The sequence below is a fragment of the Rattus norvegicus genome, chromosome X (assembly GCF_021556685.1).
Source record: "Rattus norvegicus strain SHRSP/BbbUtx chromosome X, alternate assembly SHRSP_T2T, whole genome shotgun sequence".
In the NCBI taxonomy this organism is placed as follows: Eukaryota; Metazoa; Chordata; class Mammalia; order Rodentia; family Muridae; genus Rattus; species Rattus norvegicus.
Window position 1 is genome coordinate 143,045,777 of NC_141554.1, and position 112,519 is coordinate 143,158,295.

General features: G+C 41.9%; 2 protein-coding genes across 19 annotated transcripts; both read left to right on the forward strand.

Moving 5' to 3' along the window:
- Positions 1-27,216: 27,216 nt before the first annotated feature.
- On the forward strand, positions 27,217-89,897 carry Ints6l (integrator complex subunit 6 like). Of its 18 annotated transcripts, none has more exons than XM_087600733.1 (19): positions 27,217-27,656; positions 27,801-27,878; positions 51,267-51,416; positions 52,070-52,159; positions 52,388-52,571; positions 52,827-52,955; positions 55,191-55,354; positions 56,479-56,631; positions 60,266-60,398; positions 64,182-64,276; positions 65,279-65,389; positions 67,640-67,858; positions 69,499-69,622; positions 71,115-71,257; positions 73,036-73,270; positions 75,507-75,881; positions 75,973-76,070; positions 77,263-77,356; positions 77,726-78,666. In XM_087600733.1, exons 1-18 carry the CDS (start codon positions 27,546-27,548, stop codon positions 77,314-77,316), a joined length of 2,646 nt encoding a protein of 881 aa, XP_087456859.1. In that variant the 5' UTR covers positions 27,217-27,545; the 3' UTR covers positions 77,317-77,356; positions 77,726-78,666. The 18 variants fall into 18 exon arrangements, with proteins under 18 accessions (XP_087456859.1, XP_087456860.1, NP_001420061.1 ...); XM_087600734.1 differs by having other exon boundaries at positions 75,985-76,070; NM_001433132.1 differs by lacking the exon at positions 75,973-76,070.
- Positions 89,898-92,364: 2,467 nt separating this feature from the next.
- Positions 92,365-94,734, forward strand: LOC147998376 (cancer/testis antigen family 45 member A8-like). Its single transcript, XM_087601037.1, has 3 exons — positions 92,365-92,711; positions 93,851-93,944; positions 94,481-94,734. Exons 1-3 carry the CDS (start codon positions 92,624-92,626, stop codon positions 94,560-94,562), a joined length of 264 nt encoding a protein of 87 aa, XP_087457163.1. The 5' UTR covers positions 92,365-92,623; the 3' UTR covers positions 94,563-94,734.
- Positions 94,735-112,519: the final 17,785 nt, after the last annotated feature.

Here is a 112,519-nt window from a genome sequence, read left to right on the forward strand (position 1 = left end):
AGTGAATTTATTGTGTGGATGAATTCAGAATTGAGAATTTAACATATAAATCTAATTGCTAAATTACAAGTTTCTGGAACTTTGATTCTACCGGGCTAAAGAGGACACTGTGTGAAAGAAATGGCTGAGAGGCAGTTGGAGTGTGCGGATCTGGTTCTGTTGTCCCCTCAAAGTGAGAACGAGCAGGGCCATGTGCTTCTCGTGTGTGTGTGTGTGTGTGTGTGTGTGTGTGTGTGTGTGTGTGTGTGTGTGGCGTGGTAACTACGGCCTAGGGGACATGGAGAGGCGGCTAAAAGGGGAACAGCTGGGAGAGGGAGGTTTGGAAATCGTATGGCAGAGTAGCAGCTGGTGCGAGCAGATCTGGCTCTCGGGCACTGATAGCAAATGATCCTTTTTAATTTTTACTGGAACAAGAAGACAAGATCTAGCAGCTGCTCTCTTGGTTCTCTGGCTTAACAATCTTTGTTTTAGAAACCTGCTCTTCCTTTTTAGCCCTGATTGACTTAGAACTCACTATGTAGATCAGGTTGGCCTTAAATACACAGAGATGCGCCTGCTTCTACCTTCTAAGGGCTGGAATTAAAGGCCTACACCACCACACCCAACTTTTTAAAATCTGTATATGCACTTTATTGAAATGCCTTTTGCCCATGTGTTTTACTGAATATTTTTTTGCTTTAAGTTTTAGAATTTTGAAAGATACTCTGTATACTACTGGTCTTTTGTTAATATAGGACTTCCAAATATTTTGTTCTAGTTTATACTTGGTCTCTGTATGCATGTGTGCATGTGTGTGTGTACATGTGTTTGTGTGTCCTTGCATGTGTGTGTGTGTGAGTATGCATGCATGTATACATATGTGGAGGAGAGAGATCTATTACTCCCCACTGCATCTTTTTTACTTCAAAATCGTGGAGGTTATTGTTCCATAGTTTGGTTTTTACGTCATCTTTGTCTGGTTTTGGTGTTGTGGTACAATTGAAATGATAAAAAGAATTCTAAAAGCATCCCTTTCTTCTTATTGTCTAAATATATATCAGACAATTAGTATGAGTTGTTTGTTAAAACACTTGGCAACATTCTGCACTGGGATTATCTGAGCCAGAAAATGTCTTTTTAGAGAATTTTAAAATTACAAGTGCAATTTCCTTCATAGGTGCAGTGCTGGTTAAGCTAGCTGAATTTTACTAACTGATGCTCTTTCCAGGAGTCGATTGATTTTACTGTGTTCCCATGTGTGTGTATAGAGTTGTTTGTAGTGTCTCTGTATAGTCTTTAATGGCTACTGGCTCTTGTGGTACACCCATTTCATCCTTGATATTAGCAATTTGTTCTGTAGTGTCTAGCTGACCTTGAGTTCAAATTCCAACAGCACCACTTTAAAAAAAAATTCATCTTTATTTTGAAGAATGTGTGTATGTGTGTGTATGTATATGCATGTGTGTATGTGTATGTGTGTATGTGTATTTGTGAGTATGTGTATGTGTGTGTATGTGTATATGTGTTTTGTGAGTATGTGTATGTGTGTATATGTGTATCTGTGAGTATGTATATGTGTGTATGTGTATGCATGTGTATGTGTGTGTATATGTGTATTTGTGAGTATGTGTATATGTGTGTATGTGTATATGTGTTTTTGTCAGTATGTGTATGTGTGTGTATATGTGTATTTGTGAGTATCTGTATGTGTATGTGTGTATGTGTGTATATGTGTATTTGCATGTGTATTGTGTGTATACGTGTATTTGTGAGTATGTGTATGTGTGTATGTGTGTATGTGTATATATGTATTTGTGATTATGTGTGTATATGTATTTGTGAGTATGTGTATGTGTGTGTATGTGTATATGTGTTTTTGTGAGTATGTGTATGTGTACGTGTATGCGTGTGTGTGTATGTGTATTTGTGAGTATGTGTATGTGTGTGTATGTGTATGCGTGTGTATGTGTATGTGTATTTATGTGTATTTGTGAGTATGTGTATGTGTATGTGTGTATGTGTATTTGTGAGTGTGTGTATGTGTGTGTATGTGTATATGTGTTTTTGTCAGTATGTGTATGTGTGTATGTGTATGTGTGTGTATATATGTATTTGTGATTATGTGTGTGTATATGTGTATTTGTGAGTATGTGTATGTGTGTGTATGTGTATATGTGTTTTTGTCAGTATGTGTATGTGTGTGTATGTGTGTGTATATGTGTATTTGTGAGTATGTGTATGCGTATGTGTGTATGTGTATTTGTGAGTATGTATGTGTGTATTTGTGAGTATGTGTATGTGTATGTATGTGTGTGCGTATGTGTATGTGTGTATTTGTGTGTGTGTGTGTGTGTGTGTGTGTGTGTGTGTGTGTGTGTGTGTAGGCGCAAGTGCCTCGGTGCACACATAGAGGTCAGAAGACAAGTTGAGGTTGCCAATTCTCTCCTTCCTGCAGGTGGGTCTGGAGGATCAAACTCGGCTCACCAGGCGGCTGAAACATCTCACTGGCTCTCAATTTGTTCCCTTACTCTTGCATCTCCTTGTCTCATTTTGTGAACTTCACATACCTTTTCAAAAAACAAAGTTTTGTTTCACTGAGTTTTGATTTTTGTTTGCTTATGCACTTTTAATTTGGGTTGTTTCTTTTACTGAAACAAGTCCTCAAACTGTAGCCAAGGTTAGCTTGGAACTCATGATCATCCTTCTGCCTCAATCCCCCGACTCCAACACCAAGATTATAGATATGAGCCTCTAGTTATATTCCGGAACTCTACTTTTTTGATGTGTTTTCAAACATATGACTTATTGATTTCAATCTTTTATATTTCTCTCCTTGCTTTAGAGTTTTTTAGAACATTTAAGATTATGACTCAGATTGTTGATTTGATTTTTTTTCTAACATAAATATTTAGTAAATACATTTTCTCTTTAATTTAGAAAACTGCATTCTACAGGCCCTGAGAGGTTAGGAACTAACTGTACAAGAAGACCAACAGAGTCAACTACCCTGAACCCTTGGGATTCTTAGAAACTGAACCACCAACCAAAGAACATACAGAGGTTGGACATAGCCCCGCCACCATACATATGTAACAGATGTACAGCTTGTTTTCATGTGGGTCCCCCAGCAACTGGAGCAGGGGCTGTCCCTAAAGCTGTTGCCTATATGTGAGATATGTCGTTTTTCTACCTGGGCTGCCTTGCCTGGCCTTAGTGGGAGAGGAAGTGCCTAGTCTCAGAGACTTGAAGTGCCAGGGTGGAGGGATACCCATGCCCAGAGAAGGGGAGAGGGGATGGGGGAAGGATTGTGGAAAGGGGTGAGCAGGAGGGGGTGACTGGGAGGGGGCAGTGAGTGGGATGTAAATTGAATACATGAATTAATGAAAAAAGTGGGTCCTACAAAGAGTGATTTGCTCGACTTCATTAGAAATTACTTCAGGATAAAAAAATGTTTTCTTAAGGATTTTTTTTGATGTGTGTGTTATTTAGAAGAATGTTTTGTGTTTTTCAAATTCTTAGAAATTTTCTCGTTCAGTTTAATTCATAAACTAGATCTTGGCCTTTGGTTACAATCAAGTGGAGATTTCATTATGGTTGACAGTAAAACACCATCTCTTTCAATTCTTCTACAAATTTGAGATCTGCTTTATGATACAGAGTAGGATCTATCTTAGTATCATGTACCAAGGTTATGTGAAAGGAATATGCACCCTGATGTTGTTGCATAGAATGTTCTAGAAATGCTAAGATCCTTGGGTTGATGGTGCTGTTGATTGAGTTCGTCTCCATCTGCTGATTTTCTGTTTGGTTGCTCTGTCCATTGTTAAGGGAGACATGTTGAAGCTTTAGCCACCGTTATGGGCTTGTCTTTCTTCTTCCCACTATGCTAGTTTTTGCTTCGTAGACAATTCTGCTCTGCAGTTTTGCATGCATTCATGTAGGATGTAGTAGAATAGCTTTTTTCTCATTCTCATTTACTTTTTATTCTCTTTTATCTTTTGTCATTGTAGCCTCTGTCTCTGATATTTGCTTTTCCTGGTCATAACTTCCTACTGGTAATTTGCACATTGTGAGAATCCGCTCTTGGATGTCTGCAGTATTTGCTGTTTATTTCTCTGCAGCTCTGCTCTGTGCTTGCTCTAGGCATCATAGCATCCATATAACTTATTGCTGCTGTCATCACGGCAACAATTCAGGTGAAGTGTTGAGACTCTCCCTTCCAGTACACTCTCTGGTTTAGAATTCAATTATCTTTGTGTGTGCAGTTAATTCTAAACCGAGAGTCTCATGCTTGCTAGGCAAGTGCTTTGCCAAAAGCTAAAAACGTTAGCCCCTATAGTTGACTTAAATAGTTCCATCCACATTTATTGATGAGCAGCTCAAAGTAATGCTAGAATTATTGCTTCAAACATAATGTGATTTAGAAAATTGAAGAGAGGACAAAAAATACTTATCCTATTTTTGTGCGTTCTATTCTTTCTTTCTGACAATGATACTTATTTCCGTGTTTCCTGTCTATTTATAGAAGTTCCTGTGAACATTCTTTCCTGCTGGCCTCACAGCCCTTTAGTTTATCTTCAGCTGAGAATGTCTTGATTTCACCTTCATTCCTGGAGGGAAATTTTGAGTTGGCGGATATTTGTTTCAGCCCTTAAAGCACCACTTCCTGGTGAGCATAATGACATGTAGTTGTAATCTCGAGGCACTTGGGAAGCTGGAGCAGGAGGATCAAGTGTTCGAGCTCAAGACCATCCTCTACTGCGTAGCAAGACCCTGTCTCAACCCATCCAAGAGAAAAAGAAGGCACTTCCTTTTTTTTTCTTTCAGGTTTCTGATGAAAAAATAGCCTTTATGCAAATAATTTCTCCATCCACAGGGATGTCAGTTCTCCATAAATTTATCATTTTTCTTTTCATATTTATCTCTCAGATATTTTAAAAGCAATTTACTGTTTATTATCATTATCATTATTATTTGGGGGAGGGGGACATTGAGACAGGGTTTCTCTGTGTAGTCTTGGCTTTCCTGGAACTCTGTAGACCAGTTTAAGGCTGGCCTTAAATTCAAACATCCACCTAACTCTGCTTCCAGAGTGCTGGGATTAAAGGTGTGTATCACAACCAGCAGCTGGCTCTTTAGTTATTTTTAAGTTTATGTATTTATGCAGGGCATGCTCACCATAGCACACACGTCAGAGGACAACTTTCCATTCTCTCCTTACATTGTGTGGAATCAACATAGAAATCTACCAGCTGATGAATGGACATTAAAAGTGGGGTAAATATGCACAATGGAAAATTAGTCAGCTATAAAGGAAATGAAGTCATGAAATTTGAAAGTAAAAATGGATGGAACTGAGAAAAAAAATGATACTGAATGCAATCACCCAGGCTCTAAAGCACAAACAACAGATGTTCCCTGTTATATGAGGATCCCAGCTTCCAATCTTTTGTGGATTTAGCATGGAGTACATGTGCTCTAGGAAACTAGAATCGGGCCGTTGATGTTAAGGTGGAGGCGTGCCTTCAGGGATAAGAGATTAGAATAAAAGTAACCCAAGTAAAAAGTGCAGTAAGAGGGGATAGCAGAATATATGTAATATGAGAGAACAACAGAAGAATGCTGGGAGCTGAAGGAGTAAGCAGCAGTGAGAACAATGGGTAAGGGACACAGAGACGGGCATGGATGAACCAAACTGCGAAGACATAAAGAAGCCTGATTAAACTTCATTAGTTTGTAAGGTGCTATAACTATCTTTTTCTAAAGAAGTTTAGCAGTTTTAAAATACCAACATTAGTGAACAATGTTGCTTCCAGAAGACATGGGTTCTTTTCATGAAAATCTCAGTTCCTTCCTACAAGTTATTGATCAGTGAAGCCATTGTTCTTGTTTGCCCACATTAACTAGATGGTAAGCTCCTATTGCTGGAGATACCATGTACTTTTGTTGCAGGATACAGAAAAATCAATCTTGAACTAACAAGGCAACTCTTCTTGCTGGCTAATGCTGGAAGGTACTTCGAGGTATCTTAGCAAGAGTAAAAGAAAGTATAGTTTTAGTTTATTCTAAGATGGCTAGTTTTTATAGTGCTAGAAGGTGCTATTCAGTTTGTTGCAGAAGAAAACACATCAAAGGGATCATCCAGAACTGGACTTCGTATGCTACCAATAGTAACCGTCTGGTCAACACTGATGTTATAGTGACCAGGCTGTTTATGGATACAACCAACTACTCTCTTAATTGGATTTAAAGCCTGCTCCATAGGAGGGAATGCATGTCTGGTATTGTAAATATGCTCAAAAAACATGGCCAGGGAACTCCTAGGCCCTAAGGGGAAAGTGTTAATATTGTTTTGTTAATTGGTCACATGGTCAAACTACCTTCTAAGTATTTATATTTATAGCCATAGATGTGCCCTGCTCCCAGTCTTGATTGGAGGAGTTTATTGCAGTGGACAATGGTTAGCATAGAGACACGTTGCTGGTCAAAACACGAAGAATAAGTCACTCTGAGTGTTCAGCCATAGATGAAACATCCCTATCAACATACCCTGTCCAACCTCACCTGTGGCCACCAAGGCTTGGGAACACCATAGAAGAGGAAGCAGACAGAGTATAAAAAAGCCAAAGGAGGAGGAAAAGTGCTGTGAAATGTCATCCTCTGCATAGGACACACTGCTGTATACATGAACTGACAACAGGAAGGGTTACCTCCAGAAGACCTATGCAAGGTCAAGCCAATGAACTATTCCAGCATGGATTTGGGGCGGGCTCTTGAAGTCTCACTTTTTGCTGAGGAGCTATTGACCACTGGTGGCATCTCAGGGAGAAAGAGTGACTTTTCCTTAGGTGTGTGACCACTGGAAAGATCCATACTCCTTGGAGGCTCTCCCACTCATGCACATATGGGAATACTAATTGTGCTCAGTGGGTTGAAAGAATAACAAACAGCAACATGGATTTGGGGGCTGTGATGAGGGGGTTATGGAAAAGCTGGAGAAGGAGACAGAGAGGGCCTATCATTGTATACATGGACGACAGTTTCAAAGAATAAATTAAAATGAAATGACAGCCTGCAAGATGGCTCAGCTAGTACAAGTGGCCGAGTGCAAGCCTGCTCATCTGATTTGGTCAGGGGATTCCAAAAAATGACAGGAGAGACCTGACTCCCTTTGACCCCCCACATGTGCGATTGCCTTCTGACTTTGACACCTGGAATCTTGTGTGTGTGTGTGTGTGTGTGTGTGTGTGTGTGTGTGTGCGTGTGTGTGTGTGTGTCACACACACACACACGCACACACACATCAAAGTAAACAGAAGTGTTGTGATATATTAGTTCTCAAACATAAATTGGCTGGAGGACTAACATGACTTTCTGGGTTCATCTTTAAGATGTTTTAATTGGTTGGACATAGGAAGAGTTTGGGAAATTCTCCATTTCTAACTGTATCTTGGCCAAAGCTTCTGGTTCTTCGGTCTTACAGTTTTCTTGAACTGCTTTGAAATAGTTCTCCAATTGTTCTGAACTTACTGCTCATTAGAATTACCAGCTGAGTTCAAGTGACTAAGAGAATGAGTACCCATGTGCTACCCAGCCCCTACTACCAAGCTGTTTTAGTAGGGAAAGGGACTAGGATATTCAGCACTTTCAAAAGTTTCCCTGGGGTCGGGGATTTAGCTCAGTGGTAGAGCGCTTGCCTAGGAAGCGCAAGGCCCTGGGTTCGGTCCCCAGCTCCGAAAAAAAGAACTAAAAAAAAAGTTTCCCTGGAGGTTATTTCAAAAATATTCTGTTGGACTGTAGACAGAAGACCTAAAACTGAAGGTTTCTCCAGGATGCTATAGATACTCAATAGTCACCTATTTTCCTGTTGGAGGGGGTAGGTGGAGAGACCCAAGAGGTCCCTAGAGACCTGACATCTTTTCCTGTTCCCTGAAGGTACCAGACACACATGTGGTATACCGAAGTATGTGTAGGCCAAACACTCAGGTACGAGAAATAAAAATTAATTCAAAAATATTTAATTGTTGATTGCAGAGGGTAGTGGTAAATGTATGTTTCAAAGTCTAAAATAGTTTCCTAGACAAAAATATTCACAGTAGCATCATTCAAAATATCCCTAAAATGCAAACTTAAATATACATACAAATTTGTGAATGGATGCAGTTTGTTATATGCATGTATAAAAAGGAGTTGAATGTTCATAGATTGTACAGAATGTTGGGCCTTAAAAATAGTTGATAAAGTGAATAGAACCAATCACAGAAGGCTACATATTATGTGACCCTAATCAGAAGTAGTGGTTTAGGGCTGTTGACGTTTGGAGGAAATGGGGAGAAAATAGCTATAGATCTTCTTTTTCTTTGTGGGGGAGATGAAATGTTCTGACTGTGAGGATTATATAATACCTTATAAATAGACTATATACAACAGGATTGGGTCCTTTAAAATGGATGAATTTCAGGGCTGGGTTTTAAATTAGTGGTGTTGTTTGCCTTGTGTGCCCTGGATATAATCCACAGAACTGCAAAGCAATTTAAAAAAATTAAAAGGATGAATTTTATGGTCTGTGTATTCTATGTCAATAAAACCCCTCACCAAGTCATAGCCAATCCAGTCAAGTAACTGGCACTTTAATTGTGTCTGCTGGGTATTGTTTTGCATTACCTGAAGTAACTATGATATTCACGAAATTTAGTAAACAGCCTTGGGTGACAGGGAACAACTAAAGGGTTTCTCGTATTAAAACTAGGTTTTTTCTCCACCATGGAGGTTCCTCAACAAATTAAAAATGCAACTGTTATATGATTCAGCTCTATCACTCCTGGGCATATACTCCAAGGATTCTGTTCTGCCACAGAAATCCTTACATATCCATGTTTATTCCTGCCTTAGTCACAATAGCAAGGGAATAGAAATGGCCGAGTTGCCCATCAACAGAAGAAAGGCTAATGAAAATGTGGTATATGTACACAATGAGATTTTATTCAGCCATAAAGAAAAATAATATTATGAAATTTGCAGGGAAATGGATGGATCTGGAAAGTATTATATTGAGATGAACCAGGTTCAGAAGGACAAAAATCCCATATTCTTTCTCACAGGCAGATTTTAATTTAATTTTATTTCTTCGCTGTGGCACTCTTACGTACAGTGTATTGTGAATGCATTCACCATGTTCCCTCTTGTGTGCCCCTTCCTTTCCCTTCTTCTCACCTAGTCCCTCTTGGTGGCTGCATTAAAGGAAGTGCCGTCCTCTCCTCCAGTAGCCATTAACAATCATTATCTCTCTTTACCACAGGGTGGAGCTTCTTAGGAACCTTTTGTACCTTGGTGAAAAACCGGCAGACCTGACCTTTCAGTGCTTCTATCTATGTAATAAGAGCATTGTGAGAGGGTATATAGACTTTGCAGCTAGATGGAGGCCATGGAAAGGGAACAAGAAGGATGAGGGGAGCAAAGACACATGTGACACAGAAAAGTCCTGGGAAGGAGAGCACAAGGAGAGCCGAGAGTTGGGAGGAAAACAAAAACAAAACAACTAAAATAAGTTTCATTTGAAAAGTGCCATAACGAAACCTAATTGTTTGTATGCTAATAAAATAAATGCTATTTCCTGAAACGTTTTGGTAGCTTATTAGAATACATTTAATTTAATCATTCTCTTGATTTAGCATGTTTGTCCAGCAGCAATTAACTGTGCACATATTTGATCTGCTTTACTCGATAGAAAATGGTCTGTCTACTTGGCTTTTATGTTTTGTTTTGTGAAGGTTTTATTTGTCTGTCATGAGACAGGGTCTCACACTATAGGCCTGGCTGGCCTTCGACTTACAATACACACCAGGATGATGGCCTGAAACTTTGTGCTGGTCCTCTGGCTTCTGACTCCTCAGTGCTAGAATTAAACATCTGCACAGCTGCATTCAGTTGATAGCTGCAAACTGCATTTGATGTTACATCTACACACGTCTCCATGGTTGGTTCCTTGAGGTTAGCAGAAGGGAATTTATATGAACTGCACACGTCTAAATCCTGTCTCATTGTTTGTTCCATTTCATTCTTTATTCCTGATATTGAAATCATTTACTCCAGCATACCCAATATTAATACCCAGTGACACTATGGTTTATACATTTTCACACATTTTATTATATAAATTGAACCAAATTACCTTTTCTGTCTTTTTTCACATACTATTGTGAATGCTTTTTAATGTACATAATGACTGAATGATAGTTTCTTGTAATGTATGAAGTATAATTTATATCATGTCTTGTTTTGAAAGACTTAAGTTGCAATCCATTTTCTGTCCATGGTTTTTGCCTTTGGAAGAGAGATATGAACATTAAAAAACAAAACTATGAATGTACTGAGAGAAAACATTTAATTCGTTTATGACACCAGATTAGGGAGAGCTTTTAACTCCTGACAAGAAATTCAGAAGCCATAATGAATATGAAAGTTAAATTTAATGGTAGAAAAGTTACAGTGTTTTGCTGGCATTATAAACAAAGTTAAAATATGTATTAATAAATTGGATTAAATAGTTACAACACACAATAGGGACAATAGTGTTAGTGTTTAATAAGCTCATGGAAAATATTTTTAAAATTCAAACTTCAATGGGAAAGTGGATAAAGGATATGAATTAATTGATAGGAAATTAAATACAACTGGCCCATAAACTTATGTAAGCTGTTTGGCTACACTAATTAAATAAATACAAACTAAAACAAGGATGTAACAACTTTGCCTATTAGCTTTGCAAAACTTAAAAAAAATTAAAGGAAACTTGTTTGAACTTAAATATGGGAAGAGAAATGCAAATACTGGGGCCATGATGAACGTTGATACAAAAACATCAAAAGGAGAGTTTTGGGTAAGGTGTAAATCTTGTAAGTTTCAGAAACCCCCCTGAGATTTATGTATTTAATTTCTGAGCCTTTATGAGCCTCCTTCTGGAAGGGTTTCTTTCAATTTTCAGGAAGTTCTGTACAACACTGCCAAGGATTTAACCGAAATGGGTGTCTTACTCAGGGTTCTCTAGAGTCACAGAACTTGATATTCTACATAGTAAGGGAGTTTGTTACGATGACTTACTAGTCTGTAGTCCAACTCCCCAACAATGGGCAGCTGTAAATGTAAGTCCAAGGATCCAGTAGTTGTTCAGTCCCACAAGACTGGTAGATTCCAACAGATGTGTTGGCAAGTAAATGTACGCAGACAAAGAAGAGCAAATCTTCCTTCTTCCAATGTCCTTATGTAGGTCTCCAGCAGAAGACGTGGCCCAGATTTAAGGTGTGTACCACTAGGCCTGGGTCTGAGACTTGTTTTGTCCCAGTCTGACCTTGAACTTAGAGATCTCCTTGCCTTAGTCTCCAAGGAGTCATAGCCACTGTGCCTCAAGATCTCCATGCCAAGATCCAGGTCAGAAACATTTATCTCCCAGCCTCAAGGTCTGGATCACAGGTGAGCCTTCCAATTCTGGATTGTAGTTCATTCCAGGTACAGTCAAGTTGACAACCAGGAATGGCCACCACAGTGGGTGAGTCAGTTGAAGTAGTAGAGGCTCCAGAGTCAAGGATGGCTAGTTTCGCATTAACTTCTCTCAGAGAAAATGTACACAAACGCCTATCTACTCACCTCTTGGAGAGGCCAAATTAACGCTTCCTTCAAGACTTATTTTGATAAAGCACCATGTTTTCTGAATTTACTTATAGAGCATTGATGACCTCCTGAACAGCCACACTGAGTCTCATCCAATCACAGGTGGCAATTTTTCCATAGCCATGTAGATGGTGCTTTCCTTTCAGTTAAATGTTTGCACTCCACCTCCTGACTAGGAACAGCCTGTGCAGAGTTAGGTATGGCTTGGAGGGAAGGGTAGGAACATGAGGCTGGAGTCTCAGCCAAGGGTCTAATGACTCTTCCCATCCTGTTCTTCTATAAGGGGATGTCAGCAGGTCTGATCGAGAGGATCATTTGTGAGCAACCACAGCTGCTCTGATTAAGAGGGTAATGACTCTTATAGTCCTAGGATAATGACACAGAACAGGAGGCTACATCAGGAAGAATGTGGGGTGTGGTTTCAAAATGGATGCTCTAGCCTTTAAAATGGATGCTGTAGACTTTTGAGGAGCCAGATTGTTTTTAAATAGGAAACTTTTCTTCCTTCCTTCCTTCCTTCCTTCCTTTCTTTCTTTCTTTCTTTCTTTCTTTAGTTAGTTTCAAGACAGGATCTCTTTTATGTAGCCCTGGCTGTTCTGGAACTCACTATGTAGACCAGGCTGGCCCCGAACTCACAGACTTTCATCTGCCTCTGCCTCTGCCTCTGCCTCTGGAGTATTGGGATTAAAGGCGTGCACCACCACCACCTAGCTAGGCTTATCTTCATGTGTGGGGTGAGTTGAGACAGGGTCTCTCACATAACTCAGGCCGGCCTCAAACTCACTATGTGGCCAAGACAGATCTTTCTGTCTCCATGTCCTGAAAGCTGGGGTTACAGGCATACGTATTCATGCACAGATGGGATGTTGTGGATCAGACCAACAATTTAGTGCACAGAAAGCATGACCAACAGAGCCAGGGTTCTTCCTTTTGTCCTCCATTTCATCATTTCTCTCTCTCTCTTGCTCTCCCCCCCCCTCTCTCACACACAATATATATATTAAGAATATATATATAGAGAGAAAATATATATATTGAGAATATATATATATTGAGAATATATATAGAGAATATATATATTGAGTATATATATTGAGAATATATATATCAACAATATATATTGAGAATATATATCGAGAATATATATCGAGAATATATATATCGAGAATATATATATTGAGAATATATATATATAATAGATTTTTCTCTCATACAAAACATCTCCACCACCGTTTCTCCTACCTCTACTCCTCCCAGTTCCCTCCCTCCTACCTCCTCTCTACCCCAGATCCACTCCCCTTCTGTTTCCCTTCAAAAAAAAAAAAAAGCAGGCCTTCAAGAGACTACAAGCAAACATGACAAAACAAAAGACAAGGCAAAGCTCTCCTAGGTTGGACAAGGTGACCCAATAGGAAGAAAAGAGTCCCCAAGTGCAGTCAGAAGAGTCAGAGACACACGTCCTACTCCCACTGTTAGGAGTACCACAAAACCACCAAGCTAACAACTGTAACATTACACAGAGGACCTGATGCAGACCCATGCAAGCACAGGGCTTGCTGCTTTAGTCTATGTGAACCCTGCTTAATTGATTAAGGGAGCCCTCCTGGAGTCCTTCATTCCTTTGAGTCTTACAATTTTTTCTTCTCTTCCACAGGGCTCTCCCAGCTCTGAGGGGAGAGACCTAATAGAGACTTCTGATTTCTGATTTAGTCTCTCTCTCTCTCTCTCTCTCTCTCTCTCTCTCTCTCTCTCTCTCTCTGAATAATCTGGTTGTGTGTCTCAGCACTCACCTCCATCTGCTGACAGGGGAGGCCTCTTTGATGATGACTAGACAAGGCACCAATCTGTGAATGAAGCCGAATATCGTTAGGAATAATTTCCATTTTTCCCCAGTTGCATTTGCTTATACCCACCCTAGGTCTCTGGGCTATCCTGACTCCAATTGCAGGCCATCCAGGCAATGTACAGCATGGGTGCTCTCTCATCGCAGGAGTCTCAAGTTAAACCAAACACTGTTGGCCACTCTCACAAGTTCTCCCACCACCATTGATTGCCCCAGTCCAATGAGCTGTGTGAGTGTTATCCTGGGCAATGGGGCCCCACTGTCAAGTTTTAGAGAATGACCCCCTGCCATAGAATCAGACTGGGTAGTTTAAAGATCTCCACGCAACCCCTTTGGCCAATAACTCAACTGAAAGCAACCTAGTCCCTCCCCTGAAAGCCTTGTGTGCTTACCCAGTTCTGACTTGGTATCCTCCATTACTAGGAGGCTTCACTAAGGTCACCTTCATAGGTTCTAGGAAGTTTCCACTGTACTAGGTTTCTACAGCACCCCCTCCAAATGCCCTCCATTTACAGCCATTTCTCCCTGAATTATCTCCCCTCACCTCTTCTACCAGATCCGTCCCACCCCCATTCCCATCCACCCCTAGTCCACCCAAAATCTATTCAATTTCCCCTTCTAGGAAGCTCCTTGCACACACCCCTAGTGCATGCCTCTTTACCCAAGCTCTCTGGGTCCATGGACTGTAGCTTGATTATCATTTACCTAATGGCTACTATCTTCTTCTTCTTCTTTTTTTTTTTTTGGTTCTTTTTTTTTTTTCCGGAGCTGGGGACCGAACCCAGGGCCTTGCGCTTCCTAGGCAAGCGCTCTACCACTGAGCTAAATCCCCAACCCCGGCTACTATCTTCTTATAAGTGAGTACACACCATTTGTCTTTGTGGGTCTGGGTTACCTCACTCAGGATGATTTATTTTTTCTAGTTGCATCCATTTACCTCAAATTTCATGTGGTCATTTTTTAAACATCTTAATAATACTCCATTGTGTAAAAGTTTATCCACATGGTTTATCCATTGATTAAGGAACATCTAGGGCCAGGGTTTCTTTCTTTCTCTTTTCCTTTTCTTTTCTTTCTTGGTTTTTGTTTGTTTGTTTCTTTTGCTTTGTTTTTCTAGACAGAGTTTCTCTGTGTAGCCCTGGCTGTCCTGGAACTCACTCTGTAGACGTGGCTGGCCTCAGACTCAGAGATCTACCTGCCTCTGCCTTCCTGAGTGCTAGGATTAAAGTCATGCAGTACCAGTGTTTCTATAGTCTGACTTTCCCCCATTCCTGGATTTAATCTTCTATCTAGTCTTTGACTCACCTTCATTTCGTCGTATGTTAAGTGTGCAGAAATTTATTAAACATGCTCTCCAAGTCAGCTACTCTACAAGAAGTATCCAAGTTAGGGATCGGGGTTTTATGATTTTACTACAGAAAAGCCTTCTGGAAGAAGGAAGTAAAGGGAGCAGAGCAGGGCAGGACCAGAGCTGAGTAAGAACGTGGGTTTCAGCCTGCATCTCCAAGTGAGGCAGAGTAACACCAGGAAGCGAGGGACTGTGGTAAGCTGCTGATGTAGCAATGCTGAGTGATCTCCAACCAAGCTGTTCTTCAGAGAAGAGGACTCCGGTCACATTTGTAGTAGCTGTGGGGTGATGCTAAGAAAGGAAGGGCCACAGTTTTGAGGCCTCAGGCCCTGACTCTTACTCCTGTTTCCATGTCCTGGAAGATGTTCATCTATTTTTGTCCATTTTTTTTATTTACTTACTTCATTTTATTTTTTTTCCTTAAGAACTTGGTACATACACATAATGTGTTTGAGCAAATCCATCCCCATCCCCTCCCTTCAAATCCCTCCCCTTTCCTCCCTGCGAATTCCATCTGCATTTTTTTAATTTAGAGAATACTTTATTAGTTTTTGTAATCAAACCCACGTATATAAGACCTTACATATTTAATACAGTGTGTTACCCCTGTACAAATGGAAAAAACTTAAGTTCAACATTTCTAGACCAATATGGCTGTTAATTTCTGTACAGTGCCAACTCAACACAGTAAACTTTTTTCGAAAGTTGACAGCACAGGTAAAGTTTCAAAAAATTCAAACTATATATCTGTATATATATATATATATTTATATTTATATAAAAAGACCAATAATAGCAGTGTGTTATGCATCAACAGCAGCAACAGCTTTTCCAGGTTCTGCAGTCATCTGAACAAAACTGTAGAGACATCCAGCACACTCCATTAAAAAAAAAAAGTAAAAAAACAAAACCCGAGAAAACAGCACAGTTCTGTTACTCTTGTGGTACCTGGCACCATTTTTTTTAAATTAGCTTCTCAATCATCATCTGGAAAGAAAACATTCTGAGCAACATCATTAAAAACAGCTCTGATAAAGCACGGTCACTACTACGTATCATAAAGCAGGTACAAGCTATTTTACATCCACAGAGGTATGATACAGTACTGTCCTACATCTATAATACTAGAGGATACAATTTAAAAGACATTATTTGAGACTTGATTCTACTTTTCCAGCAGAGGGCCCAAAGGATGGTGTGACACAGCTTTGTAAAGAAACATACTCTAGACAGGATTTCCTTTCACTAGTGGCACACTTCTAAGGATTCATTCTCTCCATGAATGTCAGCTAAAACCGTTATTAAAAAAATGAAATATCCCTAGAACAAAACCGTATAACCACCGGATTCACATGAAGATGACCTAGTGGAGACAAGCTGGACCTCACCTTACCAACAAGCTATCAAATCTGTTATGTTTAAACAGTGAGACCTCCAAGGAAGGAGATGCCAAGTAGTGCTTCAAAGCTTCGGACCACAATCAAACACAGCATCCTTTTCAACAGAAGCAGAAGCTCATCTGAATATGCTCATGGATGCTGACATCAACATTTAATCATCTCCTCACTCATCCAGGAAGAGGGGGAGATCAGTTACTACTGTACTTTATTGTGTTCAACCAAATCACCATGTTACAAAAATAGCAAGCTGCCATAATAAAAAATAAGGCTCCTCTATCCAGCACCAGATAGCATCATTTTACTTTCAAGCCTAGAAATTGCACACTTGTATATAAACCAATCAAAGATGAGGATTGAGAGTTCATCTTGGTGGATTTTTCCTTTGATGAATATGAAGTGTCCTTCCTTATCTTTTTTGATGACTTTTAATTGAAAATTGATTTTATTTGATATTAGAATGGCTACTCCAGCTTGCTTCTTCTGACCATTTGCTTGGAAAGTTGTTTTCCAGCCTTTCACTCTGAGGTAGTGTCTCTGTAGGTGTGTTTCCTGTAGGCAGCAGAATGCAGGGTCCTCATTGCGTATCCAGTTTGTTAATCTATGTCTTTTTATTGGGGAGTTGAGGCCATTGATGTTGAGAGATATTAAGGAATAGTGATTATTGCTTCCTGTTATATTCATATTTGGATGTGAGGTTATGTTTGTGTGCTTTCATTCTCTTTGTTTTGTAGCCAAGACGATTAGTTTCTTGCTTCTTCTAGGGTATAGCTTGCCTCCTTATGTTGGGCTTTACCCTTTATTATCTTTTGTAGTGCTGGATTTGTAGAAAGATATTGTGTAAATTTGGTTTTGTCATGGAATATCTTGGTTTCTCCATCTATGTTAATTGAGAGTTTTGCAGGATACAGTAACCTGGGCTGGCATTTGTGTTCTCTTAGGGTCTGTATGACATCTGTCCAGGATCTTCTGGCCTTCATAGTTTCTGGCGAAAAGTCTGGTGTGATTCTGATAGGTCTGCCTTTATATGTTACTTGACCTTTTTCCCTTACTGCTTTTAATATTCTTTCTTTATTTTGTGCGTTTGGTGTTTTGACAATTATGTGACGGGAGGTGTTTCTTTTCTGGTCCAATCTATTTGGAGTTCTGTAGGCTTCTTGTATGCCTATGGGTATCTCTTTTTTTAGGTTAGGGAAGTTTTCTTCTATGATTTTGTTGAAGATATTTACTGGTCCTTTGAGCTGGGAGTCTTCACTCTCTTCTATACCTATTATCCTTAGGTTTGATCTTCTCATTGAGTCCTGGATTTCCTGCATGTTTTGGACCAGTAGCCCTTTCCGCTTTACATTATCTTTGACAGTTGAGTCAATGATTTCTATGGAATCTTCTGCTCCCGAGATTCTCTCTTCCATCTCCTGTATTCTGTTGGTGAAGCTTGTATCTACAGCTCCTTATCTTTTCTTTTGATTTTCTATGTCCAGGGTTGTTTCCATGTGTTCTTTCTTGATTGCTTCTATTTCCATTTTTAATTCCTTCAACTGTTTGATTGTGTTTTCCTGGAATTCTTTCAGGGATTTTTGCGATTCCTCTCTGTAGGCTTCTACTTGTTCTCTAAGGGAGTTCTTTATGTCTTTCTTGAAGTCCTCCAGCATCATGATCAAATATGATTTTGAAACTAGATCTTGCTTTTCTGGTGTGTTTGGATATTCCGTGTTTGCTTTGGTGGGAGAATTGGGCTCCGATGATGCCATGTAGTCTTGGTTTCTGTTGCTTGGGTTCCTGCGCTTGCCTCTCGCCATCAGATTATCTCTAGTGTTACTTTGTTCTTCTATTTCTGACAGTGGCTAGACTGTCCTATAAGCCTGTGTGTCAGGAGTGCTATAGACCTGTTTTCCTGTTTTCTTTCAGCCAGTTATGGGGACAGAGTGTTCTGCTTTCGGGCGTGTAGTTTTTCCTCTCTACAGGTCTTCAGCTGTTCCTGTGGGCCTGTGTCTTGAGTTCACCAGGCAGGTTTCTTGCAGGGGAAAAGTTGGTCCTACCTGTGGTTCCAAGGCTCAAGTTTGCTCGTGGGGTACTGCCTAAGTCCTCTCCGCGGCGGCAGCAACTGGGAAGATCTGCGCTGCTCTTTCCGGGAGCCTCCGTGCACCAGGGTTCCAGATGACGTTTGGTGTTTTCCTCTGGCGTCTGGATGTGCACAGAGTGCAGTCTCTTCTGGTTTCCCAGGCGTGTCCGCCTCTCTGAAGGTTTAGCTCTCCCTCCCACGGGATTTGGGTGCAGAGAACTGTTTATCCGGTCTGTTTCCTTCAGGTTCCGGCGGTGTCTCAGGCGCAGGGATCCTGCCGCTCCTGGGCCCTCCCCTACGGGAACCCAGAGGCCTTATACAGTTGCCTCTTGGGCCAGGGATGTGGGCAGGGGTGGGCAGTGTTGGTGGTCTCCTCCGCTCTGCAGCCTCAGGAGTGCCCACCTGATCAGGCGGTGAGGTCTCTCTCCCACGGGGTTTGGGAGCAGAGAGCTGCTGCGGGCCGGGATCCGCGGGTGTCTATTTTTGTCCATTTTTAACTCTTCTTTGACTCAGGCCAAGTTCCCATGCTGCTTCTTTCAGAGGCTTTAACTGAAACTAGTCAGGCAAGTCCTGCCTTTATATGCACCCCCCCACCAGTATGTGTGTCAGCATCCCTCCCAACATCCCTCCCATCCTCCCTGAGCATATGGGAAGTAATCTGCTGAGCCTTCTGCAGTGCAGTAGTAGCTCAGCAAGACAGGAAACATGTCCTGTCTGTCTTTTTACCCCAAGCATGTAGCAAACGCCAAAAAGAGCAGGCCTAAACAAATAGCTGACAAACCAAACACCAAGAAAGTGACTTCCTGTGTCCCTGTGTGGCCATATTAAGACCCAAACCCTGCTGCCAAGAGCACTTCCATCTCCAAGTGACAAGGGAGAAAATTGAAAGAATTCATTTAATACATTTAAAGTTCTTGTTATGACATGGGCTAATAGCAGTGTTTGGAAGTGAGGTCTTTAGAAGTTGGTCACATCATGAATGAATTAATTCATATATGAATTCATAGCTTATCTAGCCTTAGGGGAAGGATTTAGTTATAAGAATTCTTTCCTTGGGGTTGGGGATTTAGCTCAGTGGTAGAGCACTTGCCTAGCAAGTGCAAGGCCCTGGGTTCGGTCCTCAGATCAAAAAAAAAAAAAGAATTCTTTCCTCTCCCCCACCCCCGCCCCTTCCTTCCCAACAGGAGTTGAGCCTCTCCTTTGCCATGCCCTCCACCATCATGTACTGCCTCCACAGGCTTCAAACCAAGTGGACTAAGTCACTGTACATTGACATTTCTGTAACCATTAAGCAAATTAATGTTTCCTCTTGCAATTGAATTTTTTCTCTATCTTCTCCCAACAATGCAAAGCTATTGTGTACGTCTTTTTCGGGGAGAAGTGGACACATGTGCATTCACCCCTGACAGGGGACCAAAGGAAACACTCCACCTACATCTGGCATAGTGAACCAATAAATTCATTAGGGCTCCTTCCAGGAGTATGGTGACACAAAGGCAGCTGCATCACCAAAAAAGCCCACCCCAGTGTGAGCGATATTCTTAGCCTTCCCTGCATGACTTGCAGGCAGTTCAGCTGGCACGGATCAGCTGCTCAGAAAGCAGAGGATTGCAAAGGTTCCTCTCCCAGCAATCCTTGCTACTTGTAAAACTTGCTGTGGTGGTGGTGGTGGTGGTGGGGGTTGTGGATCTGAAAAATTTGTGGTTTCTGAGCTTCACCAGTCTCTTTTCTGTCTCTCTGCTCTCCCTAGAAGGGAGTGTTTTATGCCAGAGGATGTTGCTAGCCAACACTGGACACTGTAGGGATGCAGCTTTCGTGGGTGGTTACCCATGCTGGAGTGACTTTTTCGGTGTCTCAGGGTCCTTTAAGTAACTCTTCACTCATACATCTGTAAGTGCCCAGATAAACACACCGGTTCTCTGAGACTTGGGTGGGATCATGTCTCTGGTCTGTTGTCAGAATCTTATCTGGGGCGAGAAGTCTTTTTCTTCATATCTCCCCAGGAAATGTCCTACAACAGAAGCTGACTAAAGCACAAGAGCTGGAGAACAGAAAGGGGATGGATTTGAAAAAGATCTAAAAGGCAAACATCTGGCAGGATTTGATAGCCTTGTGCACGTGGGGAAAGAAAGAGCAGAAAGGAAGTTCTGGGTTTCTGGAAGCAGAAAAAGATGTCTGTTACAGGCCTCCCCACTGTGGTGCATAGACTGTGTGTCAGGTGCACTCCAGTGGCACCACCACAGAGTGTGGATTCTTTTGCCTCCCACAGAAGACATGTTAGCTCCTCAGGGCAGTAGCTAGAAGGAGATTATCATAGAAAGAAGGAAGAGGAAAGATGGAGATTTCAAGGATTTTGCCCAGAGGCTCACACCCTACTTGTGACAGGAAGTAACCCAAATGACAGAACCCGCTGGGAAGCCTGTGTCGGGTCTGCACTGGGCCAAGTTTCATCACCAGCGATTTTATTTTTAGCCTATGCCACATCTCAGAGCAATCAGGTCTATAAATGTCCATACAGCTTACCATGCCTGGGCCCCAGGCAGAAGGGAACAGCTAAAAAAGGATTGTGCTAGGCCTTGTCGTGGGCTATCTTAAATGCCCTTGATCAGCAGATGCTTGGATTTTACTCTAAATTTCTGGGTTCCCCATCCTCATCCCCAACCCTCTTGTTTCAGAAGAGGGTCCTAAGAGCACAATTAGATCTATAGGTAAATTACAAAAACCCTGGCCCCCACACTGTCCTATTGTACGGTGCCACCTGGAGCCAGGTAGCATGTGCCCTCCTCTTTCGAATCCCAATCCTGCTACAGCTTTGGCTGTCCTGGGCTTCCCTGTTGAGCTTTGTGTGAACTTCTCTCAGCTATTTGTCCTATTGCTGTTATTAAGAAGCAGGGAAGCTTGGGTTCTGAGGGAGGCAGCTAATCAGCTTAGGGGCCTCAAGTCTCCTCACCTTTACCTCAGAGGAAGAACAGGCCTTATCTCACAGGACTATGACACTGAGATAAAAATGCACAGAGCAAGTGCTTTGTTTTTCTTATGCTCAGGGAATGAAGCACTTGCCATCAATTTGATCTCTCTGGGCAGCTTAGTCGTTGTCTGAAGCTAGTTTTAGACTTGTTCCCAGATTATTTCTACTTAAACGGCCAACACATGATTCAAATTCACCTTGTCCCCTCACAGACTGGCCCTCTCTACCTTACTCATTTTTTTCTATACTTTTGTTGCCATCCAATATACTAGATATTTTCTTGTTTTAGACCCAAAGACAGGGATTTTGACCCGTCTTATCTGCTGACGGGTATCTCCCTTGTAAAACAATGCAGAGGAGGGAACCCTGGAGAGATGACTCAGTGGTTGAGACTGTTCCCTGCTCTTTCAGAAGACCTGGTGACGGTTCTCAGCATCCATATGACCCAATGCCCTCTCCTTGTCACCTTGGCACCAGGCACTCACACTCACACGGTGCAGACAGAAGACGTGCATGCAAAATACTCATTCACATAAAACAAGTGGATAAATAAATAATAAATAAATAAATAAATAAATAAATACCCCAATGCTGGGCACAAAGATGCTGCTAAATAAATATTTGTTCAGTGAATCTTCCTCTTATGCCTCTTATGCAATTATTGCCTTATCCCCCCATGTTAGATCCTTTTCTTTTTCCTATTATCTGGCTATCCTCCATTACAAGTTTTTGCTCACATCCATATTCTGTCCAAAATTAAAACGTCATAATCTCCTGTTCCAGTGTGCCTAGCACCCCCACATTTCTTCTCAATCCTTAGTCACAAATTCATTGTGCCAACATTACAGAAGTAGCTTGTCCAAATCTATATTCCACTTGTGCTCTCACAGAGATCATTCCTCAAACTGCAAATCGAAGGATATTATCAAAGTACGACCCACAGATCATTCTTCAGTAGTTCTTTCTCTCATGCCTCCAGGACAGCAGTCAGCTCCTAACAGGGCCAGCGAGGCCTCACTTTACCTGGGTCCTCCTCCTTTCTTCCAAGTTCATTTCGAGCTCATCTCTGCCCTTCCTGCTCCCTTACACTGAGGTGGTACAGAATGGTCGTGTTTTCAGAGGGCTCTACTGCAATCTCTCTCCCCATCCTTTTCCTCTTTCTGTATTCTCCCTGGAATATTACCCTTTCCTCCTCTGCCCTGCTCCCTGCTCCTCTGTCTCCAACTGTCTTTGTTCACATTCTGCGTTCATGCCATTGAAAGCTTCAAAGTCAGATCCTTCAGGAAATCCCTGTTCCCCACTTCCACTATCACAGCATAGGCTCCTCCTCAGTGCTTCCAGAACATTCTGTACTTCTTCTCTCACGGTACTTATGATAACACTGCTTCTCCTCTTTAACTCATTTCTCCACTGGAATATAAGCTTTGTAAGTTCACGGTTACAAACCTGTTATTACAAGTCCTGTTATTATTGAATCTGTACATAGCACAATCTTTTTATTATTTTCCAGTACTGATGACTGATCCCAGTGCCTTGTGCATGATAGTTCTTGATCACTGAACTATATTCCCGGCCCATTTTGTGTTTACTTACTTTTGGAAAAACCTCCCATTAAGTTACCCAGGAAGGCTTTAAACTCTTTTTATAGACCTAAAAGGTCTTGTACTTGTGGTCATCTGCTTCAGACTCCCAAGTATCTGGGATTACAGACCTGAGCCATTATACCCATCTATAAAACCTTTATAAATATTAATTCATATAATCTTAATCATATGAGGTGCTATGGTTATTAGCATTATGCAGATGATGAATTTGGAACAGAGAGAAGTCAGATAACATGCCCAAAGTCACATGTTGGCTTCTTGAAAGGTTGGAATAATAACTCAAATAAACATGCTCTTATAGTTATAATTCCTCCATTGCCTTTTATACAAAAGGCCCATCAGTGAATCAAAAGTAGATAATGGATGGCAATATGAGCACAGAGGAGACGATTCTCAAGAGCTCACAAGTTCAAAGACCAGAAGACAGGAAAGACTGGACGGGCAATTCAGGTCATAGAGACACAGTGAAAAAGATCCCCTTACTTGCCAGAAGTCCAGCAATGAAAACGAAATTAAGATTGAGGGATAGTAGGAAAGATTTGAGTGATGGAGACAAGCAGTGTGCTACAGACCCTTCAAAGTAACAACTTTGTAAGCAACATAAAGCAGACTGCCAAGGTGACTTTTCAAGGGTTTGGTCTGGAGAGGCCTACTGGGGCCCAGATCCAAAAGGTCTTGGATCTACAAGGACAGGGAGCAGGACCTACTAACCTTAGTGGGGAGGGGACAATGATACAGGGCTGGATAGCCCTAGGAAAAGATAGGTGACATAATACCCAAGCACTTGAGAAGACAAGGAAAGAATGAAAACCACGATGAATTTGGTAATTTCTTTCAACAAACATTTATTGAGCAAGTACTCTGAACCAGGCATCGGTCATAGGCTTTGAGTGCTTTCACAAAGTTGTTTACACTCCAGTAGGAAGGATGTCAATCTAAGGCACTTAAACTGCAGCACAGGGATGATGGTCTGTAGCAGAGAAACATGCAGAAAGACCTTTGCGGTTTAGTGTTGATATATAACAGTTTACCATAATAGAGCTCATATGGAGGAGGACAGTTGGGGTTTTGGCTTAATCTGAGTAAGTATAGAAGTCTACTAAGTTGCTACTTTTTTATATTGTCACTTTTGCATTTTATAATGAGATGTGGACATTTTTCAGATTTTAAGTTTATATCACCACGGTTACACTCGAGCTTATGCCAAAAAGAATAAATAACATGGCTTGTTTGAAGGAAAACGAATTCGTTATAAGGCGTTTGCCTGCCGGGGGGAGGGGGGGGAGTCTTACCCGGTGGGACCTGCATGTCCTCAACTGTTAGAGAATTGTGCAACTGAAGCCGTTTGTGCTTTGTTAATGCTGGCAAGTCACTCTTGAAAACTCCCAGCAGCATTCACCTTTGGGGGCTTTTTGTAAGACTCAGCATGTATTGTTTGAAAGAGAGATTCTTTCCTGATTATAAAAGTAAGGCATAAGCAAAGTTGGAAGAAAAGTATCAGAGCTCTTTTAAGACTCCCCCTCCCGGCCCCCGGATTGTGTGTGTGTGTGCATTTCTGCCTGTGGGTGCATGAGTGCGGGCATCAGATCCCCTGGAGCTGGACTTCCAGGTGGTTAGAAGCCTGAACTCAGGTCCTCTGTAAGAGCAGTGGAAGCTCTTAGCACCAAGTCATCTCTCCAGCCTCCAAAGAAGATTTTTAAAAGTCATCTTAAAATGCCTAGCGAACATTACGGCTGAACAGCCTTATATACAAACAAATAAAGAACGTGTTAATAAAACAAAATCCTCCTGAGCAGTACTGTTCAAACAAAAGATAATAAATCAGCCCAATGCAGTTATTTGGCTAGATAACATCATCATCATCATCATCATCATCATCATCATCATCATCATCATCATCATCGTAGACTTTAATGAAAATTATAAATTAGGCAAAACTGGTTTCTTCCCTCCCAAAAGTTGTACAGACTTCTCATTTGGGCTCCAGGATCTGTACCTGTGCTGTATAATCTCTTTCCTTTAAGTATGGCTGGGACCTGTGACTTGCTTCTAGTCAACAGAATATTACAAAGGTAATGGGTGTCACTGTCATGATTATGTTACATTATATAAGGCTCTGTGTCAGCAGATTGGAGAGAGAGCTTTCTCTGCCGGCCCTAAAGAAACAGCTGCATCGCGAACAGGTGATGGAGGGGCCTGTGTGGCAGGGAACATTAGCAGCAAGCAGATCTGTGGGTGGCCCTCAGCCCTTACACACACTAGTCATAATGAGATGAATTTTGCCAGCAGCCTTCCTGAGCTTTACAGAGCTGATTCATTTTCAGTTGAGCTCCCAGATGAAAAATGTGGCCGGGCCAATACCCTGACCACAGCTTTGTGAGACAGAGCAGGGAATCCAGTTAATCAGACCATGAGATAACATTTAAGTATGTGCTAAGCTGCTGAATTTGTGATAATTTACCTCAAAGCAATACAAAAAAAATACCACACAGGCATCCACTGGTCATAAACTTTTATTTAGCCCCTTAGCCCATGTAGATATGACCTTTCTTCAGTAATATTTAATGATTTATTTTTATTTTTATTTATATGCATGCTTTTGTGCATAGTGCCCACAGAAGCCAGAGGAAGGTGTTGAATCTCCTGGACCTGGACTTCCAGGAAGTTCTGCTCCTTCTAAGTGAGTTCTAGAAACCAAACTCAATGTGTTCTGCAAGAGAGTAAGTACTCTTGTCCAATGAGCAACGTCTCCAGCCCCTTTGTCACAACTATTTAAAACAGATGGAAACAGGGGCTTTAGGAGTCTTTCCATTCTTAACTCCCGAGTCATTCTCTGTATTTCCATATGCTGGCCTGCAGCACGCATAGAGAGGTCTTCGGTTCACTCTTGTTCACACCATTCCCCCTAACCCAGAGTCCCTCTTTTTACACCTTGTTCCTTGCCCATGAAACCTGAATTTCTAGACCACGAGTAAGTGCTGCCATGCTGTTTTGACTAGCATCACCTTTTTTGTTTGTGGTTCATTAACTGTCATGGATTCACTTCTGAAATCTTATTTCTCAGAAAACATTATATATATTACATATATATAATATTATATATCACATATATATAATATTATATATCACATAGAACATATACATAGAATATCTCAAACAATATAAAAACATTTGCAGATATGTATGCGATCTTCATGTTGTATTAAAATTGTAGTCATCAAAGCTCAAGATTCCAACTTGTGTACAGCGCATTGCTAGAAATACTGTCTCATCATCATCGTCGTCATCATCATCAGGATTGCTGGAGAATCAAATTCAGCGCCTCACATGAACTGAGCAAACATTGTACTCCTATGCTGCAACCTTACCTCATAGTCTATATTAAAACTAATGTCACAGCAATTGGAGTAGCACATGCTTGTAGGATATGTTGAAGAGTTCAGGACCAGCCTGAGGTACAAATTTTAAAATCGAGTCATAAGAAGTGGAAAGCCAAGTGTGGTTGACCAGTTACTGAGTACTTCTTACATGGAGCCAGAGTTGACAACTTCCCTCTACTGAAAATTGTTTCAGTACCATCGACACTACATGTCTCAGATTAAACGAGTCTACTAGGGTGCCTGGCACTTTTGTGGATGTTCAATAAACTTGAGTTGAAGCAGAATAAATACCACCCATGGATAAATGCTGCACAGACCCAACAGTGGTGGTTCAAGTATCACAGGCTGGCCAGTGTTTCAAAGCCCAAAAAAGCCTGTCCTTACAAAAGGACAGCTTAGGTTAACTGTTTCCGCGATAGCTTCCTTTTTAAGTAGCTATACGCTGAATACAACACATAAACGACACGTAAACAGTGATCAGGAAGAGGGACTAATCTAAAGGAATTTGAGCAACTCTGGCCAGGAAAGAAGTTTGCTGCTACTGAAATGTTTTGGTCTTAGCCACTGGCAGGATTGATTGATTGTAGTTCGCACAGCGTTTTGTGTGTAGCCTGCCTAAACATCTGTTTTTCTATAACTGTTGCTCAATTCTCTTTTCCTTTCGAATGACCATCTTTGAAGCACGAAAGAAAATCCATCCAAACGACCAAACAAATTATCCTAACGGCTTCTAAATCCTTTAAAGGAGAATCTGAGCTTAAAGAGGGTCTTTTACTCCCCCGCCCCTTACCTCCAGCATGGGTTCAAACTACAATTCCTAGGCTTTGTCCAAGTCCCTCCCTTTACCCAGTCATCTAATGAATATGTAAATTAAACATAATTGGCAGCCAATGGCGTGGGTTCTGGTCACATGGTGCTGATGGTAGGTGAGCAGACAGAAGTTGTGTCAGTGAACAGAGAGGGCTCTCAGTCTGGGGCAAGCGCTCTAGTGAGCGTGGACGGATGCTTAGGCAGTAGTCCTGGCAGCGGCAGCAGCGGCGGGCAGTAGTGGTGGCAGAAGAGGGGAAGAGAGACGGCCCGGAGACCTACACACACTCACACTTTCAAGTTCCCTTGGAGGGAGAGGAGTTGGGGCTGCAGAAAGAGGCCGGGAGCGGTCCCATCTATCCCATCCCGTTTCCCCCCTTTTCCTCTTGCTCCCTGGCTCTGTGAGAGTTCAGGATTTGGGTAGCCATACGTGGCATTGAGGGCAAAGGGGCCGGGAAAGTGGGGACCAGAACCAGAGGTGTAGTGGAAGATGCCCATCCTGCTGTTCCTCATAGATACGTCCGCCTCCATGAACCAGCGCACTGACCTGGGCACCTCCTATTTGGACATTGCCAAAGGCGCTGTGGAGTTATTCTTGAAGGTAAAAGGAGGGGAAAGGAGATGAGGGGGTCGCTCCTGCGGGATGGGGTGGTGGTGGACTGAGGTGCTTCTGTAACGTTTGTATCGCTTCCTCTCCTTTCCTACGCTTTCCTACGCGACCCCTCCGTCATCCCTCGCCCCGCAGCTGCGCGCCCGGGACCCGGCCAGCCGCGGAGACAGGTACATGCTGGTCACCTACGACGAGCCTCCCTACTGCATCAAGGTAAACAGGCCAGCGGGGGAGCGGTGGGCGGGAAGAGCGTGCGCGTCCACTAGCCTGGGGCTGCTGATCCCTTTTGCCTCCACCCGTGGCGATCCTGCGTCGCCCTGCAGGACGGGCTGGAGTGCGGGACGCCGAAGGGCGGGAGGAGCGGGGCGGGTGGCGGCGGCCGGGGGTCGCAGAGAGAGGCCCGGAGATGAGCAGTCCGTGCAGAGAAGGCACGGGAGGGCCGAGCTCCTAGCACGGCGGCAGCAATCGACTCCGAAGATGGCGGACATTTTGCTTTTGTATGAGGCAGCCAGAGGCAGGGTGAGGGCGCTGCTGAGATGGAAAGGAGGGAGGGGAGGAGGCCGAGGAAGGAGGGCTCAAGGCCCTTGGTGAGGCTGCGGTCCCTTCGCCCGGGACTCCGCCCCGATGTGCTCCTAGCCCGGCGCGGGCTTTGCTGCCGCCTGGGCTCCTCCTCTGGTCCCTCCTTCCATCCCTCGGCCCGCCCCGCCTGGGCTTCCTCTCCCTCCTCCCTCTCCGGTCCGCTTCTCCTTCACCGCATCTTCCCCTCCTCTTCCTGCCAAACGCGGGGCTGCACTAGCGCTGGCCTCCCAGAGCCGCTCCTTTGCATTCGAGGCCCTGGCCCCCGCCCCTCTCGTGCCACCACCCGCTCGGAATTGCTTAGCCTACGCTGCTCCCAGCTCCCAGACCCTGCGCGCTCTGTCAGGTTGAGCCCTGCTCTGCTCGCAGTTACCTTAGCGACAGTTGCTGTTTCATTGGAAATTCCTGCGAAGCAACCACAGAGTGTTTGGGGGAGGGGAGGGGCGCGCGCGGGAGGGGGGGGGTGCCCGAGCAAAACCTTCTTAGGGAACTGGTTTAACAGGGGCCAGAGTATTTTAGGGAGCAGGCCTACCTATTTGCATCCGAAATTAGGTTTGCTCTTAGCCGCATAGGGATTTGCCAAGGGGACGATTGGACTCTGAGCAGATGCACTAGACCAAGTCAATGATTTGATTCTCAGGGTCTGACCCTTAGCCTCCGTGGGGTAGTTATTTGTGTTCCCATGGTAAAGAGATAAAGAACTGGTTCGCCTGCAGTGGGTAGATAAGAGGAACTCAAACTGTTAAATCATCCCGCCTAAGAATCGTGCTTGCCTGTTGAAATATTAGAAGGTCGTTACCATTACCCTTGATGTCTTTCACTACTGCGTCATCCATCTGGCCCCCCTCATCCCCTCGCGGGATAACTTATCTATCTCAGTAAATTAACTGGAGGTTCAGCCTGGACGTGTTGTAAGCCCTGGTTTAATGAGTTGTTCCCTCTCAAAGTAAGTTGCCTAGTGTTCTTTCAGACAATGAAAGCGAAGATACTGATTTGGTAACTCTCTGCTTTGATTAAAAGTTGAAGTTGTAGGATTTTCCTAATACTATTTTGGTTTCAACTCGTTTATTTTCATTTTTTTTATTTATCTGCTAAAAAAAATTCGAGCCACTACATATCTTGCAAATATCGAATATTTTTAGAAATGCCAGTTTTCCAGGCCAGCCTGGACTAACATATTGAGAATCTAGAGCTGGAGACATAAATTTCAGTAATGGAGCATTTACAAATATGAAGCTTTGCAAAAATTCTATTCTCATCGTAGAAAAATAAAATACGACCCAGAGCCTGAATGTTTGCACACTTCGACTATTACTAACAGTAAGAGCCTACCTTTTGTGGTGTGCTCATTTGAAGATGCATCAGTTAATTTGAAGCAGTCGAGGGGATAAACTACAAAAACAGTTCTTATCTATCGTTTTATTTAAAGGCACAGCATTTTTGCAAGGAATGCTGGTAGTTCCTAAAATAGTTTGTTTTTTTTTTTTTTTGAGTTATAGGAATTACCGGACAGCCTGCTGTGGAGGTCTTTAATCAGCGTGCCTTTAATCCCCAGCACACGGAAGGCAGAGTGAGATGGACCTTTATGAGTTTGAGGCCAGCCTGGTCTACATAGCAAGTTCTAGGACAGCCAGGGTTCTATAGTGAGACACTTTCTCAGAAAAAAGAAAAGAAGAGAAAAGAAAAAAAAAAGAAAAATAAAGAGAAAGAATCACATGACAATATTTACAGACTCCTCTCCCTTGGCAGGAAGAAGATGTTTTGCCCCACTTTAACAGCCATTATTACATCTTTAAGCGTAGCACTGGAATTCCACAGCTCATACCATTTCTTTTCAGTGATAGGGATAAAACCTCGGCCCTCTGTCCTGCTAGGCAACTGTTCTGCCTCTGAGCTGCAGTTCAGCCAGTGCGCGTATTTAGACTGCAGTGTGCGTATTTAGACTGGGCTTTCCCACTTCTTTTATTCAGCGAATTACCCTGAGTTGCAAGCACTTTTGAATGGCTGGGTATTTTAACCACGTGTTTATGAAGCTTTCACTATTTGTTTGGAAGAGAAGAAAATGTTCAATATTTAGTGGAAAGTTCATTGTAGTTCCTTTTCGTCTGCCATGTTATTTTCTACAAGAAGTATTCCACCTTTGATTTCTTTCTCCTGGAGATCAGGTGTGAGACTATACTTTGTATACTATGTTTAATTATTTTTCTAAATTTTATGTGCATTGGTGTTTTGCCTGCCTTCACATGTGTCTGTGTGAGGTTGCTAGATTCCCTGGAACTGGAGTTACAGACAGGTGTGAGCTGCCATGTGGGTGCCAAGAATTGAACCCGGGTCTCGGGAAGAACAGCCGCTTGTTGTTCTTAACCACTGAGCCATCTCCCAGCCCCTCTGCGTTTTATTAATTGCTTTATCTTAGTCTTTATGCCTTCCCAAGCCTTTTCATGGTCTTCCTTTTACCTATGTGAAAGGGAAGATTAAGCATCCAATAATATTCTTGTTCTTTACCAACATTACTATTGGTAGACCATATTCAGGTGAGAGTCTTCTGAATTTCCACTTTGGACGTTACCTTTCTGCCTTGCCCAGCTCTCCTCTGCCTGTGATAACCTCCTTCTTTTGCTTTTTAGGTTGTAGCTTGCTTAGAACTTTGGAAACTTTAGAGCATCTGGTGATACTTTTCTTAAAATTCTGTTTAGATTTTTCACTTTCAAGTAGCTGGGAGTCCTGCAGGACTCTTTTCTGTCACACATGCTATCAAAATAGGTCTTTCTTGGGGTTGGGGATTTAGCTCAGTGGTAGAGCGCTTGCCTAGCAAGTGCAAGGCCCTGGGTTCGGTCCCCAGCTCTGAAAAAAATAAAAAAGGAAGAAGAAGAAAAATAGGTCTTTCTTTCTCAGCCTGCATCTTACTTTCTACTTAAAACTTCATTCTCTCTTAAGGGCCCAAGATCCTTCTAGCAAAGTGACGTTTGGTAATATTTTATTGGTAGCAAATTGTTCTGCAGAATAAATAAAGTGTCATTTTCTCTTTCTCTGAGGCCACAGAGACATTGCGACATTTTACTTCTCAGATCTGGATTATATCCAATTCCAAACGCTTCCAAATGAATTTTATTTTGCTAGTAGGTCCTCTTCTGCTGCAGCTGTAATAAGCATGAGTTGTGCATTTGCTTAGGAGATTTCCTTTTAACAGGCATGCACTCTTCCCAGTATATCCACTTACAAGCTTTGACAGTAAATCTTGGGCAAAGTTACTGCAGCAGGAATTTTTCACTAATGTATGTGGTTGAGTGTGTACATATAGTATTTCACCAAAGACTTAGTAACTCTCTACTGCATATTTCTTTGCATATAGCTGTCTACTCCTTTAATATTAGTCATACCTGCTCCATGCTATGTACTGGGTGTTGATGCAATTTAGTCTCATTTGGGAACCACGTATAAAATGCAAACATTTTATGCTAAATCTCTGTTAGTGTTGCTTCATAAACATGCTTCATCCATTGTGTTCCAAGTGTTAATGCTCTCTGTACATGCAGTATACTTTCAGTGTACACAGCTAGATACTCCTGTTTAGTATTTTATAATATACTATATATACTGTACAGTGTATCCTTAGAAGACAAGTCCAGTACAGGGCTTTTAAAATGTTGTGTGAGAGCTTTGTGGCAATAATTATAGTTCTTAATAGTCTTGGCTGAGATTCTGCTGTCTTGTATGTTTTGTTTTGTTATGAATCATAATTTCCCTTTATTCTGTGACTGGGAGAGGCAGGCCTGTCAGAAGAAAGTAAGCCATTAGCCTGGGTCCTCTCCTAGTATAAGTATTCAAAATGATTTTACATTCGAAGCCACTTTATTAAAATTATTTTTAAGAGATTATTTTTTAACATAACAGAATCACCTTTCTAGAAAGAGTTGAAACATATGCATAAATAGTGTCAGAAGTTTGTTATAAAAAAGAGATATTGTTTCAAAAAACACCCCAAGCTAGTAATTTGAAACCATATACCATTTGAAAAAGTGAGCAGCTTTCTTGGATGTTGCTTTCCAACATTGTGCAGCTAACTTTTGATTACTGGTATCTGCATGCCGTTACCAATATGAGCCAGAAAGAGCAAGGATTCTGGCCTACCAACCGAGGAAGTAAATTCAAGATTTTTTTAAACTGATATATGTAATAAACATTTATTAGAATTTGGACTAAAGTTATTAAAAGAGCATATTTTTTGTTGTTTTGGTTTTTTTTTCCTGGACAGGGTTTTTCTGTGCAGCCCTGGCTGTCCTGAAACTCATGGAGACCCACCTGTCTCTACCTCCTTCCTGAGTGCTGGGATTAAAGGCATGGGCCACCACCACCAGGCTAAAGGAGAAACTTTTAATGGAGTGCTCCACTGTGGTTAAGAATCTATAGAAATGCTTTGGGGTGAAATAGTAGCAACAGGAACCCTGAGAACCATCTTAGGCAATGCAAGGTTCTTTTAAAACTCTAAATCCCCAAATGCTCAACTCACTTTGATGATGAATTGTTTCCCCCATGATTTTGCCCCCTCCCCTGCCCAACAAGGTCTCTATGTATGTTGCCCTGGTTATCCTGAAACTTTCTGTAGATCAGGGTGGTTTCTAACTCAGAGCTTACCTTGCTTTTGCCTCTCAAGTGCCTAGCTTGATTTTTGCTTTCTTTCTCACTTCCCCTCCTCCTTAGTCATTTGAAGCATCTGACAATAGTCATTGTCAATTATCAAAGGGTGTGGGGAGCTTAGCTCTAGAAGGCTGTATCTCTGGCCTAGGTATGAGTATCTGAGAACAGTGTTGAGATTAGGGATCAGTGGGAAGATCCAAGGAGAACACTGACGAAATTTTAGAAATCTACTTTCTGTCCTAGACCTCTCTTACTTATATTCAGTCATTCTTTAAGTGTCAACGTTTGCCACTTCTCACCAGAGCCACTGATGTAGCTAACATTCAGTTGATAACTAGCCTTGTCCTATAGTCATTCTTCCCTGTCATTGCTAACTGTTAGTCTTTAAATAAAGTGAAATAGTCATTTCTCTGTGAAAATCCTTCAGGCACAGGGCATGGTGGCTCATTTTCGTAATCCCAGTCTGGTTTTGCCTATTGATACTTTGTCTCCAAAACAAAACCTAAACCAGGAATGATGGCTCACTCCTGGGATTCCAGCATTTGAAAACTTGAGACAGGAGGATTGCCATGAGTTCTTAGCTATCCTGGGCTATAAGATATTGTCTCCATAAAAAGTGAATAAAGAAAAAAAATGGAAAAGTCCTTCAGGGTTTTCCCTCAGGTATCACAATAAATTCTGAACACCATGGCCTAAACACTAGTGATACCTTTATCTGAATGTGTGTTACCTTTCCAACAATGTCTGTCCATTTTCTTTTCACATAAACCTAGGCTCCAAACACCAAGAGAAATTAAGCTCTCCTCTCCAAACTGGTTATACCTCCAACTTCTGTGTCATTGTATAAGGTGTTCTCTGTAGCTTGGACATATTTCAACTCATTCTATTTTGTTGGATCCAGTGTTATTACTTTGTAGCCCAGAATGACTTTGAATGCACAGCAGTCCTCCAGCCTCAGCCTCCAGAGTGTTGAGATCACGGACTTGTACCACCATGCTGGGATTTGTTTTTCTCTCTAGCCTCCTGCCTCAGGCTTCTGAGTGCTAGAATTAAAGGCCTATGTGCTGCCACACCCATTCAACTTCAATCCTTTATTGTACATTCTCTGAAGTGATTGGGCTCCGCTTCCCCACTCCCACTCCAAGCAATGTAGCAAGTCCCCTTATGATTTGCTAAAATTGTCCCTTAACACTTTTTCCACAGTGCCCCCACCCCCACCGCCTCTGCGTTTAACACTTTATTATGACTGGGTGTTGATATTCTTTGGGGGGTAAAAGTGCTAGGCAATTTTATTCCTGAGATACATCCCCAGCTCTTAGCCATGTTAATATATTAGTGTTCATCTTGACCTCCCTAATAAGCGCATCTGAACGTAAGGATATGTGTTCCTTTAGTACTAGAGAGTGCCTAGATCTTAGTAGGTATTCAACAGGAAAAAAATATTTCTGGCAATGTGTACATGCAAACGCTACCTCCCATCCCCACCAACACCCCCATTTTCAAGATTTTTTTCTCCAGATAGTAGCCACCATTAACAATTATAATTTTCCTTTATCTGCTTGCCATCCCCCTTTCTTGAAGGGAAATGCAATTTTTATTACTGCTGTGATAGGATCAAAATGGTGCTTTCCAAGGGTGCTCTGACGGTTCCTCCTTCCCTCCCTCTGCAGTCTAGGCAGGCATTTCTATTCATTGAACAACGTCCGTGCACTAAGCTTTGTTATAGAGACCTAGGGTAATACCAGGAAACACCCAGCTCAGGGGGAAAACGGGAAGGAGTGCAGGTCTCTAAGACTCCGAGAACTCAGGTTTGTATGTTTCTCTTGAGCTGAAGGTGTCTGAAATGGATCTGAAGGGAAATGGGGGTAGGGATTGTAGTCCGTGCCTGTCTGGTTATGATTTCACAGCATTCGTCGAAGTGGGCCAGGGTGGAGAGGAAGTGTGGAGGTGGGGCAATGCAGAGGGTTTAGTCGAAGTTGTCTTCTCTTTAATTAGTGCTAGCTACTTGAAAGTGTTTCGTCCTGGCACTGGGATTGGGGATGTAGAAGGCCAGGTGCAGGTAAGGAGAAGGCAAATATTTTCCTTTTTCGTTTGCCTTTGCTTCTGGAAGAGAAAATGAACTGCTGAGAACACAGGGTTCTTAGTTTCATAGTGAACAAACAAGGCAGCTGTTCTACGTCTTGGGGAGAAATGCGCTTTCTAGGGAAGGGCCAGATTGAAGGGCCCTCTGTATGGGTGGGGGTGGGGTCTGAATAAAGAAAACCTTAAGTCCTTTAATTTAGATCCCTGAGAGTCTCCTGTTACCTTCGATCTAGTCCAACTGCATGGATACATGCTAGAAGCCTGGGATACTTATCTCTTGAATACAGGGTTGCAAGTGGTGATTGACTTTCCAGGGCTCCCTTCCCAGGCAAGCCTTTTTAACCCATAGAGGTCACTCAGCTGCAGAACTACCTTGTTTATTTTCATTTCTGTTGGTAAATGGGTTGGGGTTTCCAGTCTGATTTGTTTAAAACACATCCTCTCAGCCGTCATATTTTTCCCCAGAACTCCCTGTCTGTGCTGGGTAAAATGGAAAAGGCTCCTGCAGAGACGGCAAAGGGCTGAGAGGGTAGAGGCCTTTGGCATGTCTTTCAAATATGCCAGAAGCAATTCAGGAAGTTTACACTCATTTACGTGCTCATCTGCATGGGTCCTTTTGGTGCATGTGTGGAAGTTGGAGGACTTCACTTTTCTCCTTCCGCTATGTAGAACCAGGGATAAAACTTAGGTCACCTAGCTGGGGTCAAGCACCTTTTCCCACTGGCTTATGTCAGAGGTTCTAGATTCAATATTTTTCTACTGTTGGCACAGCAGCCACAGCCACCGAGCACTTCGAAAGCAGATGGTTTATAAGTGTGCTGAACAGTGAGAAATATATTTGGTTAAGTAAATGGTATACAATTCCAATTGTTTTTTTTTTCCTTTGTGTGTCTCTGTGTGTATATGTATGTGTGTGGTCTTAACCATATTGTGAGGCTGGCCTAGAACTCCTGGGATCAAGTGACTTTCCTACTGCTAGCTGCCTCTCTAGGGGCTGGGACTACAGGCACCTGCTACCATTCCTAGCGTTTACAGTTTTTGTTTTGTTTTGTTTTAACATGGTTGCTTGGAAATATAAAGTTACATGCATGTCTCACGCTGAAGTACTGCAGTTCCAGTGAGCAGTGTCTCGCTGTCCTCTTTCTGAAGGTAGTTTCTGAGGTTCAGATCCTGGAAATTTCTGAAGGAGGATCTTTTCTCTCAGCGTCCTGTTTAAAATGAACACCATCATAAAGGCCTCATTTATACATGAAAGCTTATCTTCCAGTTCAGAGTTGATGGCTCGATAACCCTCAGCTCTGGGGCAGAATATGAAAGCATCCTACTCTTGGCTGTACTGAAAGCTAGCTGGGTTGCTTAGGTTTTTGGATGCAGTTGCCGACCCAACTGGTTGGGTTAGAATTTTTTTTTCCCTGAGCTAAGTATAACATAGTATACGTGTGAACGAATCTAACTGCGGTCGTTCAGGATTCCATTCACAACATGTGTTCATTGGTAGCACTAAGTGTTTCAGGCTTTCAGTGTTATTAAAGTATTTCCTATGTCCTTTCTTCGAGTTCTCTAGCTACTTGGTTCCAGATTCTCCAGGAACAACAGTTTTATGCAGGAAAAGTAAGATAAAGGATATATTTTTCCAGCTCAGCATAGTGCAAACCCAAGAAACAAAAGGGAGTTTGAATTATTGCTCTCACGGAAGTTTATTTTAATGCTCCTTGCACGGCCCTGTCTTATCATGGGAAGTCATCAGAGCCTTAAAGAGGAATGCTTAGAGGTGGGGGTGGGGGTGCTACACCTGACAGGAAAGCGCCTAGGACTCTTATTTCTGGGGGATTCGACTTCCTAGTGGGGTTTCCAGGGCCATCTGATTGCATTATTACTATAAAGGCTCCAATTTACAGAATGAATGTGTAATTATAAGGATGCAAGCACAGATAAGCCTTTTAATAACATGCAAAATATGTGGGAGGGGCTAGAGTGTGGCTCTGTAGTAATTATTTAGAGCATGTGAAGTTCCGGCACCAATAAAAAAAAGAAACCTTTGTTTTAAAGACATAGATCATTTAATAGCCACGTTTTGGGTTCTCTTAAGTCTTACTTTATGGCCAAATGTATTGTCTAGACCTTATCATATGCCATATGCTCCAGATATGATATGACTTGGATCTGCTTCCTTGAAAACAATGCGCGTTTGCTTTCTAATAGTAGCAGCTGACAATTATTGAGCAATGCTTATATACAGGGCAGTTTGCCAGTGGATATAAAGTGTTTATTTAGTTTATCTCCCCAGTCAGTCTATGTCATAGGTATTATTATCACCACTTAATAGATAAGTCAGAGCCATTTATCTGGGGCCCAGAGAGGTTAAGAAACACCGCCGATAGCAAGGTGCCTCTATTCCAGAGTCTTCTAATGTGATAGCGAATAGTAAAGCAATTGGCCAGTGAGGGGAAAGGAGTACTGTAAAGGTTATTTTGATTATTTAGCTGGTTGTTTCTAAGTGAATATCACTGCATTCCCACCTTGGATAGATCTCACAGTTGCAGCTGCGTTTAGCACAGGTGTGGAGTTATTTCAGTGCTGAGTGGATGGAGCTTGAGACACTGTATATATCATGCATATTCTGTCAAGTGCGGAGCTGAGTAGGCCCTGTAAGAACAGTAGCAGGTTTGGCAAAAGCAGCAGGGTAGTTCTTGGTTACTCAGTGATGACTAGAAATTACTATTTCTTTGCTTTACCAATCTCAGGATAACTGTTTCTTTTGTGAAAAAGAAAAGGATTTTTCCACAGGAGCCATTTGGTGTCTTATAATCTGCAACCTGCAGTTGAAGCAGGATTTTTCAAGCTCTTCGTGTGCATGCACCAAACTGTGTGTGGTTCTCTGTCTCTCCTGCTGCTGGTTAGCTCCACAGGTCATCCAGCGCCCCCTTTCTCTTCAAACCTCTTACCTATTTAGATGGCCTGGAATAGATGAATTTCAAAGGACTGGAGATGCTGGCAGAATGACCCCTGTGGTCTTGACAGGAGAAACATTGAACGAAGACTTCTGTGGCAATGTATGTGCTACATGCCCACAGAAAAAGCTGAGCTTTGCCTCTTAAACCCTATTCTCCTGATTTTACCATTCATCAGTACTCCCTGTGCTCTAGTTCAGCAGTTTGCAACCCGCGGGGCACGACATCCTTGGCAAACTTCTTTCTCCAGAAATATTTACATGACGGTTCATAACAGTAGCAAAATTGCAGTTATGAAGCAGCAACGAAAATTTTATGGTTGCGGTCACCACAACATGGGGAACCCTATTAAAGGGTCACAGCACTAGGAAGGTTGAGAAGAAGTGGTTTCATTGCTAATGTCCACCCCTTGGCTTGAACAATCCAGTCAACTTAGTACTGAAAGCCAAACTTCAGGGCTTGAATGCTGCTGAACAAAAGACTCGACAGTTTTATTTGTACAGCTGAGGAATACTATTGAGAAAATAGGGTTTGTTACAGTCTTAGGGGTTCTTTACTTTAGGACTCCGTGGCAGGGCTGAAGGGATGGATGGCTCAGTGGGTATGAGCAGTGGCTGCAAAAGCCTGGGAACCTGAGAATGTTCCTCAGAAGTCACGCAAAGGTGGGGGGAACAACAATAATAATAATATTAATAAATCAATTCCTTGAGCTTTTACATTTCTTTGCAAGGCGTTTATTAATGTTTCTTCCCCTTAGCTAAATTTGACATGAGCTTCTTCTTCCTTCCAAAGGTGTGTTACTTCCTTTACTCTGCAACTCTGCTTTTCTCTTCCCCTCTTGTCCTATCTTTTTTTTTAAGATTTATTTTATTTATTTAATGTATATGAGTACACTGTAGTTGTCTTCAGACACAACAGAAAGAGGCATCAGATCCTATTACAGATGGTTGTGAGCTACCATGTGGTTGCTGGAATTTGAACTCAGGACCTCTGTAAGAACAGCCAGTGCTCTTAACCGCTGAGCCATCTCTCCAGCCCTTTTTTAATTTTTTTTTTTGCTTTGATGAATGCATCCTGCTCTTTTCATATTTTGACATCTTCTGTCTCCATGGATGCTTCTCCACTTTCTGTTTTTCACCCAGCTATCTCAGGGGACTATAAGTTGTCCTCACTGGCGGGCTGTTGGAACCATCATGCCACAGTTACAGCACCCATGGATCTAAAACCTTCTGTTGTCCTGTTGCATCGAATCATGTAGGATTGAAAGCAAACCACGATGCAGCTTTGATTCTTTCTTCCCATCTTTTTTCTAAGGCCTAGCTGGCGTCCCTTTGGCAAACCTCCTACACCCTTATCTTCAACCCACTTTTACTGCTGTTGCTTCAGTTCAAGCCCGCAATGTTTTAATGCTTTGAGCATTATACCAACCTTGTAATTGGTCTTCCAAGGACCTCCCATGTTCCTACCATCCACTCAAACCAACTGTTCATTTTCTTGAAAATTTCATTTCCTCACAACATGTTCCTCATGAACCTTCAAAGACTCTCCATGCCTATGGGAGCCAAGTCTAACTTTCTCGGGTTTTTAGAGACCTCGGGTTTCTCTGGGACCTGCTCCATATGTCTCTCTATAAATTTATACTTCATCATTTGTGGCCTAACACTTCAGCCAGACCTGTCTCATATACCTGCTGGGTGGGACTCTGCAGTCTGTCCTCAACCCTTAGAACCGCAGTTAACAAAGGACCTAAGAGATCCACAGCCGGGTAGCTGGAGGACTGGGGTGGGGGCAGGGATCAGGAAGGAAGTGAACTGAAAGGTTCCTATTAAGGGTGTGACTTGAGGGGGATGATGTGACAGAAGGTGCTTTTAAACTGTTGTTATAATGCTGAGAGGCTCCAAGGGAATGGGGGAGGGAACTGGAGTATGACCTTTAGTGGTTTATTGGCCTGAACCAGACCAAAGCGGTTTGGTTTAAATTGGCCTGAAGTTGCCTAGAAGCACATTTGTTTAGTGAAAAGGCCCAGTCTCTGATGGAAGAGAGCCCACATAAACAGGCGACAGACTGTGGGGTTCCTGGGTTAGTATCAAACATTTAATTCAGCCATGGCATTGGAAAGTAAGGACTCCCTTCTGCTTCACTTCTTCAAAAGATTGCCAGTGTGTATAAAGCAGATCTCTCATTTGCATGAAAATTTCCACAGTATCTAAACATTGTGAATTTCATATCTCTCTTCCCCCCCTTTTTTCCTCCCTTCCCTTCCCCTCCCTTCTCTTCCCTTCCCCTCCCTTCTCTTCCCTTCCCCTCCCTTCTCTTCCCTTCCCCTCCCCTCCCCTCTTTCTTTCTTTCTTTCTTTCTTTCTTTCTTTCTTTCTCCTTCCTTCTTTCCTTCCTTCCTTCCTTCCTTCCTTCCTTCCTTCCTTCCTTCCTTTCTTTCTGACAGGGTTTCTCTATGTAGCTCCTAGCTGTTGTGGATCTTGCTCTGTAGACCAGGCTAGCTTGGAACTCACACATATCCACTGGCCTCTGCTTCCCAACTGCTGGGATTAAAGGCAGGCACCATTCTGTCCTGTGTGAACTTCTTAAAGTGATGCTTTGAGCTATATGTTAAAAGTAGATTTAAAGGGGTTGGGGTTTTAGCTCAGTGGCCTAGCAAGCGCAAGGCCCTGGGTTCGATCCTTGGTTCCAAAAATAAAAGTAGATTTAAAAATTGGGTATTGTAAATCCTGTCTGCAAAATGAGCTTCCCACTACCATGGTTCCTGCATGTTGTGCCTGGGCTAGAAGGCAAGAGACCTAGGTTTTTAACATGAGTCTGCTACTAATTACACCTATGACCTCTGAGCAAGCCACTGAACCTTTTATGGTGTGAGTTTCCTCATCTGGTAAACGACAGGATCAGACTGGATTATTTCCTCGGTTCCTTCCTGAAAAGGGAGTGGGAGAGAGGGCTATAAGGCTAAAAGGCAGGAAGCAGAATAATTGAGGGATGGAATTCAGTGTGATTTAAACATTACTTGAAGTTTCAGAAAATAGCTTGCTCGAGTTGATAACTGCTACCCCACTTTATAGTGCTTCTGTTTGCTGCTACAATGCTTGCTTTTCCCAAGTCGCCTGTCAATGATTACTTCAGAGTTCAGGTGCTGAAGGTTGAATGAACAGACTAGCTTTCTTTTTATGTGTGGATTTTAACAGTGAATGAATGCTACTTTTATTTTGTGCAAATTGACTCAAAAGTTCTTTTCAGATAATTTTTTTAAAAAAGGAATTAGTCTCCTGAGAAGAGATGCTGTGTGATATTAGAAGGTCATAAATGACAATCCTGTTCCGGGTGGCTGTTTGGTCAAGTGTGTTTTTCCCTAGGCCGTTACTGCGAATTTTTATCTTGTATATGTGTCCATAAAAATGTCTCGATGTTACATACTTGGATTCCTAGCAGCCAGAGGCTGAGGCACAAACAAGGCTAGTGAGTTTGAAGCTACCCTGGCCTCTATAGTGAGACTCCTCAAAACAACAACAAAAGAAAAACAAGTCTCATCTTGGAAGCCAATATTGAAAACAAAAATCTGCACAGGAGCTTTTAAAAATATTTTTTATTTATTTATATGTATGTGTGTATGTATATGCCCGTGCCCACAGAGGCCAAAGGAGGCTGAAGTTGCAGTTACAAGTAGTTGTGAGTCACGTGATGTGGCTGGGTGCTGACAACCAAATTCAGGACCTTTTGAAGAGCTATGAGTGCTCTTAGCCACCAAATACCATTTTCCAGCCCCCAAAGAGCTTAAATTAATACATTACTGTTGGGAGACCTGGTTCAGGCCTTGAACTTGCTACCATCGAACTACTTCTTCAAATCCAGAGAAAGTTTTTTGTAAACATGTATATATTTAAGTTTTGCTCCATTACATGTGACAGTACAATAGACTCAGACAGAGGATGAAAGTTTCTAAACTATTAGTTTCTACACGTGCCTATCCACTCATTACTGAAGGTCAGATTTCTTCTGCCCTTACCTTACTTTCCACCAACTTGTTTGTTTTTTGCTCAGTTCACTTAACACATGTAATCCTGGGAGTCTTTGTCAGTCCCTTGGAAAATGATTCAACATGCCATAGAGTGATATGTCTTTGTAGTAATATATGGGAAACTCTTTTGAATAAATAAAGTGGTTTTTATTTTGTTTGTTTCTTTGTTTTGTTTTAGTATAGGAGACAGTCTTGTTCTGTAGCACCACGGGATGGATCGGTAGCATTATATTCCCTGTTTTCAGGCAGAGAAATTCTTTAGTAAATGAGAATGGACTTTGCATATTTTATCAAGTTCAAGACCCAAGGGTCCTCAAAGTGTAACTCAAACAAAAAAGAATCGGAGAAAGCATGCATTCCTTAAACAAGTGTGTTGTAAGAAAGAGCTATACGAATCTAAAGACTAACTGAATGTGTTGAGCCGCCTAAGGAGGTAGCAGTGCCTTTAGTCAAATGCAAAAGCCAAGCGGCGCTACTCTGTAACGTATTATTAGCCTTTTCTACCCAGCAGTTTCTGGGCCAGCCAGGGCTGTGTCTCAATAAAATAAAATAAAGGCTGGGGAGTGAATATCCTCACAAAGGAAACCAATGTTCCATGTTGGGGGAAACAGGGGAGGGTACACAAAGCAACTGGTTCATTCCTGTAAGGCTACAGAATCTTCTCAATATGTGCTTCCTAATGTTAATACCTCCCTTCATACGGAGATTAGATATAAACAATTGAATGGATATTTTAGTGATTTCATCTGTCACAGTGTTGTATTACTGATACATCTCTCAGTAGATGGAGTAGAGCTGGGCGTGGTGGCTCATGTCCATAAACTCAGCACTATGAAAGCTGAGGCAGGAGGAGGACGGTCATGAGTTTAGGACCAGGTCAGTCTATATATTGAGTTCCAGGGCAGTTTGGGCTACAGAAGGGAAGTCTACCTGAAATAAAAGCTAAAGGTGGGGCTGGGGAGATGGCTTAGCAATTTAAGAGCACTTGTTGCTCTTGCAGCGGACTAGAGTTAGCGCCCAGCACCCACATGGCAGCTCACAGCCATCTGTAAGTACAGTTCTGGGGAATTAGGAGCCTTCCTCTGGCCTCCCTGGGCACCAGGTGTGCATGCAGTATTCACATACACAAGCCGGCAAACACACGCATAAGATAAAAAACAAGCCAGTTTAAAAAAAAATAACTGAAACCACCAAACAAACAAAATAAACAAGCCCCCCAAAGTTAGGGGTGGGGATGGGTGGAGAATTGAATTGGAATCCATTTTAAGGGCAAGGAGGAAATTCTCGACATCGAAAGCTTTAAGTCGCATAAATATTTTGGCATAAGGCTAAGGGGCAAGGACCAAGAGAAAAGTCGTTTGTCTTCTGGGGAGACAGAGTTGATTGGAAAAGCTGGGCATATTTTGTTACACCATTCCACCTTGCTCACCTGTTCACTGACACAGAACCTGTTCTTGGTGACAACGATGAACAGTATCAAATTGAAGAAGAAAGTAAACTGGCTAAAACACACTCCTCTTGAAATTGCTTCATTCCAATGGTCTGGGGTGCTGCAGAGAAAGCTTTCCCTAAACTTATGGAAAGCAGATGGAAAAAGGAAAACTGTTTATCTTTCAATGAGAGAATTGATGGCCCTACTATATTTAGACTTTAACTTGGGACATCTGGGAAAATGCTCAAATCCGTTAATCATCTAGTTTGTAACTATCTACAAAGAAGCTCAAGGTCGAGATTAGCCCTTTAGCATAGGCTTCTGAAGAACAAATACTATCAGGCTGATTTCATTTCCTTTCATGCAAAACAAAATGAGCGTTGAGGAGGAAAAGCAACATGTATTGTCTCCCCGATGTCAACAGCAGCCCTTGTTATTCAGTCGCTATGAAGGGCTCTCCTCAGCTGGGATGATTTGGACTGTACGGCTATCAAGATAAGCTGAGTAGCAACTGTGCTCCCAAAGGAGGCAGTGCAGTGGCTCAGCACTAAGTTGGGGACATTGGAAGCTCTGCTATCAGAGAGAAGGTCACTGACGCTGAGTACGAGGCTGGGTTGTCACAAACTGTAACATGTAATGATTTTTTTAAAAATTTTTTGCTCTTTGAAAAGATCCACTGCGGGTACCTTTCAACAGCTAACCATGCTAGAGAATTTCAATCATCTAGTTTTTTCTGCTTATAAATACTCAATTTACATAAAGTTTGTAAGGGACACTTCCTATGTAGACATTTAGGTGCAGCTGTCCTAAATACCTTTATACATGACTTTGGATAGGGATGGTACTACTGTGTTTATTAAATGTTAGAATCACTTTAAGTCAAGCAAGGTCACTAATATTTTGGCAAAGGATTACAAATGACCTTTACAGCTAGAGCAGTCTCCCTCCCACATCCCTCCCCTTTGAGCACAGCGGATCTTCTATCTCCTTTACTTGTTTAGAATCCCTGCCAAGGTTTCATAAAGGGCAGAGTTCTTCTATCAAAAAAGTAAAGAAAAACCCCAAGTCAGAGAAGTGGTCTCTGGGAAATGGGATAACATTCAAGATGCTGAGATTTGGGGGGTAGGGAGCTGCTAAATACTTTCCCCCCATTTGAAGTGGAGAAATAGACACAAGAACCAGCTAGAGTCCCTTTTGTTGTTTGTTTTTGAGACAAGGCCTGGCTTGCCCCCAATTCACTGTCCTCCTGCCTCAGCTTCCCCAAGTGCAGAGATTATAGGCATGAACCGTGACAGTCAACTCAGAGTTCTAAGTAACGCCTTTATTCCTGGTGAAGGCTTGGCTAAGAATCCAATCGAGATGCATGTTGGTCTGTTTAGGAATAGTAGTACCTCATAAGCACTGCAGCGCTGAGAACAAAGCAGGCAATTCAAAGGGGCTTTAGCAACAGTCTGGGAAAAGACAGTGCTGGCTGCTTGATTCTAAGTTTGGCAGATGGGTTAGAAGGTACAGATGGTGGTAGTAAGAAACCTTCATTGTAGGCTTCCCACCTCTGAGGAGAGTCTCTCTACTGTGTACTGGTATAACTGGGGAATAAGTAGCTAGTGGCCAGTTAGGCAGAGTCGAGAACAGAAATGGATCACTGATGTACGGAAAGCCCTATGTTTCTCTGTTGATATGAAATGATATTTTGAGTTGGCTATGCAAATTTAAACTAGACCTAAATTAACATACTTTATAAGGTAGTAGGCGTTTTCCTTCTGTAGGTCGGTTTTACTTGAATGACTATTATAAGACATAGAATTATAGGGTAAGTAAATGTTTTTATAAGGATTGTTATGGGGTATAGAATTATGGAATATGAAAATTAGAAGGGATGTTAAAATGTTAAGAATTGGTTTGGTTTTTTTGGGGGGGTTGTCTTTCTTTTGTTTTGACATGGTCTCACTTGGTATCTCTGGCTGGCCTGGAACTCTCTATGTAGACCTGGCTGGCAATAAACTCACATTGATCTGTCTGCCTCTTCCTTTTGAGTGCCTGAGTTAAAGGCGTGTACCGTCGTGCCTGGCTTAGGGTTGGTTTTATAGCTCTTTCATTTCTTGGATGAGGAAATAGTTCCCCAGACACTTATTCTGGACTGTGCCAGGTTAGTTGGTGACAGCCAGGACTAGACCAGGGTCATATAATTTTGAATTTACTGCCCAAACCCTAAGTGTCCTAAACTTAGCCATCAGGGAAAATAGGCGAGTAACTTGAACTTTGAAAACTCTACTGATCTTGGCCTTAGACATTAATCTAACAGCATGTGTATGAGGCCACTCAGAGAGCATGTGTGAGAGTGTGTAGTGAATGGTTTTAGTGGGAAGGTCATGCCCTAAGATTAGGCTCCCTTCCTTTAAGATCCTGGCTTGGCCTTGATAAACCTCTCAGTGTCTTCATCTAGAAAATGGATATAACAACAGTAGCCCCGTTCTGTGAGCTCCTGAGGCTGAGCTGAGAATGATATATCTTACATTCTGCTCTGCCTAGCTGAGTTCCCTGTGAATGAGCACTGGTAAATACTGTCTGCCATTATTCACCACCCTCCTCACTGAGAACCTTTGCAGTCCAACCCTTGAAGACAACAAATGCTTCCTTTCGCACTTGGCTCATCCCGGGTGTTACTTCTTTGCTGTAAACCTCGCTTCTCCAGATCGTTTATCTTACCTTCCCCTTTTAGGCCTGTCCGCCATTACCGAGTCCTAGCTTGTGCATAGCAAATGTTTTTTTCAGTTTATTCTGCCTTCATCCTGTCCCTATTCTGGTCCCGACTGCCTCAATCCTGGATTACTATATAGTTTCTTTTTCTGACTACCGTTTTCCTTCCTCTGGTCTGTTTTGGTTGTTACTACCAGACTGATCTTTCAGAGGCATTGTTTTATCTTGTTTCCCCTGGCCTTGAAATCTCTAATGACTCCATTGTCTGCTCCCTCAAAGGCCAACCCTTATGCCTGACCTCCATGTCCTTAGCAGATTCGGTGACTAAAAGAAATAATACAATGTCTGCCATAAGCAATTTAAAATATTCAAGTAGCAACATTTAAAAAAAACACTCGTGTGGATGCACACACATTTAGTTCTAGCACTTTGAGGCTGAGACAGAAGGAACAGTTTACCTGGATTGTATATCACACTCTGTCCGATCACTTCCACTAGTATATTTTTAAAAGATTTATTTTATTCTTTAATTATATATATATATTGGTATGTGCATGTGCATGCATAAGCCCTCAGAGGCAGAGGACTAGGATTTGCTGGGACTGGAGTTAAAGATGGTTGTGAGCCATCCTGCACTGGTGTTGGATCCAACTTGTATCCTCTACAAACCAGTATGAGATCCTAACTGCTCGGTCACTTCTCCAGCCCTTATTAGTTTATTTTAAGGGAATATGTCTCAAAGAGTATCACTTAAGTATAATCAGTATAAAACAAATAGTGAGTTTTTATATGCTACTTGGGGGAGGTGTCTATGTACTCAGAGTCTCATGCATACAGCTAGGGAAGTAATTCTGTGGTAGAATCCTTGCCCTAGATTCTGTCCTTAGCACCATGAAAAAAAATGTCTATATGTATTCTGTTCTTCATTTTGGCTACCCATATGCCATGTGTTTAATAGTTACATGTTGCTCTACTTGTTATCACTGTCACTGCCACACACACACACACACACACACACACACACACACACACACACACCTAAGCGAACCAAATCTCATCTCTCCTTGCTTGTTCAAACAAAGTAGAATGACAGGGGACCTATTTGGTTGGGTTATTCTAAGCCACTGTGGATGTGAACATACTTTGTAAGTGTAATTCTGCAAGAACGTATGGAAGATATTGTCTCATAGGAGAGTAGAATGTCTTGGACATAGAGTAACTGGAAAGAAATGCCTGGCTGGAGGTACAGCTCAGCAATAGAGTGACTGGCATAAGCCCAGAGGGCAGTCTCTAGTCCAGATAAAAGAAACTTCTGCAATAGTGGCTGGGCCTGGAGCTCAATGTTAGAGTGTATGCTTAGGATTCAAAAGACTAGAGTTAGAATATCTGTACTTCAGAAAAGGGAAAGCATATCCGCTGTCCTGAATTAAACTGTGAAAACTATAACCTCACACAGTGAATGGAAAATAGTAATGTGTCGTTTTGCCTACTGTTTTGTCATGATGGATTTTAGGAAGAAATTAGTTACATTAATAAGGTTTTGTACTCCTTTTTTTTTGTATTTTTGAGACAGGGTTTTCTCTGTGGTCCTGGCTGTCACGGAACTCATGGGGATACACGTGCCTCTGCCTCCCAAGTGCTGAGATTAAAGGCCCGCACCACCATTGCCTGGCTGCTTCTCTCTATATTTTTTTAAATTCTATCTCCCAGTACTTCTTCCCTGTGGAAAATGGAAATAGGGTCATTTATTTTCTTTCTTGAAATAGGATCCAGGCTGCTATCAAGAAACCCATTGCTTTCCACACTTGGTGGTACTCAAGTATAGAATGACATTAAAACCTTTTCATGTTGTCCAATTCAATAGAAAGGCTAAGACTTTACCTAAAAGCACATGTTAGATATTTAGATGTTGAAACCATTTGTAAAATGCTTTCTAGCTCTGCTATTAAAGGATATTTCAAGGAGTAAGTGTCCTGACAAATTGATTAAGACTGGTCAAAACCAGGATGCACTTAGTCTTTTAAACGCCAATGAGTTAACCCTCTGTGACCCAGTGCCTTGTGAATGCAAGTCAAACAGTACCATTGTGTTATACCTCCATAGGCCTGTTTTCCTATTTTGGTTTTGTCCAGCTGCTTTTGAGACAAGATCTCAGTGTGTAGATTAAGCTAGTCCTGATGTTGCTCAGGCTGGCCTCAAGCTTGCAGTGCTTTTGCCTCAGTTTCCTAAGTGCTGGATTACCACTGTGCACCACCATGCCCACTTGCCCATTAAACATTAGGAAAAGTTATTGGTTTATTTATGCATTTACTGTGTGCATGTGGTGGGTGTGAGCATGCCCCAGAGCACGCGTGGAGGTCAGAGGACAACTTTCAGGAGGAGTCTTTCTCTTTTCCAAATGTGGATCTTAGGGATCCAACTCAAGTCAATTCCTTTATCCATTTGTGTGCATGTCAATTGTGTGTACACACATGGTCATATGTGCCATGGCACACTTATTCATGTCAGAGGGCAAATTATGGCAGTCACTTCTCTCTGCTATTGTGGGTCCTAGGGATTGAACTCAAGTTGTCACGCTTGATGGCACACACTTTTCCTCTCTGAGCCATCTTGCTCCCTCCTTTGGAGATAGATGTCAGGCTGGCCTTCAGTTTCATTTGGAGCCAGACTGGGCTGTCTCTACCATATGAGTGCTGGCTTTACAAAGCATTTTTAAAAATAACTAAATTGTTCTTTAATTTTTTAAACCCCTTTCCTTTCTTTGTGACTGTCACAGCATGCACCTGAATCCCACTCATCTCCCCGTCCCTTCATAGCCACCTCTTACCCTTGCAACCTCCCCCAAAGAAAACAAAAATAAAACTTAAAAATAAATACAATAAAAAGAAAAAAGAAAAAGAAAACCTTTTGCCATGTTAGCTACAGTGTGCCACACAGTACACCCTTTTGCCCAAACAACTTCACTGGCAAATGTTCATTGCAATAAGTGATTGGTCTGGTTCCTGGCCTCTGACTTCTGCTACACTATCAATATTGGATCTCACTAGGACTCCTCTCAAATAATCCTGCTGTTGCCCTGAAGTCTCACCATGTTTAACAATGTTGGTGAGTTTTTAAAGTGATTTCCAAATAGTACAGTCATTTCTCTTTAGTCATACCCTGACCTGTCCTGTGGCCCTTTAGGAGTTCTACACTTTATATAAATGTGAACGTAAGTTTATAGTATGAAATAACATTGCTGAATGATGTAAGGATCCCATCATTCATAAGTTTTTCCAAGCCAGAAACCCAGACCTAATGCATGACCCCTTCTCCTTCACTCATTCTGCTAAATTAGGTGCTAAATCCATACAACTCCGCCTTTTGAAGTACTTCACTAGTCTGCATAGGCTCTCATCCTTGCCACCCTCGTTCGGGCTTTCATCACTTTCCTCTTAGCTATTGCAACAGTCTCCAAACCAGTTTTCCTGCCTTGAGCTTCAGTCTGCCCTCCACCCCTCAATTTAGTCTCCAACTTCTAGCAGAACCATCGTGCTAAAATGCAGATCTGATCACACCGCTCCCCTAATTAAAAAGAACACCGAGTCCTTCCCAGGGCTGCAGATACAATCCAAGCTTCTGAGTGTGCTGTACAAAGCATTTAATAGTCAGAGCCCAAATTATCCCATTAGCCTTGACTTCTGCCATATATCCAGAGCAATAATAATATTATTAGTGGTTCTCCAGTAAGACTCATCCTTTTAGGAACTGTTCTTGTCTTTCTACTCCTTGCATCAATGAGATGTGTCATCTTCAGGCTTGTTCTAACGTCCCTTCATCTCCACACTGGTCATTTGTTCTTTTATCCTTGTGTCTTATTGTTCATTGAGAGACCATGAGGCTAGAATACTATGTGTTGTAGTTGTATTCATAGTGAGCATTATGACTTTTGCTAAACATGAACTACAAACGACCGAGCTCATTTCTGTATTCCAGCTGTACTGCCCTGGTTGATGTACCTTCAATGTTCAATCTATTATCTCTGTCCTCCGGGCCCTCCAGGCTTGAGAGGCTGAAGCATCAGTCTTTCATGTTGCCAAGCTGTGCTTTCTGCGTTCACCTTTGCTGGCCCACTCACTCCTCTGTGACTTCCTGAAAGCTCCTCTCATCTTCTTTTGATTTCTCTTATTGTGGCTTTGGTTTTAGAGTCACCACTGCCCAGGCAGTACAATCCTTTCCTTCCTTCAATTCTACAGACTTACTAATCACAGCAGCAGTTGCCTGTAGACCTTGAGTTCTTAGTTCTTTGCTGCTATTTATAGCCTCCGGGGGTGCCCAGAAGCAGTTACCTCACTGCAAAACCTTTTCTTTTTCTTCTTATTCTAGATTTGGGACCTTCTGTAACTTTAATAGTGCCAATAAGATTGTCTTCAAATAAATAGGGCTCTCATCTATTATCTATCTATCTATCTATCTATCTATCTATCTATCTATCATCTATCCATACATCTATTTACATTAGCTATGTATATGTATGTATACTTGCTTGTCTGTATATGTACCACATATGTTCAGGTGTCCCAGAGACCAGAGGAAGGTTTCTAAGAACTGGAGCTACAGGGCCATTGTGAGCCACTCAGTATCTATGTACACAAACCAGAGTCCTCTGCAAGATCAGCAGGTGCTTTTCTCCACTGTGCCATCTCCCTAATCCCTCTATGTATGCAATTCTTTATTGTCGTTTAAAAATGAAACTATTGCACAAGAAGAATCTTGGGTATTAAAATTCATGTAGCTCAGACACTCAGTAGCCTTTTTTCTTTATCCAGGACAGTGCATTTTCAAAATAATTGTTCTTTTCTCTCACATCGTTCCATGCTTGCCTGCTCATTGCCACTGTAAGCTGAGGGAGCCGGCATGTATGAGTAGGTTTGGTTGAGCCTGAATATAGATACCTACTTGAAACAAAGCCCTCCTGCCTGCTGTCATGAATGAATGTGTTGTTTGCTTGACTTCTTTGCTTTTAATCATTAAAGCTAGCAGAATGTTTTTTAAAGTGACTGCTTGCTTTGGTTCCACTTGAATGGTCAAGATATAGAGTGGAACTAGTTTAAAGAGGGATTAATTTGTCAAATGTTTGATATTGTGTTATTTAGTGCTTATTTGCCCTCTATATTATTCATTGTATAATTGAGGATTTTTTTGTCAATGTTTGCTTTTCAGGCTGGTTGGAAGGAAAATCATGCCACATTCATGAGCGAACTGAAAAATCTCCAGGCTTCTGGACTGACTACTCTTGGTCAGGCTCTAAGATCCTCCTTTGATTTGTTAAATCTCAATAGATTAATATCTGGAATAGACAATTATGGACAGGTAACAATTTTTGAGTGAATACAGTTAATTTATTTTGATGACTTGGGGTAAGAGTGCAAAATTGGGTAAGATTTGCGGTACCTGTAATATCAAGCAAAAAGAAGTTCATGCACCTTTTAGATCCATACTTCATAAGAAAAGAACCATTAAACAGACCCAACATTTTTGGTTGTTTCATATCAATTCATCAATGGTTTCTACAGTAAATGAAATTCCTATCATTTATCATCAGAAATTTGAGAATATAATGAAAAAGTTGCTGCAAAATGTTGGAAGAAGACAGTTGGAGGGAAATCTTCTATGGCCTTTCTTTTCTTCCCTTTCCCCGATCTGATAACTTTTTCAGCTCTAGAAAAAGAGGGAGGGCAGAGGAGCAGCTGCTCCTCCTCCCATTGTCCTTCTACCCTGGATATTCCGCTCAGTATCCCCAGTGACACTGCCCAAGCTGCAGAGCATGCGCGGCAAGGTCCCCCAGTCTGTGCCCAGGATGTTAACTCAGGTGAATGGGTTCATGACCATGAGTGTGGCTTTTATTTCTTATATACCAAGGAAAACTTGATGTGTCCGAGGGATCATTGGTAAGGAAAATGCAGAAGTGTAAGAACAGTTCTTTTACTTTACACAACTCTAATTTTTTTTAAATCATATTTTAGGGGAGAAATCCATTTTTTTTAGAGCCGTCTATTTTAATTACCATCACAGATGGAAACAAGTTAACAAGTACTGCTAGCGTTCAAGAAGAGGTGAGATATAATTTTTAAAATTTCATTTAAATAGCAGAGAACATAAAGCTATTTCTGTGGGAGGCATGTATTTCTAGTTAAAAATAATGTTTGCATCAATCTATCTTGGTAATCCTTGAGAGATGGCTTAGTTCTGTTCAGTTCCATGAAAGCAAGGCAAGCCCGTTAACTCTTTCTCATTTCGATGTGGGTTGTTATGATAAACCTTTTCACATTTTGCTTTGTCAGCTTCATCTCCCTTTGAATTCTCCTCTGCCCGGAAGTGAACTAACCAAAGAACCTTTTCGTTGGGATCAAAGGTTATTTGCCCTGGTGTTGCGTTTGCCTGGAGTGGCTTCTCCTGAACCAGAGCAGCTAGGGAGTGTGCCAAGTGATGAATCGGCCATCACGCAGATGTGCGAGGTCACAGGAGGTACTGGTGTTGTGTCACATCTCTGAAGGAAGAACCGTGTGTAGGAAAGTAGAGTGCTTACTAACCGCCATAGCTAGCCTTTGCTTGCTTGGCTTTGAACTCTGTGAACTCTGCTGCTTAAGGTCATACCATATCCCTGCTACTGCAGTTGTGATGATTCTAAATTAGGTTGTAGGGTTTCCAATGCTAGTGTTGGGAACCAGTATTTGGTTTGATCAAATGGTGATTTTTTTTTTATTTTTCTCTCTGGCATAGGTCGCTCCTACTGTGTGAGAACACAAAGAATGTTAAATCAGTGCTTAGAATCACTAGTTCAAAAAGTACAGAGTGGCGTAGTTATTAATTTTGAAAAAACAGGACCGGATCCACTTCCTGTTGGAGAAGGTACAGTAATCTTTTTTAAGCAACAACATTTTTAAACCATAAATATTGTGTGGAGGAATGATCTGAGATTGAACAGACAATCATGCAGTGGAATCTTCAGTAGCCATATGTAGTCCAGTCATCGCGAACATCCACCCAAACAACCAATGGGTGACCATCTCCCATGCATTTGCCAGGTGGCCAAATTCCAGCAACCTTCATTTCATGTCAAACATTTTCCTAAGAAAATTTCTACTTTCTCTGACCCCAGTTTTGGGATGATGTTCATTCATTCCTTCTCTCTGCTCCCAAAATATTTGGATATCCATTATGGTGTATCACTTGAGTAAGTGGATCTCATTTGGGGCTTGTGATCACCAACTCTACTAAACTATCTTTGTGAAATCTGTGTTAATAATCTTCCCATAGAAAAAGAGTGAATGTTTATTCAGGAACTGAACGGTATTCTGTAAGGTCATTTATTGATGTTTTTTCTTCATCATCCTTTAACTACAAGATGTTTTGACATCTAAAAATACAGAAACCATAGCTAATTTTGCATAAGGAGCTTAAACCATAGTGAATCTCCAGATGGCCCGCCAAGTGGATGTTTCTCAATGGGTTTCAAAGGGATCGGGGGAACTAAGTTACAGCACAGTAACACAGTGCAGGACTTCCTTAAAGCTCTGTTCTTTGTTATTGCTTCTCCTTTCTCTCAGCACGCATGTGCACACACACAGATGTTGGGAAGCAAAGGCGGGGAGCAGGGACGGGGAGACAGACTGAGATTTCACCACGGTGTTTTGTCTGATCTGACTCCCTTAGGTAAGGCCAAAAGGACCCACCATACATGGCAGAAAGCAGTACATTTTTGTCAAAAGCAATGGATCTTGGTTTTTTTTTTGTTTGTTTGTTTGTTTGTTTGTTTTTTGCTTATTTTACTCTTTAGCTCTTGTATCCTTGTGAGAAATTATCACAAAATATAGGTTCCTTTGCCTAGAGAAAAGGACTTAAGTCACACACATATAGTTTTATGCCTAATTTCAGAATTTCTTGGATTCCTGAGTTAAGAGTATCTGCCAAAGAAGCCTGGAGCCTCACAGCATATTTTAAATCATCTGTATATGAAGGCCGTGTTAGCAGCTGACAGCCCAGGCCATCATTTTGCCTTTACTACCTTAGCATGAATGGGAAACTTCCAAATGGAAATATTAGTTGGATTTGCTGTGATATAAATAGCTCAGATATTTTTTCCAGTTTCAATTTTTCTCTTTATCCAGAGGGTTTTTTAAATATATAATTTTGAAGATTCTGATAAAAGTAAATAATACTCAGCTCAGAAAGATGGGCATCTCCAGTAGTGTGAGCCTAACTTTAGAGGGATCCTCAAATGCATTTACATGTTTCTTCTGGAGCCTGAATCACTGAGAAATTTCCTGGCCTGAAGTAGTAACTTGTTGAAAATAATACCAAAATATGTAAATCGTCATGGACTTTAAGAAAAATGACACTAAAATGTAATTCCAGCTTATAATTTAGACTATAAATCATGTTTTTTGTTTTTGTTTGGGGCAGGGAAAAAAGTAAGCTTACTTTAAATAATGAAAATGCACTAATGATATATTACTATGCATTATATACAGTGGCCAGATTACAAAGAATTTTAATGATGTATGGAAAAAATGGGATGAATTCTTCCATGATGACCTTGAGATATTTACTTTATATTCCCTACCCCTGTATATACACAGATTATGTCACAGAGATGTCCTCTTTCTTCAAGTGAATTTGGAATGTATGTGTTTTGATTTTGAGGTCATTGGGTGTAGAGCAAAAAATGTAACTGGAATTTATAATCTATTTTGCCAGATCCCCAAAATGTAAAGGCTATCCAGGGAACAAATGATTTCATCTGCTTAATTTGGTAACTGAATTCTTGGAAAATGACCATTGTGTTGTGATGTGTTTATTTTATTTGTCTAATTCACACAAAATATAGAACTAGTTTTATATATTTTCCACACAACTTCATACTCTCATAGTAGACTAAGAAGAATGTGGGAGGCATTGAGTTAAAGGACAAATTAGATTAAAATTGTCTCAAGAGAGAAAGCAGAAATCCTTGGGCAGTCACTGTTCTTCCGCCCTTGATTTTACATAAACCATATTTTTGGTTTTAATTTGTTCTTTGCCTGAAACTGAAAATTGTGTACAAGAAGATAAATAGCTGACTTCTGACATGTGTTTCTCCTGTAGACACACTGATGGATTCCTGTAGGCCAAACAACTTCTTTGCTGCTCAACCGTGGCACAGTTGTCATAAACTCATCTACGTACGACCTAATTCTAAAACTGGTGTTCCTGTTGGACATTGGCCAATTCCAGAATCTTTTTGGCCAGAACAGAATTTACCTTCACTAGTAAGTGTTATAAATTAAAAGGATAAACACTGGACTGGGTTTTTATTATATGATAGTGAAGATTTTAAAATAACTTTAAGGCTTTTATTGAAAGGCGAGTTCTGTGCCTTTAACCAGGGGAAGAAAATGTTCTTTATTTTTTCATACCATTTTGTCTTTTGTACTGTTGCCTTTGCCGTGTAGATATTAAAGCACTGCTTTCATTTCATTTTATTTTATTTTTATTTTTCCATTTATTTAGAGTGAGTGTAACCAAAGCTTGCGTGTGTGTGTGTGTGTGTGTGTGTGTGTGTGTGTGTGTGTGTGTGTGTTACGTTTTTTTAAGACAGGGTTTCTGTGTGTAGCCCTGGCTGTCCAGGAACTCTCTCGTTGAACATTTTGGCCTTGAAATCATGAAAATCCTCCTGATCTGCCTCCTGATACCCAGTGATAAAATCACTTCTCTGTTGATCTGTGTGGTGCCCCAAACACTCAGGCCTTGAAGTCTCACCAAAAGTTCCCTCAGCTTTAGCTACTCAAAGCAAACCTGTGGCTATGAGCAATGCTGTAAAATCCCTTTGGGGCCCCGGAAGTTGTGACCAGATCGTCATTCTCACTGTGTATCTTGCCCTTCTATACTTTTGCTCTTTTTTTTCTTTTTCTTTTTCTTTTTTCTTTTTTCTTTTTCTTTTTTTACTTCTTAGTGACTTGAACGCTGCCATTTACTTCATTAGAAAATGATAAAAATTCTCCTTGCCCAGTGGTATCTCAATTATCTACCCTATAATACAGAAGACTGGAGCTCAGAGTATGAGCATAGGGAATGCTTAAAGGTCACAAAATGGATTTTAAAGTGAGCGTTCGTTCTATGGATCATAAGGGTTACTTTAACCTAAGTAACACAGGTCGAGTTTCACTGAAATTACAGCTCTGGATTACCTTATTCTCCCTCTTCCCAATGCTCAGTAGAGGTTAGAGGTGAAGAACTTGAGTCACCACCCCCACGGAAGACACGGGGGATTCTTAAAACTCTTAAATAGTAAACTTATCTTAGTGATGCTTTGACAAAAATATAACAGGACTTTCTGAATGGTTAAAATTGTCAGCTAGCTTGATATTCAATCATATTTCCTCTCTCTCTTTAGCCTCCACGAACATCACATCCTGTTGTGAGGTTTTCCTGTGTCGATTGTGAGCCAATGGTTATAGATAAACTTCCCTTTGACAAATATGAACTTGAACCCTCTCCCTTGACTCAGTACATCTTGGAAAGAAAATCTCCTCATACTTGCTGGCAGGTACTTATCATTACCTAGTAGCCAAATGTCTGGAATCATTCTGGAATCTGGGAAATGTTCATAAAAGTTTCAAAATTGGGGGTGTGTGTCTAGACAAATAGCTCAATGGTTAAGAATGCACACTGACCAGGCCTAGTGGCACATTTAATCCTAGCAACTGGGAGATAGAGGCAGGCTGATCTTTGTGTTCTGAGGCCAGCCTGGTTTACAGAGCTGGTTTACACAGAAAAACAAACATAAAATGCATACTATGGCTGGAGAGATGGCTCAGTGATTAAGAGCACTGGCTGCTGATCCAGAGGTCCTGAGTTCAATTCCCAGCAACCACATGGTGGCTCACAACCATCTGTAATGGGGTCTGGTGCCCTCCCTCTTCTGTCATACAGGCATACATGGAGATATAAATAAACCATAAAAAAGCACACTAATTTTACAAAGACCCCAAGTTCACAGCTCTGTTCACACGAGGTGGCTCCCAGCCTCTGGTGACTATAGCCCAGACGATCAGATGGCATCTTTCTGACCTCTGGACTTTCCACATATGTACATACTCCTCCACACACATACACAGAATTTAAAACAAAAATAGGGCCTAAAGAGATGGCTCAGCAGTTAAGAACACTTAATGCTCTTGCACAGGATACAGATTCAGTTTTAGTGTTCATGTAACATGGGGCAGCTCACAGCTGTCTATAATTCCAGTTCCAGAGATCAGACGTCCTCTACTGGCCTTTGTGGGTACCAGGGATATATGTGGTATACATACATACATACATACATACATACATACATACATACAGGCAGGCAGGCAAAACACTTTAAAATCTTTTTTAAATTATTTAAAATGTTTCAAATTTGGCGATACTTATAGTGTTTTTTAAACATGCTATGAAATAAACAACACAGGCAAGCAAATAATTTTAGAAAGGAGGAAACATTAATGTACTGTACATTGCCATTTGTGGATGTAGAGTCTGAAGAAGTCATGTATTGGAGGATTAGTGGTTAGGTAGACCAGTTCATATCTGTTCTCCAGATTAAGAGTCATTAACCTACAGGGTGTGATTCGATTCAGGTATGAGCAAGACTCCCAGCTCTTATTTTGAACTTGACAAATAAGGAGTCCTGAATATTTGGGGCCAAGAACCAGAAACTCTGAAATTACCTTCTCTATGAATATAATGTGATTAAAATATAGTTTTGTTAGTACAAACTCTACTGATGTGTAGACTGGGAATTTGCTTAGACGAGGAATGTGCAGAGATCCTGTTCCCTGGTTTTTCTAAGTACTGCACCGCAAGAAGAAACACTTGCTCAGTGCTTAGCACAGTTGCCTGTGGAATTTGACTTGTAAAATTCTAGTCATGGCCTTTTTATTTGGATACAGCAAAAAGTCTTACATTATATTATAAGAATGTTTGTGCCATTACTGAACTATAAGACCACATACCGGGCAGTAGGTTTGGGGTTCTATTGACACAGGGAACTCTTTCAGACTTCCATCTGTTTGGGTCTAAAATGTGAAACCACTGATACACAGTACACATATACTACATGAGTTCTTTCAAGGTGCTCAGGCTGGTTCAAAGAAGAGCAACAGGCTTAAATCAGGTGGAAAGAGTGAAGAAACAACATTTCAAGTACAGAACTGAACAGAAGTCAAACAAGAAAGAGTACATATTGTACACTTGTACTTTTCTATATAGATAACTCAAGTTACCTTCCTCTGTCAGAAGCCAGAATAATGTTTCCTCCTCCTGTGTAAGAAACCAGAAAGGGACACGATTGGGTTTCTTGTAATGTAGACAACACCTAGGTCAAGGAGCAGAGGAGGACCAGCAACTCCCTCCTGTTCTTTTCTGGAATATTCACCAAGCTGTATACTTGTTTACCCCTAAAATTATAGAAATGTGGACAATAGACGACTAACTTAATGATAGAAGGTTTGAATTTCTACCACAAAATTCTATAAAATTACAAATCACACCTTTTTTCTTAAATACATTTTCTTTTTACTCCTTCACAGCATCTCAAATACCATCATCCTTGTCCTGACCATATACTAACCCTATTTGATTGATTTGTGTGACTGAAAAAGAATAAACAAAGACCCAGGAAACTCCTCAGAACTGTTGTAGAGAAAGTTTTGAATCAAGCTGGAGGAAAGGCTCAGTCAGTAAAGTGTTTGCTCCCCCATCCATGAGGACTTCAGTTCGATCCCAGTACACAATGTTAAAAAAAGGTCCGTTGACTACATGTACCTTTAATTCTAGCATGGACAGGTAGAGACAGGAGGGAGCTCACTGGCCAGCCAGGCTGGCTCGAGGTTCAGTGAGAGAGTATGTCTCAAAAAATAAGGTGGAGAGCACTCGAAGACAACACTCAACATTAATCTCGAGGTCTATACACGTGCGCATATATATATACACACATATATATATATACACACACATATATATGCCTGCACACCTGTATATACACATGTACCTGCACACGCACACACACATAATATTTCATTTTTCTTGATGTATCATTTCTTCTTGTTCTTATGAAATAAATATGCCCTTTTTATTATAGTTACCTCTTTATATTAAAGTTTGAATTGCAACAAAAATCTAAAAGAATAATTTTCAGTACTGCTTGTGTTTTATGGAGTCATCAATTACATAACAGAAATTTCTTTTTTGATGGGGGGGGGGTTGTTCGTTTTGTTGTTTATCAAGACAGGGTCTCTCTGCATAGCCCTGGCTGTCCTGGAACTCACCATATAGACTACTTTGGCCTGAAGCTCACAGAGATCCACCTGCCTCTGCCTCGTGAGTGTTGTGATTAAAGTTGTGTACCACCACATTGTATATTTTTGTAATAACTAAATTTAAGAAGAATTTCCCGAACTCAGGTGCTATTGAAGAACTAATGTGGTAAATGGCTGTTGTTAAGGGAATCCTATGAAAGGTCTTTGAGAAGGGAGAGAACTAGGTCTCTAAAAGTTAATACTGGCTTCCCCATTTGGACCAAAGAGTCTAAACAAGGATCACAGATAAAGCATGATGGCTAGAGGATTCTGGCACAGTGTGTCAAGCGTACGGAAGCTGACAATATAATACATACTAGCTCAGAGCCCAAAGACTATAACTAACATTCTAGCCTTTAAGTTCGGTGTAGCCAAGAGAATGCATTCCAGATTGAAAGAAAGCATCTCCTAGCTGCCTTGGAATTTTACACTAGTTCCTGTTTGCTAATAGGTTACTCTACTAATGAGAATTCAGGACAATGGTAGTGTGTGTGAGGACGGCTTACATAGTCATATGAACGGCCCTGCTTTTTGGAATACTATTTAGCATCATTCTACTAAGCAAACATATTTCCAGTCTTACTGATGTGTCCTGGGGGGTCTCTGAGTGGCTACCTGGTTACTGTACCATCTACTTTCCCTTGTAATATAATGGTGGAGTGTCTATACTTTGAATATTCATATTGAAGCACTTTATTTTTACATAGCCCTATGCAAAAATACCTGGTCTATTTTTTGAGGTGTTGTGCCACAGATGTTGTTGTGGGGTGTTGCTATGCTCTTGGCTGTATGCAAAAGTGATTATTGCCATAACTGTACATTGCGTCATGTTCTTCTTAGGTGTTTGTCACCAGCAGCTCAAAATACAATGAGCTTGGATATCCATTTGGTTATTTAAAAGCTAGTACGACTTTAACTTGTGTAAACCTCTTTGTGATGCCTTACAACTACCCAGTTTTACTTCCTCTTTTAGGTGAGTAAACTATCTGTTACTTAATCATCTTAAAAATATGGCAGAAATGCTAGGCAGATAAAAGATGAATAGGCATTTCAAATACCATCGGAGAACGACAAATACCAGCATAAGTAAGGGTATAAAAACTGATTTGGGAAGATAAAGCATCATTCTTTTTCATTTTTGTTTGTACAGCAAATAGAAGAGATAGATACCTGATCTTTGCTGCTCTTCAAAGTGCAAGCTCTATTAATCACCTTCCCTTCTCCATATTTAGTTTATCTGTAGATGAGACTGACTACCCTAGAAAACTAGTGTGTGTGTGTGTGTGTGTGTGTGTGTGTGTGTGTGTGTGTGTTACATGCCCGTGTGTATACATACTGTGAAGGCCGTAAGTTGATGTCATATCTTTCTGAATCACTTGATTGGCTGTATTGGTTTACAGTGATACTATGCTACATTACCATACTACACAACATCCTGCTAGGTGTAAAGTTTTGAGTTTTTTTGTTTGTTTGTTTTGTTTTTCTGGTGAGAGTTTCTAAATTTTTTGCATAAGAGATGAAACGTTTACAGAATTTGATCATGGTGCTACTGTTACTATGCAATGCACTGAAAAGGCAGTACTTTGTTGCTATTTAAGGAATTTAAAAGTAGGTCATCATGAATAAATCAGCATGGTGGCTCTGTGTATTTTAGAGACTTTATATTTTAGTGCAGTCTGAACATATCTTCTTTGTAACAGTTGCTACTAGTAGAATGTATCTGATCTACCATAGAGGATAGGAAGATTACAAATAAAGGGGCTGGGGCTTGCTGCACTTCCAGAAGAGGCCAGTTCGCCAGCTTTTAACTATCTAGAACGCCAGTTCCAAGGACAGGGCACCCTCTACTGGCCTCTGAGAGCACTGCATGAACATGATGCACAGACATGTTGGCAAAACAGTCGTGCACATTAATAGAGATAAATACATCTTTCTTGGATTACTAACAAAATATATTTCTATTTTGTGTAATATCTCCCCTATCTTAAATATGATCTCAGTTTCCACAGATATATAGTAAAGAAAATGGTGTAACTTCTATTTAGACTGTAAACAATGTTAGAAGAGTATACTTTTGGCCCATCTTATCTGAGGATTGACATACAAAAAGCTATATATAATAAAACATCACTACAATTTATGTCCTAAGCATGCTCTATTAACGTCTTTCAAAGATTTCTATTATTATTATTATTATTATTATTATTATTATTATTATTATTGTAACAAAAGCATTTACTATCGGATCTATGCCCTGAATAAAATTTCTGTATACAAAACACTGTTGCTAGTGGATGGAACTTGGGGATTCTTATGGAAGAATAGGAGGAAGGATTGTGGTCCCAAAGAGGATAGGAACTGCACAGGAAAACCAACAGAGTCAACTAGTATGGACCCTTGGGGCTGTCAAAGTCTGAACCACCAGCCAAAGAACATGCACAGGCTGGACCTGGGCCTCCTCACGCATATGTAGCAGATGTGCGGCTTGGCCTTAATGTGGCTCCCGAACAACTGGAACAGGGCTATCCTAAAAGCTGTTGCCTGTATGTGGAATATGTTCTTTTAGCTAGGCTGCCTTGTCTGGCCTCAGTGGGAGAGGATGTGCCTAGTCTGGCAGAGTCTTAAAGTGCCAGAATGGAGGGAGAGGGGAGCACTCATTCAGAGGAGAAGCGGGGGAGGGGGGGGAGTGGGTGTGAAGGATTGTGGGAGGGGACAACTGGGAGGTGGGCAGTGAATGGGATGTAAAGTGAATAAGTAAAAACAATTAAATAAATAAAGACATTGTTACTAAGTATAGGCACTGAGCTTAAAGATGTTTCTTTGTAGGAAAGGAAGGAGACAGGTAAGGACAAATAAGGACACTCAACCATCCTTACTATTTCTGACAAAGCCAAATGCTCTGTCTAGAAGCTGATTTAGTCTATTGTCAGGTTTTTTTCAGTGTCAGGGATCAAACACAAGCTCTTCAGCAGCTAGGCAAGTTCTCTCCTACTGAGCTACAGCCCAGCTCTTGTAGACTCCCACATAATTGTCAAATGACTTCAAGAAACAGCACAGTATAGCAGGGTTTCGCTGATTCCTGTTAAGATAGGAATGGGCTGTAAAGGGCCTGAGAACTTCGGTCAGGGATCTTCTTTTCCCTTCTGCTTTCTGCTACTCTACTGGAGAAGCACAAAAGACCTGCTTTTATGGCTTTGTAAATTTATTGAAATTCATTTCATCGGGGGGAGTAAATAATTTATTAGGGCAATAAAGAGAAAAAAAGTATACAGTTGCTTTTCTTAAGCAAAGTGCCTCTTAAAGAATGGACCTATTTGTGGAGAATATACATCTGTGTTTTCCTCTAAGTAAAATATTTACCTTATGAAGCTTAAAGGAACAGTAGAAGATGGGTTGATACTGTGCTGCCTTTATAGTCTGTGTGGCAGGTAGCTGGTGATGGCTGGGGAGACCATTTGGAATTATTAAGTTAGAAATCTTTTCTCACAATGGAAGGAAATAAAGAGGGTGTTTGGAAGTTTCATGCAGTATGCATAATGTGCATATTTAGGTTTCTAAAACAATTGTATTTGAATATTAAAAGACAGGGAACCTCTACATAGTAGAGGTAAATACCTCGAGTTATATGGGTGCACATGGTGTTCAAGAGGCATGGTAAAGCACGCATAGCGCTGCATGCCTGTAATCCCAGCCGTCGGATGGCTGAGGCAGAAGGATCATGAATGAAGAGGGCCTGGCTGGGTACATTTAAATCTTATCTAGGCTACACAGTGAGACCTTAGCTCAAAAAAAAAAAAATCGAAACAGGACTGGGAGTGTGCACACACCATGGCATCTGTGTGGAAGTTAGAAGAATGTTTTCTTCCTTCTACCATGTGGCTCTGAGGGATTGGCTTGACTGCAAGCACCGTACCTGTTGGGCCATCTCACTGGGCCCCACCCCGTGTGGTTTTTCTTTGTTGGTTTGGTTCCCCCAACTCCCAGACAGGGTTTCTCTGTGTAGCCCTGGCTATCCTGGAACTTGCTCTGTAGATCAGGCTGGCCTTGATCTCAGAGATCCACTTGGCTCTGCTGGGATTGAAGGCCTGAGCCACCATGTCTAGCCCATCCTCTGGTTTTAAACCAAAGAGACATTTGTTTGTCAGCCAGTGACTATGCATCCCCCAGGTGAAAATTATTATATTAGAATCGCAAATGCATAACACAGCAGGAAATTATCTCAAGTGGATCCAAATCAGTACTATATTTTAATGTTGTACCTTATGAATTTAGCAAATGGAAGATGGGTGTATAATTGATCATTTATTTCATTATTTAGATAAGTACAGTAGATACGCTTCTTGACTTATAATGAGGTTAAGCCTAATAAACCATATCTAAGTCCAAAAATGCCTCGATTACCCCTAAGGTCCAGATCATCATTGCACAGCATTGGGACAAAGTTCTGTACCATATATCATTAAGCTGAGAAATGACTGCAACTTAAAGCTTGAAATGCAGTTGCTGCTGAATAGAATGTATTCCTTTCCTACCATATCTAAGTTTTTTTTAAGTGTTAAATTGACCTGTTATAAGTTGGAGACCATTTTATATAACTTTGGTAGGTGTAACAGTCAGGAAAGATGAGGAGATAAATGCCAATGAGATAAATGTTCACCTAATGAGAATAAGATCTGATTTCTAGATGTTGGCTGTTTGATTTCAGATCTTGCAAGCTGTTTCTGGGCTAACATAATTACTTGATTTTGTGTTACAGATGACTTGTTTAAAGTTCACAAGCTTAAGCCAAATCTGAAGTGGCGACAGGCTTTTGACAGCTACTTAAAAACTCTGCCTCCATACTACTTAATAGTATGTATTGTTGTGTGTGTATATATATGTCTATGTATTTGTAAACTGTCACTGATGATTCTTATTGTAAGGAATAAGGAATCAAAAGCTTTACCCCTGTAAGAAGATAACTATCTTTTTACTTTACAAACATTTGTGTCGTCATTGTCTTCTCAAATTTTGTATGTAAGAGTTTAGAGGTGACATGGCGGCACAAAAGAGCATTGTCTTTCTCTGTTTCCTTTATTTTAACTGCCATGGTCATTGTTGTAAACACATCTATGTTTCTCTTATTACAACTAACCTTACTCAAGTGTAATTCTGAAATGTAAGAACCAATAATGTCTCAATTCATGTACACCAACTTCCCTTTTGAACTCTAGAAGCTCAGTGTGGCATTTCAATCCTTAAATAAAATTTGAAAGAAATTATGATTCATTGTTGACAGTTAAATGCATCCTTGACACGACACGATGTGGAAGCATTCACATTAAAGGGCATCCAAGGAGGAGAAATCATGGTTTGGCTTCATTCTGGTTGTTATACTTTGAGAAAACTAAGCATAAAGATTCTGAACTGGTCATGTAATCAAGGTGATCAAGGCCATTTCAAAGGTCGTTGTCATAACTTAATGCCACCTTTCTAGAGGTTAAAAGGCAGAGTTTTCAGTGGGTCCATTGCTGGGAGGGGGAAGTGGGGCGTGTTGCTATTTACCATGGCAAGTGTGGGCTCCGCAATGTGACGCAGTGGGAAGTGATTTGGTGATGGGGATTAAGACTGAAAGCAATGTACTTGTTTGCATTGGCTGCTCTTGGCTCTTCTTACCCACTCTCTTCTGATGTTTGTTCTGCTCCTTACTTCTCTGCTATTTTCATTGCCACTTTTTAATGTTCCATGTTTGGTTTTATGTGCAGCACCTTGACTTCTAAGAAATGAATCATGTCCCCTTGCCCCTTATAACTGAACTTTTGAGTATTTAAGATTTATTCTATTCTTACTGTTGTGTATTTTGTTTCCTTATAGCCATTAAAGAAAGCACTAAGGATGATGGGAGCTCCAAATCTGATATCAGATAATTTAGATTGTGGACTTAGTTACAGTGTTATCTCTTACCTTAAAAAACTCAGCCAACAGGTAGTATTGGTAAAAACGAACAAACCAAAATCCTTTGCCCTCAGAAGTGCATTTCCTTATTCTTTAGTGTAATTGTAACTTTTCAAATTAAATGTGTATATATCTCTACACTTTATGGATTAGTAATAATGTGATTCTCTATGGCTTCTAGCTTTACCATTAAACGCAGTTAAGGGTCTGTCAGTATCATCTGATGCTGGGCCATTTCTCCTTCTGCCTGCCAGTTTGTCTTGCCCAGATGCTGGCTTATAGTTTGTGGCCTAAGAGGGGCAGAGGCTTAACAGGATTCTCTTGTGGGTCACATTTTGTCTGTCCTCCAATAGTTTCTCCTCGATTCACTTGGCTTGAGCATCCCCCTTTTGTAAGTCAGCACATCAAGGTCTGGTGTGATTCAATACTTTGCCCACTTTTCAGGCAGCATGTAAAGTAAGCTCTTATCCTCACATGCTAGCCCTTGGATAAATAGCTGCCTGCTTTTCCCTGGAGAAGGGGGCACACGAGACCAGTATTCTTCAACCTGGAGGGGGATAGACCCCGAGGGGACCTGGAGAGTGGAGCTCTTCTTCCTCTCTTCTTGCCCTTATCCCTCCCTTTAGACCCCGCCTCATTCACCATTATTCAACTTGTCCCTTGCCTGCCCCTCTCTATTAGCACCTCATCTTCCACTCACCCCTCCTTATCATATTTCTCATTCTTACCTAGACCATTCTTGTAGGATGGAGATATTTGGAAACTACTATGCTAGAGTGCTATGGCCATACATTGTGTTGTGTAATAAATGAATGCAGCTGCTTTGTGTTCTTATTCACAAATGCATTTGGAGGTAGGGAGTAGCATTTGCAGCAACTACAGCATTTCAAGCTGGGCATGTTTGCAAATTTGGCCTCTAGAAAACTGAGTTGTAACCAAAGTGTCCGATTTCACTAAAGGACCTAGAGGGCTCCATAATTGGGAGCTGACACGCCTTGCTAGGAATGAGCAAAAACTTAAACCCACATTCTAAAGCTCATGAGAGCATACTAGTTTAGCATGCTCATAAGTGCAAGAGAAAACAAAGGCAAATCCTGACTTTCTACCTAACAAGTCTCCTAACTCCTAGGCCTCCCTGCTAATAGATGGTTGCTGTTGTAAATACCTTGGTTATTTATCTATTGATACGTTTTAAATTTGACATTTATGTTGGGCCTTTAAGGCTCTGTCAAGGTATGGCCACAAAGAAAGAAAAGTGAACAGAGTTGAAACTAAAGTGTGAGGACCTTCTGGGACACAGTGTATTCTTTTATTGAATGAGCTTTCAAGGTCATTCAAGAAAAAAGACCCTTTATCTACTTCTGTCTCATGTCATGACTTAAGAATTTGCTTGAGTTCATATTTATATGAGCTCAAACATATATATATATATAATATTATATATATATATATATAACAAAGTTAGTTAGGGAAAATAAATATTTCTGGCCAATCCTTAAAAAATAAAAAAATATTATTGGGGGCTTATTGAACATTAATGGAATTTTATCTATTAGAAAAAGAAAAGATTGCTACTAATTTCTTATTCTCTAATTACTAATTTAATATCTATGTCACCATTGTTCCTTGCATCTTATCTTAGATGTATCTAAAACAAAAAATATGACAAAAACCCTGTTTTCATTCATTCAAGCAAAATCATTTGATAAGATGTCTTTTAAGGAGATTTCCCAATGTTAGTGATAAACTTTCTGAGTAGACATTAAAAGTCATTTGCTTAATATTTGTTCAATTAAGCTTTAGTTTTATAAGACTTACTGAATAATCTGATTTTTAAAAAAAACATCATTTTTAATGTTTTCAGCTGTAATACCAATCTATATATGACCTGAATGTAAACAATACTTTACATGTATAAGTACAGACTTTTAAATCTTTGTGTCTGGATCCAAACTGAATGGGTTGATTTCGATTAGATTTTGCAGTAACGAGATGTCCTTTTTCATGCCTATGAATGAAATTCTTGCCCATGGTTTCTATTTTCTCCGTGAGTCGCTCATGGTTTTGACACTACGAAAGACACTTTGCATGAAGTCCTTTGTCTTTCCGGTCCCCTGTGTTTGCTGTGGGAGAACAGAGAAGTGTAGGGAGGTCACTTACTGTTTTTCTATGATTTGCACATGAAAACTGTTTGGTGGGGTTCTTAAGAGTATTTTTCTTAAAGAATAAAATGATGATGTGGTAGATATTTTCATAACATATTCTGTACTTCCATTTTAGACCAAACTAGAGTCAGAACGAGTTCTAGCATCAGTGGGGAAGAAGCCTCCCCAGGAAATTGGTATCAAAGTGAAAAATCACTCTGGAAGTGGCCTACCCTTGGCTCACAATAAGAGTTTTAGGAAACTGTTGAAAGAAATCATAGGGGAAAGCGCACCAAGACTCACAGAACTGAATACCAAAGAGTTTGCTGGCTTCCAAGTAGGACTCTTAAACAAGGTAAATTGTGATACTGAAAGATCAGGCTTGGGGGCTGGGGATTTAGCTCAGTGGTAGAGCGCTTGCCTAGCGAGCGCAAGGCCCTGGGTTCGGTCCCCAGCTCTGAAAAAAAAAGACAAAAAAAAGAAAGAAAGAAAGAAAGAAAGAAAGAAAGAAAGAAAGAAAGAAAGAAAGAAAGAAAGAAAGAAAGAAAGAGAGAGAGAAAGAAAGAAAAAGAGAAAGAAAGAAAAAGAGAAAGAAAGAAAGAAAGAAAGATCAGGCTTGTCCCACTGTATATTTGTTGTTTGTGCTGCTTTAGTTTGAAACTATGGCCTATTTTGGGGTCGTTTTTATTAATGTTGTTGTTGTTGGTGGTGGTAGTAGTAGTAGTAGTAATAGCAGTAGTAATAGTAGTAGTATTTTGGGTTTTTGAGACAGGGTTTCTTTGTGTAGCTCTGGCTGTCCTGAAATTAGCTCTGTTTACTAGGCTGGCTGGCTTTGAACTCACAGAGATCCATCTGCCTCTGCCTCTGCCTCTGCCTCTGCCTCTGCCTCTGCCTCTGCCTCTGCCTCTGCCTCTGCCTCTGCCTCTGCCTCTGCCTCTGCCTCTGCCTCTGCCTCTGCCTCTGCCTCTGCCTCTGCCTCTGCCTCTGCCTCTGCCTCTGCCTCTGCCTCTGCCTCTGCCTCTGCCTCTGCCTCTGCCTCTGCCTCTGCCTCTGCCTCTGCCTCTGCCTCTGCCTCTGCCTCTGCCTCTGCCTCCGCCTTTGCTGGGATAAAATATATGCACCACCAGGCACGGCTTGGAGTTAGTAAATATTAACAAAGCCACTTCAAGATTCTTCTGCCAGCACATACAGGCATGAAATTCTTTCTTTTTTCTTTTTTTTTTTCTTTTTCTTTTTCTTTTTTTTTTTTTTTTTTTTGGAGCTGGGGACCGAACAGGCATGAAATTAAATGTATAAGATACATTGGTTGGTAGGTATGGACAGTAAACAACTATCAAAAGGAAACTAGAAAGGAGACTGCAGGACGAAGGCAGATCCTCCAGCCTTGTGCAGATCTAGTGTCTATGACAGGAGTGGCAGCAGCAAGTAGTATGGGGATGGAGAGGCTCAGCTTGGGGAAAGCCTGAGGCAGATCACATGACACTTCTGGCCCAGGCTTTGTATTGGAGGAAGTGAAGGTGCTCAGAGCAGCTGGGCCCTCCTCTCCGCTCTTCTCAGTCCCTGGCTGAGGGCAGCCTGGCTCATGGGGCTGAAGCAGGCTCCAGGGGCACTGCAACTGGGCCCAAAGCCAGTTTCACACACTGTGCAGTCAGCAGTTGCAATCTTGTGGGGAGATGGCTGCATTCTGCCTCACTGCCTGCTCGGGGAAGAGATACAGGTTACAAGCAGTAGGAGTGCAAGGCAGCTGCAGGTACACGTAAATCCTGGCATTTGGAATTCTAAATAATACACTGGAAAAACTGATATTCCTAGTGGCTTTAATGACTTATGGCTGTGTTAGCATTCAGAACAATAAACAAGTTTTCTACTGGACCAAATGGTTCCACACAGTTGTATTAAACGTTGTACTCTTCAGTAAGACTTTAAGAGGGTTAGGTATCACATATCTTTATTTAAAAGCCTTAGGAGCAACTGAGATTGTTTTATTTGAAATAGGATTTGAAACCGCAGACATATAGAAATGCTTATGACATTCCACGAAGAGGACTTTTAGACCAATTGACCAGAATGAGATCCAATCTGCTGCAGACCCGGAAGTTTATTGTTGGACAGGATGAAGGTAAGTGAACAGTGGCTCACTTTTCATGAGGAGAACAGCAGATATGACTCCCATGAAAGTCTTCATTGCAGAATGATTTTGTGATGTGTTAATGTGGACAAAGTTCACACTCAAACTCTACATGTCCTCAGTTTTCATTCCCCTCAAGTTTCCTACCCCTCAAGGCAGGTACTACATAGTAATCAGCATCCCAGACCACCGGGGCTATTCTTCTGTCTGGTCATTCAAGCAAACCTCAGAAGCTCAGGAGATAGAGATTGATTTATGCCCATTTGAAGAGCAGGCATTTTAATAGCTTGCTCGAGCAGGTTTAGCCCACTGGAAAGTTCCAGAACTTGGGTCTGTTAGATTTCCAAACCTTTATACTCAGATATTGATTGTGCCCAGCCTGCTAGGAAAAAGTCAGTAAAAGTCTGCTCTCCGTGAGAGTAATGAACTCTAGTAATGTACAGGAATATTGTGACTGTTTACAATTTTTATTTATTCTATTTTGTTAATTTTGAATGGGAGTCAGGGGCTGGAGAGATGGCTCAGTGGTTAAGAGCCCTGACTGCTGCTCTGCCAGAGGTCCTGATTTCAATTCCCAGCAACCACATGGTGGCTCACAACCATCTGTAACGGGATCTGATGCTGTTTTCTGGTGTGTCTGAAGACAGCTAAAAATTTTTTTTGAATGGGGGTCAGTGATCCACAGAGATGAACAAACCCCTAGCCAATTCTCTGGCATTACAAAGGTGTGTGTGTGTGTGTGTGAGAGAGAGAGAGAGAGAGAGAGAGAGAGAGAGAGAGAGAGAGAGAGAGAGAGAGCTGGACATGGGCGTGGTTGCTCAGCACGCAAGAGCCTGAGGCTGGAGAAGTCTACAGATTTGAGGGCAGCCTGTGCTACAAAGTGAGAATCTTCCAGAAAATAGAGAGAGGAGCTGTAGAGGTGGCACAGCAGTTAAGAGCATTGGCTACTCTGAGAAGAGACCCAGGTTCGGTTCCCAGTACCTACAACAGGGGCCATACATGGACAGTTGCACTGTCCATGACTTCAACTCCAGGGGACCTGGAACCTTCTTCTGGATTTTTCAGGCACCAGGCATGTATGTAGTATACATACATACATGCAGGCCAACATATACATGAAATGAAAAGAAATCTTTTTTTTAAGAGAACAAAGAATTCCAGAGAGTCTAAGTGCTTCAAAATAGAGAAAGTACACAGAGTTTTGAACTCAAGTATTGGTATGCAGGAAGCCAGACCATTCTTAAATGGTCTGGGAAGTAAAGAAGTTGCTTTGGTCCTTGTGAAGTGAGCCTGCAGGCACTATCGTAACTGTAGACCACTGATCGGTATAAACAACGATGATGTGAGATGTTCGAATATGAGATTTATGATTTCAGACTATAATGCCAAGCTATACGCTGCTGAGACAGCTATGATAATATCCTTTCAAAAGGCCCATATACTTCAGCTGTAATTATCAGTTTCTCTGCTGGTGATTTTACAGATTCACTTCATAGTGTCCCAGTTGCACAAATGGGTAACTATCAGGAATATCTAAAGATGCTGGCTTCTCCGCTTCGAGAGATCGACCCAGATCAACCGAAACGACTGCATACTTTTGGCAATCCATTTAAGCAAGATAAGAAGGTAGTGTACCTATTTCTGTGTCTGTGTTATTTTTTTGCTATAACTTTTTTGGTTTTAGCCAGATGTATACAAATCAGAACTAAATATGACACCAAAACTTCTGTGTGGATTGAAAGTGGAGTCTCCTAATGCAAGCTGTATTGGTTGAATAAAATAATAGTTGTCATTTGTAGAATACGTACTAGGACTTGGTGTTTTAAATGATTATGTTTGCAGCCAGAGCTGTTTTGAAAGTTCGCATTTACTCTATAATAAGAAATCTAGGCCTAAATTAGCTGTCAGAACACTGTGATGTGGCTGATAAAGCCAGGATTGGAGCCTACATCTTTCTGGATTCACATTTGATATTCATTCATTCTACCACACACTCGTTCTTTTGATATGGAGAATACCAAGTCTTTCCTCCTTTTCCATGATCAGCTCTATACTGCTCTACTGAAATAGTGATAGGTATGTTCCAGCAGCTATGACTGTACTATTTGGTGTCACTCTGAGTTATTATAGAGTTTTAAATGTGAGGGGTGTGTGTGTGTGTGTGTGTGTGTGTGTGTGTGTGTGTGTGTGTGTGTGTTGTGCACTACTGACTTGTTCATTTAATGATGAAAAGAAGTGGGATTATATTACACAATTCTTTCTATAGGTGAGCATGAATAGAAACCATGATATATTCTCTATCGCTCTTTCTCATAAAACTGAACTAAAAAGTATTCCAACTTATGCCAGTCTTTAATTAAATGAGGTTTTTCATCTTTTTGTTGTGCCTTGATTTTTTTCATGTAATACTGGGGCTAATAATCGCACCAGACTGACAGAGCTTTGTGGGGTATTGAGTTATACACCTATACTGTTCAGAATATTAGTGAGCATGTACTAAACGATTGGTAAAAACGCTTTGCCTTGTTTTGCACGGCTAATGGGGGGAGAACATTCTTTAGAAAGATAGTTTTGCCATGATTTTTTCCAAGTTCTAAGGCATGTTAATGGGCTGTCTGTGATACCTTTTACCTAAGATACGGTATCGCTCATTCTCATTTTCACCTGTTCTCAAGAGGAAACGGCCCCTCACTTTCTGATGAGTGCCAAGGCAGACAGGCATATTTGAATCTGTATTTGAGGTTGTGTCTGAGGGAATTCTGTTCCCACATCTGCCTACTATTCACCACCCACCTGCACGGCTCTGTACAGGAACAATCAGTGTTTCTTAAAGTCTTAAAAAGGGTTAGAACCAGATGGTTTTTATACTACTAAAAAGCTTGACCGCGGTGCCAGAAAGATGACTCAGCAGTTAAGAGCACTTGCAGAAGACCTAAGCTTGATTCCTGACACCCATATTAGGTGGCTCACTACCTCACTACCTCAGTTCCAGGGGCATCTGATGCCGTCTTTTGTTTCTCTGGGCACCTACACACGCTGTGCACACAAGCATGCATGTGTGTACACACATGCCTTTCTTTTAAATGTACAGGATGACTATGGTTTCTCTCATTTCGGTCATTTTTGAGGCTATTAACCTTGGACAAAAACCTGCATGTTAGTTGTCTCCTTGTTCCACTTAGAAAGGATTAAAATTGGGTTGCGTTTTCTGATAACAGCGTTCTTACAGGGATTGTACTTAAGGTTAATCTAAATGGCGCAGTGCGTGGCTAAGAAGTGTGTGTATCAAAAGTGCTTGAATGAATATTTTGTTTGTCTTATGGAAGTTGAACTTCTGTTTTAAACGAAATTTGTCCATTTATTTATTTATTTATTTATTTATTTATTTATTTATTTATTTTTAGGGAATGATGATTGATGAAGCAGATGAGTTTGTAGTAGGGCCACAAAACAAAGTGAAACGTCCTGGTGAACCCAACAGTCCTATGTCATCTAAGCGAAGGCGGAGTATGTCCCCGCTGTTGAAGAAACCACAAATACCACCTACTGCAACTAACCATGTGGGCGGAAAGGGACCACTCTCCACCTCGTGGTTCCCATCTTGTCCAAACCTCATAAAACACACCTTTGTACATCCAGGTATAGCACAGTGGTTGTCATTTCCTTATGGCTCCTAGAGGACTAACATGTTAAAAATGTCATTTTCCTTTGTACTTCTATATTTATTTTTTGTTAATAAGCAAACCATTATTAAAGCTTCTGTGGTACTAGCACAATAGATCTTATGGGGAACAGAGACCCTGATTCAATGATCTTGGCCATATGAGTGGAGAAAAAGTTCTACAATTGCATAGAAATTAATGTAATATTAGTCACATAATTAGTGAGTAATACATGCTTAGTAAGTATCCTCATGGTGACTAGTACAGAAATGAGGAGCTCTGAGCAAGTCTGCTTGTAACCATTTGGATCAACCTCAAAGGTTGAGGAGATGAGCCAAGTTTTTAAGTGGGTAGAGCAAGGGTGCTCAGTATTAAGAGTTTGGATCAGCAGTTGTTGTCAGCTATTCATGACTGAACTAGTATAATCTGGGGTCTGCCTCCTGACCCCACTGGAACAACCCTCAAGGTCACCAGTGTTTTCTATCCACTGCCATTCCTTCTCAATAGTGTTTGGCTGCATTATTCATGCCCTCCTGTATGGAAACCGATTTCTCTTCTGACCAGGACTGACTCCATCTTTTACTGTTTGTTCCCTTTCATAGTTTAGTCCTGGGACCTCACCTTGCTGTCATCTCTTTTTAAGGTGCTCCTATGTGGCCTTGGGGCTTTAAATTTGGTTTCTATATGAACAGGTCTCAACATTTCTATCTCTAGAATACAATTTATTCCTCTGGTCTCAACCCTCTATTTAACCATGGACATGGTGTCTCCATCTTGGAGCCTAGTAGATAGCCATGTTTTATGTGTTACAACTAAATGCCTAGCTTTGCCTCTCTCTGGAACAGCTCTTCTGGCATCCTTCTGTGTGGCAGTTAATGAGATTATCCCTCACTCCACTGGAAGAGCCATATAGCACCTTTAAAGCTTGGTAAAGTCAAAGACCCTTAGTGTAACCAATGCTATGTTCTAGCGTCAAGTAATCGCCTTAAGGTCACTGAATCAGAGTCGGGAAGAATTGGGTATCATTTACTCTCAAAGCCAGTCATTTTCTGGCTTGTGGACACATAGTTATTTATCCAATGGTTCAGGTGACAAACTCCAAAAACTACCATGAATTTTAAAATTGTCTTTCTTCCACTAACAAGATGGGGTACTCTGACCCTCAGTTTGATCCCTGCATTTTACTGTTTGTCTTTTATTCCCTCATTCCATGCTTGCGTGACTTTTCGCCAAGCCATGATTCTTAGATGGTCCCCCTGCTTCCCATTCTTGTTTAATTCTTACCTATCTTCTCTCTCAACTTGAAGCCAGAGTGAAGGTGTCAGCAGATAAATAAAGCATGCTGTATCCATACAGAGAATATGTCCTCCACCTTCCTGAGCACTCCCAGTACAGCCTGAGTACTAACCCTGGCCCACATAGCTCACATGGCTGACACCACAAGTTCCAGTGATACCCTCCGCACCCTTCACATCGCTGCGCCTGGCTCACCCCCCTGTATCTCCTGCCTTTGATACAACCTGGCATCCTCCCAAAAGGTCCTGCCACCACCTGGCAGCCCTGGAGGCTCCCTCCGATGTTCCTGCTTTCATCCTCTGCTTACATCTTTCCTCAAATGAGAGCAGTTAGGAGTGTTGGTTGCTGACTGTGTGGTTCCTCTCTGATGTCCCCATGACACTGCAGGTTCTGTAACAGCAGCCTTAGCTCTGCTGCTTTCTGTTGGCTGCTGATTCCCAGCTCCTGCCCTGGAGCCTGGCGCAGCAGAAGTTAAGTAATTACAGATAGGCATTTGCTTAGCAGGTCGGGGCACAGTGTTTATTTAGTCCCAATAGGCATCTGAATTTGCTCAGGTTATTTGGTGTATACCGGAGTCAGAAGGTGGCATTCAGAAGTTGGGTGGATTTAGACTCACTAGTGGGTAGCTGTTTACATATGTATGACTTTGAAGCATGCAGGTTGACATTAAGCCGTGAGCACCAGGGACCTATGGGTACTTATTAGTATATTGGTTTCTGCATTCATAGTGGGGCGAGGGAAGAAGGCCATGTGTTACATTCCTGTGCTCGATTTGAATAGTCTCAAACCTCAGTCCACTCTATTGGGTTCTTCAATGAAATCAGTCATTTCCTTGAAACTGGGGAGCATGGAGATGTACTCGTGGGATCGACATGATGTACGCACTTGACAGCTCAACTTCTTAACTTGTTTTCCAGACACTGCTGTCATTCATGATACCCATGAAGAGAAGATGGAAAATGGGCAAAGCCCAGCTGACGGCTTCTTATTAAAATCTGCTCCAGCAGAGTTTATGAATGTGTCAGGAGAAGGCCTTATACCCAACCAGTTGGATTCTCTATCTGATGACTTTACTGGTCTCAGGAAAGATGGATTCATTCACAAACCTGGTAATAATATCCTTCTAGGAGGAGCCAAAACCTGCAATCTTTCTGTAGATGACCAAAAAATCACAATGGCATCAGCTTTGGAAACGGTGCCAAATTCAATGCAAATCACTCCTGCGATGGCCCAAGGCATCAATGCTGACATAAAGCATCAATTAATGAAGGAAGTTCGAAAGTTTGGAAGAAGTAAGTAGAGATGAAATATCCGTAAATAATGCAATGAACAGTCCTGCTTGTTGTATGATTCAGAGATTTTTGTAGTTGATTTTTGAAACAGTCTCTCATACAGCTTGGGTTGGCCTCGAACTCACGATGTGGTTCAGACTGGTGATAATAACTGATCTTCCTGCCTCCACCATAGTGCTAGGATTACAGGTATGTGCTACCACAGCTGATTAGCATGAGCTAAGGATTGGACCCAGGGCCTCATGCTTGTTAGGCAGGCCCTCTATCAACTGAGCTATATCCTCAGGCCCAGAATAGAGTCTTAACATGCTTTTCTTGGTTAATTTGGGGCTTTCACGTAACTTCAAAGTGATTCTTCTAGCCTTCACTTACAGCAACCTCATTTTGCTGCTGTAACAAGTGAATCAGACTATCCATAGCTTCAGACAGCACCAACTGATCACTGTACATCTCTGGAATTCACAATGTGGGATACATTTTCACTGGACTAAAGTAAAGGCGAGCTAACAAGCCAGTGATCCTTATAGGAATAAAGCCAGGATCCACATCCTGGCCTTCTCTGGCTTCTGAAGGCTGCATTTCGCTGTGCCTATGGTCCTGCCCTGCGTCCTGTCAGCAGCACAACCCTTCTCTGTCCCCTTTGCTGCCCACTTCTGTTACTGACTTTTCTTCCTGATCTTTAAATATTCATTTTAATCTCTACAATATATTTCCATCCTGTTCATCCCCAACTCTCCCTCTTAGATTCACTGCACTTCTCCCCCCCTCCCCGACTTCCTGTCCTTTTCTTTTCTTTTTTTTTTTTTTTTTTTTTTTTGGTTCTTTTTTTCGGAGCTGGGGACCGAACCCAGGGCCTTGCGCTTCCTAGGCAAGCGCTCTGCCACTGAGCTAAATCCCCAACCCCTTCCTGTCCTTTTCTTTTAGTAAATAGTTGAATCCACCATGTACTCCTGGGTGTCAGGCCATCCAGTGGAGCACAGTCAACCTACCAGGAGCCATACTCAAAGAAAACTTCCAGAAAACAACAGCCCATACTGCATCTTAAAGGGATACTTGTGGTCACATTGAAACCCTGTGTGTAATCCTGGAAAACTCAGTATGCAGAGCCTAATTCTATCAGCGTATAATGCATATGTGATAATATGTTCACAGGCTTCAGAGATTAGGGCAGTCTGGGGCAACCAGTGTTCAACTTACCCCATTTGAATACTGTTTATAGGGATTTCCTTCATAAGTATTTGCAGACATTTTGACTTTTCATGTTTAACCTACCAGGCATACTTAGGACTTCCTCCCCATAAAGAATGATTTCTGAGGATGCATGATGGTTGTTATTTTTCATGCATATTTTTATAACACTGGATTTTTGTAATATCACCAGAGTATGAAAGGATTTTCATTTTGCTTGAAGAAGTGCAGGGACCTCTGGAGATGAAGAAACAGTTTGTTGAATTTACCATCAAGGAAGCTGCAAGGTGGGCATAAACAAAACTTCTAAAGGTTTTCTAATTGCTTTGGGTTCTATTTTTCTTTATTTTAATTTAATAGTAGGATCCAATGAAGGACAAAGAGGGGGATACATTCTATTTTGACCTGTGAAAGCATTTGTTCTACTCATAGGTAAGGCTGCTTCCTGCAGTGTTCAGATGGATGCTACCAGAGTCCTGACTCATGGGTCCTGGCTAATGTATGTGTGCTCCTTGGATTGGCAGGCCCAGTGGCTAAGCCCTACTCTTGCCATGAGGATGATTTATACTCCCTTTGGCCTATAGGCTGCATAACACCCCACACACTGTTCAGTTGTCTATGGCACTTATGGTTACAATATGTCTTTTTATCTTCAGGTTTAAAAGAAGAGTCTTAATTCAGTACCTTGAGAAGGTACTAGAAAAAATAGATTCCCACCACCTTCTTAACAATGTGAATCACATCAACAGCAGATCATCATGTTAATGGCAAGCCAAGTGAGGAAAAAGAACAGCTTTTTTGTGTTTTCAGATGCAATGGGGTGTAACCAAAGCCCTCTACAATGTTTGAGTGACAGAGTGACATAAGTCAGGCTATGAGAAAGCTCTTGACTAGAGCTTTTAGCAATTATCTGGAAGGAAGATCTGGGCTTTTGCCTTAAGAGTTATGGTTGGAAATATTTTTTTTCATTTTGTTGTTCATTTTTCCAATTAGGAAAAGTGATGCTAGGCCACAGAGCACTGCTGCTCCCTACTACAGCTAGTAGCGTTCACTCATTTGGGCTTTGCCATCCCAGGCGCTTTCAGAGTGAGTAGGGGCTGGCCACCTGCGAGGCGAGCACTACCCACTGTCCTCACTGTGTCCTATAGAACTCATAAGCATAGAGAGTCCACGTGGTGATCATGTGCTCAATGAACTTTTCAACAATCCCTAGCTGTGCCTTTTAAACCATGCAATATTCAGGATAGTTGGAATGAAAGAGTGAAAAGCTGCTATTTCGGTAACTTACTTCTCTCTGGGAAAGGGCAGGGGAGTCAGCAAACCGTCTACCTCGAGTGCTCTTCCACTCTGTCTGAGGCTGCACTAACCTCTGACATCTGTTCCTGCATGTGACAACAGAAAGCCTTCAGGTGGACTTGTACATGTTTGTGCTTTGGAAGCACTAAAAGGAAAAAATAATATGTATATTTTCTTCGCTGTTTATACAGAAGTTTATATGGAGCAGTATTGTTGTTTTTATTTGTAAAAATGTAAGTGATCAAAGAGATTTTCACTTTGCATATATGAAATAAAACCATTTTATTAATTTTCAAAGCTACATTTCGAGGTGTGTGTCTCTTGTGTATGTCCTTTCAGAAAACGAACACGCAAACTGCACACCACCAAACCAATGAACCTACTAACAAGAGGACCTATAAGATGGTTTAGCAAGGACAGGCCATTGCCACCCAAGTCTGATTCCTAGGAAGCACGTGGTGGAAGGAGAGGACCAACTCCCAAAAGTTGTCCTCTGACTTCTGACACACACTGCAGTAAATCACATGTGTGCACATACATAAGCAAGCAAATAAATGTTTTTTTTAAAAATTGTTGACAAAGAAGTTGAACGTAGAAACATAACTCACAGGATTGACTGGTGTTATTAGAAGGGTGTGGGGAGGCCAGACCCTCCCAAATACAAGTAATTGGGGAGAGAAAAACGCCAAAATCAAGTTTGTTGGGAATCTGGAATATAGCCTAAGGGTTTTTCTCTGCCTTTGTCCGTTGAGAATTTCATACATGTATTTTGAACATATTCACCCCTGCCATGACCTCCCATTATTCCCTCTCGGCCATGCACCATCTGTTGCCAAACAATTTTGAAGTTTCATTTTTTTCTTCTTTACCCATCAAGCCCAGTATGTGTTGCCCAGCTGGTCATGGGAGTGGGGCCTGCCGTGGTATGTGGTCAGCCTATCAGGAGTCACATCAGTAAAGAAAACTGCCTCTTCCTCTGCCAGCAATGAACAAATGCTAGCAGCTCCTCACTAGTGGAATTCCATGTCTACCTTTGCCGCTCTGTGCTGGAATTTTTGTCTGTTTAGAGCTTATACAGGTCTTCTAGATGCTGTCATGGTTGCTATTAGCTCGTATATGTGTCTGCCCTGTTATGTCTGAAAACTGTTTCTTCAGTATGATGAGCTACATCTAGCTCTCACAGTATCTACCAGAAGCCCCTTTCATCAAAGATGCCTGAACATTTTGGGCAGGTGTATTAGGACTAAGCATTCCAGTCTCTTATTCTTTGCATGTTAACCACTCCAGTATCATTCTGTGAAGTGCCATCTACTGCAGTAAACTTCTCTGATGAGAGACATACAATCTATATTACATATTAGCAATGTCATTAGGAGTCCTTTCTATACTGTGTCCATCTAGCAGAATAATAGTAATTGATTCTTTCCTAGAGCCTCTGATGTATCTAGCCACAGGTTCTTGACTACTTGGACAATGCCAGGTATGGGTCCTTTCTCATGAAATAGCCTTGGATCTGATCAGAAAGTGATGGATGGCTCCCATACATGCCCTTATTGCACCAGTAGGCATTTCTTGTCAAAACAGTTCTTGTAGTTTGCAGGGTTCACACTTAAGTGTGACTGATGATGGCTTCTCTCCTGTAGCAACATGCATAGCATCTTCTAGCACCGTGAACACTAGCCAACAGGGATAAAGCTTCCATTTGAGTACCAGCTTGATTGTTCCATGTTCTGTGACTTTAGCAATAGGATCTTACTATCAAGTTCTGGAGGACAGCATTAGAGACCACAGTCTATACTACTTGGAAGTCTATGTCATCCCATTGAGCAACAACTCAAAAAGAGGTAGCTGTTGTTTCGAATTTTCCTTCCAGATTGAGAAATTCCATCATGAAGGGAAGCTCTTTAACAGAAGTTAAACAATTCAAAATAGCTTCAGGGAACGCCCCAAACTGGCCAGATTCACTAGGCTCCTCCTTCAAGAGTAAACAAGACGTTTGAGAGTCACTCTCACAGAAGACAAGCTGCAAAGAAAACCCTGAGACCAGACCAGATGCCTGGAAGACTGAGGCAATTTGGAAAGGACTCTGCCCAACCTGTTGAGCTGCCTGCAGGCTGTGCAGTGAGCTCCAGGTTCCCAGCTTTGTGAGCTGTCAGTCATGCTGGGGTGGGCTTTGGTGATGCAGCTGTTGTTGAGTTAGTTCTGCTCCTATTAGTAACCTTTCACTCATATTTCCGTAAATAACCACAATAAAACTCATGGTCCACCAGGTTGAACTTCAGTGGTATCTGTACTTTGGTCTGTCATGGAATACCCATCTGGAGTGAATAGATGTGTGTGTAACATCCCCCCAGGAAAAGTCTTGTCACACAACAGCAACCTATTTTTGGTACTGGAGTTTTGATTTGCTAGTGTGAGGTGTTTGGTTGGAGAATTGTCCCTGGTTTATAGTAACCAAAGTGAAAGTGGAATAATGTGAAAAGCCGTGAAAACAGTAGGAGAGCTCTGTACTGTCTCAACCTACACTTGACCAAGCCCTTTCAAGATTACAGCCATGGTTTTGAAGATGGCATACATAGTAACTGGATTTATTACATCAGATGTCTTAGATATCAAAAGAGCTGAAGAAAAACAGTCCAATAAAAGCAGGAAGGTAAGGTGTAAACAGAGATCATGGAAATATGTAAACCTAATGAGAGGAAACGAATAGAGTATGAACCTGAAAATATAGAAACTAACAAGGAAAATCCCTAAACGAGTTCAATAGCAGATTTTAGCAGACAGGAACTTGTGAACTTGAAGATAGGTTGATTAAACTTATCCAATCTGAGGAGCCAAAAGAAACTGGCAATATGGAAGTAAAAAGAGCAGAGGACATAGCTATCAAGAGACCTGGATTCTGAGCCTTAGCACCAAAACATAACCAAAACCAAGAAGTAGAGCTTGAGAGACTCACCTTAGCCTATGGGCCACCACCAAGCACGACAATGTATATGTCTTAGTTACTTTTCTTTTTTCTTTTTTTTTTTTTCGGAGCTGGGGACCAAACCCAGGGCCTTGCCCTTACTAGGCAAGTGCTCTACCACTGAGCTAAATCCCCAACCCCTTTAGTTACTTTTCTATTGCTGTGACAAAACCCCATGAACAAGGCAACTTTATAGAAGAAAATGTTTATAGGTGTTTACAGTCTGAGGATGAGTCCATGACCATTATGGTGCAGAGCATGGTGGCAGGCAGCCAGAGAGCTTACAGCTCTTATCTGCCTTAGGAGGCAGAGGGAGAGCTAACTGAGAATGGTATAAGCCTTTGAAACCTAAAATCCCACCCACAGGGACACACCTCCTAATCCTTTCCAAACAGTTCCACCCATTGGAGACCAAGTATTCAACTATATCAGTCTCTGAGGCCATTCTCATTCAAACCACCAAGGTATACATAATAGGATCCGTGGAGCAAGAGGTGAGGAAGCACTGTGACAGCTATATAAAGAATCTATTTACTCAGTGGTCTCAAGCTCTTAAACTTTATAATAAATATGTATCTGAATAGCCATCCAACTCAAGGAAGTGCAAAGCAGATAAACAGAGATCCACTGACATAATCAAGCCATTAAGAGACAATGAAGATTCTGAAGGCAGCTAGAGTATCTTGTTACATACAAGAGACCCAACTGTACGTTAAAATTTGGTTTCTTATCAGAAACATGAAAAGACAAAAGGTAATCTAATAACATTGAAAATACTAGGAAGGAGTTGTGGATGTAGCTTTGGTAGAGTACTATCTAGTTTGCACAATACTCTGGGTTCCCAGGGCTACACAAGAAAGGAAAAGGATGGATTCAAACAACAGAAGGGAAGTGCTGTCAATCAGGAATAGTATCTCTGGTCACTAACAAGGGAGGATTTAAGACTTTCTCTGAGAAACAAAACCATAAGGGAGGTCATCTCTATTTGAGTTCCACTGCTTCAAATATGCATCCTCCAGGATGAAAGCACACACTCACAAAGCAGTAACTGAACTGCATAGGTTACCCTTAGGTTTTAGTGGGCAGATGAGGATAACATAGTTATTAATGATTACAAAGTTTCTGGCAGGTGAAGGGGCTCGAGACCCCATAAGAACAATGCCAACCAACCAGAGCTCCCAGGGACTAAACCACTATCCAAAGACTATACATGGACTGACCCAGGGCTCCAACTGCATATGTAGCAGAGGATGGCCTTGTTGGGCACCAACAGGAGAAGCCCTTGGTCCTGCCAAGGCTGGACCCCCTCCCCCCGCAGTGTAGGAGAGTAGGAGGGCAGGAAGGGGGTTGGATGGTGAGGGGAACACCCTTATAGAAGAAGGGGGAGGGGGATGGGATTGGGAGCTTATGTCTGGGAAATCGGGAAAGGGAATAACATTTGAAATGTAAATTTAAAAATATCCAGTAAAAGAAAGAAAAAAAAAAGAGAAGAAACTGGCAGGACTTGAACAATGCTAAAAACCAACTATATCCCACATATCTATCGAAGACCACATAGGACGACAACTGATTTTGCTCACCACCTCCAAAATCACTCTTCTGTCCTGCTCCATGAATATTCTGATTCCTTTAAAGGTCTTTCTTGCGGCAATTGTCATTGATGTCTGCCTACAGAGGACTCCTGGACAGTATAAAGCCCAGCTTCCTGTTTTTCTGGGCTGGTGGCAGCCAGTTTTCCTGATCTCCAGGCGTGTGTATAGCAGATTCTGGTTGGTCCCCCACAGATCATCTGTGAGTTATCTGTGGCAAGGTACAGGCCCTGCAGCAATAGCTGGCCATTTACTTCTTTTCTAGTCCTCTCAGTCACTAATAAATCAGAGTCCTTCTGCCAAGACTAGTGCCCCTTTATTTCATTTCGTTCCAGACACTAGGGAAGCATTTCCCAGTGGCTCAGACTCAGAGAAAGGCTTTCTACAATGTTCCCAAGTAACTACCCTGCACACAACTGCACAATCACTAGGCTTCCATGACATCAAGAGTGCAGCGCTGAGATGCATATGCTGTTCCCTAGGTGAATGCTCTTATTTAGCGTGGAAGGCAACTCCGAGTTGAGCATTCTCAGTTTATCATGGAGTCCTATTCCATAGGATATTTATGATGGCTCTTTAGGATACCTCTGATGGGTAGCCGTTTGTTCAGAGGTACAGAATGGATTTCCTGCAAGTCCCCAACTGTTCTCTGGACTAGAGCAGGCTTTCCTTCGGTAGGGTTCTACCTCGGTTTTCTGGGACCTTCTGCCCAGCCAGTAACTAATCTGCTCAGAGCACGCAACTTCTCTGCGCATGCACAAAGAATCCCGAGGAGGATAGAATTCTGTGATGTTGGGAGGAGAGCGGGTGAGGCTCAACGGGTTCTGTTCAACCTCTCTTTAGCAGGATTCTTGACCTTTGTCTCTGTGACTCTTCTGCTACTTTTGAAGCTGAAAAGGGTTCCATCAAGTGTAAGTCTCTGCTTGGAATTTGGTTTCGAATTTGACTGTGTCTTCTCAGCCTCGCATGAGGAAAATCCTGAAGAGCTGGCCTCATCTATTGAGAGGGGATGGTTTTGTTTGTTTCTCTGAGTCAGCCATGTTGGGAAGGTTCTCATTAACTCGGGTGGGAATTTTCCTTGTATTCTCAAACTCAGCCAGGCTAGGGCCTGGTCCCAGCTACAGAGGGATGACCAATTTCCTTGTGTTTTGGAACTGAGCCTTCTTGGGCACTTTTTCCTGGGTCGTTGGAGTCAGCTATGTTGGACCTTAACTCTACCCAGGGGTAGCAAATTTCTTAGAAACAGTCAGGCTGGAACCTGACTTCAGCCACCCAGGGGTGGTGATTTTTCTTGACTTTTTGATGTTGGGAGATGCCTCAATTACCCATAAGGGGTGGCTTTGCTTGGATTCTTGACCTCAGTCATGTGGGATAGTCAGCTGCAGAGCTTCGTTCATGCCCTAGGGGGATGGTTTAGGAGAATACTTTTCCTGAACATTGGTGGTAAGTAGAGACACCAGGATGATTGGCTTGAGCCATAGGGTGGGACATTCTGCCTGGCTCTTTTCGTCTTGGGCACCTGAATCCAGTAATTTGGAGAACTTCCAACTGAACTACCTACTTCCCCCAATGTGAATTTTTGCCACTCAAGTGAGCAGGGCATAGATCACTCATTGTGTCTGAACCTGCATTTCTTTAATGACTAGCAACATTGAGAACCATAGTGTTTCTGACTTCCTGTACAAACTTGCAGTTCTGCATATATCCGGAATTCTGCTCAGTTCTTGTTGTCACTGTTGCTGCTGCTACAGCGACTGCTGGTGCTGCTGCTGCTGCCGCTATTATTGTTGTCATTTGGACACAGGGTCTCAGACCCTAGGCTGGCCTCAAATTTGCTTTCCAACTATAGCTAACTATGAACGCCACTCCTGCCTCAGCGTCCCAAGTGCTGGAGTTATGAGTATGTAGTACCATACCTGGACAATTCCACTTATTTTTTACACATATATGCACACATGTAAGTTGAGAATTTTAAATTTTCCTCTTTGTTTCCTTTCTATTTTTAAACTTCTTTTTTTTTTTAATTTCCGTTGGGTTTTTGCTGTGTAGACCAAACCAGCCTCAAACTGCATCCTTCTGCCATAGCCTCCCCAATGCTAGGGTTGCAAGAATGTCCCAGTAATAACACTTGGAAATGATGTCTTTTAGTCGAATGGATATTAAACTTCAATTAATCTTTGTGGCCAGTACATTTATTCTTCCAACAAATCTTTAGTTAAGATTGCCTGGTGGCACAAGACTATAATCCTATCTACTTGCAAGCTGAAAGTCTATGTTTGGGCTACCTAGCAGTGAGATTTGTATCAATCAATCAATCAATCAATCAATCAATCAATCAATCAGTAAATAAATAAATAATAAACAAATAAATAAAAGACCGAGTCTGGTTTGAATATGTGCAGGTCTTGTGGGTGCTGCTATAGTCTCTGTGAAGTCATATGTGTATCGGTCCTTTTGTTTCTGGAAGAAACTGTTTCCTGCCTCTTACAATTGTTCTGCCTCCTCTTCTACATAGACTACTGAGCCTTGAGGGGAGGGGTTGGCAAAGACATCCCATTTAGGGCTGAGTTCTCTAAAGTCTCTCACTCTCCGCATTGTCCAGCCGTGGGCCTCTGGGTTAATTCCCACTTAAGCAAGAAACAGCTTCTCCAACTTTTAAACTTCCGTTTCTTGTGCCACAACCTGAATAATCCCCGAGGTTCGGCACCTAGTAAGGGAACTGTGGGGAGGAGAGGAACTCAAGGAAGGGCAAGTAGAATGCAGTGTTACAAAGACTTAAAAGAAACTTTATTCTGCTGAGGGAGTATAGCAATAAATATCTCCTAATGTCATGCTGCTGTGCCCACAGAGCAGCCCTGAGCAGAAAAGGTTCTTGGTGTGGCTTATTCAGTGTACTTTCCAGAATGGTTTGCTGGTCTAGGTGCTGTACATGTCTTTCCATACTTGTTTCTAGATGCCTAGATCCTCTCCCAATGCTGAATTTGCCAATCTTTGCTGTGTGACCATGTGATTTCACTTATATTGGTTTTTAAATGTGTGAGCTATATGTGGAAGTATGTGCATGTGTATACACATGCATGTGGAGATCAGAGGATAACCTCAAGTGCCATCTTCAGGGCTGCTGTCCACCTCCTTTGAGATGGTCTCTCAATGGTCTGAAACTGACCAGTTAGGCTGGTTGGCCAACGAGCCCCATGTATACGTTCTGCATACCTCTGCCTCCCTATTGCTGCTGGGCTTACAGGTGAACAGCACTGCACACGGCATCTTTATGCAGGTTCTGAGATTCAAACGTAAATCCTAATGGTTTCAAGGTAAGCCCTTGACAGACAGCTATCTCCCCAGCCCTGCTTTGCTTTTAAAACTCCTGTGTGGAAATGTTTCTTCTAATGGGGTTGTTTGACTTAAAGTCTGGATAGAATAGTCTAGCATTTTACATTCGTATCATTATCAACTTGGCATCTTTCAGAATCAGTTAGAGTGGGATTTTGCATGAAAGTGTTATTATCTTTCTAGAAGGCATTAATGTTAATGAGCTTTGAAAACATGACTTCTGCTTCATAGAAAGAATATTCAATTTACTGAAGTCTCCATTTTCTCTAAATGATGGTCTGTACTTTCTATGTAATGCATTAGCACATCTGCCTGTATATCCTTAGGTATTCAAGGTTTGCACTCATGCTTTAATTGATATTTTGACGTTTATTTACTAATTATTTGTGCTTACTATACAGAAATATAGTGGCTTGTGACTCTTTGCCCTGGGTCCAGAAACGTGGCCATTGTCACTGAGTAACTACAATCGTTTTTGCACCATTTTAAATGCTCTCTCCATATAGAAATGTCACATGTGGTTAATGAATCTTGCACTTGTTCCTCTCCAGCTTTTGTGCTTTTGTGTTTCTCTGCCTCTGCTATAGCATTGGGAGACTTGGCATTTTGCTGGGTAGAGAGCGTGCATACCTGTCTTGTTTGTAAAATTGGGGAGGAAATGCGTGGTTTTGAAATGGAATTTGATGTTCCCATAGATTGGTTTGTTGTTAGTTTGAAGACACATTTTATTATTATTATTATTTGTTAAATGTTAAATTGGCCTCCATCATGACTGTGGGTGTCACCAAGGTCACTTCCCTCATGTATTTTTAAAAAATTGGGTGAGCTAACATTTGCTGTGTGTATTTTCAATTGTTATATCTTTTGGATGGATTGTTCTCTTTTATAAGATGCGGTGGCCTTCTTTATCTCTTTTTATAATTTTTATCTTGCGGTCAGCTTCTTTTTCAGGTATGAGTATACCTGCCCTTGCTTGCTCATAGATTCTGTTTGCATGGGAATGCAATATTTTACAGTTTCGTGTTTGCTGATTTTGTTTATCGTTGACCATGAAGTTCCTTGAGGCACGAAACAGTTGAATCTTACTTTGAATCCCTTCATCCAGTGTGCATATTGTAGTTGGAGAATTAAGACTGTTCATATTTAGGGGTTGGGGATTTAGCTCAGTGGTAGAGCGCTTGCCTAGGTAGCGCAAGGCCCTGGGTTCGGTCCCCAGCTCCGAAAAAAAAAATAAAGACTGTTCATATTTATGAGGTCTGTATAAATTTCTCCTCTGTTCAGCCGAAAGCTTTGTGGGTTTGCTGAGGTAAAAAGATTTGCCCCTTTCCAAATTCCTACTTAGCAATAGTTCTATTCTTCTATTTTTATTCATCAAGCTTTCATGCTGCTGTGTATCCTATCTCTGTGTTTAATATTCTATTAACTATCTTTTTTGTGATAGCTTAGTGGTGATGAAGGTTTAGGTCATCTTTATTATGAAAGGACTTTATTTCTCCTTTGACTTTTAAGGATAAAAAAGTGCTAGAATAGTAAACTTAGCTGTCACTTTCTGACTTCCCTCTCCCCATTTTCTTTCTTCTTTATTTGTTTCTTTCTTTTTTTCAGAAAGGGTCTCTATATATATCCTTGGGTGTTCTGAACCCACTATGTAGACTAGGCTGTCCTAGGATTCACTCTGCTTTTGCCTCCTAAGTAATGGGATTCAAGGCATGCCAGCTGGTTACTAACTTTCAAAAGTTGAAATATTGGCCAGAAATATATGTCAGGTCGTCCAAGCTTGATGACCTGAGTTCGATCCCTGAGACCCACCTGGTGGAGAGAAAAACAACTCCCATAAGGCCTTACAGTTATCAGTGCTTGAGCTCCTGGCTTTAAGCTTTCTTCACAGAAGTCTTCTGGTTCTCATGGGTGTGCCTTGTCATATGGCTGCCAGCATTTTTCTTTTGTTCTGGTCCCTCCACATTAGAACCTCAATGACATGATATGTGAAGGTGGTTTTCTGGTCTTGTCTAGTTGGGTTTCCAGATTCCTCTTCTACTTACATAACCACATCTTTTCCCCAAGATTTGGGAGATTTTCTGCTGTCTTTCACAAAATAGAGTTTATGTGCTTAGACCAACTTGGTTCCTTTTTTTTTAAGCCAAAAGTTCATAGAAGTGGTCTCTTTAAAAAAAAATCTACCTGTCATCTATCTGTCTGTCCGTCCATCTATCTATCATCTGTCTGTCTGTCTGTCTGTCTGTCTGTCTGTCTGTCTATGTGGATGTTTTACCTGTATGTACTGATGTGCATCAGGTGTGTGCCTTCACAGAGGTCAGGAGAGGGCGTTGGATTCCCTGACACTGAATTTATGGATAGCTGTGGACCACCACCTATATGCTGGCAATCAAATAAGGGTCCTCTGAAAGAGCAAGAAGTTTGCTAGATAGCTGAACCATCTCTCTAGCCAGGATTGGTTTCTTGATCATGTCCCAATGTTCCCTGAACGCTGATGTCATGATAACTATGGTTTTTATTTGATTTATTTTGTGTGAGTGCAATGATTCCTCAATTGTGTATTTAATTCCTGGTCCAGATGCTTTCTGTTAAATGGTTTCTTTCCTTTTTTTTTTTACCCTGCCCCCTTTTTTTGTTTTTGTTTTTGTTTTTGTATTGTTAAATGTTTCTTAACCTTTGCATTTCCAAGATATGTGACTAGTTCTTCCCTCTCTATAGGAATCTATCTCATTGGCAAATTTTTCACCTACTTTATGAATCCTTTTTTCTTTCATTCTTCCATTTCTTGTGACCCTCTTTGAATTTGGAGATTATTTAACACACTGAAGTTCTGATTTTTTTTGCACAGGAAACATTTAAATATTTTCAGTTTATTTATCAAGGAGACAAAAGCTTTTTTTGTTTTGTTTTATATGTACTGGTTTTTGCCTGCAGGTATGTCTGTGTGAGGGTGTCAGATCTTGGAGTTAAGACAGTTGTGAGCCACCATGTAGTTGCTGGGAATTGAACTCAGGATCTCTGGAAGGACAGTCAGTGTTCTTTACCACTGAGCCATCTCTCTAGCCCCAAATCATAAGCTTTTGGAGGGGTCACCATACCCTTGCTTTTTCACATTTTGGGGTTTATGTGTTTTGCTGACTTTTCTCAGTGCAGAACCACACAGATGAAACTTTTTTCTTTTAGTTTTTTTCTCCATCTTTATTAAATTGGGTATTTCTTATTTACATTTCAATTGTTATTTAGATGAAACTTGCAAACTGCAGTCTTACCTTAGAAACTCTGCTTTATTTCTTTTATATGGGGGAATATTTTGCTTGCATATAATTTTGTATACCATGTGTATGCCCGCCCGTTGCTGGCAGTTGCCAGATAAAGAATTAGCTCCTCAGTTGTGAGGCACTAGATGGATGCTGGGAACCAACCGTAAGTCCTATGGAGGAGCAGCCAATGCTCTTGACCATTTAACCATCTTTCCAGCCCAGATGCTTTGCTCTTTCTTTCCTTTTGCAATGTTGCATGTTTGGATTTTGTCATTAATGACATAAAGGTGTTAATGTTTTCTACACATAGATGATGGCTGAAGGAGGCGAAGAGCTTTCTATGTGCTCTCAGAAGGAAGAGGATCATGCTGGAGAAGAAACAGGTCTTCCTTTATCCAAAATGAGGCGCATTATGATGATGGAGCCAGTGAAGAAAGGAGAGGGAGAACCTCATCTTAAGGCCTCAGTCGTTGTTAAGGGAGAAGGTAATTTGGTCCCCTGTGGCTAGACAGATCCTGGTATGTTTGCAAATGGAAGGCAGCATATGTAGAATGATGAAAATGATGTCGTGCCCTACATGAAGCATGGCAGGTCTAAAGCAGCTTCCTGCACTTGGATGGGATAAGCTCTGACAGAGGGCAGAAGTGCTGTCTCCCCTGACCTATGCTCAGCATCTGGTTGTGTGTCTTCTTTCCTGTCCCAACCTCTCCTTCATGTTGTACTTCATAGGGTCTCTTGTGTCCCTCATACCTGAAACTGTCGGGGACAGCATCAACAATTTGAGATGGCATCATTCTTTCATTGCTGAGAATTTTTTTCATTTGTTTGTGTTGTTGTTGTTGCTGTTGTTGTTGTTGTTGTTGTTGTTGTTGCTGTTGTTGTTGTTGTTCCGTCTGTCAAGATAGTGTTGTCCTGGAACTCACTCTGTAGATCAGGCTGGCTTCAAATTCAGAGAGCCACCTGCCACTGTCTCCCAAGTGCTAGGATTAAAGGTGCATGCCACCACCAGCGGGCTAGCTGAGCGTGCTTTGTACGCTCTGTACGGGCTGGCTTCTTCATTTGTGGCCATTTACCGTGGTTTCCATGATCTGCTTTGTATTTCTGCTCCTTATGGTGAATCTTTGCCATTGTTTCTCTCCCTTTTCTTTTGCTCAGTTGCTTAACCATGCAATGCTTTCTGATTCAGACCATTTGCATGTGGCATTACAGTCTACTCGGGCCTGATCGATTACCACAAAGCACCCAAATATCTCCTCTGTTCTGTGTCTTTCCCATTGCTGTCTACTTCTCCTATTATTTTATTTATGTACTTGTCTTTGTGTGGGGGGGTGGATGTGGAGGCCAGAAGAGGAGATTACACCACCTGGAATTGAAGTTACCGGCAGTTGGGAACCAACCTGGATGCGGAGAACTGAACTCAGGTCCTCTGGAAGAGCGACAGGCATTTTTAAATTTTAAGCCATCTCTCCATTGCCAAAGATTAGCTTTGTTTGTGGTTTTATTGGGACAGGGTCTCATTGTGTCTCACTATGACACAACAGAACTTGTTATGTTGACCAAGATGGTCTTGAACTCATAGGGATAACCTCTGTCTGCCTCCTGAGTGCTGAGAAGAAAGGTATGGGTAGCAACAGGCCTGACCATCATGTCTATGTCTGCAGCTTGGATGAAGACAGTGACAGGAAAAGGAGCCCATGCCACACCCATGCTGAAAGCCCATCCTCTGTGTTGAGTGTGTGGCCTACACGAGCCTGTACATGTCATCCCACCACTTGTCCCTCTCCTAGGTTACAACAGTTTCCTTCTCACAACCTCTACCTCTCCTGGTGGCCTCAGACTCATATCCCTGAGTCCCTTCCTCTGCATCTGCACAGGTTGCCTTTGTTTTTTCCCCTAGGCTCTGCTCAGAGGACCGTTCTTAAAGGCCCCACGAGCATCCCAGTGGCCCTATGGGTTCCCTCTGTTTCTCCTTTATACATCCAAGCTAATTTCATTAACGCAAGAACAACTGTGAACTCCAGATAGCTGAGTGCAGGACCACCCTGATGTCCCCAAGGCACTGAGTTCTGTTAGGGCAAGGGAAGATCTTGTCTGTCTACTTTTCTACCTGTCACCACATCCCGGCTGGTGTCTGACGCAATGGAAGATGAGTCAGTGACATAGGAACTTCAGGGAAAATAATTCACATAGAAGAGAAAGAAGAGTGACATCATTCGCAGATTGGGATTTGGGATGAAGTAGCAATATTTTTTTAAAGATTTATTATTTTAGTTATGTGTATTTGTGGGTGTGTGTGTGTGTGTTTGTCCTGGGGGCCAAAGGACTCACGCCCTCTGAATGCTGGTATGTTGCATAATCACTCTTTGCCTTCTTTGTTGCCACAGTATCTCACTTGAACCCAGAACTTGCTAATTCAGCTAGTCTAGCCAGTGGGCTTGATACAGAGATCTGCATTTGCCTCCCTCCCATTGAGATTATAGGCAGGCCAATTGAGCTGCTCAGTGTGGGTGCTGGGGATTGAACTTGCAAAAGCAGTATGTACACTTAACTGCTGAGCCATTGCTCCAACCTGTAAAAATAACCTATGTGCCCACTCCATGTGACGTTTCCATTCTCTTAAGTACATCGAGGTGAGACAAAACCATGCACACCAGGGATCTGCCCATGTTTGCTTCTCCATTGTCCTGTCCAACTCGTCTGTGTGAACTTTCATGGATCCAGAAGGCACACTGTGTCCTGTGGTCAATTTGTCATGGGTGAGATTTCTCTCTGGTATGCTCTCTGCCTCAGAAATCATCTTAGACCCCAAGGAGAGTGGAATGCTCTTGCCAGGCAACAGAGCTCACTCATTTCACAGTTCACCGTTTTCTCTTTGCTCTCCAGGTTCTATTGTTGGCCAAAAGGCCCAGGAGGGGATGATGGAAGGTAGTCAGAACGACTAAAGGCTCCCCAAAATGGGCTCTGAGAAAGAGTGCTCCATCTGACAGACGTACTTATCTTATCAATGCAGGGTTACTTCCTGAAGGTGGGGATGCCACATTTACAGGAGGAATTGTTAGCACTGACACCCCTGCAGGTGCCCCCAATGTTGCAGCCCTGACTGCAGGTGAAGGCATGTCCAGTGGGTACACAGTAAGCCATGCAGCATTTAATGCTGATATAAAACGTCAGCTAATGAAGGAAATTCGAAGATTTGGACGAAGTAAGTACTGGGACAATGGCTACTAAACAAAGGGACGTATCTACATTTTCTATTAATTTTTTTATTTTGATCATATTCTTTCTCCTCCCAGATCCTTCCCACTTTCTTACCCATCCAACTAAATGCTCTGTATCTCTCCCCATCTCTCTCAAAAATAATAAACAAAAACACAAACAAAGGCAAGCATGCTCATATTCACAGACACACCAAAACACAGACACAGACAGACAGACAGGTGCGCACGCGCGCACACACACGCGCGCGCACACACACACACACACACACACACACACACACACACACACACATACCATACCCAAACCAACCAACAACCAAACTAACAAAATATATGGTCTATTTTAGGTTGGCCAAATTCTCCTGGGCATGGGGCCTGCTCTGGAGTGTGATTGATATACTTTCTGACACTCAATTGGAGAAAACTGATTCTCCTTTTGCTAGAAGGCTCTAATTGCAAATAATTTCTTTGCTAAGGGTGGAACTTAGTGTCTCCTTATCCCTCTCCAGACTAGGATGTTGTCTGGTTTGAATATGTACAATATCTTATGCAGGAGTTTACATGTGTATTAGTTCTGCTGTGTCTGGAAGACCCTTATCTTGGAGTTATCCACCATTTTTGGCTGTTACAATCTTTCTGTCTCCTCTTCTGCATAGATCCCTGCCTGAACCTTAAGGGGAGGGCTTTGATGAAGACATCACAGACAGACTGAGAGCTGCTGAGTCTGTTACTCTGCACATTGTCCTCTTGTAGTCCTCTCGGTTAGTTCCTGTCTGCTGCAAGGAGAGATTTCTCTGAAGCTTCTCTAGTGGTATGATTAGAATAACCTGAAACCGCCTCCTGAGAGAAAGCCTTTGCCACAAGCAAGGTTTTCTATATAATTTAGCACAGTCACTTTTTACTCGGACTAAAACCTCTCAGCAGACCCCATCTTTCATCTGCAATGTTACCTGGTTATTGCTCATAAGAATCACATTAGTATCTGCATAGGCATTTAGAACACACGCCCACCCATTAACATCCTTGACCAGAAAAGCATATTCCCGGGGAATACACCGATCTGCCCACATCCACTTCTATTTCACCTCTAAGAAAGACTCAAGCATTCTTATACTCTCTTCAGAATACGGAAGGCTTTTCGAGATCCTGGAAGAAGTGCAAGGACCTCTGGAAGTCAGGATACAGTTTGTTGAGTTCTCCATCAAGGAGGCGGCAAGGTGGGTGCACAGGGGGACTGCATGCCTCCAAGCTGTGGGGTCACTGCAGTGAGGGGTGGGGCGGCACTTGCCTTGAGTCTCTCAATCCCTGGCCCTCACCTTATAGTGAAGGCTGGGGACATAGACACTTAGGTTGATGTCACCTGTGTTTGACACTTCCTTCCGGGCCCACTCAGTGCTCCTTTGTCACTGTAATATTGAGGTGGACACTGTCCCTTAGCAAACACACTTCATATTGGTGTACCAGGCACACACCTAGTGGCGTACCTGGGATGCAGTTACCGTGGTGACCCCTTGCTTTGCATCACGCAGAACATGGCATGTAGGTGGGAGACATGGTTCACAGGTTAAGAGCACTGGCTGCTCTTCCAGAGGACCATGGTTCAGTTCATAGCACCTGCATGGCAGCTCACAGTAGCCTGTAACTGGAGTTCCAGAGGATATGACACCTTAACACATACATACGAACAAAACACCAATACACATAAAAATAAAAAGGAGCCATTTTAAAAATTACATGTATTTTTTATTTTCAGATTTAAAAGACATCACCTAATTCAATGCCTTGAGAAGAAACGGAAAGAATTCTTGTCTGAAGGCTTTTGCTACCACAAATAGTACACTGTTTGATATGTAATCCTGCTGTGACTTGGGCCATCAAGATGCAACAAATAGTTTGTGTTTCAGAATGTAGTAGGAAGATGCTGAAACCCATCATTTGTTAGCTAAGATATACCTTTAAGAAAAATGTTTTTAAACCCCTCTAGTAAAAGACAGGCTTTCGCCTTTTATATTTTGTGTGGAAGCCCAACTTCTTGCTGGTTTGTTCTTTTTTTTTTTTTGATTTATATTTCAAATGTTATTCCCTTTCCTGTTTTCCTGTCCATAAGCCCCCTCCCCTTTTATAAGGGTGTTCCTCTCCCCATCTACTCCCCTTACTGCCACCTCCACCTCTGCAACAATCCTCTGCACTGGGGGTCCAACTTTGGCAGGACCCAGGGCTTCCCCTTCCACTGGTGCCCCAACAAGGCTATTCTCTGCTACATATGCAGTTGAAGCCCTGGGTCAGTCCATGTAGAGTCTTTGGGTAGTGGTTTAGTCCCTGGATGCTCTGGTTGGTTGGCATTGTTGTACATATGGGGTCTCGAGCCCCTTCAAGCTCTTCCAGTCCTTTCTCTGATTCCTCCAATGGGGGTCCCGTTCCCAGTTCAGTGGTTTGCTGCTAGCATTCACCTCTATATTTGATATGTTCTGGATGTGTGTCTCAGGAGAGATCTATATCTGGTCCCTTTCAGCATGCACTTCTTTGCTTCATCCATTTTATCTAGTTTGGTGGCTGTATATTTATGAACCACATGTGGGGCAGGCTCTGAATGGCCGTTCCTTCAGTCTCTGCTCCAAACTTTGCCTCCATATCCCCTCCTATGAATATTTGTTCATTTCTTTCTCTCCCATGTGCTGTTATTGTCTCATAAGGTAAACATCATGAGAACCTGTATTCTGCAGCAGGCCACCAGTGTCATCTCTCATATTTAGAGCCATCTTCTTTCTCAATTATTTCCTGTTCTTATTGCCCAGAGATATTCCCTCAATAGGTCATGGTGATGGCTTAATGGGATGTTTTTACCTTCTTTATTGAACATGTGGACTGAGCCATTGCATGTCTTGTGTGAATCCGGCTGCTTTAAATGTCATCATCTCTAATCACAAAGCTTCACAACTTTCACACAGTCCTCCTTAGCTCTTTCTGTAGTCACTTTGAAAAATTTTTTCATCACTCCTTAATTTATAGTAATACATTTGTGCCTATGATTAAGATAGATTAATTGGGTCATTTAAAATGTTCAGATGACATTTGCAATTTCTAGCTCAGTGCAGACTCTTTTTTTTTTTAAGATAAAAAAAAAATCACACTATGTTGCCCAGGCTAGACTTGAAATGTTTTTTATCACTGAGGCTGGTCTCAGGTGAATAATTCTCCTGTTTAAGTCCTCCAAAGTTCTGCAGTTCCAGTCATACTGTACCACAGATGACTTTATTGACGTCTTTTTCATTTCCTTGGTGAAAATACTTGTTGAAGTAATAACCTATTATAGCTCTGTAAAATTGACAACTGCTACATATGGAAGCCAGATGTGATGTCATCTGCTTGTAATTCTAGCATTTGGGAGAATGAGACAGGGGGATTGTCTCGAGTTTGAGGCCATTCTACATATAAGTAAGAAGCAGGCCACATAGTGAGAACCTGTCTCAAATAAACAAAACAGAACAAGAATAAAAAAGAGCTGCCCCACCCTGTTTGCTGAGGCACAAAGTGGATCATTTATTTAATAAACCATTACACAAACTGGATACTAGGAATAAACTTCCACCTTCCAGGTTCTTTCAACACTGCCCCGAAAGGGAAAACTGAAACTGAAGTGTCAGAAGGTAAGTCAATGTTTACACTGAGCTGCCCAGGTCAGGATTCTGACAAGATTTTGACAGCTGGCAGCAGGAGTTCACCACTGTGCTTCCATGTTTAGACCTCATGGGAAGTGGTGCGACCAGTAGCTTGATGGTTAATATTACATTTCTAAGACCACCAATGGTTTCCTCCTAATACAGTGGATGGGAATTAAAGTTCATCCGAAGCCGAAGATATGACTTAATGATTAAGAGCACTTGCCCCTCTTCCCAAGGACCCTATTCAGTTCCAGTACCCATGTCAGGCAGCTCACAACCACCTGAAAGTCCAATTCCATGGGATTTCCCTCCCTTCTTCTGGCCTTCATGAGTACCCACATGCATGTCACACACAACACACACACACACACACACACACACACACACACACACACACACTAAAAATATAAATGTTGGCAAAAAAGAAATTCATGGGCTGGAGAGATGGCTCAGAGGTTAAGAGCACTGGCTGCTCTTCCAGAGGTCCTGAGTTCAATTCCCAGCAACCACATGGTGGCTCACAACCATCTGTAATAGGATCTGATGCCCTCTTCTGGAGTGTCTGAAGACAGTGACAGTGTATTCATATATGTAAAATAAATCTTTAAAAAAAACAAAAAAGAAATTCATATTGAAAGGACAGCACAACCCCATTTGTCTCCGTCTAAGGACCCTGTTTGTCTCCATTGAAGGACCAGGCCTGATTTTGAAAAAAGGGCCCAAGACACCAGCTCCAGGAACAAACCATAAGTCCCAGGAGCTAGGCTATAAGACACCAGCTCTGGGAACAGACTATAAAATCCAGAACAAGATCATAAAACCCCCTCCCAATGAACAGCCTGGGGATAACCACAAAAATGGGGAAATATCGTATCCCAGAATGGGCCATCTGTGCTGGGCAGCCCTATCGCATCCTATGGTTCATTGTTCATGACATAGGAATGCAGACCACTGACCATGTGTGACCCCCCCCCCAGCACCCATACAATGAAATTTTGGATTACCTAATCCTTGTAGAGAGTTTCCCAATTCTCTATAAGAAGGCCTGAGCCCTTTTGTCTGGGGTTGCCATTTTGGAGAATGGTTGACCCCTGCATGCTGGATGTGGCTGAAGAATAAACACTCTTTGTTTTTACATACTATCTGGGTCTGGGGTCTTCCTTTAGCAATTTTTGGACTCTTATATCAAGAATTAATGTCGGGGTTGGGGATTTAGCTCAGTGGTAGAGCACTTGCCTAGCAAGCACAAGGCCCTGGGTTCGGTCCCCAGCTCTGAAAAAAAGAAAAAAGAAAAGAAAAAAATGGGGTTGGGGATTTAGCTCAGTGGTAGAGCGCTTGCCTAGCGAGCGCAAGGCCCTGGGTTCGGTCCCCAGCTCCGGAAAAAAAAGAAAAAAAAAAGAATTAATGTCAATTCAAGTGTAAAGTTTCATTGGCCCTGTTAGGCTTCCTATGTGTATAGATATTTGGTCATTTTAAGATTTCTGACAGGGTTGAAGACTGATTATTGTCTCATAGCCTATCAGGCTTTTTAACTTTGAAAATACATATTTCATTGGATAGTTATCAGATAGTATACAAGCCAGCCAGGATATAACATAGATTTTAAGCCTTTCTTAAGCTTGAATGGATAACTAAATGTTCTGTTTAATTGATAAAATGTTGGACTGGGTATAAGATATATTTTATGCTTTTAATTACAAAATGATAATAATTGCGCCCAGCTTATATTTGAGAGAAAAGATTTTTTAATTAGACAAAAAGGGTGAAATGTGGGATGATGTCACAGGTGAAGCAGGTACAGGATAGAAGGAGGCCTGTCATTGGATGAGAAGGAAGGATGGGCGGGAGAAAAGTTTGAAGGAAGAGGAGGAGACTGGAACGGAAAAAGGAGAGACAGGAGAGACAGAAAGGGTACCGTGGCAGAGAGAAAATGGAAGCTGACGTTAATATTCCACTCTGTGTATTTACAGGTTGTTATCAATGTTCTTAAGGGATGGATGTATACTGGGCTTTGTATGTTTAGGTGGGCAATTATATCTTATCAATTGGGTCAAAGGTTATTGTGTTGTGTGTTCTTTCATGTGCAGATTTAAGTGTAATGGAGTGTGGGGCAGCTGGTCTGGGCTGCCGCGGAATTGGGATGTGTGTTTCTGGCATGGAAACCTGCCTTGGGAACTAGATGGGTAGAGAGATTGCTGCCAGGCTCAGAGAGAGGCTTTCAGCAGTGTGATATGGGATGGAGCAAAGCGGGTGAGAGGCTTTGCTGACTGAGAATTAATATATCTAGCAGATATCTTGGGACACTGCAGTGTAGACCTAGCAGGGATAAAGGACAGCATTTTTATTTTTTATATTTTTACAACAACAGTAAAGAGCCACCTTTCCTTTGACAGAAGTAGGCCAAAATATGCAACCTTCTACTTAGAAGCTGACTAAGCACTCTGGGACATGGTACCATCTGTACAGTTCACAGTTTGCTTCTGCCTCTGACATATTGAAGATTTGGCAGTGACTGCCAGCATTAATCTTAGTGAATAAAAGACATTCTCTGTGTGCCTATACGTCAGTTACCTCCCTCTGTTGTTATGTGTACATGCACGAGGAGGTGTGAGGTTGGTCCTAAGGACACGGCAGGGTCTGATGTGAAAAGGCAAAGAGACTAGCAGCACAAGATTTAAGCAATGAGACCTGTCTGATGACAGAGGAAGGCAAAAGCAGCTTCTCCACATGTTATAGTCATTTTCTTCAGAAATACAACAAAAATGGTATAAAGAGTGATGTGTGAATCGAGATTAAGGGCAACCAGTGGGCCAAGGCCCCTTTGGCAAACCTCTCTATCTCCAAAATATTTTCATTAAGATTCATAACCATATCAAAATTATAGTTATGAAGAAGCAATGAAAATAATGTTATGGTTTGGGGGTCACCACAGCACGAGGAATTGTACTACAGGGCTGCAGTATGGGGAAGGTTGAGAACCGCTGATTAAATGGCATTGACTCACTTATTCATGGATATTGAAAAGTCTCAGAACAGGCTATCTGTAAAATGGAGATCATAGGGGTTGGGGATTTAGCTCAGTGGTAGAGCACTTGCCTAGTAAGCACAAGGCCCTGGGTTCGGTCCCCAGCTCTGAAAAAAAAAATGGAGATCATAGAATCCAGGGAGCGTGACTCATCCTAAGTCTGAGGGTTTGAGAATCATGGAAGCTGACTTGTTACCTCTTAGGCCAGTATCAAGAGAAATAGAGTCTGACTAGAACAAGCCTGGACTGTAGTGCTCAGAAAACCTGAAGTTCTGACTGCAGGGGGCAGGTGAAGAAGGTTGTCCTCGCTCCAGAAGACAAGGAGTTCACCTTTCTGCTTCTGCTTCTCCTCCTCCTCCTCCTCCTCTTCTCCTTCTTTTCTTTCTCCTCCTCCTTCCCTCCCCCTTCCCTTCCTCTCCCTCCCCTGTCTCTGTCTCTGTCTTTGTCTGTCTCTCTGTCTCTCTCTCTGTCTGTCTCTCTCTCTCTCTCTGTGTGTGTGTGTGTGTGTGTGTCAAAACACTTGACCATTAAAATGTTCACTTTCATATAATGTAGGATTCATTTTATGTAGGATTGATCTCGCGCATTTTATCTTGCACATATCTTGCCAGTACATCAGATTACTTTCTACATCTTCCTCAGTTAGAACCATGTCATTAGCATGACAGAATGGTGTCCTGTGTGGTGTAGGATCAAGGCCTATTAAGACTCATTTAGGATACAATCATGGAGAATTTATATGACTATTAAGTAGCAAGTGATAGTCCTTTCTAGGTGACACCAAATCATTCTTCATGGTAATTGCTGAGGAGAAACGAGCATTCTCCCCATCAGTGCACTGTGTTAGATACAGGGTCATCTCGGTCACCAAAACAACAAAAGTCCAAGTAGGAAAAACCATGAGTTTCTGGACAAATAGCCAAGGTAAAGAAATATCTATGTCCTCCACATCCTTGCTAGTGCCAAACCAGAAGAGATTGGGGTGAAAACTGAACCATTTATTTTTGAAGAGCACAAAGGACATGGCTTACTGTATAAGAGTTAGAAAATTTAATCAAAGACCGAAGAAGAAGGAAAAGTAAATGAGCCTAAAAGCAGAAGAATGTAACTTGGTGACCGACATTTTTAAGAGCTCAACCAAAGGGAAGTAAACTTTACAGCATCATGTTTATTTCTGGTACAGTTCCACAGTGTATTCTACGATCCCGCCACCTTTGTGTTACTCCAGATCTACGGTGTTAGGGAGATGATTTTTTTAATCCTTCATAAATCTAAAACTGCTGGTTTGGTGGGGGGGGCTAAAGTGAGAGCTCAGTAATAGAGTTAGGAGAACATTTGCGACTCCAATTTATTACAAATTACATTTGAGAATATAATGTATAGTGTTCAAAATTTCCCCAAAAGTAACATTTATACTCAAATGTACTGTATACTTGATTGTTCCTGGGAGATATTGTTACATATGAAAACAAAGTCACTCAAAATACATAAGAAGGCTATATCTATTCAAAGTTTTGGCTATAAATACCCTCCTTCTATTGTGTTACACCAGCAATTCTCATCACACGTATTTGTCCCAGAGCCCTCTTTTACATGATTGACTAAGAATAAAATCCATGCAAGCTTTGTGTCTATTTTGTACTGCAAAATGACAACTCCATACGACCCATGAAAAGTCTATTTATAGATTTATTTGCTTTAAATTTATCTTGTACATATGTGAGTGTTGGCCTACATGTTGTTTCCGTGTACCATGTGCATGCAGTGCCTTCAGAGGCCAGAAGAGGGCATCAGATACACTGGGCTCTACAGAAGGTTATGAGCAACTGTGTGGATCAGAGAGTGAACCCGTGCTGTCTGCAAAAGCAGCCAGCTCTTCATTGCTGAAACACTGCTCCAGCCCCCAAGACTGTATTTAAAAATAACCCAAAATAACTGAAAATAATTGTAACCACGCTGGCAGGAGTGGGGATAACTGTGCCCCTCCTTTTTAGCTATCATATTATTGAAGCCATGAGCTCCAAAGACTTAGCGAAAGCTGAGGAAGTAAAAACAATGCCTAGTCAGTGTCACACATTGGAGAATTCTGAGCTGCAGGGTGGGCGATATTCCCGCTTCTCTGATCCTTAGGTGTCAGTTGCCTACAAATACATGGTGATGGTAACTGAAAGGGGCTATAGGGATTCTGACGTGTTTCAGAAGAGCGCTCCCATTGTTGAGCTTTATAATTTGGACAGCTGAATTTCCACGGTTCAACATTAGTTTGCTTGGTGCTCTGGGCCCCGATTTGTAAAGGTACAAGTAAAATGCCTGCCATTTTAGAACCTCGGCTGATCTGTTGGTTGAATTAGTGTAGTTGCGTGACAAGAAAGTTCAGATTTTGTTTGACAAAGGGTTTGCTTTGCTTTTCCTTTTACAACTGTGTGGAGCTTTACACATTTTTACAGCTTTATTTCTTTTGTATTGTGTGTGTGGGTGTTTTGCCAGTGTCTGTGTACCACATATGCGTGCAGTGCTTGTGGAAGACAAGAGAGTGTGGAATCCACGGCCACAGCCGTCAGTGTCCTTAGATGCAGAGCCATCCCTCCAGCTCCTGAGTTTTCATTTCTGAGGCACAGTTCATTTGGCATAAAGTATTTCAGTTATGCCTTTTGTGAGGCTAGCACAGACTTTCCTCTGCTGTATGTCTAAGAGATATAATTTACTTTTGTTTCTTCGGACCATATGCTGTTTGTGTACAGTGCACTGTGGCCATGCGTCTAAGCCTCAGTCATCCCTTTCTACTCTTCCTCACTCCCTTCTTCACCATGTCTGTCTTTTCCCTTTCTTTTTAATGTCAGGCCCTACTCAGCCATCATGACTGCCAAAAAAACTTCTCTCACCAAGACTGACGCTTGCAATTTCATACAATATCCGTTTAACAAAGCATCAGTCGTGGATTTCCTCATAGGGCCTATGACCTCCCTAGCCATAGGACTTTGATCAGTTCGATGAGGCCAGCCATGCATTCATTCCCATGGAGCAGGCTCAGACCCAGTCAGAAGCAGCTGGTCACTTGCAGAGCAATGCCAGCCACAGTTGTATCATTAGGCGTGTCTTCCCAGGAAATTCAGTCCTTAAGCGTGGAGAGTCCACAGCTGGGCGTGACCACTGATGACATTTAGCGTCCCAAAGCCTGCACAGAGTTGAGTTTAATCTTTATTTCCATGTTTGGGAAGTAAAAGCCATTTGTACTTTCTTTTAAAAAAATAGCTGAGGGCTGTTGAGATGGCTTAGAGGGAAAGACATTTGCCATCCAGCCTGGGACCTCCCTAGTGGAAAGAGGGAGCCAAATGCCCTCTGATCTCCATCTGGATGCAAACATGTATTTAGGGGAAGGGGAATGGCCCACAATGAAGGCCGAGAGTCAATGTGAATGAGTCAGTTTTCTCCTTCCATCGTGTGGGCTCTATGAGTCAAACTCAGGTTGCATCAGCCTTCATGACAAGCATACTAACTTCCCTACCCATTGAGCCATCTCTCTGGTCCCAGAGTCACGTTGTAGGAGCAGCTGATAGGAGATAAATGATATATATTGTCTGAGGCCCAAATTGTCTTAGCTCTTACTAAAGGGACAATATCTTGCATTTAAAGGTTGGTTAAGTAGGCTCAGAAAATTTACAATCTGCTTATAATAGGGAAACAAAATGTAAATTTTAACCATAAAAAATTAAGGTACTGGCTTGTATGCAGATACTTTTGAGTGATGTCTAGGTTTTGCACCCTATGAAATGGACCTACATTTTTATGTGCTACACAAGCACAAGGACCACGCTTGGGATCCCCAGAACCCACTGAAAAAAATGGGCAGGCATGACAAGTACCCAGGAGGCAGAGAAAGGACAAGTTGGCTACCTGGCCTAGCTGGAATTGGTGAGCTTCAGAGTCAGCAAGAGAGCCTGCCTCAGGAAATACAGTGAGAAATTATTAAGACAGATGATATCAGCTTTGAACCTATACACACATACATGCATAAATGTACACATAGTCATACACACAAGAAGGTCAAAACCACAATACCAATAGGATGATGTTCCTACAGGGAAGTTCCTAAAGATGTGTTTGTGTGTGTGTGTGTGTGTGTGTGTGTGTGTGTGTGTGTGTGTGTTGTGCGTGTGAGCTCATTAAAGGTCACAAAAATGTACTTTAGCTTTTAGAGGCCAGCAAAGCATTTCCTTCCAACCTCAGTGGCATGTAAACACTTAGGCTCAGTCATAATGTCTCTCCTCGGCAAGCATGCAGCTGCTCTCTTGGATCAAGGATGGTTATGCTGATTAAGCAGGAAGTAGCAAATCATCTAGATGCACTGGCAACACATTAATAGGATAGAATTTGGGTATTAATACATACACACACACACACACAGACACACACATACATGCACACATACACACACATACACACACATACACACACATACATGCACACATACACACACATACACACACATACATGCACACATACACACACATACACATACACACACATACACACATACACACATACACACACATACACACACAGACACACACACATACACACACAGACACACACACATACACACACATACACACACATACACACACATACACATACACACACATGCACACACACGCACACATACAAACACACATACACACAGATACACACACATACACACATAGACACACACATACACATACACATACACACAGACACACAGACACACATACACACACGTACACACACGAACAGACACACACACACACACACACGTACACAAGTAAATCAAGAGTCTTTCAATCTGGGTCAAACATTCTGGGAAACTAACACTATTGAAAAGGGAATGGTGAGTAAGTGTTCTTTCTGCTACTGAAAAGGACAGAAGAGTAGGCGTTCTATGCCTGGGGGTCAATTGTTTTCACTGCTGTGGGCTTTTATGACTTATTTGCCAAGTATCAAAAAGCCATTCCTTTGCCTAGAAGAGAACACCATTGTGCCAATATGTACCTGTGCGCTCATGAGGTGCTCCTTATAACCAGGTGCTGAGGATATATGAGTTGGGCCTGAGCTGCAGGGGGACTATGAAACAGCTAGTCGCTAGTTGCATTCCTTTTATACTGTTGTGTAACAGTGACCACATATTCATGGATTTAAACAAGTCAAAGACCAGGTGTAAGATAGCTCGTTAGGGGTGTGTCACCACCAGAAAAGCTCTAGATGGCTTGGTGTCTCTCAGAAGCACATCCCACCTTCAGCTCCAGTTTCTTTTTTTTTTTTTTTTTTTTTTTTTTTTTTTTTTTTAATTAACTTGAGTATTTCTTATATACATTTCGAGTGTTATTCCCTTTCCCGGTTTCCGGGCAAACATCCCGCTCCCCCCTCCCCTTCCTTATGGGTGTTCCCCTCCCAACCCTCCCCCCATTGCCGCCCTCCCCCCATAGACTAGTTCACTGTGGGTTCAGTCTTAGCAGGACCCAGGGCTTCCCCTTCCACTGGTGCTCTTACTAGGATATTCATTGCTACCTATGGGGTCAGAGTCCAGGGTCAGTCCATGTATAGTCTTTAGGTAGTGGCTTAGTCCCTGGAAGCTCTGGTTGCTTGGCATTGTTGTACTTTTGGGGTCTCGAGCCCCTTCAAGCTCTTCCAGTTCTTTCTCTGATTCCTTCAATAGGGGACCTATTCTCAGTTCAGTGGTTTGCTGCTGGCATTCGCCTCTATATTTGCTGTATTCTGGCTGTGTCTCTCAGGAGCGATCTACATCCGGCTCCTGTCGGTCTGCACTTCTTTGCTTCATCCATCTTGTCTAATTGGGTGGCTGTATATGTATGGGCCACATGTGGGGCAGGCTCTGAATGGGTGTTCCTTCAGTCTCTGTTTTAATCTTTGCCTCTCCCTTCCCTGCCAAGGGTATTCTTTTTCCTCATTTAAAGAAGGAGTGAAGCATTCACATTTTGATCATCCGTCTTGAGTTTCATTTGTTCTAGGGATCTAGGGTAATTCAAGCATTTGGGCTAATAGCCACTTATCAATGAGTGCATACCATGTATGTCTTTCTGTGATTGGGTTAGCTCACTCAGGATGATATTTTCCAGTTCCAACCATTTGCCTACGAATTTCATAAACTCGTTGTTTTTGATTCAGCTCCAGTTTCTTAAGGTAATAGCTCTTGCTGGCTGCCAGCTAGGGGGTTGAGCTAAACTCCACAGCCGCTCCACTTTATCCTTGGAGAAAACGCGATGCTTCCTTCTGGAGCCTTGACACTGTATGTGACCTCTTCTGTTTCTAGGTAGGGAAAGGCACACCTGCGAAAGGCAGGTCCACCCACCCCATATCGTAGCCTTTGAGCTAAGTGGTTTGGTACCTTAATTACCCAGGTAAAAATCCCACTGCAATATTATTCAATAATCAGAATGTTTTAGCTTGAATCACCACAACAGTATAGCATAGATTGGGTGGGTTGAGCAAAATAAATTATAATAAGTGTATCTGTCCCCATTCTGGATGCCAGAACATCGGCATGATCAAGTTCTGGTGAGGGCCTGTTCCTGGCTTGCAGTCAGCTGTGTCCTTACATGATAGAGAGGGGACACCGGATGAAAAAACAAATCCTCATCTCAACCTAATCACCTCCTTATATCCAATCACATTGGGGTTCAGTGCTTCCATCAAGAAAAGCCACTGTCTGGATAGAACACCAGTACCCTGGGGACATGTCCATCAGAGACAATGTGAATAAACTGTGATCCTGGTGTCAAAAGACTTAGACTAGAGTAGTATAAAAGAAGCAAGCCAGACTCTACGGCCAGAAAATCTGTTTCTTAGAAACTGTGTCACCACGAGGAGTCATTGACAGAGCTTTAATTTCTTTTCTTATCAGAATTTGGGACCAGTGAGAATGCTCCATGGGTAAAGATGCCTGCTTGCTGTCGTGTCTGATGCCCTGATCTGATTCCCAGGATCCACATGGTAGAAGGAGACAGCCAGCTTCCACAGTGTTCTCTCCGCATGCATGCAGCCGCATGAGGACCCAATCTGATATTTGTTAAAAAATCGGCTTTATCTTAAAGAATGATTCTGAGAATTTAATCCGATGGCTCAGAACAACACTTCCTAATGGGCACTCCTGTAAGTGGTAGCTAGACTACCACACTCCTGAATCAAGAGCCCCACTTTCCAGCAGCATCGGTTCTTGTGCTCTATTTTCTCTACTAAACAGAATGGAAGAAGCTAGGTTATATCATTAGGAATATGGAATGGAAACAGGGTGTGGTGGTGCATGCCTGTAACCCTAGCACTTGGGAGGTAAAGGCAGAAAGATCATTGAATTCAAGGCTATCCTTGGCTACATATTGTGTATGAGGGCAGTCTGAGCTACATTAGACCTTGTCTCAAAAACCAAAAGAGCAAAAATGGAAGAAGAAAAAAGGGGGAGGATCCTAGGGAGTTGCCAAATTAAGAGCAATAGAAGGAACAATTATTCTGAAATGTATAGAAACCAGTTAGGTTCCCGCACCCCAAGCGAACGTAAAACAACTATAATTAAGATTAGTAGGAGACCTGCCTTCCAGTACCTTCCCCACCCCAAGGGAACAATACAGTACAATTGGGAGAAGGCCAATCCCCATTTGGGAGATGACACAATATAATCTAGATTTTAATCTTTATCCTTAAGGAGGGCTGCCCAAGGGACTAGTTTCTCCCCTGACTGAATCTTAGCATGGATGAAAAAAATGTCCTCGGCATGGAACAAAATACAGGTAGCAGAATGCCCAGGAACACTAGGTGGCAGTCCAGGACCGTGGATCAGTGCAGTATCCTCACAGCCGCAGCATCACAGGCAGACCTGGGGCGGGGGGGGGGGGGGGGCGTGGTAGAATGCTGCAAAAGTGTTGTCCCTCACAAACTCAGAAAGGCTGCAGAAAAGGCTTGAGAGATGTCCAGAAACTCTCTCCAGAATGAACAGGTAAACTGCTCCCCATACAACACCAGACTACAAAGTCCTGGAGAGGTGGCAATTATCCAGATGCTGACATTCTAACAAACCCAAGATGACAGGTAAACAGGTAAACATGATGCACTTAATGTCTTCTTCAGCCTCTCTCTCTTCTCCCTCCCTCCTTCCTTCCCTCCCTTCCTCTGTCTGTCTGTAAGTCTCTATGTCTGTCTCTCTGTGTCTGTCTAGCTCACTATTAACCCCACCTTCACTGCTCTTCTTCTCTCTCCTCCCTCTCCCTCTCCCCATGAGACAGACCCAAGGCCCACCATGTAGCAGTCAAACACACTGAGTTACACTCCATCTCCAAAGCAGTAAATGCAACCTCTAAAAACACAACGTAAAGGGGAATAAATGAGGCAGGTCTGAGGTGTTCGTGGGTTAATACAAATAACCATCATGGTGGTGCTCAATGATTAGAGAGCAAAGAGACACAAAAATAAAGTCAGTGAATGGTATGTGGACAAGAGATGATTCACAAAGAAATACAGACTATGAGGACAACCACGGCGGGGGGGGGGGGGGGGGATATGGCTACCACTCTAAACTTCATCATAGTAGCGTGGTATCATAGGCCATGTGTGTGTATGTGTGGCTACTGTAGTTTTGCTACCTGGTGATACTGTCAACGGTTTTCTAAACATTTCTATTTCTACCCATAGATCTGGGCTGCTTTCAACCTTGGCCAGAGAAGCCTCTTTCTTCCTTTTTATTGGATATTTTTATTTACATTTCAACTGTTATCCTCTTTCCCGGTTTCCTGTCCATAAACCCCCTATCCCATCCCTCCTCCCCCTTCTTCTATGAGTGTGTTCCCCCTCCCCAACCACTTCCCCTTCTTACCTCCCTGCCCTGACATTCTCCTTTTGGGCAGGGTCCACAGAAGCGTAAGTAGGTCAAAGTGGTCAGGATGGGAGCTTTCAGAAAAACAAAAGAAACGAACAAAGAAAAACACACCGCCTGAACTATCTTAGGATCCTGCAGTCCCACTACTATGTCTGTCTCAGCAAGAATTGAAATTCATATCTGTGTGACATTATTTACAATAACCAAGATGCACGATCAGTTCAGCTGCCAATCAGTAGGTGAGTGGATAAAGCGAAGGCGTACACATGCGCAATGGCATTTGACTGTGATTTTTAAAACCAGGAAAATCTGCAGGGTCCTGTAGTCTCAGCAGTCAAGAACCTGGAATGAAAGGACCATTGCAAGTCCAAGGCCAGCCTGGGCTACAGAGTGAGAGGCTGCTTTAAAAAAATAAGAAATTCTGAAACAACAAAAAGAAAAGGAAAATCCGTCATTTGCCACAATATGGACGAACATAAAGGCTGTTGTGCTAAACGATAACAAGTATTGGACAATCTGTCTTCCAATAGATTCTAACCACAAACTAGAAATGAACTCACAGCAGCAGAGAGAAGGGAATGGCGGTTGCTAAGGACCAAGGGGCAGAAATAAGCAGATGGATGCTAGTCATGCCATACAAAGGGGTCAGCTAGGAGGGATATATGCAAGAGTTCTAATATGTAACCTAGTGATAAAACAACAATGCTCTGTATACCTGGAAACTGCTGAGAGCATAGTTTTTGTTTTCTGTTTGGAGACAGAATGTGAGTCTACAGCACAGACTTCTCAAACAGGGGATCCTCCTGCTTTCGTTTCCTGAGCACCGCGGTTACAGTCATGGGTAACTATGCCCATCTTTGAGAGTAGATTTTAAATGTCCTTACCATACTCCTTACCATACCATAGATAGCTTCACTTAATATTTTCCAATTGCATTGTATATAATAAATGAATATAATTGTACAGGACAATCGAGAATGATACATTTAAGGCACATGCCTTTAATCCCAGAATTCAGGAGATAGATGTAGGCAGATCTCTGTGAGTTCAATGCTAGCCTGATCTACATAGTAAATTCCAGGACAGCCAAGGGATACACTGTGAGACCTTGTCTTTTTTTTTTAATTATTTATTTTATGTATGTGAGTGCACTGTAGCTGTCCTCAGATGCACCAGAAGAGGGCATCAGATCCCATTACAGATGGTTGTGAGCCACCATGTGGTTGCTGGGAATTGAACTCAGGACCTCTGGAAGAGCAGTCAGTGCTCTTAACCGCTGAGCCATCTCTCTAGCCTGACCTTGTCTTTTAAAGGGGGGAAATACAGGGAGCATGTCTCAATGGTTAAGAACACTGACTGCGGGGTTGGGGATTTAGCTCAGTGGTAGAGCACTTGCCTAGCAAGCACAAGGCCCTGGGTTCGGTCCCCAGCTCCGAAAAAAAGAAAAAAGAAAAAAAGAACACTGACTGCTCTTCCAAAGGTCCTGAGTTCAATTCCCAGCAACCACACGGTGGCTCACAACCATCAGTAATGGGATCTGATTCCCTCTTCTGGTGTGTCTGAAGACAGCTACAGTGTACTAGAATATATAAAATAAATAAGTCTTTTAAAAAAAGAATTACAAAATTAATTCAAAATAAATAAAAATAAAGCTGGTCTATAAAAGAAAAATCCTACAAACCAGTAGTTCTCAACCTGTAGGTCATGACCTCTTTGACAACCTCTATCTCTAAAAATATTTACATTATGATTCATAAGAGCAGCAAAATTCCAGTTATGAAGGAGCAATGAAAACAGTTTTACTGGTTAGGGGCCACCACAATCTGAAGAACTGAATTAAAGGGTCACACATTAGGAAGATTGAGAAGCAATGTTTCAAATATTGGCATGGAACACGCATACCCAAACTCTGCTGAAGCTCAATCTCTTGACTCTCAAGTATTCTAGTATCTCGGTGGCACAAATGCAGCTTTGACTCCTGTCCAAGGGGTCCCCTCATTATCTGAAGAATCTGTATCTGTCTCACAGGAACTAGAGATCTTGCAGAGGTCTGGTGATCCTTGTTAGAAATGGCAGCATACCCCTCCTGCCCCACCCCCACCCCGTTCCCTCACTAGCCCCCAAAAGGGCTCATGAGGAGTTTCAGCATTTTACCATATAAGGCCTAGGACTTCCCTCTTTATGTTTAGTGGGACTACAGAAGGTCTGTGCAGGTATAGATCTTTAAGGGTGGAATATGAAGGAAGAAGGAACATGATGTTGAACCAGACTAAACATAATAAGGTGGGCTTATACCCCAAGTTGTATAATATCAGTGGTTTTGTTTCAGAGCTTAAGGGAGCTTCTTGTAGCCTGTTCAGATAGTGACCTGAAACACTGCCCAAAGGTGATTCTAAATTAAGGACAAATCTCAGGTCTTGGCCTACTCACAGAAAGGCATCTGAAGCCCAAATGAGACTGCAATGTTAGAGTGTATTAATTGACTGCAAAGATCTGTTTGGCCACCTCAGTAGGCCCTGAGGACATGACTTTGTAAATGATTTCCTAAGGAGAGCCCAGGCGCCTCTCTAGTGACTGTTCTGTTTGCCAGGAGCTGCCGTGGCTTTACTCCAGAGGAAGAATCATGCATGGTAGACTGTAAAATGATTGCCCTGTTCATTGTTGTCCTAAGCTTTGCCAAGTGGACCAGTGATCAGTTTCTGGTGTAATGATACACTGAATAGGTAAGTGACTATTCTGGTTTCTCTAGAGAAATAGAATCAAGACATGAATATTGTGGATGTCGAGGAATCAGGGATAGCCTGTCTGTGGGTTCATACTGAGGACCCTTCCCGTCTCCTTTGAGACCTCTAAAAAGGGGACCTCCCCACTCTGCCTTGTAGGCCTATGCTCTCATTAGAGCTCCCACCATGCTGTCTGCCTACCTACGATGTTGGGGCTGATCATTGCTCAGACCCTGGCTCAGCTACTAGTTGTCTGTATGTCCACGGCATTAATAATTTTCTTAATAAACACAATACTCAAAAAGATGGTCTGCCGTGGTATCCCCTGGTCATGAACGCCCAAAGCCAAGTCCTTTTACTTAGCAGACCGGATGACTCCAATACATGGCAAGAAGATGCTAGAGTTTGAATGTGTCCCTTGAGTTTCACTTCCTAATGCAACAGAGGTGAGAGGTAGGACTGACAACTATTTTTTGGGGTGCTGAAGATATTGCTGAGGGCCTTATACAACTGAACAATGTCTCCAGACCAGAGATGTAGCACTTGTAAGACGTGATTGTATCACAAGGGATCTCCCTTCATGGATCTGCCTTCGTCGTTAGAGTGAGTTAGAAATCACCAGAACAGGTTTTCTTTAAAAGTGAGGTTGGCTGGGTGGGATGGCACACACTTTAGTCCTAGCACTTAGGAGGGAGATCTTCGTGAGTTCAAGGCTTAGTCTGCTTCACATAATGAATACCAGTCCAGCCAGGGCCACATCATGGGAGTCTGTCTCAAAACAGTGAAGTAAAATAAAATAGATGGGATTTGGTCATTGTTCAATCCTATTAGCCAGATGTTGCCTTCTGGCATGGTATGACACCGATGTGAGCTACTGACCTTGGACTGGTTAAGTCTCTAAAACTGTGAGAAGACAGGGACAACCCACTTGCTAATCTAGTGCAGAACTGTGACAGATATATTCAGAAATAATATTGAATCTGGACAGTCCCATGGCACAGTAAGATGAAAGCAAATTGATTATCAGAATTCTGAGATTATTTCATACCATCCCTGAAGTAATCCTCATTTATAGAGAAGCAAAATGTCATTGTCACTCATGGGTCGGAGGAGAGTTCATGATCAATGCAGCTTTACCTATTTCTCTGCTTGGCTCCTGAACTCACCCTTCAGTTATTAGAAGCCTGAAATTCAGAAAGTTGTCATTAGAATAGACTTCTTTAGCAAATGGCAAATATCATATATTGGTTCTCCAGCCTATGGGGAAAGGTCTGTTGTGGTATGAAAGGATAAATGAAGCCACTAGTAATACATATCTACAGTAATAGCAAAGTAAACATGGCACTCTACTGAGAGAGGGACTGTGAGGTTTGTGGCCTCACTGACAATCGACCATGCAGGTTGTTGATCCTCACACCATGCATCTCAGAGAATGACAACCATGGTGAAAATTGTAGTCAGACCATTATTCTAAGAACTAATGTGACTGTATATGAGCTTTCCTTGTTTTTACAATCCATGT

What these genes read in the sequence shown, in the direction of transcription:
- Ints6l (XM_087600728.1), top strand. Translation starts at nt 34,723, where the DNA reads ATGGATCTGAAGGGAAATGGGGGTAGGGATTGTAGTCCGTGCCTGTCT. An exon ending in ACACACCTTTGTACATCCAG is followed by an intron (nt 73,271 to 75,506) that starts GTATAGCACAGT and finishes CTTGTTTTCCAG; the next exon opens with ACACTGCTGTCATTCATGAT. An exon ending in AGTTCGAAAGTTTGGAAGAA is followed by an intron (nt 75,882 to 77,262) that starts GTAAGTAGAGAT and finishes TAATATCACCAG; the next exon opens with AGTATGAAAGGATTTTCATT.
- LOC147998376 (XM_087601037.1), top strand. Translation starts at nt 92,624, where the DNA reads ATGTCCAGTGGGTACACAGTAAGCCATGCAGCATTTAATGCTGATATA. An exon ending in AATTCGAAGATTTGGACGAA is followed by an intron (nt 92,712 to 93,850) that starts GTAAGTACTGGG and finishes TACTCTCTTCAG; the next exon opens with AATACGGAAGGCTTTTCGAG. An exon ending in TCCATCAAGGAGGCGGCAAG is followed by an intron (nt 93,945 to 94,480) that starts GTGGGTGCACAG and finishes TTTTATTTTCAG; the next exon opens with ATTTAAAAGACATCACCTAA.